Source organism: Neomonachus schauinslandi, chromosome 4, assembly GCF_002201575.2.
Source record: "Neomonachus schauinslandi chromosome 4, ASM220157v2, whole genome shotgun sequence".
NCBI classification, from domain to species: Eukaryota; Metazoa; Chordata; class Mammalia; order Carnivora; family Phocidae; genus Neomonachus; species Neomonachus schauinslandi.
Window position 1 is genome coordinate 54025211 of NC_058406.1, and position 133206 is coordinate 54158416.

At 37.7% G+C, this 133206-nt stretch overlaps 2 protein-coding genes and 1 non-coding gene across 3 annotated transcripts; 2 read left to right on the forward strand and 1 right to left on the reverse strand.

The window, feature by feature from the left end:
* Nucleotides 1-33173: 33173 nt before the first annotated feature.
* On the forward strand, nt 33174-88640 carry IL23R (interleukin 23 receptor). Its single transcript, XM_021679975.1, has 10 exons — nt 33174-33243; nt 36228-36524; nt 41441-41564; nt 54789-54949; nt 59206-59351; nt 65934-66090; nt 78362-78451; nt 81381-81486; nt 84175-84265; nt 87987-88640. The coding sequence occupies exons 1-10, from the start codon at nt 33174-33176 to the stop codon at nt 88638-88640; spliced, it is 1896 nt and encodes a 631-aa protein (XP_021535650.1).
* On the reverse strand, nt 49544-49861 carry LOC110571810 (60S ribosomal protein L36a-like). Its single transcript, XM_021679976.1, has one exon. The coding sequence runs from the start codon at nt 49859-49861 to the stop codon at nt 49544-49546; it is 318 nt and encodes a 105-aa protein (XP_021535651.1).
* LOC123324721 lies at nt 51632-51742 on the forward strand. Its single transcript, XR_006539990.1, has one exon. It is a non-coding gene; the product is annotated as a U6 spliceosomal RNA (small nuclear RNA).
* Nucleotides 88641-133206: the final 44566 nt, after the last annotated feature.

The window sequence follows — 133206 nt, forward strand, 5'->3', positions numbered from 1 at the left end:
GAGTCTGCTTCTCCCTCTGACCCTCCCCCCTCTCATGTGCTCTCTCTCATTCTCTCTCTCTCAAATAAATAAATAAAATCTTTAAAAAATATATGTGTTGGATATAAACTGTCCATTTGCAAAAGAATAACTACAAATGACCATTAATTATATTTTTAATATCAACAAAGTATTCAAAGGCATATATATGCATTAAACCAACAAGATAATGAATTTCTCCCTTATATTGGTAAGTTGGAGAAAGGAGCAGAGAAATATGTATACATATGTTCCCCTGGCGCAAGAGTAAATTGTTAGGATGGTAACTTACAATTTACAGAAAACCTTTAAAAATATATAATCTATGACCCCACAATTCCACTTCCAAAAATTTGTATTTAGAAATTAATCACAGAAATCCACAAAGAATTAGAAATAATGATATAAATGTAACAATAGTCTTTATAACAGTGTGAAAAATCAAAACTAGAATAATGGCATCTATTATTTGTTTACTTATTGTCAAATCTCAATTTCACACACATTGACTTATTCTTTATTTTATAGATTTAAAAATTGGATTCAGAGACGTTAAGCATCTTGGTCAAAATCATAAAGCTATTAAGTGACAGATTCAGAATTGAAGCCCAGTTATATTTGTTTCCAAAACCTAGATCTTTACTACTATTTTTAGATTTTCTTGTCTAAATTCTTGTCTAGCCATACGATGTTATATATAATGCATCTATTAAAAGTGATATAAAGGATATTAATGACATAGGAAAATGTTTATGGTATTTGTGTTAGTTGAAAAAAACATATTGTAAGACTTTACATATAGAATTATTTTCTTCTTAACAAAATAAAGTATGGGTCTCTGTTCACAGAAGATCTGTGATAAAACGTCTTAAAAGATGGTTATCTTAGGTTGGTAAAATTGTATCTTGGAATATCTTCACTGCTTTATACTCTTGTATTTTCTAAATGCACAAAGACTAACACATAGAGAATATATAGGAATATGTACTATTTTTGCAGCCAAAAAGTTATTTAAAAACTTCAATATGGCCAATATGGCCTCTTCCTGTGAGATTTGAAAAGTCAAAAGCCTTTTTAAAATAAAAAAATTAAAATGTCTTTCCATTTAACACCCACAAAAGTTTTTACAAAAGTACATAAAGCTAAATACAATAATAACTTAATGATTTCAAAAGTTAAGGATAAACCAGGGAAAAATAGAAAAGCTGAAAGTAGACAAAAGAAAGATTGTTGATAATTTTCGAGCAAACCCCTTTAAAATCCTTCTGTTCTCTTCTTTCAGGCTGAGGCACTTTTTCCAGAGGGAGGGGCCAAGACACACTTCTGTGAATAAGAGCTGGAGCCTCTCCAATTAGCCTGCTCTCTAAGATGGTTTACAAATACAATACCATCTGTTTTAATCCTAAAGCAGGAAAAATCTGAAATGAGCAAGACATTTTAATTTTGACTTCAAGACTCCTAAGTACAGATTGTATCTCAGAGTGGAAATAATAGATTAGTTGTTCCTATGACTCAAAATCAGATATAAATATTTTTATTGTAATAACTAGTGAGGATTCAACCAACTGAATTAACATAGAATCTCTAATGCTGAATTAAACATAGAATTCCTGCTTAGATTAACTTAGTGTTGGGAACCTTATTATAACTCCAAAATCAGTTTTCAACTTTTGTAGAACAGTAATAGAAAGCGAGTTTAACATGATTTTGAAATATTTCTATATTCTTGGGTCACCTGAGTAGCTCAGTCATCAAGTGTCTGCCTTCGGCTCAGGTCATGATTCCAGGGTCCCGGGATCAAGCCTGGCATTTGGGTCCCTGCTCAGCAGGGAGCATGCTTCTCCTTCTCCCTCTGCTACTCCCCCTGATCATGCTCTTTCTCTCTCTCTCTGTCAAATAAATAAAATCTTAAAAAAAAAATATTTATACATTTTCTTTGAAATTTTGCAAAGGGATTCAGTTACTTTTTTAAAAAGTTCTCAGAAATCTGTCTTAGTATCTTAAACTACTTAAAAAAATAAAACTAAATGAGAAAAATATTATTATTATAGTCCTCACAGACAAGGGACAAACCACAATCAAAGGTGGGCAGAGGAGTGTAGGTAGGAAAGGTAGAAAGAAGAGAAGAAAGAGAGAGAGAAATCAGAATGAATTGAATGGGAGGGGGAGGGGATTAAAGAGCAAATAAATTATTTATAAATAAGAAAAAATAATCATGAAAGGTTTTATTATAAAAATAAGAACATGTTGTAGATATCTCTTTTGTTATTTTCTTTTTGGTACTATGTAGAGAAAGAAGGTAAAACTTTAAGAGAAAGGCAGTAGGGAGAAAGAGCAAAGACACATGTGTGAGGTATGTTGCTAGATGTTTTATCTCCATTATTTCATTAAGGAATAAACCACTTTTAATGGGACTGTGTTAGGGCATAACCTCATTCAATCTTCCCCACAGGCTTAAGAAAGAGGTATTATTATCCCCATTTTATAAATGAAAAAAACTGACACTCAGATAGATTAAGTAATTTGACAAAGTTCCTTAGGTAGTGAGAGGTTAATTTTTCTTTTCCTTTCAAAGCCAGGATCTTTCTACTGCCCCTCAGAGCATAACAAAATCAAAAGCTATACATGTGCTTCATGGGGAGAACCCAAGCAGAGTGAATATCCTGTCTGTGATTCAAGACAAATTTGACAGTCTGCTAAGAGATAAACAATCTTTAGATTGTTTGAAAATGAGTAACATAACTTAGGATACAGTGCTGGGAAGAATTTTTGCTTCAAAAGTAAAATTAAAGGTGAATAGATAATGAAAATATAAAGATCATTATAAAGGGTTCCACTGTCTTATTTGGGTTCTTCCAAAAGCAGAACAAGCAAAGACAAGGGTTTTGGTACAAGGAGTTTATTCAGCAAGTTATCTTATAAAGTGTGATGAGGAAGTAAAGCAAGAAAAGAAGAAAATTTAGTATGTTAATGAGTGGGTCACTGCTCCTGGCAACTGGAGCTCAGTTCCCGTGGGTAGCTCTGAGAGTTGATGGAATTGATGTAGAACACACAACAGAATTTTCTCTTCCATGGGTAAGGAAGCTAGGGTATTTATCTGCAACACCCATCCCTCATCGATTAATGGTTATTCTGTGTCATTATATCCCTGGCACTTCCATTCTGCCCACAAATGGGCTAAGCTCACTCTTGAAACCAGAGAAAGTCTCCAGGCAGAGAGCACAAATGCTTGACGTAAGATGCCATTGACATAGAAAGGAATTCTCCATGAAGCTGCAGGTGACCTAAAGAGTGGACTGAGGGAGTATAGGCAGGACATCAACAGAGTTGGCCATAAGGACCAATAAATAATACCATGTGTGTCTGTGCATGTGTGTGTAACTTTGGTAAATAAAACACAGTTTCAGAAGTAGATTCAATAGAATAAAATGAAGAGAAAAGTGATAGTCTCTTACTTGTATACATCCTCCTACCACTTGGTGGCAGTATACCAAAGTTTAGATGGAAGACAAAGGAAAAGAAAGAAAGAAAGATAGAAAGGCTTAAAAAGAAAGAAAGACTGGCTTGAAATGACACCAAATATCCCATGATAATGGCTGCTAAACAACTTCCTCAAAATGTGCCCTTGGAGATTAAGCTACTACTATATTGTAGGGTTTTCAGAAAGGTTTTCTCCAATGCTTCCCTTCTGCCCCTGGCCCTGACCATTTTTACACCTATTACAGTCATGAAATTACTATTACAGTCCAGTGAAACTATTGAATTAATACTTAAACGACTTTCTTTGTATGTCTCTTTACTCTTTGCTGCTATTTGAGGTCTGATTTGTTTCTTTATATTGGCATTCTTTATTATAGAAACAGAAAGATCTTTCTTAGTAAAAGAGGAGCTGTTTTCCTAACAAAATTCTGGCCAAGAATAATTATAAATGCTGATAAAATAACCATTTTTTAATTCATTTCTTGTGTTATACTCGCATTTCTTCTTAAGCTAATTACAATGATTCATTTAAAAACCTAAGTAAATGTAATTAAAAGCTTGTATAAAATACCATCGTTATTTTTGAACTAAATGCAAAATTAAATATTGGTAAATTGTTATTAGTCCTAAAAGGATTGCATACTCTCACACTCCCCTTCTACTTTCTTTTTGGTTTCCTCCTACTGATTAGATTGTTTCTATAGTGGGCTCTTCTTTCTCTCCTCACTTTTTAAATGTTGATATTATCCAGGGTTCTGTGTTCACAAACTTCTATTTTCCCTCAACCTAGTCACTTCCCCTAAGCAATCTCACTCATGACTAATGTTCATCATCTTCCACTTACTGACAATTCCTAGACTTATATTCCTAGCCCCATCACTCCCCAAAGCTCCAGTTTTATTTTCTGATTGCCTATTAAACATCTCCACTGGAGATCCCACACACTGCAAATTCAACATGTCCAGAAGTTATTTTTTTTAAAGATTTTATTTACTTATTTGAGAGAGAGAGAGAGAGATAGCGAGAGAGAGCACGAGCAAGGTGTGCGAGGAAAGGGAGAAGCAAGCTCCCCACTGAGCAGGGAGCCCGATGCGGGGCTCAATCCCAGGACCCTGGGATCAGGACCTGAGCCGAAGGTAGACGCTTAACTGACTGAGCCACTGAGGTGCCCCCAGAAGGTAACGTATATCCCTTCCCAAACTTGTTCCATCCCACAGCCTTTTCCCTTTCACCTGGTCATTGAGAATGAAATATTGAAATCATTTTAATGTGAATAATCATATTACTAATTGAGTTCCTACCTTGTCCCAGGCACTGAGTCTTTTATGTGCATCACCTTATTTAATGCTCAAAACAAGCCTATGAGGTAAGTACTATTGTTAATATCATTTTACAAACAAGGAAACAGAGACTTGTCCACAGCAACATGGCTAGTAGGTGGAAGAACTGGGATTTAAACTCAGGCAGTATGTTTTCAGAGTCCATACTACTAATCCACACTGGTAATGATAACAGCACCAAATATCCATATGTGTCTAACCCTTTTCCCACCTCCCTCACAGTTAGGTTGGGGCCATCCATCTAGTTCTGGCCAGTGAAATAAGAATGGAAGTGATGCATGTGTCTTCCAGGCCAATGTATTTAAGAAATGGTATTCCTCTCAATGTCTTTTTTCCTCAGCTATGGCAACCTTAGACGCCATGAATTGCAGATGGCATAGCTACAAGATGAAGGAGACTCCATATGAGTAAGGATAAAACCTCTGCCGTAAGCTCTGAAGGTTTCAGGGTTTGTTGTGAGCATAGTGTATCCTAGCCTATCCTAACTAATATAGGTAATATGCCAATAAATTTCTTCCTCTCCTTTACTTTCCACATTCAATCAATCAGCAAATTTCATTCCTCCCTAATTCTTCTTCCTCTCTGTTCTTTGCACAGTGCCTAAGTCTAAGCCCTCATTGTCTCTCTAGTTGGGACAGCTACCACAGTCTCCTAAATAACTGATCTTCTTGCCCCCATCCTCAGCCATCTCCAATCCATACTCCACAGTGCAGCCCAGAGTGCCCCTTCTAAAATAATATTATATTAACGCCCTGTTCTCCCTTGAAATTTTTAAATGGCTTCCCATGCCCCAGTAGATAAGGCCTTAATTCTGCAGTATGGGCTACAGGATCCTTGGCCACTAACCTCAACTTATATTCATCCCATTCAGGTTCCCAAAGGTACCTTATTCTGCTTTTCTAATATGCTTCTCCTCCTGGGAATGCCTCTTCTATGCATCTTTAGAAATTCAACTTAGGTGGCACTTGGGTGGCTCAGTTGGTTAGGTGTCCAGTTCTTGATTTCACCTCAAGTCATGATCTCAAGGTTGTGGGATCAAGCCCCGTGTTGGGCTCCACGCGCAGCACAGAATCTGTTTGTCCCCTTCCCTCCCCCACACTTGTGCTCTTTCTATCTAAAACAAATAAATAAAATCTTAAAAAAAAAAAGAAATTCAACTTAATTGTTGCCTTTTAGGAAGAAATCCTCCCTGACACTTTGTTCCATCTCTTTTTTTGTGTGTTCCCATGGCCCTCTTTTTTCTAGCCTTTATGCACTGCGTGTAGCTTTTTATTCCCATGTCTGTGTTCATCTCACTAACTGTCCGATTCATGCTAATGCCTTCACTACCATGCACAAGGTCTGGCACATATTAGATAATTAAACATCTGTTGAATGAAATAATGAAGATGTGAATAAGTGAATAATATTTTTAGCTATAATGTATTTCTTACATAGCTTGTAGGAAAAGCAAGATCATTAAAAAAGCCATAAAATTGCATTCTCTGGCTGTGGTATAGTTTGCCGAAATAGCCCCTAATGAACTATACCTCCCAGTACTCACACTTTATGTAAACCATTCCCACATTGAATCTGGACTGGCCTTGTGGTTAGTTTTAGTTAATAGAATGTGGAAGAAGTGATGCTGTGCAGGTTTTAAGATTGGGCTTAAAATATCTGCAGTTTCTAACTTCTCTGCTTCAGAGACTCCTCTTTGGAAACCAGGTAACATGCTCTGAGCAGCCCAAGCCATGGAGAACATACAAGGAGGAAAACTGAGGCACTCTGTTTAACAGTCCCAGCTGATTTCCCAAATGCCAGCCAGCACAAGCTACGAGCTCCATGCATGAGCCATTTTGATATTCCAAATAAGATGACTGCATGCCCCATCAATACCATGTAGGACAGAAGAACGTCTCAGCTTAGCCTAATCAACAGCTTCTCTCCTATTCTGGCTTAATGTGGTCATGTCTTCTATGCATGTAATGACCAAAGTAATGATTCTGCTGCCTTGCAAGTCCTTGCCATGCCAGGCTGATTACCAGTGCCTGCCAATGTCTTTGCTAATGCTGGTGGTACTTAATGCTGAGAGTGCGGATGTCTACACTGGGGTGTGTTCTCAGGTCACTACAGAAATTTTGTCATGGATACTGCTGACTTCTTGCACTTCAGTGTCCCACAGGGATCATTGTAAAACAGCTCTTCTGATTGACTCACATTTTTATTATACTCCTTTCACTCTAGGACTCAGGCATGAATCTATGGGGTCGTGGCCAAAAACCAATCTGAGAGATAGACAGAAATAGTGCTACATTCATAATCATTTCTGTCCTTTATCCTGGACATTGTCCTTTAACCATACTTCTGTGCCATGACATTCCCTTCCCTTGGATTGAAATCTTTCCAAACAGGCACCAAGGTCCTTGATGGAAACAAATCCTAGGATAGAAGCTCACCAGACCTTCAGACATATCTAGAGAAGGCCAAAACCAAGAGGTTCAACATGCTCAGATTCTAGTGAATTAAGACTGAAGACTGTTTGTTTGTTTGTTTGTTTGTTTAATCAGTGTGGAGTACCTCTACTCATCTTCATTTACTAACAGCTACCCTTCTGTTTGGGGAAACTGCCCTTCCCTCTTCCCAATTAGCTGTGGTTGGACTGTCAATTATAGTACAGGGATACTAGCCCACAGGGATAGGAACACCACCCTGTTCTGGTCAATCATAGTACTTCATCTCTCTAGGAAAAGGGATTATTCTAAAGAATGAGTAAAGGCCCCATGATAGGGCAATCAGAGTCCTTCTTCGAGATTTTTTTCAGGAAGACCACTCCTTCATTCTTGAGGCATAAAATAAGGTTGTAATCTGGGCTTCTATGTGAAAGATATTTGGAGAGAGCAAAGTCTAAAAGAATTAAGCAGATGAGAGATGAATGATGAAAAAGAATGAGTCCTGGTCATGTCAAGTTAGAAGTCCTCTCCCTGAGATACCTGAAGTGATCTGCTCCCCATAGAAATTTCATTAGTTCTATAACATGCCCCATTCTTTCCCCATTCTCACTTTTTACTTAGGTAGTTTGAGTTGGATTTCTATCAGGTATAGTAAAAAAAATTCTGACTATTGCAAATACAAGCATGCCAAAGTGATAAAAATATCTTTTTTTGTTTTTAAGTGATTTGCCTTTTATTCATAATGGGAAAATGACTTAAAGTAAAAAGAGCTGATGTTGCACATATTTAGAGTTATCTAATAAGAAATCAATGTGCTGTATATAACGTGGTTACTATGATCTACTGTGGTTCACAGACTGTTCAAGAAAAGGGAATTAGATTTTCAGAGTTTTTTGTAATGGAAAAATTTATGGAAAATATATGCTTTGTTGGAATAAAATAACAAAGTTACTGAGCTTTACTATTTTCTCTTGTAATTCCAATTTGAAATTTTGTTTCTTTTTTTTTTTTAAAAAAAGGAAGGTATCTATAATTTTGCCATCCAGAAAATAAGAGATATAATATACAATATGAAGTATTGAAACTCTTTGAGAGTTCTTTACCACTGAAAAATACTATGCTCTGGATTTAATAGTTTTCTATTGGCTTTAGAGTGAAACACGAACAAAGATTTAACTCTAACACATTGAATCATTCTTTTTTTTAACAACTGATCAGTATTAAGTGAAGAAGGATATCTCAGCCAAATATAAAGGTTCTTATAAACAAGGCCGTATAAAATGTGTAAAGTATAAAGATGTCTAAAGAAAACAAATTACTTAAATTCATCAGCCAAGATTTAGTCTCTCAAATGAGAAAGTAAAAATTTGACAACTTAATTTATACTAGACATCGCCTTTTTAAATGTGTTTACAAGCGTGAACACTTTGACTTCCCAATACCAGGAGGAAAAGGAAGCACTATGCTGGTGACTTTCTCTCTCAGACATAAAGATAGATCAAGGCACGATCTACTCCTAAAGAAGCAGCAACTGGAAAAAGAGACATTAACTCAGAATCCTCAAGGATGCTTTCTTTAGAACCTAAGAGAGTTTATAGGCAAAATGACATTGTTTCAGGTTAAATATAGCTTTTCTGTTTCTTCTTTGAGATTCTATCTGTAAAATTCTTAGTATAGTACTTGTTATGTTGTAAGACTAACTAGTTCGCTTCTAATTGCTCTCTACTTTAGCATTTTGGGATTGATAAAATCTACTACTTGGTTTTACTATGTTTGTATCTATGTAATAATACTATATGGGATACCTATTGTATCCAGTCTTTCTCTGAGAGCTGTTTCTCACATTTACCCCCTATGGTGGATGAAATGATTCAGCCTCATCCTTCCCAATCCTCTGCATCCCACTCTGACTATAGCTTCACCGTGGGCAGAAAGTATTTTTCTGCCCCTTGACTTATTGTTTAGCCGTGCGATTTACATTGACCAATGGCATGAGAGTAGGAGTGGCAGCATTAAGATGGTTCTCAGTCTAAACTTCAGAGGCCTCCCACGAGCTCTGACTAGCTTACTGGCCACAGGGAGGATGACCAAGGTGTGGAATACAGATATCCTGGTCACCACAGTCTGAAGTAGAGCTGCACCAGCCAATCAGCACATCATGGAAATAAATGACAGTTGTTTTAAACCACTAGTTTGGGATGTTTGTTATACAGCATTAAAGTGATAATAGCTAGCTGATATACCTGTCACCCCAATCCATTCCCAATCATATGGTTCCCAAAGGACTTACCAACTTCTTATAAGATCTGTAATATCTTCTTACCAGATCCTGTCATCAGTTGGTCCAGAGGCTGACTGGGCTACCTAGAACTCCTCTCAATGTTTTGAACTTGGAGAATGTCAGGCACTCTTTCTATGGCAGAAAGTCTAAGGTGTAAAACTTGGGAGTTATCATCAGCCTGTAGAGAAAGTACGTTTGCAGAGAGAAAGAAGAGTCAGGAGGCAAAGAGCGACACCTAGTGGTTTTTTAGAGTCCCTGGTTGGCAGTTTTTATTAAGGCTTTGCTGCATCCTTACCCTTCCTTACGTTCTCTGAACCAATAAATTCTCCTTTGTTTGACTAAGCTATTTGGGTTGGGTTTAATTACAGTCAAAGGAGTATGGGCACATTCACATTTTTTTTTTATTGTGGTAAAAAACACATAGCATAAAATTTACCATCTTAACCATTTTTAAGAATGGAGTGCAGTAGTGTTAACCAAATGCATGTTATTATACAATAGATCTCTCAAACATTTTTGTCTTGCAAAATTGAAATGCTATATCCATGAAACAACAATTCTTCTTTTCCATCTCCTCTCTACCCCTGGCACTACCATTCTACTTTCAGTTTCTGTGAAACTTTAGATACCTCATAGAAATGGAATCATTCAGGGGCACCTGGGTGGCTCAGTCGTTAAGCGTCTGCCTTCGGCTCAGGTCATGATCCCGGGGTCCTGGGATCGAGCCCCGCATCAAGCCCCGCATTGGGCTCCCTGCTCTGCGGGAAGCCTGCTTCTCCCTCTCCCGCTCCCCCTGCTTGTGTTCCCTCTCTCGCTGTGTCTCTCTCTGTCAAATATATAAATAAAATCTTTAAAAAAAAAAAAAAGAAATGGAATCATTCAGTATCTGTCTTTTTGTGACCAGTTTATTTCATTTAGCATAATGTCCTCAAAGTTCATCCATGTTGTAACATCTGATGGAATTTTCTTCTCTTTAGACTGCAAAATGTCCCATTACATGTATATGCCACAATTTCCTTATTCATTCATCCACTGATGGCCATTTAGATTGCTTCTACCTCTTGGCTATTGTGAATAATGCTGCATTGAACATAAGTGTGCAAATATACACTTATTTTCTTAGTGGATTCAAGCTAATAATTATTTATACAATCTTTTCTTTTGTACTTTGGAAGGAAAAAAATGAAAGAAATATGGATAATAATAACAGTGGTTTGGGGACACGACTACCCACCAGTGAAACATACTCCTGAGCTTTCCCACCTCAGGGCCTTTGCTCATACCATATTTTCTACCTGTCAATATCCCAGTCTACCCATATTTTAGGGGCTATCTTAAATGCCATGTCCTCTATGGAGCTTCTAAGATGCACCCAATGGAGAAGCACCTTCTTAAGCTTGAACCTCCATGAGGTGTGCTTGCCTCTCTATGTCTCTTATCATGTTTTACTTAGCTCATTGTCCATTTTTCTGTTGCAATCTTTCTGAAGAAATAGTGTCTAATTTAAATTATCTGTATTTCCCCAATTACCCTTTCAAGTGATAACACGCACTGAATAAATATTTGTGAAATTGTGTGGTTCCCCATCCAAACCCTTGAGTTAAAACTAGATCTCTTTTATTTTTTTGTTCAGGTAAGCCCATTTATTCTAATTCACCTACTTTAGACAGGAAGTTCATATTTCAATCATTGCCCATCATTTGACTGAAATTAAACCCCTAAGTTAGAATTTGATGAATGACTCAGCTAGTTTTTTTAAAGGTCAACGTATTTGTTGCCAAAAGGTCAACAGGTTGAACGTCATCATCCCTTAGGTTAAGGTCTATGTTAGCATCAAGATTCTTTAGCTTTGTGATATAGGCAGTTAATTATTTTTCCAATCATAAATAAATGCATTCCCTAATAACCTTCTTTGGATAGTTGGTAGAAAATTTGCCCTGGTTTATTTTTCCTGATATCTTTGCAGAGCAATGTTCTGGGCACTGTCCTAGGGCTTCTCCCCATTTCGATCTCTAGTTTATATCTACTTTCTTGGTAATCTCACTCATATTTGTGGCTTTAAATTCCATCTGTGTGCAGGTGACACTCAAAATTTTATATCCCACCTGTTTCTCTCTCCTCTGAATTTCAGCCTGATGTGACCAGCTGCCTACTGAACATCTCTGTCTGGAGGCATATTAGGCACTCTAAACTTAACATGTCCCAAAACAAATTTCTAATTCCCTTCCCCATTCCATTGCAAAATATTTTCCTCTTCAAGTTTTACCCCATCTCAAGTTTCACCCCAACGTTACTAGTTGCTTAGGCCAGAATCACTGGAGTCAAATCATTGTCATTCCTCTATTTAGACCCTCCAATGGAGGTTAGGTCCAAGATGGCAGAGGAGTAGGAGACCTTAGTTTTGTCTGGTCCCAGGAATTCAGCTAGATAGCTATCAAATCATTCTGAACACCTGTGAACTCAACCAGAGATCGAAGAAAAGAATTGCTGCAATTCTACAAATAGAAAAGTGACCACTTTCTGTAAGGTAGGAGGTGTGGAGAAGTGAATCCAAGGTGACATCTTAAAAGATAAACCACAGGGGGAGGGAGCTTCCATCAGCGGGCTACCGGAAAGTGATATAGTGATATGCCACTCAGGTGGCATAGTGGGGCAGAAACCTAGGTGGGAGAGTGTGGTCTCAGGATCCCCAGGGTATCAGGAAGACCGGGGGTGCCTGAGTGCAGCAGAGTTCCCAAGCATCGGAATGGGGAAGCTGGCTGTAATCAGTGAGCCCAGGAGTGGGCTCTCAGCTTGGTGTTGCCATAAACCATGAACCGGGTCGGTTGGGCAACCACTCTCTGAGCAGGGGCCCAGCAGGCAGCAGGACTGTGGCTAGACTCCCCTCCCTCCCCCCAGGAGGAGTGGTGTGGGGGCAGGCCACAGGAGTCTGCAGGGTTTGGAGACTCCAAGCAGGGTCACATGCCTGAGATAGAAATGCTTGGTCACAGGCTGGGTGAACCTGGCGTGCAGACTGCAGACAGACCAGGGAGATAGGAGTGATTGACTGCTTTTCCCTGAGGGCGCACTGAGGAGTGGGGCCTGGAGCTTTCGGCTCCAGGGCTGGAGATTGGGAGGCTGCCATTTTCATTTTCATTTTCATCCTCTAAAGCAGTGTGGAAAACCTTCAGGGAACAAAAGCCACATTGAGCAATCCAGAACCGCTTACTTGGCCCGGCCCCCTGGCAAGGGCGGAGCAGTTCTGCCTGGGGCAAAGACACCTGAGAATTAGCAACAGGCCCCTCTCCCAGAAGATAAGCAAGAACATCTGGCTAAGACCAAGTTTACCGATCATACAGAACTGCAAAACTCTAGCACTAGGGGAAAATAGTATAAAGAATACACGGTTTTTTGTTCATGATTCTTTACTCTTTCAATTTTAATTTTTTTCTCTTTCCTTTTCAACCAATTTTTTATTTTATCAACTTTTTTTTAAGTCTTTTTTAATTTTCATCTTTACGGTTACATTCTATCCTTTCACTGTATTTAATTTTACTTTTGTGTGTATATATACAAGTTTTTCTTTCTTTACAGTTTTGGGATGTAGTTTCTTCTAGCAAGCAGACCAAAACACATCCAAGATATAGGGTGTTGCTCTGTTCTTTTCACCTATTTGTTTATATTCTTTCTCTTTTTGTGTCTTTTAATTTTCATTTTTACAGTTACATTCTATCATTTCATTGTATTTAATTTTATTTTTGTATATATACAAGTTTTTCTTTCTTTACAATTTTGGGATGTAGTTTCTTCTAACAAACAGACCAAAATACAGGTAGGATCCAGTGCATTGCTCTGTTCTGTTCACCTGTCTGATTATATTCTTCCTTTTTTTTTTTTGCCTTTTAATTTTCATTTTTACAGTTACATTCTATCCTGTCAATGTATTTAATTTTATTTTTTTGTATGTGTATATATATATATATACATACATATATATGTTTTTCTTTCTTCACAATTTTGGGATCTAGTTTTCTAACAAAAAGACCAAAATACACACAGGGTCCAGTGTATTACTCTCTGTTCCATTCACCTATCTGATTATATTCTCTTCTTTTCTTCCTTTTTTTACTTTTTTCTTTTTTTTGGTTTCAGGTCTCTTCTGATTTGTTTAGTGTATATTTATCTGGGGGCATTGTTACCCTTTTAGTATTTTGTCCTCTCGTTCATCTATTTTTCTCTGGACAGAATGACAAGATGGAAAAACTCACTCAAAAAAGAAAACAAAAGGCAGTACTGGCTGCCAGGGACCTAATCAGTATGGATACAAGTAAGATGTTGGAACTAGAGTTTAGAACAACTATTATAAAGATACTAACTAGGCTTGAAAAAAGCATGGAAGATGCTAGAGTATCCCTTTCTGGAGAAATAAAAGAACTAAAATCTAATCAAGTCGAAATCAAAAAGCTTATTAATGAGATGCAACCAAAAACGGAGGCTCTAGGGATGCCTGGGTGCTCAGTTGGTTAAATGTCTGCCTTCGGCTCAGGTCATGAGCCCAGGGTCCTGGGATCAAGTTCTGCATCAGGCTCCTTGCTCAGTAGGGAGCCTGCTTCTCCCTCTGCCTGCCACTCTCTCTCTCTAACAAATAAATAAATAAAGTCTTTAAAAAAAAATGGAGGCTCTAACTGCTAGGATAAATGAGGCAGAAGAGAGAATTAGTGATATAGAAGACAAAATGATGGAGAATAAGGAAGCTGAGAAAAAGAGAGATAAACAACTACTGGATCATGAGGGGAGAATTCAAGAGATGAGTGATACCATAAAGCGAAATAATATTAGAATAATTGGAATCTAAAAAGAAGAGGAAAGGGAGAGAGAGGGGTAGAAGGTATATTGGAGTAAATTATAGCAAAGAACTTCCCTAAACTGGGGAAGGAAACAGGCATTCGAGTCCAGGAGGAACAGAGAACCCCCCTCAAAATCAATAAAAATATGTCAACACCTCGACATTTAATAGTGAGGCTTGCAAATCTCAGAGACAAAGAGAAAATCCTGAAAGCAGCTTGGGACAAGAGGTCCATAACCTATAAGGGTAGAAACATTAGACTGGCAACAGACTTATCCACAGAGACCTGGAAGGCCAGAAAGGCCTGGCATGATATATTCAGGGTGCTAAATGAGAAAAATATGCAGCCAAGAATATTTTATCCATCAAGGCTGTCATTCAAAATAGAAAGAGAGATAAAAGCTTCCAGTACAAACAGAAACTAAAAGAATTTGTGATCACTAAACCAGCCCTGCAAGAAATATTAAACAGGATCCTTTAAGGAAAGAGCCCAAAAGTAACATAGACCAGAAAGGAACAGAGACAATATACAGAAACAATCACTGTACAGGTAATATAATGGCACTAAATTCTTATCTTTCAATAGTTACTCTGAATGTAAATGGGCTAAATGCTCCAATCAAAAGATACAAAGTATCAGATTAGATAAAAAAGCAAGACAGATCAATATGCTATCTGCAAGAGACTCATTTTAGACCTAAAGACACCTCCAGATTGAAAGGGAACTATGGAAAACTATTTATGCTAATGGATATCAAAAGAAAGCTGGGGTAGCAATCCTTAGACAAATTAGATTTCAAACCAAACATTGTAATAAAAGATAAGGAAGGACAGTATATCATAATTAAAGGGTCTATCCAACAAGACGATCTAACAGTTGTAAATATTTATGCCCCTAACATGGGAGCAGCCAATTATATAAACCAGTTAATAACAAAATTAAAGAGACACATCAATAATAATACAATAATAGTAGGGGACTTTAACACCCCACTCACTGGAATGGACAGATCATCTAAAGAGAAGATCAACAAGGAAACAAGGGCTTTGAATGACACACTGGACCAGATGGACTTCACAGATATATTCAGAACATTTCATCCTAAAGCAACAGAATACACATTCTTCTCACATGCACATGGAACATTCTCCAGAATAGATCACATACTGGGTCACAAATCAGGTCTCAACTGGTACCAAAAGATTGGGATCATTCCCTGCATATTTTCAGACCACAATGCCTTGAAACTGGAAATCAATCACAAGAGAAAATTTGGAAAGAACTCAAATACATGGAGGCTAAAGAGCATCTTACTGAAGGATGAATGGGTGAATGGTTCAACCAGGAAATTAAAGAAGAATTTAAAAAATTCATGGAAACAAATGAAAATGAAAACACAGCTGTTCAAAATCTTTAGGATGCAGCAAAGGCGGTCCTAAGAGGGAAGTATATAGCAATACAAGTCTTTCTTAAGAAACAAGAAAGGTCTCAAATACACAACCTAATCTTACACCTAAAGGAGCTGGAAAAAGAACAGCAAATAAAACCTAAACCAAGCAGGAGAAGAGAAATAATAAAGATTAGTGCAGAAATCAATGAAATAGAAACCAAAGAACAGTAGAACAGATCAACGAAACTAGGAGCTTGTTCTTTGAAAGAATTAATAAGGTCGATAAACCCCTGGTCAGACTTATCAAAAAGAAAAGAGAAAGGACCCAAATAAATAAAATCATGAATGAAAGAGGAGAGATCACAACTAACACTGAAGAAATACAAATTATAGGAACATATTATGAGCAACTATATGCTGACAAATTAGGCAATCTGCAAGAAATGGATGCATTCCTAGAGACGTATGAACTACCAAAATGGAAACAGGAAGAAATAGAAAACCTGAACAGACCCATAACCAGCAAGGAAATTGAAGCAGTAATCAAAAATCTCCCAACAGACAAGAGCCCAGGGCTGGATGGCTTTCCAGGGGAATTCTACCAAACATTTAAAGAAGAATTAATACCTATTCTTTTGAAGCTGTTTCAAAAAATAAAAATGGAAGGAAAACTTCCAAACTCATTCTATGAGACCAGCATTGCCTTGATCCCAAAACCGGACAAAGACCCCACCAAAAAGGAGAATTACAGACCAATATTCATGATGAACATGGATGCAAAAATTCTTACCAAAATATTAGCCAATAGGATTCACCATGACCAAATGGGATTTATTCCTGGGCTGCAAGGTCAGTTCAACATCCACAAATCAATCAATGTGATACACTACATTAATTAAAGAAAGTACAAGAACCAAATGATCCTCTCACTAGATGCAGAAAAAGCATTTGACAAAGTACAGCCTCCTTTCTTGATTAAAATTCTTCACAGTGTAGGGATAGAGGGAACATACTTCAATATCATAAAAGCCATCTATGAGAAACCCACAGCAAATATCATTCTCAATAGGGAAAAACTGAGAGCTTTTCCCCTAAGGCCAGGAACACGACAGGGATGTCCACTCTCACCACAGTTGTTCAACATAGTACTAGAAGTCCTACCCTCAGAATCAGACAACAAAAAGAAATTAAAGGTATCCAAATTGGTGAAGGAGTCAAACTCTCACTCTTTGCAGATGACAGGATAGTCTATGTGGAAAACCCAAAGACTTCACCCCAAAATTGCTAGAACTCATACAGGAATTCAGCAAAGTGGCAGGATATAAAAATCAATGCACAGAAATCAGTTGCATTTCTATACACTAACAATGAGACAGAAGAAAGAGAAATTAAAGAATCTATCCCATTTACAATTGCACCTAAAACCATAAGATACCTAGGAATAAACCTAAACAAAGAGGCAAAGGATCTGTACTCAGAAAACTATAGAACATTCATGAAAGAAATTGAGGAAGACACAAAGAAATTGAAAAACATTCCATGCTCCTGAATTGGAAGAACAAATATTGTAAAAATGTCTATGCTACCTTGAGCAATCTATACATTCAATGTAATCCCTATCAACATAACATAATAAAAAAAAATACCCTGCTCTGTGGGGAGCCTGCTTCTCCCTCTCTCTCTGTCTGCTGCTCCCTCTGCTTGTGCTCTCTCTCTCTGTCAAATAAATAAATAAAGCCTTAAAAAAGAGAGAGAAAGAAACAAAACAGGATCATAGGGGAAAGGAGGGAAAAATAAAACAAGAGGAAATTGGAGAGGGAGACACACCATAAGAGACTCTTAACCACAGGAAACAAACTGAGGGTTGCTGGAAGGGAAAGAGGTAGGGGGATCGGATAACTGGGTGATGGACATTAAGAAGGGCACATGACGTAATGACACTGGGTATTATATGAGACGATGAATCACTGAACTCTACCTCTAAAACTAGTAATACACTATATGTTAATTAATTGAATTAAAACAAAAACTCCAATGACTTCTCATCTCAATCATCGGAAGAGTTGAAGGCCCTATGGAGCCATACACTATTGCCCATCACCCCTCACTGCAGTTACTTCAACTTCATTTCCTTCTGTTTTCATCTCTCACTGTTCTCCCCCTTGCTTACTTTGCTCCTTCCACACTGACCTCCTTCCTGGTCCTTGAATGCATCCCAGAGCTGCTTTTTCTCCCCACCTCCCCTGTCTCCTACTGTTCTTTCTGTTCTTCTTCAAATTAACTCCATAGCCTCTCCCTCATTTCTACTAGATCTTTGCTTGAGTGATATATTCTAGCAAGATCTTTGAGCACACTGAACTCTGTCTGCCTTTCCTACTTTATTTCTCACCAAATGCTATCATCATCTAAAACTATACTTTATTTATTTTACTTACCATCTGTCTCCTTACACTAGAATGTAAGTAAGCTCCATGAGGACGATTTTTTTTTTCTGTTTTGTTTACCCGTTTATTCTCAGGAGTAGAATAATTACTGGAATATAGGAAACACTCAATAAATATCTCTTCAATAAATGAATGTTCTAGAAATAGATAAGTACAGAAGGTCAGAACAAAATGAAGAATAAGAATTTTCTTTTCCCTTGAATTATACTTCTCAATGCATTTATAAGGCAAGAATGATTCCATAGTATATTTTACATTGTTAATAAAAAACACTCTCATTCAGTTATTTTAAAATACATATGGGTAGAATAGCAGAGAAAGGGGCACCTGGGTGGCTCAGTTGGTTGAACAACTGCCTTTGGCTCAGGTCATGATCCTGGAGTCCCGGGATTGAGTCCTGCACTGGGCTCCCTGCTCAGCAGGGAGTCTGCTTCTCCCTCTGACCCTCCCCCCTCTCATGTGCTCTCTCTCTCTCTCATTCTCGCTCTCTCAAATAAATAAATAAAATCTTAAAAAAAAAAAAAGAATGGCAGAGAAAATATGCCAAAATAAAGCAATTAAAAAAAAAAATCTTTTTGGTGCTCTAAAAAAAAATCAGCTTGTTATAGGGATACTCTAAAAAAGTTTCTTTAGTGCAGTGTGTGTATTTCTGGTGATAAATGAGTAATTTTAAATTGTACACAAACATTTCCATTTAATAGCCATGTGCTTATTTTAATGTGTATTAGGAAAAATAAAACTAGCATAACAGAAATGTGATTTTTCTGGATGTGACTTTTCCAGATAAGGCTAAAGCAAGTAGAGCAGTGCTAATCTGAACACTACATGAACACAGGAGTGGGATTCAGGCTGTCCATGATTGCTGTGAACCTCCATGACTGAATTTTCTCCTAGAGCTGTTCATGGAATGTGTAACTTGGATGATGATGTTCACTAGTATGTTTTCTTACATACTGAATTTTCAAGCCCATTCCTGAACTCTTTTTAGCACTTAACTGACTTGTCACTTTGAGAAGCTCATGAGTGGTGCACTGAAATGGTTGCCCTGAAAGCATAATCTAGTCGCTGTTTAGATGTACCAGCAAAACAAACAAACAACGCTGAGCACACATTTGCAAACTGAAGATGAGTATTTAAATGATTCTTTTCAAGTGTTAATTGTATCATCCAAAGTCCTCTTAAGTCTTAGATTTTTCCTTTCATGGAGATGAGCAGAGGCAATGAAAATCACTAAAGATCATTAGCTTTCATGTAGTGGGGTCCTCACTCTTTCATTTGAGTTGATAGGACTCTAAATCTTACTAGAGGAAACTTCAATTTTCAAAACTGTTTTTATGAATGGATTTGAACATTAAAATATCTTATTGATATCTCTGATAATTTGAACAGCCTAAAGTCACCCTTACAATGTGAGCCTCTATCAGAATTACATGTGAAAACCAGGGGAAGGAGGGGGTCTGATTCTGCAAAACAGAGTGATGAATGTGTGCTTTGATCATGCTGAGTTATATTTTTATCTATCTGAAAAATTCTCTAAAAATATCTTGAACATCATGAAAGAATTCATAAATATTTTTCCCATCAATTGACAGTAGTGAATGGATAAGGAAAACTTTTTTCTTCTAATAACTTCTATGTTTCTAGCAAATGATATAAATTTTCCATCAAAGCCAATATAATTATAATAATAATCAATGATAAGTTTCATTGTTCAAATTATTATTATAGCAATAAGCACCTACATTAGGAAAAAGGACAGATCACAAGTAAATAATCTAACTTTACGTTTGAAGGACCTAGAAAAGGAAACAAACTAAGCGCAAGGTTAGCAGAAGGAAGGAAATAACAAAGATCAAAATAGAAATAAATGAAACAGTCTAGAAAAACAATAGAAAAGATCAAAAGTGAAACTAAGAGCTGATTTTTGAGAGATAAACAAAATAGACAAACCTTTAGCTAGATAAAGAAAAAAGAAACTCAAATATATAAAATCAGAAATGAAGGCGGAAACATTTTAACTGATATTGCAGAAATACAAAGGATCGTGAAAGACTACTATGAACAATTATATGCCAAAAAATTAGATAACCTAGAAAAAATAAATTCCTAGAAACATACAACCTACCAGGACTAAATCATGAAGAAATAGAAAATATGAATGACCTAAAAGTAGTAAGGAGATTGAATCAGTAATCTAAAATCTTCTAACAAAGAAAAGACAAGATGGCTTCACTTGTGAATTCTACCAAACATTTGGAGAATTAATGCTAATCTTTCTCAAATTCTTTCCACAAAAGTGGAAAAGACTCATTTTATGAGGGTAGCATTATCATGATAACAAAGCCAGACAAGGATACAAGAAAAGAAAATTACAGGCCAATATCCCTGATGAACAGAGAAGCACAAGTCCTCAACAAAATACTAGCAAACTGAATTCAACAGCACACTAAAAAGATCATATACCATAATCAAGTGGGGTTTATCCCTGGAATGCAAGGATGGTTCCAAACACACAAATTAATAAATGTAACAGAATGAAGAATAACTGAAGAAACAGTAACAGAATGAAGAATAAAAATCATATGATCATCTCAATAGATATAGAAATAGCATTTGGCAAAATTCAACATTCTTTCATGATAAAAACTCTCAACAAATTAGGTATAAAAGAAATGTATCTCAACATAATAAAAGCCACAGGTAACATCATCCTCAAGAGTGAAAAGCTTTACAAAATAAGATGAAAACAGAGAGGAAGACAAACCATAAGAGACTCTTAACTATAGGAAACAAACTGAGGGTTGCTGGAAGGGAGGTGGGGGGGATGGGGTAATTGGGTGATGGGTATTAAGGAGGGCACTTGATGTAATGAGCACTGGCTGTTATATACAAGTGATGAATCACTAAATTCCTCCCCTGAAACTAATAATGTACTATACATTAACTAAATTGAATTTAAATAAAAAATTTAAAAAAACAAACAAAAAACAGTGAAAAGCTTTTCCTCTAAGATCAGGAATAAGACAAGGATGCCTGTTATTGTCACTTCTAGCCAACAAGCCAGAGCAATTAGGCAAGAAAAAGAAATCACAGGTATCCAAATTGGAAAACAAGAAGTAAAATGGTCTCTGTTTGCAAATTTCATGATATTATATGATCCCAGAGTCCTGGGATTGAGCCCTGCATTAGGCTCCCTGCTCAGTGGGGAGCCTGCTTCTTCCTTTCCCTCTGCCTGCCACTCTGCCTACTTGTGCTCTCTATTTCTCTGTCAAATAAATACATTTAAAAAATGTATCTTAAAAAGAAAACCCTAAAGGCACCACCAAAAAACAATTAGAACTAACAAATTCAGTAGTTTTAGGATACAAAATCAATATACAAAACTGAGTTGCATTTTATATAGTAAACTATCTAAAGGAGAAATTAAGAAAACAATTCCATTTATAATAACATCAAAAACAATAAAATACTTAGGAATAAATTTAACCAAGAAGGCAAAAGATCTGTACACTAAAAACTAGAAGACACTGATGAAACAGATTGAAGATACAAATAAATGGAAAGATGTCTTGTGTTCTTGGATTAGAAGAATTAATATTGTGAAAATGTCCATACTACCTGAAGCAATCTACAGAATCAGTGCAATCCCTATAAAAATTTCAATGGCATTTTTTCACAGAAATAGAAAAAAGAATCCTAAAATTTGTATGGAACCAAAGAGGACTCCAAATAGGCAAAACAATCTTGAGAAAGAACAAAGCTGAGGGCACCACACTTCCTGATTTCAGACTACAGGATAAAGCTATACTAGTCAAAACTATATGATACTGGCTTAAAAACAGACACACAGGGACACCTGTGGCTCAGTCGTTAAGTGTCTGCCTTTGGCTCAGGTCATGATCCCAGAGTCCTGGGATCGAGCCCCGCATCGTGCTCTCCCCTCAGTGGGAGGCTGCTCCTCCCTCTCCCACTCCCCCTGCTTGTGTTCCCTCTCTCGCTGTCTGTCAAATAAATAAAATCTTAAAAAAAAAAAAGACATATGGATCAATGGAGCAGAATAAAGAGCCCAGAATTAAACTTATGTGTATATTAATCTTTGACAAAGGCGCTAATAACACACAATGGGAAAAGGATAGTCTCTTTAATAAATGGTGGTGGGAAAACTAGATATCTACATGCAAAAGAATGAAACTGGACCCCTATCTTGCACAGTCACAAAAACTAACTTGAATTAAAGAGTTAGATGTAAGACTCCAAACCCTAAAACTCCTGGAAGAAAACATGGAGGGCAAACTCAACATTGACCTTGGCACTGATCCTTTGGATATGACAACAAAAGCACAGGCAACAAAAGCAAAAGTAAGCAAGTGGGACTACATCAAACTGAAAAGCTTCTTCACAGCAAGGAAACAGTAAAAAGAATGGAAAGGCAACCTATGGGATGGGAGAAAATATCTGCAAACCATGTATTTGATAACGGGTTAATATCTAAAATGTATAGAGAACTCCTGCAACTCCATAGCAGCAAAACACATAATCTGATCTTAAAAATAGTCAAAGGAACTGAATAAATATTTTTCCAGAAAAGATATACAAATGGCAACAGGTACATGAAAAGGTGTTCAACGTCACTAATTGTCAACAAAATGCAACTCAAAACCACAATGAGCTATCACCTCACACCTGTTAGAATGTCTTTTATAAAAAGACAACAGATAACAAATGTTATGGATGTGGAGAAAAGGGATCCCTTATATACTGTTAGTGGGAATGTAAAATGGGACAGCCATTACGGAAAACATTATGAAGTATCCTCAAAAAATTAAAAATTGAGCTACCATATAACCCAGCAATCCTACTCCTGGGTATAAATCCAAAGGAACTGAAATCACTGTCTTGAAAAGATACCTATAACCATGTTCACTGCAGCATTATATACAATAAGCAAGATATGGAACCTAAGTGTCTGATGAGATGAGTAAAGAAGATATGATACACACGTGCATGCACACACACACCAGAATATTATTCAGCCATGAGAAAGAAGGAAATTCTGTTCTTTGCATCATAGATGAATCCGGAGAACATTATGCTAAATGAGATAAGCCAGAAAGACAAAGACTAATACCGTGTGGTATCACTTATATGGGCAATCCAAAAAAAAGTAACTCATAGAAAAAGAGAATGGTATTTGCCAGGGACTATGGGGTGGAGGAAATGGGGAGATGTTGGTTAAAGGGTGAAAACTTTTAGTTATAAGATGAATAAATTTTGAGGATTGAATGTACAGCATGGAGATTATAGTTAATAATAATGTATTACACACTTGAAATTTAGGGACACCTGGGTGGCTCAGTCAGTTAAGCGTCTGCCTTCAGCTCAGGTCATGATCCCAGGGTCCTGGGATTAAGCCCTGTGTCCAGCTCCCTGCTCAGCGGGGAGCCTGGTTCTCCCTCTCGTCCCCGCTCATGCTCTCTTTCGCTATCTCTGTCCCTATCTTTCTCTGTCTCTCTCAAATAAATAAAATCTTAAAAAAAAAAAAAGAAATTGCTAAGAGGGTAGATCTGAAGTGTTCTCACCAAAAAAAAAAAGTATGTGTTAATTAAGTTGATTTTTATAATCATTTCATATATATGCGTATGTATATACAGCAAATCATCATGTTGTACACTTGAAACATATATAATTTTATTTGTTGATTTTACTTCAATTTAAAAAATAATTATCGTTGCATTTTTCATTGGCCTTCTTTTCTTTGAGTCATAAAGGCTTAAGGTCTATATTAAAAGGTGTGAAAGAATTCATTTTTCTTCTATAGGAAGAAAAACTCTTCTCATTCCTGCCCCTTATAATTAAGTTTGCATAAATGAAATGCATACATCAGTAGACTATCAATAATTCCCTCCAGCTGTCACATATTTTAGAATCAACTAGGAAGGAAACTCCCCTTTACATCCCTTCATTTAAAGTTTTCCTTGTCCCTAATGTATTTAGAATTTTTTCTTTAGTGTGTGTGTGTGAATAAAGTGATAAAAGTTTATTAAGTGAAGACACAGAAAAAGCTCTCAAGAGTGAGGGGTCCTGACAGGGTTGCCCGTATTTAGTATTTTTTCAATGTTTTAAAATTATCATATATAATATATTCATCCTAAAAAATGGAGAGTTATAGAAAAGCAAAAGGAAGAAAAAATAACCATAATTCAATAATCCAAAGAAACCACTATTGATATTTTGATATGTTTTTTTCCACCATGATTTTTGATTGGCTTGTATAGTTGATCTCTAGTGCAGTGGTCTTCCAAATATTTTCCTTAAATACTCTTAGAAGAAGCTTTTAAAAATATGTACCCACTGGCATATTTTTAATTAATATCTAAAATATTAAACATAAGTCTAAAAAAGTTTATTTCCTTTTATATAGACAATAGAAATTATTAAACATTTTAGATGATGAAACAGGTTCAACTAAACTATAATAGGAACAAATATGCCATGAACTACCTTATGGAATGAAGTACATTAAATCTGAAAAAAAATCAAGTAAAATTTTAACACATGAATTTTATACAATGTGTCTAGAAAAACTGCGATAGTCTATCAAAAATTTCATTTATATTTAAGAAAATACCTGGGGTGCCTGGGTGGCTTAGTCGGTTAAGCATCAGACTCTGATTTTGGCTCAGGTCATGATCTCGGGGTCGTGAGACTGAGGCCTGCGCCAGACTCTGAGCTCAGTGCAGAGTCTGCTTGAGTTTCTGCCCTTCCCCCCCTCACTCTCTCTCTCTAAAGTAAATAAATAACATTTAAAAAAAAAAAAGAAAAAGAAAAAAAAGGAACCATAAGTCCCCATATTGCTTCTGATGCCTGGCACTCAAGACTATTCCAAAATGGATCCAAATATCCCCAAATTGGCTAACGTTCAGAGATCTCAACATGGGCCGAAATACAAGTATTTTGGTAAGCTTCACATTTCTAAAAATACATATAAAATGCAGGCAAAGACTAGAGAAGACTTAAGTGTTTACAGCACCTGCAGCTATTTATACCCAGACTCATTCTCAGAGGCATCAAATTTAGGAAAGGGCACGTGATGGAAATCGAGACTCAGGAAATTGACCTCCTTAAAAGTGTACATGTGTCCAAGAGCTAGAAATAAGGTTTTGAAATCATCTCCACTTCTAAGCATTCTTAAGTCTCTAACACACTCATAGGAAATAAGGTAAAGCTGACTTTTAATGCACACCTCACAGGAGATAGCGATGATTCAGCCTGTGCATATGTCAGCCTCCAACATAGCTGAACGTGCCACTGGGCGTTTGATGCTGAGAGGAATCGGGCAGCTGCATGTAGGTACCATCCTCTGGATGAGTCATAAGATTTATGGTATTTATTTCTCTGCAAAGAGTCTACATATCTCTTTATGAATGATGGGGTTATTAATTCAGTGGTTGAGAAAATTAACAAAATGACACCTCGTTTATCCGGCATAGTTGAAGAATGAGTTCTTCCAGGTAAAACTACCCTCAAGATAATTAAAACATAACTTAAAGGCCATGTAGTTAGAAACATAAGTTCAGTACTTTTGATAAAAAGCTTTCTTAAATGAATAACATTTTCTGTTACCTTCTTAAATAAAGGCTGCAAACCTAAAATTGTACTTTTCATAATTACTCAGAGTTGTGAGTGTTGAAAAGCAAGGCAGGCCCAGACGCTGAGTTGCACACCACTGGTGAAGCAAAGTGGGCACGGCATGGTGCATACCCACTGAAGGATGATGGGGGCAGCAGGAGAGGCAGTTGGAAGAGATATGCTGATACCATAAAATCAAGTTCAGAGGCACAAGGGTGATCAAACCGGAGGGAACATGCAAGAAGCAGCCTGAGTCCTTGACCCAGGTCAGGTAAATTTTATCCTACAGGAGTTGGCATTCAGGCCTGAAGCTTGCAAAAGTGTGGACCTGAAGCTGCTGTATATTCCTCTCTGCTCCCTCAACTGTTTTCATATCTTCCCATTAGCATTTTATTCTTTTGCATTTTAATTTTTAAATACAATCTTCTTTCCCACTGAAGGGTCCTTGAAAGCCATTAGCATCCTCTCTGTAGTCACAGCCCCAAGTACCGTGTATGCTGGTACATGGAAGGCACTCAGGAATATGCAGCCCTTTCACTGGGCCTATAACAACAGAAAGGCAGGATGTCACAATAAATTAGCAAAATAAGTCTTCACTTCAATTACACATACAGTCTATAGTATATAGGAGAGCGCAGAAGAGTTCTTTACCCCAGGATCAAGCCCCTTAATGCAGTATATACAGAAATGATCTTAACTAGGCTATGAAGGGTGACTCACTGTACATGTCCATCCACAGTTCACAGTGGGCTTTTCTGCTTTTTTCCTCAATTTCTGGGGACCCACCCATGCAGATGCAGTCACACTTTACCCACTATAGTACTGTAAGCCTTCTCAAACGGGGACCCCTATTTTTCACCCAGGTATAGAGACAGCCTAGGCTGTACCACTGCACCCTCCCTACCAAGAATTGGGCAGATAGGTACAAAGTATCTTACCCGAGCATACCCATATATCAAGGGACTTCTTCTGGCCCCTATGAGTAGCTGTTGCCATCTTCTCTGCTTCAAAAACCAACTCATCCAACCACCCATCACCATCAGTTTCCCTACCCTTCCATGATATTGATTTCTTTATTTCATACAGAATTACTAGATCACTCTACAAAATCTTAAGCCTCCCAAATTAGGTCTATCTAATGGAATCTGCTAATTTACTGGTGCCTCCAATGGAATGTCTGAGGAGCTTTACACACGATAATATTCAGGGGTGAGAGACTGAATTATCGTATGTAAACACTCATACTAAAGCTACCACAAAGAAATGCTGTAATCTAAGTAAAAACAGTGTACCCTCTATGCAAGCACAAACTCAGGACTAGTTTCCTACTCCCCTTCTCTAACCAGATTACCAGCCCTATTAAAAACGTGAGGGCTGCTGTATCACTTCCCCATATAGAGGTGGTAGGTTTTCCATCTCTCTTCAGAGTCAAAAGTCACTAGGTTCCCATTTCAGGGGTCAACAGTCCACTCCCTGTTCTGCTCATTCCCACCAACATATGGCATCTGTGTCCTGAGGCAAGGTAGAGCCCTCTAGGCCTGCTCCTCAATGGGAAGACCAGTGTTGCTGGGCAATCAGTTTAACATTCCAGGTCTTGGTCCAGCTATACTACTTAAACTGGGAGATCCTAACTACTTCAAGGAGTTCCTTCTAGTAGCCAGTTAGTTTGTGACAATGTTTGTTGCCTCTGGATAGGGAAACTGGAGATATTTTCAATCCACAATAGGCAGGTCAATTTATAGAAAAGCACAATTACATAAGTACTACAGTTCTAGCTGTTTTCTTCTGTTCTAGCCTTAAGTGCCCTAAAGAGGATTTTTTAAAATTTGGGAAAAAATCTTAAATGTTCCATTATGAGGTATTTGCCTTGATGATGTGCTAACTCAAAATATGATTACTAATTTAATATGATGTTTTCAGGATCATGCATTTTATACTCAATTGCCCTTTTCATTCCCCTCAGCCAACAACTATTCCAAACTTTTACCAAATACCAGAGAAAACTCAAAATAGTTTTAGGAAACAAAGTCTATTACTTGTAGGCCTATAAAAGAGTGACAATATATCTTCTAAACTAGAATAATTTTGAAAATAAAATGGAGTGTTCTTTATAATAACCTGGGACACATTTAAATTAAACTGTCCTGGTATGCCCAGATGGCAATCTTGTCTATGGTGAAAAAGCCAAGACAGTGGGTCTTTGATTAGCAAATGAAGTCAAACCACTTACATATGAGATTTGATATAGTTGATCCTCATCATTCCCTGATTCCACACTTGTTAATTCTTTGACCAGCTAAAATTTACTTGTAACCCCCAAATCAATACTTGTAGCATTTGTCAGTAATTTGCAGACATGTGTAGAGTGGTGAAAAATTTGAGTCACCCAATGTGCAAGTTCCCAGCTAATAATTGTTTCAGCTCTCGTACTATAAACAAGTGTCTTTTGGGAGGTCTTCTTAGTGCCACATTTCCCCCCATTTTGTACTTTTTTTTGGTGATTTCACTGTTCAAAATGACCCCCAAGCATAGTCCTGAAGTACCATCTAGTGTTCATAAGTACAATAAGGCCACAATGTACATTACAAAGAAACTTCATGTGTTAGATGAGCTTTGTTCAGGCATGAATTATAGTGTTGTTGGCCCTGAGTTCAATGTTAATCAACAATATAGATTAAGTAAGGTGTCTTTAAACAGAAACATACATAAGACAAAATTATGTATTAATCCGTTGATGAAAATGTAAGCAGGACAAAACAAATGAAACAATAGAATAATGAATTAGACTTGATCAAAATTAAAAAATTTCTGATATCAAAAGACATTGGTGGGGCGCCTGGATGGCTCAGATGGTTAAACATCTGCCTTCGGCTCAGGTCATGATCCCAGGGTCCTGGGATAGAGCCCCACATCGGGCCCCTGGCTCAGCGGGGAGCCTGCTTCTCCTTCTCCCTCTGCCTCTCTCCCTGCTCATGCTCTCTCTCTCTCTGTATCTCTGTGTCTCAAATGAATAAATAAAATCTTTAAAAAAAATACATTGGTAAGAAAATGAAAAGATAAGCCATAGACTAGGACAAAATATTTGTAAAATATATATGATAAAGGACTGGTTTCCAAACCGTGTAAAGAACTCTCAAAACTCAATAGTAGGAAAAACAACCAACCAATGAAACGTATTAAAGATGAGAACAGACTGCTCACCAAAGAAGAAGAACCACCACTGGTCCCCACTAAAAAAATAAATGAATCCTCATTTGCATTGAGCTCTCTATCAATCTCATCTTCACTGTTCAAATTCCCAAAAGATTAGCCAATATCCTCTTTATTTTTTATTCTAAATCACTTCAATCCCCTTTCTACCTCCATTTCTTTTCTGAAACTGTTCTAAGGGAAGACTACTGTCAAATCCAATACTTTCTTTTAGTTCTTATCATATTTAATCTCTGGCCATTTGATGTTGGCCACACACTCCTTGTATCTCTCCTTGTCCTTTGGTAAGATTTTCTGGTTCTCGTCACCTATTTCCTTCCCTTATCATTCTGGATGTGCTCTCTCAGTTTTCTTATTCTAATCTTAGTTTTAATACCATTGACATGCTGAAATCTTCCAAATTTAGATCTCCAGCTCAAACTTCTCTCCCAAGTTTATCTGTATCTACAATGGCCCACCAGACAGTTCTCTCTGAACATATTGTAAGCTCCTCCAAATCAACATAACCAGAATCAAACTCATCACTTCCCCACGACTCCTCCATTTGCATGCTCAGTTAACGTTGTTATCTACTGGGTCAACAAAAATCACCACCAGAGTCACTCTTCATGCTCCTGAATTCTTACCCCCCCATACACACATGTGTTTTCACTACATAACTCCAGGGGTTTCCATTCCCTTACTCGTCACAATGGCCTGTCCAATCTTCCTCCACATAGCTCTCAGTTCCATTTTTCCTCTCAGTTCTGGCTGCCTCGGCTTTGCTTTGGACCCGCATTAGCTTTTGCTTTTTTTTTTTTTTTAAGATTTTTTATTTATTTATTTGACAGAGAGAGACACAGCGAGAGAGGGAACACAAGCAGGGGGAGTGGGAGAGGGAGAAGCAGGCTTCCTGCGGAGCGGAGAGCCCGACGCGGGGGGTTCGATCCCAGGACCCCGGGATCATGACCTGAGCCGAAGGCAGACGCTTAATGACTGAGCCACCCAGGCGCCCCCTAGCTTTTGCTTTTCAATAGCCTCCTAACTGGGCTCTTCATCTTCATTCAATTCTCCACACAATAATTAGAATTATCTTCTAAAAATCCAATCTGATTATGTTATTTCTCTGCTTACCAATCTTGGCTATCTCTGACTGACTTCAAGACAAAGGTTAAACTACTTAGCAGGAATACAAGGCCCGGTAATTAATTACATTCTGCCACTGACCTTAGTTTTCCAGCTCATATCCTACTCCCTTCAACCTGAAGAAACAACTAGCCAGTCCCAAAACATCTCTATTACTTGCACATTCTGTTCCTGTATGTGAAATGTTTCCCACACCCTCTCCTTTACAGCTTGGAAAATTGTTACTAATCATTAAAACCCAGGTGACAGTCCTTTCTTCTGTGTGGTCTCCAAAGACACTCTTATTCTTATATTCCAGTAGTTCTCTACCCTGACTCTTCATTATAATCACTTAGGATTAAAAAAATCGATGCCCAGCCTTCACCCACAAAAATTTTAATTTTCATTGTCTAGAATAAATCTGAGCATAGAAATGTTTCAGATGTTTCCCCAGAGTATTCTAATGTGCTGGATACCAAAGATATAAACATTTAAAAGGCAGGATGGAGTTTCTGGTTTTAAGAATTTCATTGATGGAACAGGAGGGGATTATGCTAAGTGAAATAAGTCAAGCAGAGAAAGACAATTATCATATGGTTTCACTCATATGTGAAACACAAGGAATAGCACAGAGGACATTAGGGGAAGGAAGGGAAAATTGAAGGGGGGGAAATCAGAGGGGGAGATGAACCATGAGAGACTGTGGATTCTGGGAAACAATCTGAGGGTTACAGAAGCGAGGGGGGTGAGGGGATGGGGTAACCAGGTGATGGGTATTAAGGAAGGCACATGTTGTAATGAGCACTGTGTGTTATATGCAAATAATGAATCATGGAACACTATATCAAACACTCATGATGTACTGTATGGTGACTAACATAACATAATAAAAAAATTTTTTAAAAAAGAATTTCATTGAAACAAGTAACTTAACTGTCATTTACAGTAAAAAGAAATAGAGTAAAAAGAGATTCACATAGAAGCAATAAAGGATGTGGGAGGAAAGAGTAGGCTGGGAAAAGCCTTTGGTGACGCTGACTATAAACACACCAAATATTTGGTAATTTTTTATTTGCTTGTAGAATCCTGTTAAAGCATGGGTGATAGTTAAACAATACAACAAAAGAGCTGTTCAGTAATTAATCACCATTATATCTTTAATGCCCAGAACAATACCTGACACATATTAGATACTCAAAACGCTTGGTAAATAAATAAATGGTCAACAGTAGCATTTAAACTGCCTTAAGAAACTGGTTCCTAATAAATATCTATGTTAATTGCAAATTAAAACTAAGCATTATATTTTTGTATATTTTGGTGTTATATTTTGACAGATAGAGCCTACGTATGTGCTCTACTTCTTGGATGAGACAGATCATTTTAAATTAAAATGAGAAAAAAAGTACTGACAAAGCAGTTCACTTTCAGTAATCTGGGTTTTCCCAAATACTGACATGTGAGCCAGTCATTTCAAATTGGACAGTTTTTGAGTTCCTCTTCAAGAATCTGAAATGTAGGTCAGGGCTTTGCTGACATTTCCATTTGCCTCGTTGCTGAAAATCTGAAGTGATTATTGACAAGCAGGCAGTGGGGAAGGAGGACATGACGCAGGCCACAAGATAGCAACCTGGCTCTGAAGTGGAATTATGTGCTTCCAGCAAGTTGAAAGGTAAAGAGACAATGATCACCCAAATACTTAAAAACAGCTATATTTTCTTTTGGAAATATATGGGCCAGGTTGTTTTTTCTTATAGGTTCTTGTGATATTTCATATAGTGGTTACTGATGAAAGCTGAATCTAAAATACTGTCTGATAGCACATCACTTTAAATAATAATTATTGCATATATTCTATTGGATGAGTAGTTAACTTCTAACCAGGAACATTTTAGGCTTTTTTAAATTATTATTATTTATAAAAAGAAGGCCTAATATTGCTAACAAATTATGAAAGGGATTCCTATATTCATGGGGATCATGGGGACCCTAGTTTTTAAAAATGTTATCACATATGGGGTGCCTGGGTGGCTCAGTCTGTTGAGCACCTGACTCTTGATTTCGGCTCAGGTTGTGATCTCAGGGTCCTGGGATCGAGCCCCATGTCGGGCTCCGCGCTCTGCACGGAGTCTGCTTCTCCCTCTCCCTCTGCTCCTCCCCCTGTTCTCTCTCTCTCTCAAATAAATAAATAAAATCTTTAAGAAAAAAATGTTATCAGATATTTTATGCTATAAGATGAGTCATGATTTTGTTTTGCTGTTTTATATGAAAAGCTCAGGTTTTATTAGACAGATAAAAATAACTAGATAATGTTGGTCATTGAGTAACTGATTACTCAGTAATGTCGGTAACCAATTAAATAATGCAACTCTAACTGTAAACTTATGGCAATACTGTTTGGAATTTATATAATGTGTTTCTTTTGAACTGTCTACCGATGAAAAGGCTTTTTTATAAATTTAACTGGTGAGAGCACCTATGACTTTGTCTCACTTCATCTTTCGTCATTTTGAATGCTTTCTGGAAGTTCTGCAATTTTTGGCTTTTCCCAAGTTTAACTCATCAAAGACTGATACTTCTGGAGCTTCTTAGGGACAGAAATCTGGCCAGGAGAATTTATCATCAGGAGTTAGAGCAGAGGTTTCTGATGAGAGAGACAAGATTAAAAGAAAGTGTATTTTATCAAGGGCCAAAGTGTCCTACTAAGGTAATTCATAGTGATTTGAAGGGTATAAAAGGCCATTCTTTCACTTTATTTCTCCATCTGTATTATACCTCTTCACACACCACTGACTTTTCTTTGCCCTGTTTCCTCTTCCCTTCTGTTCTCCCCTTCTTTTTTTCCTTCCCTCCTTCCTTAGTTTCTTCATATTGAAATGGTCTCATTAAAGGCAATAATAACTGTTAGGAAAAAATGGAATGCCTTTTATTGTTGTTATTTTATTAAAATATTATAATTTAAACAATTTTCATATTTTTTCTTTCCTAGAGGGCAACAAAGAGCTTTTTCTTGCTTTCAGGAATGAATCAGGTCACAATTCAATGGGATGTGGTAATTGCTTTTTACATATTCTTCAACTGGTGTCATGGAGGTATAGTATTTTTAGTACCTATTGTTATCTTTTATTCAAAAAAATGTTGAGTGTTTATTATTTTCAAGGCATTATTCTAAGATCGATGAAGAATCAAAAATTATTAGATTGGGAAAAACTATATGCACATAAAAATTATATGCATGAATGAAATAAAAGAATCCAACCTCCCTCTTAATGGCAGGATTCCTTTCTCAAGCATCCCTAAGGAACAAACCTCTAACTCATATATGAACATTTCCATGAAGAAGCTAATTATTCTGAGTTGGCATGTTCTATCTTTGAACTGTTATAACTGTTACATGATAATCCATCAAACATTTGAATTTAATTCAACTCCACAAACCATTTGTTGACAGTTACTATGTATCAGGCACTGTGCTAAGCCTTTTATTCTTCACAACTTTGTGCAATGGTATTGTGCTATTATTCTTCCCATCTTATAATTCACACAAACATCTGGCACTATTACAGATAAAGGCATAAGCAGCTTTGAGGAATCCGGGGGGGGGGGGGTCATCAGAAATTCAGGCAGGATAACTTTGGCATTTGAGAGTTTCGACTGGGTTTTGTGTCCTGGGCAGGTGGCAGAAATTCATTTATTGGGAGACAAGCAACACCAAGGTAGGCTTCTAGACCTTGAAGAAAGCTTTGCAAATCATGCAAGTTACTCAGAATAGTAACAAAAGGAAACTGTCTTCTGCAGGTTGAAACACGATTATATTGGAGATGTAGAGGTAGCCCTATCGTCAGAACTAGAATCCCTCCAGCAGGTATCAGACACTCCCAGAGTCAGACCACAGCTATCCAAGAAGATTTAGAAGAAACAGGTCACTAGCTAACTTTTTCCAGCTTCTTGAAATATGCAAATAAGTAGGACTTGTGTTTATACATTCAAGTAACTAATATAGAGTGTAGAGAAATGAGTCAATCCCCTCTGATATGGCATTAGAGACCCTCAAGCTGTTCCTTAGAAATTATTTTATAGGGACACCTGGGTGGCTCAGCTGGTTAAGCATCTGCCTTCAGCTCAGGTCATAATCCCGGAGTCCTGGGATTGAGCCCTGCATCGGGCTCCCCGCTCAGGAGGGAGTCTGCTTCTCCCTCTGCCCCTCATCCTGCTCGTGTGCTCTCTCTCTCTCTCTCTCAAATAAATAAAAAAAAAACTTTAAAAAAGAGAAAAGAAATTATTTTATGTATTGTTCAATCTATGAATAGTTTTAATATCATCCAGACTACATTTTTTTCAAGTTCCCCCTTTTCAATATCTCTGCTGAAATTTAAAAAAAAATTTTTAAAAAGTTTAACATTCCTCTGATCAATCTACTAACCCTATTAAAAAAAAGAAATTAACATATTTGTATAACTTATTCTTACACAATCTGTGTTGATTCCCACTGACTACTGATTTTTTTTAGGTACTGAGAAATCATTGACTTACTAATTTTTTCCTGAATGTAGTAAGGCTCAGTGGTCCAAAGTTTCTGGGGTTCTTCTTTATTCTATTTTTGAAAACCAGGACACCATTTGTCCAAATCTGAAGTCTTCTGACATTTGTCATATTTTCTATTTTTTTCAAACACTACTCATAATAATTCCATGATAGTATTCACATATTTTTTTAAAGTCCTGGGGATTCAGTTTGTCTAAAATTGAATTGTTGACCTTATTTAAAGCAGTCGGATGCTTTCATAAAACTTCCTTTTCATGTCTTTGGCTTCAATATCCTCTTAATAATGATGGAATTATTTTATCAGTACTTCAGTATTTAAATACTTATAATTTATACATAATGTTCATTATGTAAATGGAAATATTCAATTACATTTGTATTATACAACAAGTTAATTCTTTAAGTATTGAAGTCTAAAGATAGGACCTTTTAAAATCAAATACTTACCTTTATCACTATTTTGATAAGATTTTAAGATATTTTAATGCAAGTATTTCCAGAAAAAGATAATAATAAATTTTCCTTAATGTGAATTTAATTTAACTGATACTGCATTGCACTGTCATTTGAGCTTATGAAAATGACTTTAAATTATTATTCTGGGTTATAAAAGTAATTACATTCACTATATAATTTTTAAAACACAGAAAAATGAAATTAAAAATGAAAAAATTAGTCTAACACACAGAGATTATCAATGTTAATATCTTAATGTATTTCTTTTCATTCATTCTTCTATTTCTGATATTGAGCCTATATTAAATATGTTGTTCTGCAATTTGCTTTTTAACAAAATATATTCTGAACATTTTCCCATATTATTCAATTAATGATGAATTTTAAGTGGTTATCAAGCAATAGATTTTTGTCATTAGTAAGAGTATGATTTTATTCATTAAACTCATAATTTTCTTTTTTTTAAGATTCTATTTATTTGAGAGAGGGAGAGAGCACAGGCAGGGGGAGCAGCAGAGGGAGAGGGAGAAGCAGGCTCCCCACTGAGCAGGAGCCTCATTGGGGAATCTATCCCAGGACCCTGAGATCATGACCTGAGCTGAAGGCAGACACTTACCCAATTGAACCACCCAGGCTCCCCTAAACTCCTAATTTTCTGATAAAGTAGCCATTATCTACAGAACAATGAAAGATTGATTGAGTAGCTTGAGAATGGGGTTTGGATTCTGCAGTGCCAAGTGTTATTTCTAATCTTACCTTTGAAAAATGGCATAGCGTCATAATGCCTCAGCTCTCTACTTTAAAATAGGAGAGCTAATTATATTTGCTCTTTAGAGTAGCTTAAAGGCTCACTCTAGTTTTGTATCATGTTGCTGAGCATCAACAGAAGCATGGTAAAAAGCACATTATAATAAACTAATCAGTTAATAGATACAGTTAACCCTAAAACTTTTTTCCAATGAAAATCATTTAGTTAATAGAAAAGAATAAATTTAAATGCAACAGTATATTCTTTTGAATCTCTTGTTTTAATGTTTTACATGGAATTTTAAAAATTTTATCTATTTGTTTCCAGGAATTACAAATATAAACTGCTCTGGCCACATCTGGGTAGAACCAGCCACAATTTTTAAGATGGGTATGAATATCTCTATATACTGTCAAGCAGCAATTAAGAACTGCCAACCAAGGAAACTTTATTTTTATAAAAATGGCATTAAAGAAAGATTTCAAATCACAAGAATTAATAAAACGACAGCTCGGCTTTGGTATAACAACTTTCTGGAGCCACATGCCTCTATGTACTGCACTGCTGAATGTCCTGGATATTTTCAAGAGACACTGATATGTGGAAAAGACATTTCTTCTGGATGTAAGTGTTGGGGTGCATTCAAAATTCAAATGAAAGCTCATCTAGCAAACTAGCCTAAAATCTTGTCGGGGTGCCTGGGTGGCTCAGTTGGTTGGTTGGGTGTCTGCCTTTGGCTCAGGTCATTATCCCAGGGTCCTGGGATTGAGCCCCTCATCAGGCTCCCTGATCAGCTGGGCTCCCTGCTCAGCGGGGAGGTTAGGTTCCCTGCTCAGCGGGGGGCCTGCTTCTTCCTCTTTCTCTGCCTGCCTCTCCGCCTGCTTGTGCACACTCTCTCTGTCAAATAAATAAATAAATAAATAAATAAAATCTTAAAAAATAATAAAAAATAAAATCTTGTCTAAAATTAGAGACAAATTAATATAGTTTACTTCTTTCATTAGTTTAATATAGGAATAGCAAACCCAAATGCTTCCAGGGGCTAGGTTGGTAAAATAGGAGTCAAGGAGGCTAATGGGATCTATGCAGAGAGCAAAGCACATAGATGGTCTACTGGGGACAGCCACTGCCCAACTCCATCATTTATGAGGATCTTGTATTCCTAAATCTTTTGAGTCTTTGAAAGAAGACAGAAATATAAACTTTCAATAACAACTCTACTAACTTTTAAATGTTGCTGATGCATTCAAAAAACAAAATTTTAACACTAGCCTGTCCAAACAGCATACATGATTTTAAGTGTTGTACTTTTCATCGGCTCTACACTTACATTTTTTGTTTATTTGCTTTCCAAACTAACATCATCTGCCTTGAAGCAGATCCCATCAAGAAATTTTGAGGCTAAGATTTAGGGAGAAAAAAATAGTTGCAAAACTAGCTTTGTGTTCCTGCTATACTTCTTACGAGCTGTGTGACCTTGGGACGGTTAATCTGTCTGAGCCTTGATTCCATGTCTGTAAAATGAGGCCAATTATTCCAGCTGTAGTAAGCACCAAATTTTAATAAACTATTTGAAAGCATATTATACACTTTAAAGTACAACACCAGTGTGTTAAACGCACTTAAAATTGCATGCTTTTGATAAAACATGAAGAGATTCTGATATAATTCCCTGCTCCTACACTGCCTCAAATGTGAATCATTTTTTGTAACTGTAATTATTGAAAAAAAAATTAGGGGGCGCCTGGGTGGTTCAGTCAGTTAAGCGGCTGCCTTCGGCTCAGGTCATGATCTCAGGGTCCTGGGATAGAGCACTTGCATCAGACTCCCTGCTCAGCGGGGAATCTGCTTCTCCCTCTCCTTCTGCCCCTCCCCCTGCTCCAGTATGTACATGCACACAGGCTTTCTCTCTCTTTCTCAAATAAATAAATAAAATCTTTAAAAAAAAAAGAAAAAAATCACGTTCATCTTAAAAATAATTGCTAAATTCAATTTGTATTTATAGTATTCTGAAGATGTGTAAGTTATCATAGTAATATGAGCTCACTTGTATAGTTATATACTTAATTCTTGGTTCTAGTATTATGAGAAATAGATCAATAAATTCAGCACTGTTTTAACCCAGAGATTCATTCCCTAGAGCATCTGGACCCAACTTCAGTGAAGAACGATAGAGGGCTTTGGGGTCTTTGTCATGTTCCCTTCATCCATACTTTCGACAATCAAACATGAGTTCTTATTCTTCCTCATCTCCAGACCTTAACTAGCAAGAGCAAGACCACCAGGTGGTCACCACTTGCCCCTAGAGTGAACACCTGAGAAGCAAGAGGCTTCCTTGTTCTAAATAAGGCCATTGTTGTACTTAATTCTGGGAACCTGATCTTGCATGATTTTCAAAAGAAAGAAGAGCTATGGGAGGTGGTAGAGGTGAACTGAGGAAGGACCGCAGTAACTTCTGGGGTCAAAGAATAAAGTTGGCCAACTCATGACTTACACTGATAATAGCATACTAAACTTGCCCTAAATTATGGGAATTGAAGGCATAGGCGGACATCTTATCTGATGTATGAGGACTCCTTAGCTTGTCCACATCCTCAGGAAACATAAACACTTAATGCTTAAATATTTTACTATTTATCCTTTGGTGGGTGGAGGTGGGGTGTTGAGAGAAGGTACAATTTCTTTGGAAGGCAAAGCAATTTTCACAGTTATGGGCAAAGGTTAGCTTTTAATTTGAGCCAGAGGAAGAAAGGAGGCAAAAGAAGTATGGCCTCCTTCCTTAAGTTGCAATTTGAGTGACAAATTACCCCCAACAGCTTCTTCTAGTGTTGCCCCCAAACACAACCACCAGGCCATGTTTAGGGTCAGGGAACAGCCTTTGCTCCCCTTCTGGGACGACATCATAGAAGAATTTAGATTCTCTGCTGCTGGCTGCTTAGAAAGAACATCACTCTTTCCATTTATTTACTTTGTGAGTTGTAACTTCTTACATAGGGCTCTGGTTATGAGTGTGACATTGTAACTGCCAGGTAAGAATTTACTCTAACTCTTGGACCCAAGAGCACCTATGTTCTTGGGCTCTGCATTCTTAGCAAACAAAACTTCCTATTTAAGTAAGTCAAAAAAAGGTTTTTGAGGGTTTTTGTGGTACTCTAGAAATCACATTGCTTTCACTGGGTTACTTTGATCACAGGATATTTGTCCTGTGAGCTTTACTATGCTAACTTATCATCACTGTTTTTTGAATAAAATGATTCTGTGTATTTTTTTTTAGACTGGAAACAAAGCATAAAAGAGAGAGAAAATAAATGAGTCAGTGCTTTACCTGAAAAGAAATCCAAATATATTTAAAAGCTTCTGTACTTTAATATGTAATCTGTGAAATATAAACTATTACTATCACAATTTCCATTTTTAGTCATCATTTTAAACACTTCCGAGAATCTCATCTGTGATTAAATGCACACATATTATGGGAATTTTGTTTTATCAGTTTCACACCAATCATGGGATAAAATATTATAAGATGTCTTTATTCATTTAAAAATACCAAATTAAAGTAAACCATACATGGAACAATCTGTTTCCACTTAATCATTTATTTAAAAGTTTAAATATCTTTGACTTAAATTTTGACCATCTTTGATTTCTACTTATTGTGAGGAAAGCATACTTTTTATCCAATAAAAGTCCCTGAAAATTTGTCTTTAACATTGCTATCTAGTATCATTCCTGGCACAATTAGGCTGGCCTGTGCTCTCCTTGGGAAAAGAATTGCAGTGATCTTTGCCAGAAGCACTGTGCCTCTGTTCATTTTAAATTCTCCTCATTATCATTTTATTAATCAAGCCAATCAAATTATGAGAAAAACTTTACTGAGTGGTTGCCATGCACCAAAAATGTCTTAAATGCTAGAAATTCAAAGAAGAGGGATTCTACCTTCAAGAAACTCTCAGTAGAAAATGATCCTTGGCTAGACTCTGAATTAACAAGAAATCTGGCCTGTGATTAGTAAGTGCTCCAATAATAGGGGAGGGGTGGGATTGGTAGAAAAAACAAACACATAAGCCTCATCCTTGTATATTTCAGAGTATTCTCTGATACCTGGCTGGATAGCGGGTTTTTCTCCTTGACATTGGATAAACTGGCAATGAGATTAACAACAACCTGGTCTTACTCTCATAACTAATCATACTCCCATCTTTATATATTTCACATTAACAAATATTGCACTTATTCGCATGTGAGTATATAATCTATTTGATCTTTTGCAAAGTTAATTAACCACGAGTCATTTATAACCCTGAGCATTCACTTTATATAGAATGCTGTGGAATAACATAGCCCAAAAGATTGACCATTGTCTTTTATGATGGCCAAATCAATTGTACTCTGTCTAAAACCAGAAGGGAAAAATAACTTTAGCACAAATCACTGTAATCAGTGAGGGACCACAACTCAATCAATATTCAAAATGACTTAAATTTATGTTTCCAGACCTACCTCCTTTAAGACTCAAACAAAACTTAAGTATTTCTTTTCAATTATTTGGAGTCCAGTTTCTCCCCATTGTAACACAATGCTACAACTCATCAAAATGTTTTAAAGTACTTTAGTATGTTCTTACTGCTTGAAATTGTTTTTTAATTATAAAATCAAATTGCATACAACATAGAAAGTTTTTAAAAATTTAGACCAGCAGAAAGGAAATACCCATTGTCTCTATAATCCCATAATCTCACTACTAACAACCCCGCTTTAATAATTTGAAATATGTCTTTCAAGTTTTAGTTTCTCTCTCTCTCTTCCCTTTCTCCCTCTCTCTCCTCCTTCCCAACCCCTCTCTCTCTGTCTCTCTCTCGAATGAGATCACTATATTACACTATTTTGCAACCTGCATTTTTCACTTTATCATATGGCCAGAACTTCCTTAATTAAACATATTTCTAGTGCTTTCCAGAGGCTAGATACTTAAATTATCATCTACAACTTTTTTGGGGGATGTATTTTAAGAGTGTATTATAGTTTACTTACATATGCTGCAGAAGTCAAGCTCAATGGTGATTGCACAGATATCTTGGAATTCGTTGATTAGAAAGTCATTAATGACCTTAGCAACAGGGTTTTGATGGAATTGTAGGTCTGAATCTTGATTGTCTGGGGTTCAAGAGCAAATGGGAGATGAAGTAAAAGACCAGTATAATATAGGACCCTTAGTTTAGCTGTTAAGAAAAGGAGATACAGTGGTAGATGAGGATAGAGGATTTGAGGAGTGATTTTTTTTGTGGGGGGGGATGGGAGAAACTTGATCATATTAGTATCCCCAGAGGCATGGAGAATATAGTAAAGTATTACAAAGGAGAGTAGCGATGCCTGATGGCAAAGTAGGTAGTAAGGTGAGGTGAACGGGATGGAATGAAGGAGGTGCTGAGTGCTGATTGGGCTGGTTTCCTAAATAAAATGGAAAGTTTATCAACTAACTACTTGATAAAGAACTTTATGTTTCTAGGGTGGCTTCTAAGTGATACATTTTGTTGCAGATCCACCAGATGTTCCTGACAAGGTAACCTGTGTCATTTATGAATACTCAGGCAACATGACTTGTACCTGGAATTCCGGGAAGCCCACCTACATAGGCACAAAGTATGTGGTGTATGTGAAGAGGTAGGTTCCTACAACAGTTTAACATGAGCAATTCTATTCCAGTCCAGCCAGTGTTCTGCCTCCAGCAGGGATCCAAAAAAAACGAACCATAAACAGTAAATGTACACGCTGATTTCCCCCAATTCCCTACTTATCAGTGAAGCCACCCAAACCCTTTTAGGGCCACTCATATTTTCACTCTCTGGGACAATGCGTTCTATAAACTTTCTGTCCTTTGATTCATTGGTATGTAACTGGGGACAGAAACCTAATGGGAATATAGCACAGAATAGTTTTAAAAGGACCTTTGCTTTCATCTCAGCTCTATCCTCTTTCTAGGGTTTAGGCAACTTAGTCAACCTCTCCAAATTGCCTTTCTTTTATCTTGAAAACGGGCATAAGAATAGAACCTAAGGCACAGATTTATTCTAATTATTTCAGTGGAATTTGGTTTTTAAAGCATGTAGCACAGCGCCACGTCCACCATTAGCACGAAATTCATGGACTCCATTAGTTATTAATAATGATCTCGAAATCTTAAATTTGGTGTCTGTACAGACTGACCATCTCTTCTGGTTTGTCTGAGACTAAAGGAAGTTCCCAGGACACAGGACTTTCAGTTTTAAAAGTGAAAGTAATAACTGAGTGAAAATGATAATTTTCCACTTGGAGTCCAGAAGGGCTTTGAGGAAATACTCTTTTGTCACATTCTTACAATAACCAGACTTCAGGAGCCAAGATGACCACACAGCCAAAATCTCTTAAGTTTTATGCTTACAGAAAAATCGTTGGTCATCAAAGTTGTACTACTTTGTACTAAATTAAATTGGGAAAACATGGATACTTGTTCAGAAACAGCAAAATCGGAAGAGGTTGATATGAAAAAATCCCCTTCCCTCCAATGTACATAGCTGAATTCTTTCTTTGTTACATTTAAACTATTCTCACATATATTAGTCTGTTTTGGAATCCTCTTTTAGTGTTAAAGTTGGAAATAAAACCGTCAATTTAAAAAAAAAAAGGGTTAAGTTAGTCACCCATCCATGTTTCTCATTTTGTTTAGTTTATTTTTTTTTTTAAGAATGCTTTCAATGGTGTATTTGAAGTATACTTTTTTCTGTTTGTAACTCTCAAAAAATTTCCCAAACTACTTATTTTTTAAGAAGCATGTATGGGACCCTTACTATTTGCCAAGTATTCAGCCAAAAGCTTTATATGTGTTACTTCATTTAATCCCTTACACAATCTTGTGAGGTATATATGATTATTTTTCTGATTTTTGTAGACAAAGTGACTGAGGCTCGATGGGGTTAGGCGATACGTCCAGGGCCACATAGCTACAGAGAGGGTGAGGTGGGATTTGAAATTGGGCTGGCCTGACTGCCTTCTTCCCAATTTAGTTATTTTTTGCTGATGTGGCATGGGAACCAGATCACAGAGCATGTTTGAAAGACGATAACCAGGTCTCATCACAGTAGAAGAGAATAATCTTCCAATCGTGCTCTCTCTCTCCACCTGTGGCATACTCAGAATAATTTTGATTGAAATATAAAAGGTAACACTTCTCCATTCAAGAAATTCTGTGTAAAAACGGGGCAGATTTTACGAATACATTGCTAAGCCTGCAGTCACCAGCTATATGCCATGGGCAAGACGCTCACACCTTTCATTCTAAGCAGGGGTTACACAGAGGCAAGGTCGGGTATCAAAGAGATGATGGAAACATGGAGATTAGGCATAGGTTATGTTGTCATGTGCACTACAGCTTCAGTCCTCAACTCCACCTTGTGAAATAACTATCATTACTGTCCCCATTTTACAGTGCTCATATTACCTCTCCCAAGTGACTTAGCTAAGATGGTAAGGAAGCCAGGGTTCTAACACAGGTCAGAGACTTAACCTTTACCCTCTGCTTCTAGGGCAAAGTAGTCCTTTTGAGATGAAAAGAGGACAAGAAAACTTAAGAGTCTCCTTATAAAGTCAACTTTAGTTTTGAAAATGAAAGCAGTATGGAAGCAACTCCCACAATGGAAGCTCACAGAAAAGCTAGATAGTGCCAGATTGACAGAGAAAGCATGGTACCTTGAGGATTTTACTATCTCCTGGAGCTTTTACTACCTCATGGGCCCACTGATCCTCACTGGTTGGTTTTTTTCTTTCTTTTTAATATAACAGCTTTATAGAGTATAATTCACATACCATACGATTCGCCTTATTTGAAGTATAGCATTCAATGATTTTAGTATATTCACAGAGTTGTGCAACCAACACCACAATTTTAGAACATTTTCTTATGCCAAAAGTAAATTGTATCCATTAGGAATAACTCCATTTGCCTCAACTTCCCCATCCTGAGGCATCCTCTGGGCATTTGCCTGCTCTGGACACTTCTTATAAAAGGAGTCATATAGGGTGCCTGGGTGGCTCAGTTGGTTAAGCGACTGCCTTCAGCTCAGGTCATGATCCTGGAGTCCCGGGATCGAGTCCCGCATCGGGCTCCCTGCTCAGCAGGGAGTCTGCCTCTCTCTCTGACCCTCCCCCCTCTCATGCTCTCTATCTCATTCTCTCTCAAATAAATAAATAAAATCTTAAAAAAAAAAGGAGTCATATAATACGTGGTCTCTTGTGACTGTCTCTTTCACTTAGCACAAGGATTTCAAGTTTCATCCTTAGTCTAGCATGTATAAGTACTTCATTCCTTTTTATGGCCAAATAATGTATGAATATATCACATTTACTTTATCCATTCATTAGCTGATGGACATTCGGGTTGTTTCTACTTTTTGGTTATTATGAGTAATGCTTCTGAGATATTCATGTACAAGATTTTCGGTAGACACAGGTTTTCATTTCTCTTGGGCATATACTTAGGAATAGAATTGCTGGGTCATACGTAATTCTGTTTAACCTTTTGAGGAACTACCATACTGTTTTCTAAAACAACTGCACTATTTTACATTCCTACCAGAAGTATATGAAGATTCCAACTTCTCCACGTTCTTGCCAACACTTATTATTATCTTATTGGTTATTGCCAATCTAGTGGGTATGAGTTAATTCTTTCAGGTGCCACTTACTTGCTGTCTCAAGTTCCTGACAATAAAATTGCATTATAAATTTGGAACAGGCATACCACAATTTGAGAAGATATATTTGTTAAACAAAAACTTGCCAACCACCACCTAATTTCCTATTTAGTATCATAAAAAAAAAATGTTCTCCAAGTATTTTGCCTATTTATTATAGATTTTTCTTAAAATCCATTAATGCATTCAGTTACATATGTTTAAATTATTTACACGTGGCTTTTTTGAGAAATACATCTAGCTTATAAAGTGAGAAATACCTGTAGTAGTTATGAGTGTTGAGATTGTTCTCAGTACTCAAAAAGTCACCTTGAAAGTATTAAGAATACATTTATAAAAGAGCATGCTTCCAGAACTATCCATTGGAAAGAATGGGGGGGGGGCTGTGTTGAGTTTTACTTTTGATTTCCAGTTTTGAAATTTATCCGTTAGGTGTTTTTTATCATGCAAATATCAGAAAACCTAAGTGCAGTGACTTAAACAGATGGGGCTTTACTTGTATCAAGCCATAGTGGTAGGAATTACAGAGCTGGCATGATTACTCACTGATATCCCAAAGGTTTTTTCCACCTTTCTCCTCTATAAGCTTTAGTGTGTTGGCCTTAATCCTCAGAAGCTGTACCTCTAGGCTTCTCATCCAAGTCCCAGGCAGGAAAAATGGTGAAGGAAAAAGAACGTCCCCCATCGGACTTCCAATGGCATCTCATTGGCCAGAACTGGGTTACATGTCTACTCTATCTGGATGGGAACCTAGGAGAAGGGCATTGTTGATAGAATCTAGCACTGTCATCTAACAGTATCTGGCATAATTTCTACCTGTGTGATGTTGAAAAAGTTATTTAGCTTTGCCAAGCCGTAGCTTCCTGTGAAATGAGGATAATACCATACTGGGTGTTCCAAAGCTTATACGACACAAGCTATAAAAAATGACTTGCAAATAGGAAATGTTTAAAAACAACAACAAAAAGGCAGAGTATTATGGTGACACTCAAGGCTGACATCCTAGGCTTGTTTGATTTTGATTTGTTCTTACATCAAAACCTGACTGATTTGGGTGAGGAGATTAACATAAGGCCATTAAAAAATGATCATTTACAGGATATTATAAACAATAATTTTACTACATTATTTTCAAGTAACAGTAACTTTAAGCAGATGACTATCTAGAAAGAGATGTTAAATGTGCTCTAAAAGCAAGACTTTCCTGGAGAAAAATAAACTAAAAAAATACAAATAAGACTAATTTTTTAGCAGTTGTGCATATGTCAATAGTAAACTCATTCATTCAGACTAGAAATGTAAACTCAATAGGGGCAAGAATTTTTATTTTGTTCACTGCTGTATCTATCACTTGAGCCTAGAATGAGGCCTGGTGCATTGTAACTGCTCAATTAATATTTATTGAGTGATTACTCTGATAAGTAGAAATAGACATTTCCCACATTCTCCCTTCACAGTCTAGTTAAATAATAATAATACAAAGTCTTACCCATTAGAAAAACTTTTTCACTGTATTTTCTAAAATCCAACATTAAATTATAGTCAAACTCAGACAAACCTAACTCAAATTCTGAATTAAGTCCAGATTAATGGAATTTTATCATATTTTATTTATTTTATTTATTTTTTTTTTGAATTTTATCATATTTTAAAAAGGACCTAAAAGTTGTGAAGGATTAGCATAAAAGCGAATGTTCTCCTGTAGCAAATTCAAAGAATGAGCTCATAGAGGCACAAATTGGAAAAGGGAATAAACATCTGTTCATCTTAAAATTAATTAAAAACACACAATGAGTTGAAAAAAATAGAGAAAAGAAAGTTAATTTTTCTAACTATCAAAAAGGTCTTTCCCCCCCAGGAAAAAGTTTGTGGTTGAGGTAGTTTAAAAAGGTTATTCTGGATCCTTGGCTCTTAGGGTATTTTCCACTTTGGCAGATAGGTATAGAGATCAGCATTTGCAAGGTTTCACTTCCAACCCATGTGGTTCTGTTTTCCAGTAAAATCACATATACAGGAGAGGTATTTTACCTCAGTCCACCCACTTGTTCCACTCGTGACAGAAAGGTGGCATTCCCTCTATTGCAGCCTACAGATCATCAGGGCTTCCCTTCTGGTGTTGGGTTGAAGTTGTAAAACAGAGGAATTTATCTGTGTTGCTTCAAGAGCTTTCTTTCCCCCTAGTATCTTGTGGTGACCCCACCAGCAGAGCTGCATGGCCATTCACATACCTTCCTCTACCCTCTGTATTTTGCTATATATGTATATATATATATATATATATATACTTATACAATAAGTGGTGATAGGAGAAACCAAAGAAGAAGAAACTCTGCTAATAAACATCTACTGACTATTGTGTATTACCTCAACAGCTTCATGTAAATATGTTCTTTCTTAGAAATTCTTGCAATGTCTGTTGTAGTGTCTTCTACTCAATAAATACTTGCTGGATAAAAATGAATGCATGATGGCCCTTCATTCTATTCCATTCAAGCCAATTTAGCAAATATTTATTTAACATTTTGTGCCTTCTTGTTACTATGTTAAACTCTAGAGATTTTTTTGTGGATAGGCACCATCTCTGTGCATGACAAGGTCATAAAGTTATTAGAATAACACCAATGATGGGATTTTCAGGCACTGTGAAAGTCCAGTAGGGCAATTATTTTTAGATGAGATATCATTTTAGACCCCCTAGGGTCAATTGCCTATTCTGTCAATTCATATGACCTGTTTGTTTTTGCCATTTCTTCTTCTCCTCTATATGCATATTCCTAATAATCAGAAAGAGTTCTTTGGCATGATTCCAAATATTTTTAAGGCTGTGATGTTATATTTCAATAATTCTTCTAGGATTTAAGCAGTTCATATTTTTAAATCCATGTCCTCACTGATTCTGCACCTATACTAGGAAAGCTAATTCTGGCTGGGGACAAACATAGACTTACTAACTGATGCGACTTTATATTCATAACCATTAATCTCACTGGGGCCCAGATAGCCACCCAGTATCCTGCCACCTATCACTGGCCAAGTCATTCCTCCACTAAGCCAATAATTATTTCATTACTTGTTCTCTCATTTCTGGTCTCCCGCGGGCTTTTCTCCCTCCTCATTCTCTATTGATGACCTGCTTTCTAATTTCACTGAGAAAACAGAAGCAATAAGACCATAAGCCTCCCCCATCTACTGATGCATTGGTATCTGTACCCATATACTTGGTCTTCCTTTCTACTACTGTGGATGAACTACAGTTGCCCTGAGGCCAACTCTCTACTTTGTGTGCTAGATCTTACCCCTCCTGTCTCCTGGAGAAAATTGCTCCAACAATGCTCCTCTCTTTTCTGCATGATCACCTCTTCTATCTTTACTGGATCATTCCCACCAACTTTCAAACAACCTGCAGCATCTGCCCTCTTGAAAAATGCAAAATCCCTTGGTCCTTCCTTGCTCCACTATCCTATTTCTCTGCTCCTCTTTATGGCAAAACTCAAGAGTTGTCTGTGCTTTTTGTCTCTACTTCCTCTCTCATCTTTTCTTGAATCTAGTTTAGTCAATTTTTTGCTGTACACTGAGACAGGTCTTATCAGTGTCACTGACGACTTGCCATTAGCAAATTCAGTGGTTTCTCTCAGTCCTTATCTTCCTATCTGGAGCATTTAATTAAGCTTTTCACTTCCTTCTTTTGGCTTGGAGGACACCACTCCTCCAACTTTCCTGGATGCTTTTTTCTCAGACTCTTTAGCTGATGCCTCTTCATTTCTAGTAAAGTAATAGGTCCCATAGCTTTATTCCTAGGATCTCCTTTTATTTCTATCTATACTCATTACCTAAAAGACATAATGCAAATTTATAGTGTAAAACTTCCTAATTTATCTACCTTGAGTCTAGACATCTCCCCTGCCCACAGCTACCATATATCTAACATCTTATTCAGCACTCTCTTAGACATCCAAAAGATATCTCAAAGCTAACATGTTCAAAACGAAACACCCTGTTTCTTTTACCCACACTGCATTCCCCTTCTCAGTAAATGGCAACTCCATCTTCGTAGTATTTAGGTCAAAATCACTGGAGTCCTCCTAGATTCCTCCCTACCATGCCCTTAACAAAATTAATCAGCAAAACCTATTGTATTTGACCTCTTCTCACTATCCACTTTGCAGTCCTGAGCCAAACCATATCATTTCTCATCCAGGTTAGTAAAAACTTCCTAACTGGTGCCCTACCCTCCACTTTTGCCTTCCTACAGTTATTATTATATGCAAGTAGCCAGAGTAATTCTTTTCACATGTAGCTCAGATCATGTCACTCCTCTGCTCAAAACCTCCCATTTCTTTCGCAGATCAAAGCCAGAGTCCTTCAATGGTGTGACCTTATAATAACTTTGAAATCTCTCCCTCCTCCAGACTCTCTGATCTCATCTTTAATCCCTTTCTATCTGCCTCACCTACACCAAAAAACATCACTGATGTCCTTGCTGTTCTTTGAACAGGACAAGCAAGATTCTGCCTCAGGGTCTTTGCATATCTCTAGAAAGCTCTTCCTCCAGAGAGAAGGAAAGTCACCTTCTTAGACAGGCCTTCCTCATCTTCATCTTCCTTAAAAAAAAAAAAATCCCCACTCCTACTTCTAGCACTTCCTAACCCCTTTTTGCTTTATTTTTCTTCTAAACATTTATCACCACATGGTATATCATATATTTATTTGTTTCCACCAGAATGTGTGCTCCATGAAGGTTGGGACTTTATCTGTTTTGTTTTTGTTTTTGTTTTTTCAAGCATAAACTGCCCCACAAGGGGAATTTTATTGATGGCACTAGTTTATTTCCCTCTTAAAAGACCAACTGCAACCAAATGAAGTAAAAATAACCTCAAGATTTTATTGTCTTCATGATATAACAAAATACGAAGCTTAGAACTGGATCACTTGGCCCTTTCTTTTCTCATATCCTCCCAATTCAAAATGCTTGCATCTCTTAATAGCCAGCATTCTCTTAGATCTGCAGTTGGGCTCAACACATTCAAACCTCAGCACAATCTCCTTTGTAGTTTTAGGCTTTTTCCAGAAAATCAGCTTAGTCTGCCCACCATAGCCACTCTGCTTCCTGTCATAACACTGCTTTCCCTGGGCATAAAGAGAATCTTTGCCTTTCTTGTACTGTGTCACTTTGTGGGGTTGGTCCTTGCCACACTTGCAGAAAGTCCGGCGGGTTTTAGGAACATTCACCATGTTTTGAATGGTGAAATGTTCTCGCCATTCACCATGTTTGTGAGAGCGCTATGGGCTCAGAAAGAAAGAGTGGGACTTTTATCTGTTTTGTCCATTGTTGTATTCCCAGTGTCTAAAGTAGCGCTTGGACCATAGTGGATGTTAAATAAATATCTGTTGAATGAGTGGCTAAATAAATGGAAAACACTATTCACCATTATCATCATAAATTGTCAGTGTTTATTGAAAATCTATTAAAAACAACTAGGGTGAGATGCATGGGAAACTTCAGAGACATATAAATCATGCTGACTCCCTTCAAAAAATAATCTGGTATGTATTAGTAAGCACACCGAAACCAGAAATAGAAATAAGAAATTTGAAAACTTTGTAATATATGGTTTTATATTAAAATAGCCCCAAAGTTATAGTCATTCATTCATTATTACTGATTCTTCATCTAAAACAGTGTTTGTGATCTAGGTGCTAACATGAAGTTAGACTTTAAAGCAGAATTAAATTACCTAATAACTATGGTTAATGTTGGTTTAAGAATATATTTCCATTTTGACTGTGGTCTCAATATAAAAGATAAAAGAATTAGCCACAAACCAAGGACACGCATGTGGTTTTCTCTAACTGGAAAATACTCAGAGATGCCCTACTTGCTACTTAACCCATATTTGCCATTTTCTTATTTTCACTTTTGAAATCTTATTGAGCATGAGTTTAGCATACCTTAAAACCAACTCTCTGTAATTTATTTACATTCCATCTTATTTCAAAAAAAAATATAAGGGAACTATGCAAACACCTGAATTTAATGGAAGGATTTGATTTCAGATACAAGTAATATAAAAGAAATTTTGCTTGTTGAAATATAACAACTTTTAAGGTTTCATTTGTATTCTTTAGAATGTGTAAAAGTCTTATCATAAATACCTTTTAATCCACAGTAATAATTGTGTGTTTAATAAGCCCTTTATTGTTGTTAAGCCATCGGCTCCATGCTTCCTTATCTCACTCACTTATCCTATTTACTCATGATTACATCGATGTTATTCTTTCTGTTGTATGGATGAGTCAACTGAAGTACATAGAGGTTAAGTAACTGGCTCCAAGTCCCATATTTTATTGAGGGGCAGAGCTGGGATTTGAACCTAGGTTTTTTTTTCTAAAACCCAAGCCCTCTGCTTTTCATCACTATGATATGTCCTTGTCCTCTCCTGGTGTTCATAGTGATCTCCCTGCTGTTGAGAGGAAAGAGGCAGCACTGGAAAATAGGCACTGAGGGTTAAAAACCTAAGCTGAACTAGAGTAGCAGCTGCCACCTTCATTCCAGGTAGACCCCTCACCCCTATCCACGTATCCCTGTCAGCCTTAGAGAGATTCCTTGGTTGCCTGCTGAGATTATCCTGCTCTGGTGGTGGCAATAAGTTTAAAATACAGATGTGTAAATTCTGTAGTATTTTGATTCATAAATGCATATATTGCTTGGTAGAGTGAGGCTGGTTCTTCTTTCCCCCCCTGGAGTTCTGTGTCTCAGCAAGCATGCCACTTTGGATTCTAACAGATCATAGTGGCCAGCAAGTTATAATCCGGGCTGGGGTATTGTGGGGCTGGAGAAATTCGGGCCATTGCTAAATAGATGCATAGTAGTAACAGGACCTGAAGTGCAGCTGTAGAGATGAAATGATTGTGATTTTTCAACTCTTCCTTTCCCATAAATCCTATCAAGTCAGTTCCCGAGGACAGAAAAAAGTTGATGGTATTAGATAAAGAAACCGAGCAGTGCTTGCCTCAGCAGCACAAATACTATATATAATTGTAACAGTGCAGAGAAAATGAACATGACCCCTAATCAAAGATGACATACAAATTCGTGAAGCGTTTCTGTTTGTTAAATGTAAGAATTTAGGGTACTTGTCTTTTCACATTTGTTCAAATTCCAAGGTTATTTCCCTCCAAGTTAGTAGGTGTATACTAAGTTAGGTTTCATGATGTAATACAATTAACGTAGGAATCTACAAGTAATATACCGAACAGATAATATAGAGCTAGGGCTTAGACCATGGACACAGCTATCAAAACAGGAACAAAAGATAAGAAAATAATAGCTAAGGAAATACTTCACCTTCTTTGGTTCGCTCTTAAGTGATGGAGGAAAAGTTGTTAAAAATGGCAAACTGAGGACATCAGAAAGGCAGCATGCTGTTGACAACAAGAGAGAAATGGGCAAGAAGAAGAATTTACAAGTTGTAAATATGCTACAGTTCTGGTCTCAGGCAGATCTCCAAATGCAGCTCCCAGTGAGAGTGCAGATACTCAGTAGCTGTATGTGTGGAATGTTTTGTCCATTGTTGTGATTGAAACCAGGAAGATGAGTGAGCTGAGGGAAAAGGCAAGCACTAAGAGCTGACCCTCACTGTGGTGGGGTTAGAGGAGTAGGGAGGGCAACCCAAGTGGAGGGTTGGAGGAGGAAAGATATCACTAAGCAGGTGTGAGAAAAAGATGTAGGCTCTCTCACCCAGAAGACAGGGTCTGGGTAGCCAAGGGAAGGAAGACTTGTAAGTTATCAAGAGGGATGGATGCTACAAAGAGGATTCAGAGGACTTCACCTTGGAAAGGATGCCATTTTAGAAGAGTAGTTTCATGGGAAAAGTGAAGGCAGAAATCACAACAAAAAGCTTAAAGAACAAGTGGAAATGGTAATTTGGATGTAGTTACCAGGGATGTAGAAAATCTGACTGAGAAGCTTAAGAAAAGGAAATAAAAAGAGTTGGTAGTTCAAAGTGTTCAAGAAATGCAAACTTAGTGAAGTCTAGTGAAAACCACTTTCATGTTATGAATGGATCTGACTATAGGTAATGGTGTATAAGAGTCTGAGGTGGCTCAATATTTATCTCTGCAGATTTTCCTCATGAGTTCTAAACCAACTGAGAGAAATCAAAAAGCCAATAGGTGAAAATAGAAATATAAAAATAGTTATGTTTAAATATTTTAAAATATATATTTAAATAACTAAACATTTAAAATATTTTATAATATTTATTACTGAAGAAGCTTGTTAATGGAGGGCATGGTTTTGGTATGTGGCAACAGTGAACTTTCTAATACTGATCTTCCCAGACTAAACAGATTTACTGCCCTTGCCCTCAATCACAGCCAGTATTAGACAGCTGCACATCCCCACTTGAGGGCCAACTCCTCTAAATCTTACAGCTTATTGGAGAAGACCAGAAAAGGTCATTTCTGTGGTCTTCTGACTCCCAAGGGAAAACGGCAGAGAGGAAGGGACTGTGAGGTATGCAGTCCAGTTCTTCATAAGTAGAATCATGCCCACCTTCAAGAGGGATGAGAGAGGAAGGGACAAGACAGAACAGAGGAGTTTTGAGGACAGTTTCTCCTCACAGAAACCAGAAACCAGAAAAGGATGGAAGAAACATTTCCCAATACTCCCCTCACCACTACCTCCAGCCCCTACCCCCTAAAAATATTGTGGAGTAGAAATTTTTAAGACTGATTAAGTAATCTCTCCACCCAACATGGGGCTCCAACTCAGGACCCCCAGATCAAGAGTTGCATGCTCTACTGACTGAGCCAGCCAGGTGCCCCAGAAATTTTTAACAGACTTACAAAGAGGCTCAAACTTGCTAACCAAAGTCAATGGAAATTAATAAAATTTAAAATTTTAGCCTTAACAATGACATTTGAAATTTCACTAAGCTAAATTGGCTGATTAGAGATCCTCACTCATTCAATGATAAAAACTTAAATGAACATAATTTGAAGTGATGATTTAGTAGCTCTAGCTCTCACTCCAAACTGTGCCTCTCCCCTCTATCTTCTCCATCCTCTTTGGCAGCAAATGACTTCCTTTCCCCTTACCTAATCAGCCCCCAGATCTGGTCAGCTCTGGTTTCAAAGTCCACAGGAAGTCTTTTTGATCTTGTCTGCTCTACTTCAAGTTACTTCTTGCACATTCATGCTCCAGAGGATGAACTTTCTGAACTTCCTTGAAAATGGCATGCCACTTCATTTATTCATTTTAGAACATGCCGGGGCGGGGGGCGGTGTTGTTGATGTTGTTGTTGTTTTCCCCCGGAAGATCAGTCTTTCTCTACCCCATCCAGATCTCTCACCCTATCCTGATCCTTCCTGCCATTCTTAACCCTCACTCTACACCTGGTAGAAATGTCTGACTCAAAGCCCTTGTACTGAGTTCCTATGCATTGCTCCTTCCCAGAGGGTACTCATTTATTTCAAGCTCTGTCTAGAGTCGACTTATCTAGTAGGCATAGTGGGCACAGTGCCCAGGGCCCATGATACTTTCAGGAGTCCATGAAAATACTTAATTTAATTTAAAATCAGAAGAAAAGGGGCACCTGGGTGGCTCAGTTGGCTAAGTGGCTGCCTTCAGCTTGGGTCGTGATCCCAGAGTCCTGGGATCAAGCCCCACATCGGGCTCTTGCTCAGCGGTGAGCCTGCTTCTCCCTCTGCTTGCCGCTCCCGCTCCCCCTGTTTGTGCTTGCTCTCTCCCCTCCCCTGTGTCAAGTAAATAAATAAAATCTTAAAAAATAAATAAAATAAACCATTAGGTCAAAGAAAATGTTTAAGATGTAATATTAATATATTTGCTTTTATATCAACTGTTGTAAAACATAATCTATATGAACATATATACGTATCTATATAAACATACACACACCCACACACATATATACTATTTTTTTCTTGATGGAAGAATGAGTCCGTAAAGGCAAAATAACTTAGGGCCCATGAAAGTCATAGTGTGACTCTGAACAGTCTTGAATTTATTTTTTAAAATTTTCAAAATGAAATCATTTTTGTATTCTGAAAGCAGGCTAAAAAAGTAGCATAAAAAATTGAGGAATAACTCATTCAAACCAAATGTAACTGGTCATCATAATCTTTTTTTTTTTTTAAGTTTAGAGACAGAAGAAGAGCAACAATATCTTTCTTCAAGTTATATTAACATCTCCACTGATTCATTGCAAGGTGGCAAGAAATATTTGGTTTGGGTCCAAGCTGCAAATGCACTGGGCACGGAGAAGTCAAAACAACTGCAAATTAATCTGGATGATATAGGTAAAGGATGAGAAATAGTATGTCTTTACAACTAAACAATTTATTTGTGCTGACCTAGACGAATGAAGTCTAGATCTGAAAGGAGTTCCCCTGAAGTTCCTGCAGGTCATGATATAGAAAATAAGAATTACCCATAATTGACCAGCCCAAAACAACTCAAAGATAAGTACTGCTACCATTTTGTTGTATAACCTTCCAGTCTTATTTCTACAGGGGTGCCTGTGGTTTTACACATATTTATCGAGAAGTTCTTATGTTCAAGCATTGTTCTAAGGGCTAGGGAGAGTAAGATAAGCAAGGTATCTGCTGCCCTAAATATCTTGCAAATCTACCAGGGAAGATGGAAAGAAACAAGGATTATAATAAACTGTGATGAGTCTTACATTGTGAGAAGTACAGCATAATAAATGATTCTACTGAACCTACTATTTTGGAAGTTATGGGCTTTTTAAAAAAAATTTTACAAAAATCATAAAAAATGGTGAATTATGCGGACATCTCTGTTTTTACCAGCCAGATTTTACAAATGTTAACATTTTTGCTTCAGATATTTTAGACCTTGCCTTCTAAAACTTATAGAATTAATACTTCTATTGATTTAATCTACAGTATAATTTTTAATGAATGTCTTTAATTAGTCCCTTATTGTTGGAGATTTAGGCTGTTTTCAAATTTTCACCATTATAAACTATACTGCCATAAACAACCTTTTGGATAAATTTTTTCATAGTAGTTGTTTTCTTTTTCCTTTTTTTTTTAAAAAAGATTTTATTTATTTATTTATTTGAGAGAGAGAGAGGGAGAGTGCCTGTGAGCATGGGGGGGAGGGGTAGAGGGAGAGGGAGGAGCAGACTCCCCACTGAGCAGGGAGCCCAATGCAGCTCCATCCCAGGACCCTGAAATCATGACCTGAGCCAAAGGCAACTGCTCAACCAACTGAGCCACCCAGGCACCCCTGTTTTCTTTTTCCTTAAGATAAATTCCAAAATGTAATTACCCCTGAGCCTTTTACAGCTACATCCCAGTCCTAAAGCCAAAGTTCAGCCAAAGAGCACCAAGTGAATCACCCTCTGTTTGGACATCCTAGTACCAATTATTTCTGTTTTTATTATTAAGGATGATTTCAGTTAAGCTCACGTTTATGGAGCATTTTTTCAGTGCTACCTGCTTTTACATAAATTACCTCATTTAACCTCCCACAACAACCCTAGTAGAAGAGATTGTAATTTCTACTTGAGGGAACCAAGGCTAGGTGACATTAAAAATTTTGAGACTGTGGAGCTAGGAAGCTCTAATTCCAAATCCTCATCTTCTATCCTCAATCTTTATTTAAAAGCATGCGATGTGTCTGACAATTTCCCTGCTGATTAGTGATCTAGGGGATGTGACACCTTCTTGGGTATCCTTTGGGGACCACTGGGGTCTTTCATTGGAACTAATATCTCAACTTCTCAACTTCTGCCTCAACCAAACTCAACTATTCCAGCTAACAGGATTGGCCTAAAAGTCTGTCCTTATGCTCTGAATATTGGATTTGAAAACAAACACTGCTCACTATGATGATATATTCCTCCATGTACAGTTCTCTTGACCATGGTGCACATGTTTTTGTAAATTTACCGTTAGAGGTAGGATGCCATAAAATGTCCTTTTCTTAAAACAGATTCCCCTCAGTGGATTAATGATGTTTAAAGGCTACCATGTTCTGTATCATTTTGGCAATATCATTTTTTAGAACTAATGTATTAGTAGTAGTATTACTGCTATTATTACCATTGTGATCTTATGATCTTACTATTATCAATCAATTTATTAAACACCTACAGTGTTCCAGACAATTAGCATGCAAATCACACTTAATTCTGGAGACAATCATACATGGTACTACTGTGCCCATTTTACAGATAAAGAAAGAGATAAAATAATTTGCTCAAGGTGCCACAGCTAGTAAGGAGGACAGCCAGATTTCCCTGCAGACTTGCTGACTTGCGAATAAGGTTAATCACCACCCCGCCTCCCACAAAGGGAAAATCTCATCTGGCCACCACCTCCAAATCTGACTTCTCACACTGCGAACCAGGGAGCTTCTTGTTTGGAGTTGTTCTTCCACCTGCTTTTTTTTTCTTTTCTAAACCTCAAAACAGACTCTTCAAAACTCAGGTGGAAAAACAGGTTGATTGTGTAGGATGTTCCACCCAACAAAGCCACCAGATAAATAAACATGCTATATAATAAATGAGCTATACTCATTTGTGACACTTTTAAGAATGAGACATTGCACGTTAGATAAATGAACTGTTCTATGAAGCTGGGGACAGAGGACTCTCCTGAGAACAATTTTCACATAACAGCTACAGGATTGGGTTTTAATTAAGTTAGGGAGGCTGTGCTGAAAGGCAGTCCCGAGCTCATAGCGCAGTAACACTGTGCCTAAGTGACTGTGAGAGGGATGCTTCAGCTTCTCCTGTGGAGAAATAAATGGCCCGCAGTGTCTTCCAGCTGCCATTTGTGAACGTTAATTCTCATGTAGGTAAATATGTGCTGTTGGGAAGATACCAAACAACTATAAATCTGGTTCTTCATTTCAATACAAGTGAAAACTAAACACATGGCATCTATGATGGATCTGACAATTTTTTAAAAACCTAAGATATGATGGGAACATTTGAAACCTAAGCAATGAGAGCAAACATTCAACATTTGAGTCATTTAACAAAGTACATAGTCAAGTATTTATTATATAGCATGTTTATTTGAAAACATATGAGGTCATGCAAACCTAAAAGCTTAGTTCTCTACTGCATTGACCTGCCCTGTGCTAAGACTCTATCCTAAACAGGACTTACTATTCCATCTGCATTTCTCATAAGACTAAACAGACTTTTGCTTCGTCCCCAGAGTATTTCTTTCTGCAGAAGGGTCTCAGGAATGCTTGTGCTACTCTACCAAGAGCAGGCCAGACTCAGAGATGAGAGAGAAGATTGGGTGGGTAATTTAGCCTCAGGGTGCTTAAATGGTCCCAAGTGGTCTCAGAGCCCTGGGAAACACTTCCCTGACTATAGAAATCTGCAAATACTGATCCTTATTACAAGAAGCCTACACTACCAAAAGGAAATCAACTGTGGCATTCAGATAATAGAAGTTAAGTACAGTAAGCTCTTTAATTAGACTGATTTTGCTACTTCCTTCCTATGTTAGCTTTAGCCCAAGGATTTTATTATAGCACTGTGCTACTGAACAGAAAATCTTTAATTTTTATATTTCTCTATAAATCATATACCAGGGCATATAATTTTAGATAATAAATCATTAATAATAAAACAATCATATTCCCAAAGAATACTTTATACATCTAGACTAAATGAAAAGGAAACTAATCCATAGAGAATATTAAGCTATAATAATGGTCCTTAAAAACACATACGTAGGCTCTTCAGTTCTTTGTTAAATAATATGTCTAACAAAACCATAGGTTTTCATCATTCTGTGGTGCCATAGGAGAAATGGGAAATGCCAGTGATTTCATTCTGTTCAGACAGAACAAATGTATAAGAATTAATACAGTTTAGAAATACAGAGATTCCAGTTACACCATTACTCCTAGTACAACAAAACGATAGTAATATAACCCAACAGAATTTTAGTTTCCTTTTGAAAATTATTATCACAGAGCATGGCAATAATTTGTAAAGTCTTAGAGTCTTAGGAGACTTGCTTTGTTCAAATCATACTTTCAAGTACAGATTTATTTTAATAGAGAACAAAATAAGTTAGCAATAGATTTAATTATTCATATAAGTTTCCCTATGACACAAGAGAATAAAAATATTGTGAAAGGTCTCAATTTAATATCTTATCAAATCAGATTCTCTGAACTAAATTTAGAAGGCAAAACATCATTTTTCCCTAAACAGATGCAGGAAGAAAGAGATATCTCCTTTATCTCTTTTTCACTCTCTTTTGTTAATAAGTCCAGGCTTTGGAATTTCATTAGTTAGGATTAGAAGGGAATAGGGGGTGGGGGAAAGGTGGACTATAAGAGTGCCACTTAAAAGAAATGGAAAATAGGTTGAATAGAATTTCACTTAACAAGCTTTCTCCTACATAATAGCTTAGAAAACAAGAAAAAATTCATTAATTGTTAATTAGATCATGAAATTGTTTAGTTTTAACATGTCTATATATTGATGAAAAGATACTGATCTCTCCCAAGGCAAGTTTTAAACTGCTGAGTATTTATTTATTTATTTTTCTAGTGATACCTTCTGCATCCATCATTTCCAGGGCTGAGGATATAAATACTACAGTGCCTAAGACTGTAATTCACTGGCATAGTCAAACAAAAATTGAAAAGGTTTCCTGTGAAATGAGATACAGGACTACAACAAACCAAACTTGGAAGGTAAGCTAACTTCCACTATTCTTTAGCACGTAAGTGAATGAAAGAAAAGCCAACCCACATGATCTATTTTACATGTTTTTATCTGTTTGTCTGATACTCAAACCACTCTAGCTTGTTGGTTTGTTTTTTTTTTTCAGTAATCTCTACGTCCAACATGGGGCTTGAACTCATGGCCCCGAGAACAAGAGCTGCATGCTCTACCGATAGCCAGCCAGGCGCTCCTTAAACCACTCTAGTTTTATTTTTTTTTTAATTTTATTTAATTTATTTGAGAGAAAGAGGAAGAGGGGGAGGGGCAGAGGGAGAGAGAGACTCTGCAGCTGACTCTGCGCTGAGTGCGAGCCCGACTCGGGGCTAGATCCCACGACTCCAAGATCATGACCTGAGCCAAAACCAAGAGCCAAGGCTCAACCGAATGAACCACCCAGGGGCCCTAAACCACTCTAGTTTTAATAATCATTTCCGTATGCTTCCAAATGGAGAGATGTTTCCTAAAAATGTCCTCTTACCTTTTTAAAGTTGCTAAATAGACAAGTGTCCAACTAAGAGGGATCTATTTGGCTCCTTGTAATTCCATGCCTCCTAGAGTGAAATTTCCATCAGTGATGATATATAAGATGTAAGCATTCCATGCTGAAATTTAAAGGCATCTCCAGTAATAACTTCAAAAAAAAGGACTTCAGATTTATGAGAGTCTCTTTTTAAATTAAAAATGCAACTCAAAATGTAAGATTTGTTACTAATATAGGCCTCAGTCTTATATGAGGCTAAGGTAAAAAGTGAATGTCTAGACAAACTAACTATCCTTAAATACCAATGGTAAGTTACCAATTGACTTAGGAGAGGCATAGGTACAAGGTTCATGAATGAAATCACGTCACGTGACAGCACCTGTGAACGTTATAATAAAAACTAATTTGAACTATGGAAGAACACTAGTCTGAGGAAAAAGCTCCAATTTTGGTGTATTTTAAAAGAAATGCCCTTTTATTATTTTTAAGTACAATAAACTGCCATTTAGTCAAACTAATTAAGGAGTGGAGTTTCTAGCTTTGTTTAATTAAGAGTTATGTAACATGTTTGACTTTATCTGCTTTCAGGGAGTTAAAAAAAATGGTATATATTTAATACTAATCTTTGGAGTCATGCTAACCATCAGTTTTGCTGCAGAGCAATGTGTTTAGAGTGTCAAGAAGGTGAAGGTAAAACTATACTGATTTCATGACATACTTTAAAGACTATTCTCTAAAAATAAATCCCTGACATCAACTTGTTTATTTACCACCCTTCATTTAAATCAGAAAAGTGATATGAACTTTACAGTTTAGATTACATTTAGATGTGAGCCCATGTTCTGCATCATTTGGTCAATTACCAAGTGAAGATCCTGCTGGACTCACTGACTAAACAGTTGTGGCATCTGTGTGCCCAGCAAGCCCGTGCTTAAAGCCTGGGACAAGCGGGATAAAAACAAAACACAACTCCACAGTCAATCTTCTTGCAAATGTGGAATTTAGGTAAATTTGAAAACAACCCAACTGAAATCCTCTGAGTCTTAGATATTGAGTCAATAGGATTTTATTCTAATAGGACACCTGGGGCCTTTTGTTTAGTGTCATGATCATAGGATGATATTGATAATACAAAACTCCCTTATTTGGCATAATTAGGAGGAGATTATAGGCTATGAGAATGTTTAGAAAATAGAAAGTAATTACACTATCAGTAACTCAATAGGTTTTCAGAAACCGTTTTCTGGTTCAAACTCTTGTTCTCTGCTCCCCCTGTTGGTGCTTCTAGGCCATTGTGAGACTTGGTAACTCAGAAGCAGGCAAATCAAGGAGTTGAAAGAGTATTTGTTTTGTTTTGTTTTTAAAGATTTTATTTATTTATTTGAGAGAGAGAATGAGATAGAGAGAGAGCATGAGAGGGGGGAGGGTCAGAGGGAGAAGCAGACTCCCCGCTGAGCAGGGAGCCCGATGCAGGACTCGATCCCGGGACTCCAGGATCATGACCTGAGCTGAAGGCAGTTGCTTAACCAACTGAGCCACCCAGGCGCCCGAAAGAGTATTTGTTATCTCATCTAATGTTCATAACAATCCTTTGGGACAGGTAAGTATCAGCTCCGTTACACAAATGAGGATGTAGAGCTCGAAAGACCTCAAGCCAGGTGTTTTCAAACTTACACTGTTAGTAACTAAATGCCTCTCACAGACCCTATGTCACTTTAGGCACCCCAAAAATATTTGGGAAATGAAAGAACAGGCTTCAATCCAAAATCTGTATCCTATCCCTTCTACCATGCTTCCTCTAAATATAATCATTGAACAGAAAAATGTGAATTACCATTTCTATCCAGATGACCCAAGTCAGTAAGAGCCAGAATGAAACTTTGATTTTTAACATTTACTACCTTATCAATTTCATCTGGGTCATGCATAAAGTGTTGTCTTTGCCTCCTTGTAGGGAGACAGGAAGTCAGAGGCAAGGAGAGGAGGAGATATAAAGGACTACAAGTTTGATCTTCTACTTCATCTGTGCCTCCGTCAGATATTACTTGAGGGAGGTTCTTTACTTCAAAGAGACAGGCAGCCATGCAGGAAAGCCATGTGGCTAAGAACACAGGTTCTAGAATTTAAGGCCTGGTTCTGCCACTTTCTAGTTATGCAACCTTGGACAAGTTCCTTATCTTCTCTGTGCTTCATTATTCCCATGCCTAAAGTAGGGATAAGACAATAACTTACCTCATATGGTTGTGGGGACAATCATATAATCTAAGAAGTTAGCTCAGAGTCTGGAATAGACTTCAAGTTTAGTAAATACTAGCTGTTGTTACTGTTTAACTTAACCTCCAGGAAAGCCATGCAACAAGTTTGGTAGAGCAAAGGAAGCCCTCCTGAAAAATTAAAATTACTGAATTGAGGTTGCTTTTCATCCCCCTTTAACTAAGCTACATAGACTTTGAGGTATTAACGGGAACCAGCCAGTCCTTCAGGTGATCCTGCAAGGGTGATACCATGGGGAAAATATTCATCTACTTGTTGCTTATCTTCATGGACCTTCTCTTTGGCACCTCAAACTTGTGTTAAAAATAAAGCTCACAATCTTCACCAGTAATCCTTGCCCACTTCTGTGTATCCCATCTCAGGAGCATTACCACGTTGTGTATATATTTACCGGCTCACTCTTCTATTTCCTCATCCTTTAACTATAAGCCCCTGAAAGGCAGGCTGGTCCATAATCGTTTTTTTTGTATCTCCATTGATTTTTATAATGTGTAGTTCATGTAGATAACATTTGAAACCTTAGCTATTGATATTATTGTTTGCCTTTAATAAGTGCCCAACAGTAGTGACGGTAAGGCAGAAAAGTCTTTGCTGCACATTCAAGTAAGTGGATTAATGGTGGCTCATTTCTCTAATTAAGCTCGACTAGGGCATTGGCAACCTGTTTTTTTTTTTTTAACATAACCTCAAGATTTTGTTGTCTTCATAATAAAACAAAATGTGAAACTTAGAACTAGAACTTGGCCCTTCCTCCCAGTTCAAAATGCTTGCGTCCCTTGATAGCCAGCATTCTCTTAGAACTGCAGTTGGGCTCAACACGTTCAAGTCTCAGCACAATCTTCTTTGTACTTTTTAGTGTTTTCCCAAAAAATCAGCTTCATCTGCCCATCATTGCCACTCTATTTCCTGTCATAAAGCCACTTTCCCTGGGCCTAGAGAGAATCATTGCCCTTCTTGTACTGTATCACTTTGTGGGGTAGATGCTTGCTATACTTCTTACCAAAAACTCAGTGGGTTTTGAAACCTTCACCATGTTTGCAAGAGAACTATCAGCACAGAAAGTGGCAAACTTTTTATTCAAGGGCCAGAGAGTAAACATTTTAGGCTTTGTAGGCCATAAGGTCTCTGATCCAACTCCTCAACTTTGCTTTTGTAGTGTGAAAGCAGCCATAGGCAATATACAAATGAATGGACATGGTAAAATTTTAACTTTGGAAACGGAAATTTGAATTTCATATAATTTCCATGCATCACAAAATATTCTTTTGATTTTCATACAACCATTTAAAAATGTAAAAATGATTCTTAGTTTATGGAGTGCATAAAACCAAGCATTCATTCTTTTCCAGGTAAGGCTAATAGAACAGTACACAGATAGCAAAGGGTCAAACCTTTGACCTTCACATTTCAAAAGTGTAAATGCTGGTGTAAGACGAAGACTTGGAAGAACTGTGGTTAGTCATGACTAAGTTTCTTAATCATCACCCCACTCCCTCCTCCACCAAACACTAGGTAAAGATTAACTGGGCAGAGAGCAGGGAAGTTGGAAGGGTGGAGGGAGTTAGGAAAAGGAACCAGAAGAGTTTAGACAGTGGTAGGTCTCTGAGAAGGACCCCTTCACCCTGGGCCTTGCCCCAGGTAGGGGGCTGGAGGAAGTGGGGATTAGAGAACTGCCTGACTCGGTAGGAGATTCTCCTTCCCTCCACCCAATGATGCTCCCAGAAACTTAATGTAACCCTAAGAGAAGAGGGTATCTCAGATTGATGGAGAATAAGTTTCTATGCCTCACCTCCATTCAGAATTGAGGCTTTAAGTAGAAATTAACTGCTATAAAAAATAAAGTCATTCTTGCACTCAAGATCATATCCTCTACATAGGCACTCAATTACCTCTCTCAATGTTTCTTTTTAGCCTCCGAAAGTATCCTGAGGTATCATCTTGTGCCTACAAGACCCTAATCACCTGGTTTGCCTCATGGTAGAAACAAGTCTGTTAACAGTTCTATAAAATTCTTCCATTTTATTTTATTTTATTTTTTTTTAAAGATTTTATTTATTTATTTGAGAGAGAGAGACTGAGAGAGAGAGCACATGAGAGGGGGGAGGGTTGGGAGGGTCAGAGGGAGAAGCAGACTCCCTGCCGAGCAGGGAGCCCGATGTGGGACTCGATCCAGGGACTCCAGGATCATGACCTGAGCCGAAGGCAGTCGCTTAACCAACTGAGCCACCCAGGCGCCCAAATTCTTCCATTTTAGAATTCTGGCTGTGCTTTAGTGTATTTCTCTTCTTCAAGGGGACTTATCTATAAATGTAATGGCAAGAGACATATTAGAGAATAACAACTCCCTTCCAAGAGAAGCAAATAGAAGCAGAGTGCATTTGAAAGTCAAACTTCAGCTAAAGTAAGTAAAATCTTTCCTGGATCCCAGGAGACCCTAGATGCCTGCCCGTCATACTTACATGGCAGAAAATTCCAAGGACCAAGGCTGGAGACATAGCTTATGGAAACTCTGAATGGTACTTTAGATGGAGCATGACATCCCCCAAACAGATATTTTCATGAATTTTACATTTTCAATACATTAAAGGTTTTAAAGATTTATGTTAAGATTGGGTTTTCACAGGTGGCGCCTGGGTGGCTCAGTCGTTAAGCGTCTGCCTTCGGCTCAGGTCATGATCCCAGGGTCCTGGGATTGAGCCCCGCATCGGGCTCCCGCTCAGCGGGAAGCCTGCTTCTCCCTCTCCCACTCCCCCTGCTTGTGTTCCCTCTCTCGTTTCTCTGTCAAATAAAGAAATAAAATCTTAAAAAAAAAAAAAAGAATTGTCTTTAAAAAAAAAAGTGGGTTTTCACAGAAGAATCCCTCAGTAGGGTTGATAGTTTGCTTTTTTTTTTTTTTTTTAAATCTTGAAAGTTTCAACTTTCGTTTTCATGAGTGTCTGGTAACTGTTGCCTCCTGGTTGTTGCCTAAGTGCATTTCTAGACATATTTTATGGTTATTTTCAATCGTGCTTTACTTTTTTTCAATCAATCCACTTATCACAACATACGGAAGGTATGTAAATACCCTGGTTTCTCTCTCCTATTTGAACCAGCTTGTTAAGGGGTTGTCTTTCATTACGTTTTATAGCAAACCATAGTGCCCCAGAAAATGATTTGTAAGTTTAGACCTCAGCTATGTTCATGACTATCTTCCCCTGGGTTTTCATAGCTCAACATTCTTACATGTTTTATTTTCTCTCTCACACAAACATATATATATATAATAATAGGCTCTATAGAATCAACAAGAGTCTACAATAAGGACCAATTTAACAGCTTAGTTTATGAATAATTTTTTCCAAAAGTCATCACTAGAAAGTGAAATTATTTCATCATTCATGAAGAATTATTGATGTAAATATCCAACTGCAGAGGGAATGAGAGAGAGAGATTGAGGGGCAGGGTGAAAGAGAGTCTAGATTCAAACGATTGCTCTTAGGTCCCCCACTTCTTCCATCCCATTAAAATCAGCTACTCCAAAACTAAGAATATATTACATTTTGGACTTGACTTGAGCTTTAAAAGCTTGAGAGCACCGTCAAACACAAAGCAATGTGTATTTCACTTTTAATGTTAAATAACATGTATTTGATTATTTATGGTCATGTTTTATATAAGTGCCCTCTTCTTTGTTTTCCCAGGGTGCAAAGGAGTGCTTGGAACATAATAGGTGCTCCATACATTTCTGTCTGAATGCAATAATTGCTTGTTTTCAAAGCACACTGTATTTTTCATCGTTGTTATTCATTCATTTTAGGTTAAAGAATTTGACACCAATTTTACATATGAGCAACAGTCAGAGTTCTCCTTGGAGTCAAATATTAATTATATATTTCAAGTGAGATGCCAAGAAACAGGTAAAAAGTATTGGCAGCCCTGGAGTTCACCCTTTTCTCATAAAACAGCTGAAACAGGTGAGTGTATTTATATATTTAATCTCTTAGGCTTTTCTTTTGTCCTGTCTTTTCTATATATATATATATATATATATATATATACTTTCTTCTTGACGTAACAAAATTGACAAAACTATTGTCAGGCAGGTGGTTACATTTAAATTGTCATTTTGTTTTGATTTTGTTAAGGCTGACTACAATTTATGTAATGGTTCTCAAACATTCTTGGGCATAAAACCCAATTAAAACCACCTGGTATGAATGTTCATTGTCCCTGCTCCCAGAGGGTCTGTGTCCACCAGTCTAAGGGAGTGGGTGGGTGGGGGTGCTCAAGAGTAAGCATTTCTTACAAACATCCAGACTGACTATGAAGCATGTAATTATCTAAGACTTTGTTTTGAAACACATTATTAAGAGTTACGTTAAACTCTTTAGACCACTCTGATGAAATATATTCTCCTAAGAGAGACACAAATCAAATCATATCAATAAATATTGATTACCTACTGTGTGCAAAGTAATCAGAAAGTTAATGGGATTATTTAATTCTCTTCTCAGCAAAATCTAGCTGACCTATTGTTTAGATATTTCCCTGCTCTTAATATGATTAGTTTAATTTTCTATCCATTTACACATGTCATTCAATAAAATCTTGGCTAAATAGACTTCAATAGTAAGCAAACAAAGTGAATCTATTGTTAAGTGTCATAATACTCCATAATGGCTCCCATTAACCTCATGATGTTTATTGTAGGGAGCTTATATCTTAGATTGAAATTTTTCTTTTCAGAGCTGAAGCACTTAATTATAATCACAGGATTGTTAATACCATCTTTATTATAATAATATAGCATCTTAGAACTGAGGTTTTTTGTTTGTTTTTTTTTTAAGCACTTTGGCATACATTATAAACGTTGATGGCTGCCATATCAGCAGAGGGAATGAAATGGCAGACTAAACAATTCTTTTGGCGCCCCCTAATGCCCAAATCTTAGAAATGCATTATCAAGGGAATAATTTGCAATGCCATCAGTTCCTTTTTATTTTTATTTTTTATTAAAGATTTTATTTACTTATTTGAGAGAGAGAGTAAGAGAAAGAGAGTACAAGCAAGGGGGAGCGGCAGAGGCGGAGGGAGAAGGAGGCTCCCTGATGAGCAGGGAGCCTGATGTGGGACTCGATCCCAGGACGCTCGGATCATGAGCTGAGCTGAAGGCAAATGCTTAACCGACTGAGCCACCCAGGCGCCCTGTCAGTTCCTTTTTAAAAGTTAGTTTTTAAATTAAATATTCTTTTTAAAATTTATATTGCTAAAAGTTCTTAGGACTTTAGGTGCCATTTTATAACAGTGAGAATTTAGTTGATAACTCAGTTATTTTTAAATGAAATTTAGAATTGTCCATCAAGATGATTCAAATTCATAACTAATATTTACTTACCACTTGCAAAGTACTACTGTGTATAAGCTTGTCTGATCTTTACACCAGCCATATTTGGTAGTCAACTTGGCACCATTTTACAAATGAGAAAACTGAGGCATGACTTGCTAAATAGCACATTGCTAGTGACTAATAGTGCCTAAACAAGAACGCACGTTTTCTTAGTCATCACCAGCTCTCAGCAATTTCATCAATTTCTTTCTTTAACTGATTACATCAAAGTAAAGGAACAGCTTATTAAAATATTCCTCAAGTTAAATATAGGACCACAAATGTTCTCCTTTAAAGGCAAAGGTCCTAAATCTCAGGTGGAAGAAAATAGAAACCACAGCCACCCTACAATGAGTCTAAATGTAAAGTCTTTGTTTCCTAATGGGAAAAAAAAAAATCACTTAAGAGGCAAAAATGCTAGTTAAAATTAAATATCCCTGAAAACCTGCATCTATCCAATTTAATACGTAGCTAAGAGGAACCATAAACTTCTTCTGGTACAAATTTCTTCCAAGACACATTAAATGAAAAACGGTGACTATGTGTAGGGCAAGTGCTAATATTAAATCTTTTCGAAATTTCTTTTTTTTGTTGTTAGCAAAAGCAATGCAAATTTATTGTAATCTACAACCTAGAAATAACTGCTGTTTACATTTTTTTAGCTAATGTTTTTCCTGTGCACATATTTTTATTATTGAAGTATAATTAACATACAATGATAATTTTAGGTGTATGGCATTGATTCAACAATTCTACACATTAATCACCATAAGTGTAGTCACCATCTGTCATCATACAACATCCTTATAATATTATTTACTATATCCCCTATGCTGTAATTTTCATCTTCATGACTTATTTATTGTATAACTGGAAGTTTGTACCTCTTAATTCCTTTATCTATTTTACCCATCCGCCCCCCCCACCTCCCCTCTGGCAACCACCAGTTCTTTGTATTTAAGAGAGAGGTTGTTTGTTCATTTGTTGTGTTTTTTATATTCCACATATAAGTAAAATCATAGGTATGTGTCTTTCTCTTGTCATTTTTAAAATGATTGGTGTTGTGGTGTATATATTGTTTTATATCCCGATTTTCTTACTTAGTCTCCCTTGTTAAGTTAAAAAAATCTATTTAATGGCCACACAGTGTATGGATGTACTATAATACATTGAATCCTTTCCCTATTTCAACAATATCTAGGTTATTCCAATTTTTCCATTATCAATAAACTTCTTGGAATAGCTCTTTATATAAACTCTCCTTATGTGTTTAGATTTTATTGTATCAAGACTTAAGCACATTTTAAGATGCTTGACGCAAGTTGCCAAATTGCTTTTTAATAAATCTTTAATATTAATTGCTTTTTAAAAAGATATCTAGGAAAAGACAGTCGTTCATTTAGTCATTCATGAAATATTCAAATAGCCTCTACCATGCACCAGCCACTTGCTATGTACTTGCAGAATCTCCGTGAACAAAGGAGACAAAGATCTCTGACTTTTAGAGAAGACAGTAAAAACGATCATAAAAAAATAAATTACATAGCACTATAAATACCTTATAAATAAAAGCAGTAAGAATCAAACCTCACAACTGAAGTTTGAATTGCTTCACAATTGAAAAAATTAAAAGATACAATTTCTGGAATACTTTAAGTAACCAACCTGTTTGATAATGGGGCTTTTTGACCAGCCAGTTTTCCCACTAATTAAAGGTTCATTTATTTATGAAGAAAGCTCAGACAATAATGATCCTTCTGTAGGAATTTGTTATTTTACTTTCTAAAATCCTTATGTATGTATCACTGAGGTGATTTATCTCAAAGCAATGTGTTTTCAAAGTTATGCTGAGATGGTACTGCAGGGCAAATCATGCAGTAGATATGGCTTGTCCTGCAAACCCCCCAGCATTCTTCTGTATCGCTTTCCTTGGTCTTTAAAAACCTAGTCTCCAAACAAACAAACAAACAAACTCATTTATAGTAAGAGTTAAATGGTTTATTAGCCTTATTTTCTTTTTCTTCCTTAGAGTATTTGGACTTTATTTTTTTTTAAGATTTTATTTATTTATTTGACAGAGAGAGAGAGCACAAGCAGGGGGAGCAGCAGACAGAGGGAGAGGGAGAAGCAGGCTCCCTGCTGAGCAAGGAGCTGGATGTGGGGACTCCATGTGGGGCTCCTTGTGGGGCTCCATCCCAGGACCCCAGGATCATGACCTAAGCTGAAGGCAGACACTTAACCAATTGAGCCACCCAGGGACCCCGTATATTTGGACTTTGATGGAAAGCAAAGTCTTATACTAAAAAAGAAATAAATAAATCTCAGAATATAATATCAGGCTTTAGCAAACACACAGGAGAAGTTTCTCTAGATTGGAGATGCATATTTTTTATCCTGGTGATAAATAGTGTATGCAAATAATAGAAAATAAAATAGTATAATATAACTTATATATTATATAATTTATATATAGTATATGTGAATTATAAGATATAAATATAAATTATATATAATACATAAATTGTATTATATTATCTACAAAATATATAAATATAAATAATATAACATAAATAGATAATAGTTAACATCTATTGGATGCTTACCATGTGTTTGGTACTGTGGGAAGCATTTTACATATGAATTGTCCTTTACTTATCACTAAAGCCCTATAAAAGTTTTATTTCAATCGTACAGATGAAGATGAGGCCCGGGGAGGTTAAGCAATTTTGCCAAACATTATAAAGCTGGTAACAGTAAAGCCAGGGCAATTCCAGCACCCGCACTATAGCTTTGCTGGTCTTCCTCAGAGACCTAAGAGTGTCCTGTGTCAACCTCCTCCCCTCAGCCACTGAACGAAATCCTCCTCTATACATTAGCTAAAAATAAGACAATGCCAGGAGAAGTTCACTTTTAATGTAATGTTTGTTATGAAAATGCAAATACATGAGAGAAGAGGGAACCACAGGATGCTATCGACTAATTCTATATTGGCCTGAATACAAGATGTGGACGCAGGTTTGTGTTATGGCAATGAAAATGAAACCACAGGACTCTAACCTGGAAGATAGGGAATAGGATGGAGCAGTCTGAGATAAAGACATAGTACAGGTGGAAAAAGTGGTTCTCTTAAAGACAGGACCTCCATGGGCAATTCATAATGTGTTTTTCCAGCTGGTCCTGGTCCAATAAAATGTCTAGAAAGCAGTGCTTCTTAGAGTGGAGTCTGCGGACGATCTGCACTGGAAGTGCTTGGGTACGAGTTTAAAATGCAGATTGCTGAGCCTCTAGCCAAGTGATACTTCTGCAGTGAAGTATAAGGACCACTGCTCTAGGGGTTAGACACACCCTTTAAGAGAGAGAAGCATCATGAAAAATGATGTAGGGTGTGGGCAGGAAATGTGGACAGAAACGGGGAGACCTGATTGCCCAAGCTACTGCCTTAGTAATAGTGGTTTTGGGGGTCAGAGCAGGGTGGGTACATGAGAATTTCAGGCCATTATCTCTAGTACTATCTGGTCACCTCTCTGCTTCCTCTTCCTCCGGCCCACTGCTTCCTGAGTTACTGAGCACGCCAGCCCACCTGGGCAGCCCAGGATCCCCAGAAGCACAGGATGCAGGACCGTTGTGCCACTGAACCATCATGTCCCATGCTACCCACTCTGCCCAGACCCTGCCCTGCCTCTGGATGTGAAGCTTTGGTTGAAGCTCTGAGAACCACTGAGGGCTGCTGAAGTTGGAGCTTCTAGACTACCAACCTGGAAAGTCACTATAAAAAATTCCTGGGGTCTTTAAGCAGTACAGAAAGAGCCCCAAAGGGGAAAAGATCATCTGTGAGTGTAGAAAGCCAACACTGAAAATGTGGAAGTCAATTCCCTAAATTCAATAATACTGATTAAAAAAAAAAAGGTGAACAGATGACTTTTGAGCAGGAGTGTTGTCCAACTCTGCTGTATAAAGTCTCTTTGCAATGAAGGAAAGGCACAGGATCCATAATCCCTTTAATGACAAGTCAGAGGCCTGAGGGAAGGGCAGTCATATTTCATAATGATTAATTAACTTGCTTGAACTGCTACTTGAAGTAGGAAAGTTTCCCAGAGAAATCATATTATTCTTTTTTTGACAATTCTCCAGAGGAAGGCAAGTATGAGCAAGATATTAAACCACACTGTGTTTTCTTCTCACCCAACACCATTGGTTGTTGCATTACTAATGACTCCTTAAAGAATCTCATTAATTTTTCAGAACTTTTAGGGACTACAAGAGGAAAAAGAAACAAAAGTTATGTCAATGGAACTAAATATAAGTGATATTAAATAGAACACAGATTAGAGGCTGGTACACAGAATTGTACTTTTTCAAAAATTCTGTTACTTCTAATTAGAGGTTTCGGATTCATTCACATTGAGATGGATTATAAATGTATAGATTGATGATTACTAAACCAGGTTAAACAGACACACAGTGTTCCCTGAAATACTATCAGTTTTATCATCTGGATTTATTTAATCTTCTTCATGTCCTATTCCTAATAAAGAATCAGAGTTCTGTAGAATAGAAAAAATAATGCATAAGAGTTTTACAATCTCTCTGAGGTTCACGATATCCACTAATAAAGAATAAAGATTATGCTTTTCTATGAGGAAGTAATAATCTCCTGTATCAGTTTCCTATTGCTGTTTAGCAAGTTATTACAAACATAAGCCACATGCTATGTGGCTTAAAACAATACAAATTTACCATTTTATAATTCTGGAGGTGAGAAATCTAAAATCAGTATCACTGGGCTAAAGTCAAGTTATCAGCAAGGCTATGTTCTTTCTGGAGGCTCTAGGAGAGAAGCAGTTTCACCGTCTTTTCCAGATTCTAAAGGCTGCCCTCATTTCTTGGCTTGTGGCCCCATCTTCCATCTTCAAAGCCAGAAGCATAGTGTCTTCCAATCTCTTTCTCTCTGAACCTCCTGCCTTCTTCTTGTAAGGACTCTTGTGATTTCATTTGGACCCACCCCTACAATCTAAGATAATTTCCCAATCTCAAGTCCCTTTTGCTATTTAAATTATATAAATTATAAATTATATAAATGTATATTTGCTATATAAATTATATAATATATATTTATTTATAAATATTTAATATAACCACAGAAAATAATTATAAATATAGCTAAATATAAATATAACAAATAAATATTTGCTACATAAATTATATAAATATATATATAAACTCAAAAGTTCCAAGGATTGGGACATGGACATTTTGGGGGATGTAGGATGATCACTATTTGTCCTACCACATCTCCTCACCTATCTAACCCCAGCACCTATTACTGCAATTTTTACTGTCATTGTGATTTGATGCCAGCAAAATAATAATAATGAATAAATTGATTCTCTCAACAGAAAAGGAATTATTGGAAAGATAGCTAGAAATCAGTAGAAGGGCGGGCAAAATGGTACTAAGTAGGATACAAGGGAGAGCAGGAGCCAGAACCACAGCCAAAACTGCAGCCCATGAAGAATCTGGTGAGGACCCTGCAGCTGGCACACGGCCACTGCCTGCCCTGTGCCCTGCTTGGACTCCCCATGGTGTTACTGTTACCAGACCTTGAACATAGATGCTGCTATAAGAAATTTCTTGGAGCTGAGTGTTCTGTGCCAGTGGAGGGAGGAAAGCATCTGATCGGGTAGGTTTAGGTCATCTGCTTGTAGCTACTTGCTGGCAATGGGGAGAGGGAGTCTTTGTTCCATTGAGGCTTCCACAGTGGGAAGCCTTACCTGCTTCTTACCTATTTTAGGATGCCCACAAAGAAGTACGTCCAGGTGCTGGGCAACTAAAAAAATGATAAATGTCCACTAGACTATTCAGACTCAGGAATAGGCACATGCTAGGTTGCACTTTTGAAGAGTCTTAAACTACTGAGTAAGACTTGGAAGCTGCCCATTCCTGCACATAGAGTTTTGTTACACGTTGACATCAGACCCATGCCTCTGTGTATTCCATGTCACTTATGAAAATTTCCTGGGTTTGCCACTGCTTTTTACTTTTTCCTCTTCTTAATCTTTTTCTTTAAACATGTGATCACAATACATATATTTCTCTTTCTTACCTTCTTCTCCCTATACATACCAAGTACTTAGAGCCTAGGAACATAAGCATGAAGATAATCCCTTGAATACATCTAAGCACACCCTCCTATCCTTAATACACAAGGATGACACTGTAACTCATTAAATGATTCATCATTTGACTTATTTTTCTAGGTGTGGTAATGAGTTTGTTCTGACATATGATTTTCCCTGCCTTGTGCTTCCGGTGCCTATTCGATAGGTCTGCCCATTGTCTTCTGCTTTGCCAACTGACTCAGACTAGTGTCAAATCCTTATCCTTACCCTTAGCCCAATAATGTTGAATTCCAACCCTAGAACTAAACTGGCCTGGGGAAATAGCACGTAAACACTGTGAAACAGCTGAGATTATTAGAAGAAGGAGATTGGAAAGAGAGAACACAAAAAGAGATGTTTGTTTTTAAGAAAAATAATTTGAAAAACACCCGTTGTCTCTATTAATATGACACCTCTTATATCTAGAACCTACTGAAAGAAGGATCTAGAAAGGTTCTTGTGTCAGCTCTGGTCAAAGCCTTTAAGATATAGGCCTCAGGTAGCATGGCTTTGACACCAAGATTGGCAAAGGCAAAAGTAAATAAAGAAGACTTATAAATGTCCATACCCTTTGGACCAGTAATTCCGCTAACAGAAATCTAGCCTTAGGAAATAAAGAGAGAGACACCTGGGTGGCTCAGTCAGTTAAGCATCTGCCTTCCACTCAGGTCACGATCTCAGGGTCCTGAGGTTGAGTCCCACATCGGGCTCCTTGTTCAGTGGGGAGCCTGCTTTTCCCTCTGCCTGCAGCTTGTCCTGCTTGTGCTCTCTCTCTCTCTCTCTGACAAATAAATAAATAAAATCTTTAAAAAAAAAAAGGAAATAAGGAGAGATATAGAAAAAAGATTTATGTACAATGATATTTATCCAAAAACTAATTATATAATAAAAATTTGGAAACAATCTAAAAGTCCAATAATAGCAATAGCTAATGCTTATTAAGCTTCCAATCTGTGTAAGGCATGGTACTAAGTGCTTGATATGAACTATCCCATAGATCTCAGGAGTGAAGTGCTGTTATTATCCCGTTTTACAAATGAAGACACTGGTCACAGAGGGGTTAAGCAACTTACCCAGAGCCATGCAACTCCAGGTGGTGGAGCCAGGATTTGAAGTGAGTTTTGTCTGAATCCAAAGATGGCATTTGAAACCACCAAGCCAGACAGTTTCTCAACAGGGCAATGACTGAATAAATACAGTACAAACATGATGAAATATTAAATCGTTATTAGCATGACAGTTTTGAAGAGTTTTTAATAAAATGAGGAAATGTTCATGACATAATATTGAAAGAAAGAAAAAAACAAGACACAACACTTAGTAAAGAGAATGATCTTCACTAGGATACACAGATACTCAAGACTGTTAACAAATATTTTTTTTTAAAAATGATTGCTTCTAGTCTGTGAACAAATATAAAATTGTACTTTCTTCTCCATACTCTTCCATACTCTTCAAGCATCCTACAATTAGTGTGCCTTGCTTGTATAATCAAAGAAAATAGTTGGCTTTCAGAAGGGAAGTAACTGTAGGCTGGAAGATTCTAGGAATCCATGCTGCATGGGTCAGCCCAACCAGAGCCCATTGTGGTGTGGGCTGGAGTCTTAAAAGGCCAAGCAGCTCTAACAAACCGTGGCCAGCCCCCAGAGGAGCAATGGGTAAGTCTCAGCATGGGGGCAGCTGTAGCAGGACTGACCGAGCTGCCCCATCCAGAGCCATCCTGCTGTGGAAGAGAGGTTATTAATTAATGGAGCCAGTGACCGGCACAAACTACGTGTCAGGACTGGATGGGAATTTTCACTCTGACCGCTACCTAGGTGACTTCAGTTAAGCCATCTATCCTGTTTACACCTCTGTTTCTTCATCCGTGAAATGAGGACAATAATATTTTCTGCCTGATTAGGTTGTTGTAAGGATTAAATGAGAGAAAGCATGTAAAGTCTAGTACATTACCTGGAGAATATTCAGTACTCAATGAATGGTCACTTAAAAAGAATAATAAAATACACTTTGCCCCACGGTATAGACATAGAGTGAAAAGACTCAGGAGACGGATTTGGTGTCATCCCTCAGATACAGATGAAATACATTATGACTAAAACCAAGCACTTTTGAGCAGATCTGATTAAAACAGGCTGGCATTTGATAGGGTACAGAATGTAGCTATGTTATATGTTTCTAGTCTTGTTCAAGAATAGGAGACTACATTTTTTTTTAAAAAAACTACTCTAACTTCTCTCTAAATTTCGTTGAAACGCACTGTCTTTGGCAAGACTAATTCTAAAGTCTGATACCAGTTTGTATAAGATGCATAAAAATTCTTACCAAATTAGAGATAATTTGAGTTTCTGAGTATACTCAGGCATGTGCTGGGAGGGAAACAAGCAGGGACAGAATTGTCTCATTACGAATATAGCACCATAGATATTAAATTAATAATGAAAATATCATGAGATTTTTCTAGCACATTAGGCAACACACTGATGATTAGAGCTGATAGACATAAATGTTTTTTAGTTACAAAGTTTCTGTGTGTGTGTGTACATCATTCTGCGTCTGCGAATGCTTTTCTGCGTCAAAATACTTGGAAACACTATAAAATACTCACGGCAAGTGGATTAAGAGGATAGGATCAGGGATGGTTCTTTTTCTCTCCCTTTTATTTTTCCTCTTAAAATTCTTCTCTCTATTAAGGTTACTGCTTTTATAATGTTAAGTATTAGGTATGATTTAAAAGAAATGACCCTAGCCACTTGGTGGCAGTATACCATGAAAAATATACAATATACAGCTTCATTTCAGTCCTATGCTTAAAAATTTTGTCATTGGCTTGATTTCTTCTCTGACAATCTTGTTTGTAAATTGTCTTACTTCAGATATCTGATTCTTTGTGAAATTACCCTCTGATAATTAATCATCTCTTTTAAATGACTTTAATCTAATTTAAATTAATGCACCTGGTTGATTTGAAACTATGATAACAAAAAGACCCTAAAGGATGATTGTGTTTATTCTCCCTATCAGGACTAATAAAGCCCTAGTTAGATATGAACCTTATGTTTATGTGAAACAAGTTAATAACTGAAGTCTCACTGCTAAATAATCACCTGTACTTTATACAACAGAATTAAGTTAACCTGCATTAAAAGCCACAGCACCACATATTACTTTTAAATAAAAATGCTAATTATAAAATAATGAAAGTGAAAACAAAAATAATCTAGCAACATATGCTATAAACCCATGATCTTGCCAAGTTGAAACTGCGTTACATTTTAATGTAATATGTCTAGTCTTAAAATTTCAAAATAATGTAGATGCAGACTCCTGCTTGGGCTCCCGAAGACTGAACATCAGGCTACAAAATACTAATTTAGATGAATAAACCTGGCTGGGGACCATTGGGGCATAACCTTGCTCCCAGAGTTTGATGGAACCGCATACTTGGAAACAAAAGAGACTTAGTGAAGCATTGAGAAGCCAAAAAGAATTTCTGATTTGTCACAATTCACAGTGCAACATTTTCCTCTCACTGTAGAGAAGACAGAATAAAAACACAGAAAAGAACTTTTGGCTCTTCTGATGTTTTCATCTTCTAAAATTCCCTACCCATTGTTCTTAGAAAACTACTGAGCCCGTGCCTGCACCCAGGTCAACCTTTTTCAAAAATTTCCAAAGACCATAGGAATCTTTTTATTGAAACTCCATGATATTTTTCTCAAAGAGAGCTGTCTGGGCCACTTAGCTTGTTATACAAGCCTGTGATATCATGGTGGCAGTTAAAGCTGCCTCAAGTTGTGATTTCTCCCTGGCCCCATGAGTAATTCTTCAAAAAGAAAAATCTGAACACTAAAATCACAATAACTGAATAAATAGGGCTTGAGGCACTCTTGGGAATCCAGAGCTTAGAACCATTTTCAGGAATGTCTCTTGTCAGCTGGAAGAATAGTGTCCTTGAAGTCACCTCTGGAAGCTTTTAATTCTCAGGAGGGAGGAGATGAGTAAGAAAGCTCCAGGACTCTTTTGGGTTCAGACTGAAAGTGAGTTAGCTGCCAAGGCTGCTCACCACACCCCAGTCAGAAGCTTTCATTAGCCGTGTCCTGACAGTCTTTATGACTAGACAGGGCTGGCCAGGATCTTAGCCAGTGGGAAAGGAGCAGAGGGAAGTCATTAATAGCATTCCACCCCTGTGTTATAACCTCAAAGTGTCTGCTAATCAAAATTGGGCTTCTTCTATGGAGCCAAGATACTGTTCACCAACAGTATGTCAAAGATTGTGCAAAGACAAAAGTGACACATCTTGGAGTCTCTTTAGTAAACCTAAACTTTATTGCATCATCTGTTGGAAGGAATCAAGTAGAGACCAGTTATTGTGCATTTTTTGGTCAGTGAACTAAATAAAGCTCCTCGGTATTTGTTGCCTAGAAGCCTCATGAAATTAGAGGACACACCTTGAAGTTTTATAAACCCTAGGTAGTTTTTATTGTCCTTTCAGTGTTTCCTTCTTTAGGATTTGCCCAGTTAAATAAAAAGGAGAAGAAAAGACACAACACATACTTGAAGGCCTTTGCTTTTATTCAACTTTCAAGCCTATTAAAGTGTACTTTAATCATCTCCAAACAAGTGAAGAAACTCTTATAAGAATGTGGGTAACGTGAATGCAAAATGTAAGAAGCTCACCCTATTTTCGTTTTATTGAAGTTCCCCAGGTCACACAGAAATCATTCCAACATGATACTCAGAATTCTGGGCATCTAATTACGTCCATCTTTAAAGGACACCTTACTTCTGGTAAGAAAATACTACTTGGGTTTTTTGGGTAGTCTTTATTAATCATCCATTTGAATCCTCCAACTGAAAAATCATGTGTCAGGCATAAATTTCTTGATAATAAGATATGCTATATGATTTCTATAGGAAAATAATCAATAAAGATCCACTTAAAACTGAATTTAAAGAATGATTTAGGTGGACTTTGCCAGCTTTTGCTATGGGTTGAATACATTTTCATTTCAATGGGTGCTAGGGCTCAAGACCCCTAAACTCCTTCTTAAAAAAAACATTTTTTGAGTGTCTACCATGTGCTAGGAGGTTGTATAAATCATTTATTCAATCTTCAAAACAATCAGATGAGACAAGTGTCATATATCTATTTTATAGATGGGAAAACTGGAGCTCAGAGAGGCTAAGGAACTTGTCCAAGGTCACACTAAGTGACACTAAAATTCAAATCCTATTTTTCAAATCCTGAAATCTGTGCTCTTTCTCTTGCATAAACCAGCTCCCGTTTTGTTAGTATGACTCAGTATTTTCCTTTGATTAGCTTACCTAAATGTTTTAGGCATAAAAATTTATGAGATCAGGTTGTGCAATGGACAAATATAACTCTAAATAGAAATTTCAAATTGAAAAACTTTAGGCATAACTATTTCACCTCTGACCACTGGTAGACCACTTATCTCCCTGCATAGAAATCTGGCAGGAATAGTATGAGAATTTTTGCAGGTTACATTGACATTCTTGGGACTTTCATTCACTTAGTCAACAAATATTCATTAAGCAACTACTATGTGCCAGGCACTGTCCTGGGTAGGGAATCAGCAGTAAAAAAAATGAACACAGGCCCTGTCTTCATGGAGCTTCCATTTTGGACAGATGGGGAGAAAAACAATAAACAGAACAACAACAAGAGAAGAGTCAGGTGGCAGTTGAGTATTATAAAGAAACATGAAGCAAGGTGAGGCCACTCTGAATGTGTACATGTAAATCAATGAGCAAAGTGCTTAGGCCCCATACAGACACATACCAGGTCTGCACCTTGATATTTCTGTGGGAACTGGGGAGGCCAGGAGCTCACAGCAGCCCTATTAGATAGGTGTTATGATCCCTATTTTACAGAAGAGATAGGTGTTATGATCCCTATTTTACAGAAGTTATGTTACAGAGCACTTGAGTTTCAGTGAGTTTATAATTATGCCTTGAGGTTACAGGGCTGGTAAGAGGCAGAGCCCAATATGAACCCACATACCTCCGGTTGTCTCTTGATGACTCTGCTATATCCTTAGACCCCTATGCCTGGCAGCCTGGCCCCAGTTATTGTGGGACTTCTCTATTCTCTCCCAGGCACTAATGCCCAAAGGTATGTGGCACCATTAGTTGTATGAAATCTTCAGCAATAGAGTTTTAGTCCAAGAAAAACACTAATTCCATATCTCCCTTGGGATTTGGCGGGGGGGGGGGGGTGTGTGTTTGTTGTTGGTTTTTTTTAAGACTTATTTATTTGAGAGAGAGAGAGACAGCACGTGCACATGCAAGCTGGGGGAGGGGCAGAGGGAGAGAGAGAATCCTCAAGCCGACTCCCCACTGAGCAGGGAGCCCACCATACAGGGCCCAACACAGGACGGTCCCAGTGCTCAGTCCCAGGACCCTGGGATCATGACCTGAGCCAAAGTCGGATGCTTAACCGACTGAGCCACCCAGAATCCCCCACCCCCACCCCCAGGACTTTGGAGTAAGCTAAGCTACACTGGCCTGGCCCCTGCTCACCAGTTGGCTTTAGGAGAGGGACCAGGCAGCCTGGAGACCCCCAGGTGCATGTCAGGTGCAGCTGGGAAATAATGAGGGCAGGGCCAGTGAAGTGTCTGCCACATAGTAAGTATCTGATAAATATTTGCTAAAGGGAATGAGGGAGGAAGGAAGGAATGAGAGATGGAAAGGAGGCCAATATCCATCATCACTCAGAACTCCAGTGTGATAGTCATGTCTCAATGATAGTTTATATTTGAAAATAGAAAACAAGGGACACCTGGGTGGCTCAGTTGGTTAAGCGTCTGCCTTCAGCTCAGGTCATGATCCCAGGGTCCTGGGATCGAGTCCCACATCAGGCTCCTTGCTCAGCGGGGAGTCTGCTTCTCCCTCTGCCTTCTACTCCCCCTGCTTGTGCTCTCCCTCTCTATCTCTGACAAATAAATAAAATCTTTAAAAAAAAAATAGAAAACAGGATTTTTTTTATAAACTAGGGAGAAAATGTGATGAGCCTAGTAGGTAACATATGTTGAATATATCATATTAATTACTTAAAGATTTGGGGTGATTAAGCAATGCTTCAAAACGCAAGAAAAGCATTGTTTTTAAGATAAAATGTGAGCGCAAGATATATAGCAACTTGAATTTCTTTCTCATATATTGTTTTAAGTAGAGCAAATGTCCTTTCTCGGCAGAAAAAATTCATGAACAATACATTTTGAAGAATGGTGACAAGTTCTACATAACTTCTGTCTTGCTCGAAAGGTTAAAAAGAAAACCCAATAAACCTCAGTTGTGATTGTGGCCAGCTTTAGACTCTGTTACCAGCAATTGGGAATTTTCACTTGTGTCAGACAAAACAAATGAGGTTCATCACTAAACCCTTTTATAAAATATGCATGCACAAGCTCAGAAAAAATGTCTAATGCTGACCACATCTGCCAGAGATGCACTTCTAGAAACCCACTGATACCAGATACGTGCGGCCCAATTTTCTCAGAAAAAAAGGTATTGTCGTGCATTTTGGAAGGACAGTCACTATACACACAGCCCGAGGTAAAAGTTAATTTTGTTCTCCCCTTCCCTTTTTCCTTTGAGATCAATGAATTTTGCTTTGCACAGAGTAGAGAGAACAATGATTCTGACATCGCATGGACACTAATGCTTAGCTAAAGTTGTTTTTTCTTTCTTTCAGACAACAGGCAACAAGACATTGGACTTTTATCAGGAATGGTCTTCTTTGCTGTTATGTTGTCAATTCTTTCTTTGATTGGGATATTTAACAAATCACTCCGAACTGGGTAGGTTTCTGTAGAATTTCTATTTTCTGATTTAGACCATATATAGCAAACCGAGTCAATTCAGTTATTTACTAGGAAAACCCATCAACATTTTTTTTTAAGATTTTATTTATTTATTTGAGAGAGAGAATGAGATAGAGCATGGAGGGGGGGAGGGTCAGAGGGAGAAGCAGACTCCCAGCTGAGCAGGGAGCCTGATGTGGGACTCTATCCCAGGACTCCAGGATCATGACCTGAGCCGAAGGCAGTCACTTAACCAACTGAGCCACCCAGGCGCCCCAACCCATTAACATTTTTAGTCAGAGAAAGAAAAAAATAAAATGAGCAGTGTTTAATGATTACCAACCCATGCCAAACTCTTGACACATGTCATTCATTTAATCCTCATGATGGCCCTGCTGGGAAAACCCAAAGGCTTATTTTACAGATCACTAACTTTAGGCTTCAAGAGGTTAAGTGGTTGGCCCAAGGTCACTAAGCATTAAGTCAAGAGCCCAGACCCGGCTGACATCACAACCCACGTTCTCTCCTTTGCTACACAGCCTGCTCACTGTGCCTGGATTCTTTAAAGTGGTTAGGTCATAACCTGCCTCAAATCCTACCCAAACAAATCCTCTGAATCAGTGTGAAGAGAAGTGTGGCAACATCTGAATTCATCACTTTGATACCAGTTGTGTTGGTGTGTTAGCAACCAGCTCCCATGACCATTCTCCTTGGCCTTCGATCACTGTTTTCCAATATGGAATTAGTAAAGATCAATGCCTAGTTATGGATAAATGAGGCTTTGAGGAAAGCAAAGCCTTCCATTTTCTAAATTTTACTAGATGTGTTGAGTATTTCTAATCTGTGAATAGACAGTTGTTTGATGTGGCAGTCTCCCTGTACAGCTAACAACTCACAAATTTTAACCATACGAATGTTCTTTAACTGATGGCACTGAGTTTATCTTTCTTGCCATCACTTGCTTCATGAGATTATTTTTCTTTCTTTTAAATTTATAATCAAAAGGCAGTAGGAAGATTTAGAATGAGCTATTCTAAGTAAGGTGCACTTGTGATTTTTTAAATTTACGTAGGCTTTTCTTCAGAAGTTAGTGATATTTCAAAATTTAAATTACCCATTAATAAATATATCCCTGATATCATTATGAGGTGGGCAAACTAATATAAAACTTTGTTTCAGGTAGTTTTAAAAACATACTTGATTATAAAGCCCCTCTTAATGTTTGAACTTGTATGACATAAAAATATTAGTATTTATGTTATTGTCCAAAGATACTGTGAAATTTTAAATAGCATTAAGCTTGTTATAATAACCTAAAAATTAATTTCCAGTTGGCAATTACAAATAAGAAAATAGGACAATTCTTTGCTGATTTAATTATTTAAATAAGTATTCCTTTTAAAAAGATAAATGAAACGAGACCATTTCAATACAACTATTTTATATATAAACAGACACTGTTATTTACTATAACTATACATTACTTATAAAAGCCTTACTTCAGAAACAAAACTGGAAAACATTTTAAACTGAAACCAAAAATGGGTAAATATATATATATGTATATGTATGTATGTGTGTGTGTGTGTGTGTATATATATACACACATATATATAGATGTTCTCACTGTTATCAGCAGGCTGTATAAAAACTTTTCTGTAATTGCATGAACTTACTAATCTGTTCTAATTTTAAGTATAGAAAGAGAGTGTGAACTAGTAAAAAAGCTGAATCATAAAACATTATATAAATATGTGTAAAGAAATTATTTTTACCCTACAGTTCAAGGTCAAATCGAGTGAGCAAAGTTCATTCAGCATTTTGGTTGTTACTCAGTAGAAGTCCTTAGAAAACCTGCTGAAACAGATAAACAAGTCTGACCTGTTGCTAACAGGTACTTTGTTTACAGGTAAAAATGTGCTAGAGATCAGTTTAGTCTAAGTTCCTGTTGCAACCTCTGCTCAAGTCAATTTGTACTATAAATACAGAAAGTGCTTCTAACACAGTGGCAGGGCCAAGGGTAGCTTGGGGAAGAGGTGGTGTGTTCACAGCTTCTCCCTTTTCTTTCCATCACCCCACCCCAGTGGTCCTTAATAAGCACACAGCCCAAGGAAAAACCAGTGTTCTCACTGTGCCACACAACTGCAAGACAACTTCTTCAGCCTCCTACTCTATCCACATAAACAACGTTTGGACCCACCCCTATCACCTCAACCCTATATGGAATCAGTACAAATTCAGAATTAGAGGAGCTAGAATTATACCTTTTTATTATATAGCATTCTCTTCTTCAATATTTTTCTGTGGCTATGGTCAACTTGGAAAGCTCTGCAAAATATCCCTTACATTTTCCAAACCTTTCCACACTGATATCTACTTATAATGGTTAACCATATTTAACATGCATACAGTTTTACTTCCAGGGTGGTTCTCCCACTTATTGAATCAGTGTGAGTGTTTTGAAATGTTCTGGCTCATTAGAGAAAAGCAGAGCAATAGAGGGAGGAGGAAATCTGAAAAGATACTGAATCAACTTCCCACTTAACTTTCTAAAGTAGGAGATGGAAATCTGCATCAGGAAGTTTTATGCATTCCATTCCAGTTGATTTCCTGGCCTCCTATGTGATGGCCTTCACCAATCTTTAAGTAAAATGCTTTTTCTAATGTGTCATTTTTATTTCCTAGAATTAAAAGAAGAATCTTATTGCTAATACCAAAGTGGCTTCATGAAGATATTCCTAATATGGAAAACAGTAATGTTGTAAAAATGCTACAGGTAACCAAATACCATCAAATAAAAACTAAGTGGTGGCTAAGAGTAAAAGTGCAGTCCAATAATTAGAATAGAATTTCTGTTCAAATATATAAATGTGTGTACATTTTAGCATAATCGTATAAACATACTTCAAGGCAGAATTATACATATTTCAAATTATACTTAAGAGAGATGAGGGCATGAAGTTAGGGGAAGGAAAGAGAGAAGGAAGAAAGAAACAATGCTATTCAAAAGAGAAAAGAGAAGAGGAAGCTTGTGGGCCAGGTGTCAGTCACCTGGTGGCCAATAGTTGATAGATGACTTTGGGGACAAAAGGAGAAGGGTAGAAAAGCTCAATAAAATGAGGCTCAAAGACACAAAGAGGCTTCTGTTTTACATGAAATTGGAGAAGCAGGTGAGATCTGCTTCATTCCTGAGGTCCAATGGATTTGAGAAAATAGATGTGAGAGGACTGTGGGAGATGGTGTCACCAGGGCTGGGCCAGGTTTCCATCTCAAAAAGAAGAGAAAGGTGTGCTGGGAAGACCCGGAGACTATAGGGGACTTTGCCAATTATGGAGGAACTGCTGCTGATTATGGAGAAGGGAAAAGATTCTGCTATGTGTGCTCCTTCTACTTTTTGGCAGTCTGGTTCCACCAGTAAGGGGCTCAAAACCCAGCTGATGGGACAGACATATCATCCAAGTATTGCAGTGCATTGACGTAAGTGCAGTGACAGAAATGAGACCAAACATGATGGGGGTATACAGGAAGCACATGGAAAGATGAGAAGGAGTTGCTTAGGAGAAACAGAAAATATTCAAAATAGAGAGGACAGCATGAACAAAAGCACAGAGTGAGAAGAGCTTGTTAGGTGTTGCTTTATTGAAAAGCTTGATGTGAGGAGTGGTTGGTATATTGCTGGAATGGTGACTGGGATCAGATCATAGAAGGTCCTGTTATAGAACTCAGACTTCATTCTGTTGACAACAACGTTCAAACTTTAAAAAAAATTAATTTTGCCCTAGAAACCCTTTGTTCTTTTCTTTCTTTTTTTACGAGTGGAGGGGGAGGGGCAGAGAGAGAGAGATTGAGAGAGGGAGAGAATCTTAAGCAGGCTCCATGCTCAGCACAGATCCCAACACGGGGCTTGATCTCACAACCCTGAGATCATGACCTGAGCCAAAACCAAGTGTTGGACACTTAACTGACTGAGCCACCCAAACACCCCTAGAAACAGTTTGTTCTAAAGATGTGAGGACGACAAGTATTTATAAAACAAATAAAAGTGGCTTTGTTTGGCACTCTTATGAGCCCATTAATCAACTCCTTACCCAACCCCAGAGAAGTCCCCAAGGTAGTAGTTCTCAGCCTTGGTTACATATTGGAATCCTGATGCCTGGGCTACATCCCAGGATCTCTGAGAGAGGGAGGGCATGGAGAGACCCAGGCATCAGTATTATCCAAAGCTTCCCAAGTGATTCCACTATGCAGCTGAGGTTGAGAACACTGTTAAGGGGTTGAAAACTACTGCTAAAGACAATTAGGAGTAACTAAGGCCTTTTCCATTGGAATAGACAAGGTCCTAGGAGAGAAGCAGAAGAGGAAGGTCAGAGAATGAGCATCCTGAGGTTAAGAGCAAAGAGTCAAGAAGCAAGGAACCATGGTGCTAACCACTTTGTAGAAGGTCTATAACATTCCATGGAACGTGGCAAGGGGGAGGTCACTGGTGAGTTGAGAAGTGATTAGGAAGTGAAGAAGCAGAGGTTGAGAATGAAGACAATCTTCTAAAAGGGAGTAGAGAAAGGAGCTATGCTGACACGTGGTCAGCTCTCATATCCTCGTGCAGTGAATGAACAACAGTAGCTTCAGAGGGATGTGAGTCAGAAGCATGTTTATACTAAATTGGACAGGCTTAAGAGGGACTATTACAGAGAAAGAGGGAATATTGACCAAACAAGACTGTGAAGAGGAGGGGAGGGGATGGTCTAAAGGGGTGAGATGGAAAGGTTCGCCTTAGGCAGAAGGGAGGATTCCTGTCTCTGGATACTTGAAGGTGAGAAAGGGTGTGCACATGGCTGATTTTGAAGGAGGTAATGTTGCCTAATAGTGGAGGGGTGATTTAGAACAATTGAACCCACATATGTGACGAAGTACATAGTTAACAAGTAACTGAAGGACAAGCATACGTTCATCAAACTACAGATAATAAATACTGTAATCTTATATTCCTTCCACTTGGTAGTTCTATCTTGTTCCTCCACTAATTATTATCCAAGGGGACTGCGGATTTTCTGTGGCTCAGAGAATTGTCCCTGACCTTGTTGTGGTCAGGTCCTCTTATTCCTTTATTGCCTTCATTCTGGAATGGTCCCTGTTGCTCTTCTGTGTCCTTCACTACAGTCTGACTCCCACCCACATCACTCAGTTGCCAGCCTGAAGTAAGGAAAATACCTCCTTCTACAGAACACAGCCACCTTGCATTCTTCGTTTCTTATTGCATGTCTAGATTCTTTGACTTTCATCAGACCTTTGACTACATGTGTGCCCTTCCCAACCCAAACCTGGCATGTTCCCTAAGGAGGCTGAGCCTGAAGAAAATTTGAATGACACTTCATGCTGCTTTATTCAAGGTCTTTCTTTTTGCCAGAGTTCCTTCCCATTCTGGGCTCCTGGAATTAGAAAGAAACCTTCAGATGAAGTTTTGTTTTCTGCCAAAAGACTAAGGGTTAGTGTTCTACTCAGCTTGCAATGCTATCACAGAATACCATAGACTGGATGGCTTAAACAACAAACATTATTTCTCACAGACCTGGAGGCTGGTAAGTCCAAGATTAAGACACCAGGAGGCTGAGTTCCTGGTAAGAGCTCTCCTGAAGATAGCCACCATCTTGCAGTATCCTCACAGGGCAGAAGGAGAGATCACAATCTCATGTCTCTTCTTATAAGGGCACTGATTCTATTCATGAGAGCTCCATACTCATGACCTAATTACCCACCAAAGGCCCCACCCCTTAATATCATCACACTAGGGATTAGGGCTTCAACATATGAATTCTGTAGGAACATGAACATTCAGTCGATAGCAAGTGGCTATAATTTTATAACAGCATTGGGTGGGAGTTATTTGCCTTCAGAAGCCAGCCATCAGGTGTGAGGTCTCGAGTCATTTTCTTACCCAGAAGAGTCATCAGGCTTTTACACAAATGAAAACCTTCTTCACTGACCCTCCTGTTCCTGTCTGAATTGTAAGTAGCTGCACATCTTTAGAACCTCAGCACAAAGCATTTATTACTACCTTATTTGAAAATAGAAGCAAAACAGGATTCTCCCACCTTCCTTTCTTTTATTTAAGCAACGAGATATTTTCTTGTAGTAATGCTCCATGATATTAAGAAATATTCCAACATATTAAACTTCCAAATATTAAAAGGCCCTGAAATCATATGCAAGTTAATATGCAAGATACATCTTTCTCTTTAAAATTTTTAAACCAAGACATGTGCGCAAAACAGGGATTATTTTTATTATTCCTTTCTTCAGTCTCTTCGTGGGAGAATTTAATAAAGACTTGGAATAGAGGAGGATAACAAAAGGAGGAAACTGTATGGGAAGAGAAACAATATCAGAAGAGGGAGGGGAAAGGAAAGCTGAGGGAAAGCAGGAGTCCAGTCCTTATTTAATTATCCAGTTAGCTCCTTTAAATGCCTTTTGTAAAATAAAAATAAAATCTTTCTTCCTAGGAAAAAAGTGAATTTATGAATAATAATTCCAGCGAGCAGGTCCTATATGTTGATCCAGTGATTACAGAGATAGAAATCTTTCTCCCAGAAGAAAACAAGCCCACAGACTACAAGACAGAAAAGAATACGGGATCCCTGGAGACAAGAGACTGCCTGCAGAAGTCACTACTCACCAACACTACAGTTGTGTATATTCCTGGTCTCAGCACTGGGTATAAACCCCAGATTGCAAATTTTCTCACTGGAGGAAACCATCTCAGCAAAAATGATGACACATGTTCCTCAACTCTCAAACCACCGGCTGATACCTCAGACCTGGGGGAAAATGCCAGGTTTAAAAGATACCCTAATTTTGCTTTTTCTGTCTCAAGTAGGAATTCGCTAAGCAACACACTATTTCTTGAAGAATTAAGCCTCATTTTAAATCAAGGAGAATGCAGTCCTCTGGACATACAAAACTCAGTTGAGGGAGAAACTGCCATGCTTTTGGAAAATGCTTCACCCAATGAAACTATTCCAGAACAGACCCTGTTGCCCGATGAATTTGTTTCCTGTTTGGGGGTCCTGAATGAGGAGTTCCCATCTATTAATTCTTATTTTCCACAAAATATTTTGGAAAACCACTTCAATACGATTTCACTCTTGGAAAAATAGAGCTGCATAGTCAAAGTTAATATAGGAAAACTGCCTTGCAATCTGAAGTTGGGTCTCCTCTTTAGTTTAATTCTGCCCTCCTTTTTAAAGTTAGAGAGATAAGATCCAAAGATGGAACATACTTCATAGTCACAAAGGAAGCACCAATATTAGGTACACCTTCTGTATTTTTAAAAAAGTATCAACAATTATATCCTTTTTATTTCCCCTCATTGCAAGGCACAGAACAGATCTCTCTGTTGTACGAAGTATAAATAATACAAGATATGTGGTGGTGAAATAAACATTGAAAATTGTTCTTAAAAATTGAGATATTATGGGGTGCCTGGGTGGCTCAGTCGTTAAGTGTCTGCCTTCGACTTAGGTCGTGATCCCAGGGTCCTGGGATCGAGCCCCACATCGGGCTCCCTGCTCTGTGGGAAGCCTGCTTCTCCCTCTACCACTCCCCCTGCTTGTGTTCCCTCTCTTGCTATGTCTCTCTCTGTCAAATAAGTAAATAAAATCTTTTAAAAAAAATTGAGACATTAGTGTTTGTTTGCAAGGGGAAAAGCAAGTTTAATTTTCATTTTATGGCTTAAAATTCTCTTGGGTAGGTAAAAATATAGTCCCCAACAACAAAATAAGAATAGAATCTGAGAGCATTAATTAGCATGTTTGTTGTATTATTTTTTTCTACTACTTTCTTTTCAGGTATTAGGGATTTGATTTTTCTTTATTTTGATTTTGGACTAAGAGTTATAAAACAATGATGTGATGACATGATGAAACTGTTGTCTTCATTCAAGTTAAGCGTGATGGCACTGTCGTCCTGTGGTGTAGTTGGTGTATTAACTGAAGTAGCAGATGCAGTATCAGCAAGGTGTAATTATTCCTTTTGTAATCAACTATATATATATATATATATATATATATATATACACACATATATATATATATGTCAACTTATATGACATATAAGATATATGTCAGAAAATTATTGTTAAAACAAGTATTTGTCCAAATCTGGGATGGCAATTCTTGCCACACCTACCATTGCCCCATAGCCCATGTCTCCTGCAGACATCACTAACTGATTACCACAAGCCTTTCTGCTAAGCCTTAAGGTAACCTCAGAATCCTCTCAACATGGTGCTCCTGACAGCTACACTCAATAAGGTCTAGGACTGGAAGTGAACTGTATCTGCCACCCAGGTCAATACTGAGAGATAGGTGATCTTAAAATATGAAATGCATATTTTCAGTGGAAAATGGTACTCAGCAGACTTCTCTATTTTTTTTTTAAGAGAGAGTGCGTGAGCAAGGTGCGGAGGGACAGAGAGAGAGAGACAATCACAAGCAGGCTCCACACTTAGTGAGGAGTCTAATATGGGGCTCAATCTCAAGACGCTGAGATCATGACCTGAGCCAAAGTCAAGAGTCGGTCACTTAACGGATTGAGCCACCCAGGCCTCCCGCAGACTTCTCTATTCTGATTAATTTTTATGGTCCAAGGAAAAAATGTTCTAATGATCAGAATAATTTGAAAATAGGGTAGATTATGCACTGAGTTTCTCTTTTTCTTCTAAACAGTTGTCAACAATAAAAATTTATATTCAGATTAAATAGTTTAATTTTATTATAACAAATTGAGCAGTTAATCAAAAAAAAGGACCAGTTGCCTACTGTGTGTTTAGCACATGAACAAGCTATTTTGTTTTGTTTTGGCTTTTTTTTTTTAATTAAAAAAAAAAACCCTAAAAGCAGTTGTGCTGTCATTAAGTGTCCCCATGAGGAAGATGACCATACTCCCTGGTTTATGCTGGTTTATGGTCTGTTGCCCCAGTGTTAATTATGACCAGTGCACCCTTTCACTCTTAGAAGCATCCCATCTGGAGGATAAATCATATGGTTGCTCTATCTATGAATACTTTAATGTCCAGCATATAAGCAATTTGTTATAATTCACTTTTTTTTGTATTGACAATCTTTCTTTTACTTTATATCATGTACTAAAGCCATTTGCTCCAAAATGGAACATTACTATTAACAATGTAAAAAACGTATCCCTTGCTATGAATTTCTATTCTATTTATCCTAAAATATGTGTATATTTGTTGTACTTTACATATTCTAAAAGGAATATATTTTAAATCACTAATGAAATGCTAATATTAAGAATGACTTGTAAATGATCATATGCCTTTCCTTTATTCTTCTTCGAAGGGAGAATATAATGAAGCAAAAAGGCAGGTCGTACTTGGGATAGAAATAGCAAAAGACTGAGACAAATCTTTGATGTTTACCAACCTGATGAAGACATCAGTTAACATAGGAAGAATATTTTCATAGTATATTTCAGTATAATTGTAATCTGCCACACATCAGAAAAGCTTTTGTCAAGCTTAAGGGACTGCAGCATTATTTGATCTACGTATGCTTCCACTGTAGTGAGCGCTTCCTTTAGAACTTCTTCTTATCCCCTGGAGTGAGAAGGAGGTTCCTTTCTCTTCCTATGGTGTCTCTTCCATACCCACATCACTGTTTAGCACAGAGAAGATATTTCTAGTTCCATCTCTGCCATTAGCCCTTGTTGGTCCCAATGAATTAAACACGGAGGCTATACCTATAATGGAGGCAACGTACCTGCCATTGCTCCAACTCAGGGAAAGTTTCAATTGTTTCATCACAATGCAACCTTGTCAGTAAGAAACGGTTTTCTTTCTGTGATTCTTTTATTCAACAACTATCCCCTGAAGTATTGAATGTGCAAGGCACGTTGAGCAATACAGATGTCAACAAAACCAGCCAAGTCCCTGCAGCCTTGCAGCTTATATTCTAGGGGCAAGAAACAGACAATACATGTCCTTCAAGGAGCTTACATTTTAGTCGGGAAGGGGATAAGGATAGGGCTGGAGAGAGGCAGAAAAAAATTGAAGAAAAATTCCAGATAATAATAAATGTTGTGTAGAGAGGTAAAATGAGGTAAAATAGTGGAGAGTGATTTGATGGCCACTTTTTGCTGGGCAGTCAGGGAAGCTCTCTCCCAGGGAAGGACACTGACGTTGCCGTCTGAATCACAGGTAGGAGCCAGTGTGTGAGAATCAGCTTGCCACTTTAAATTCCTTCTATTGAAAAATTCTCCAGTGGCTAAAATCTCTACTTCTTTGTCTCCTGTACAAGTTGGCCCTAATCCCACCCCCTTGCCACCTCTCCATTCTCAGTCAGAATCTTCTGTAGATTTTGGGGACAAATGTTTATCTTTTTATCTTTCCATCTGGCTTATTATTAACTTTCTTTCTCTGAGTCTCACAATGTTTGTAAGTTGCCGCTTCCTAAATGGAGATGTCACGCTTATTGGTATGGGTTAAGGAGCAGGAGGAAGAAAGAAAGAGGCAGAAAAAGTCTCTCAACATACCACTGAAAGGGAAGAAGGGGAGAGAAATACAAAAACAGAAAAGCAGATTAATTTTCAGTAATGCTGAAGGAAAATGGAACCCCAGTTCCAGACAATACTAAAGCTGATTAAGGGACATCCAATTTCCTCCTGTTCTAGAATCTTCCTCACACTTTACCTCCCTTTTCTTATATAGAAGCAATAGGGGGAGGCACAAGTGAAGTATAGTTTGGGGTTGTTTTCTTGGTGTATGTGTGTGTGTGTTTTATCATTTTTTAAATTAGGAATGTGTTTTTACCAGAGTTAGATATACAATTGATGATATAAAAAGGCTTATGAGTTTTAGCATGTGGTTCTCATGTAATGTGGGTTACTGTTTGCCCTCCTGGTTCAATCAAAGCATTTTCCCAGCTTTTTTTCTTTTCTTATATTTCCAGTCATTCTCCCTTTGACATAGAGGCAGCAAGTGACCGTGGCATAGAGCAGAGGTTTTCAAAAATAAATTTTAGCAACTGATACCCTTTCTCCAAATGAAATCTGTTGCAGAAGCCCAAAATTTAAAATAGATGAAAGCAATTGCTGAAACAGATGTTGAAGGTCATGCCTGTCTCCAACAACCCTCTTCTGCATCAGCCTATGCCTGCAGGATGAAAATCCCAGGCTGGGGATTCTCTCTTCCAAACCTGCGTGACCGGGGTCCTGGCCCTCCTTGAAAAACCTGTATTTGGGGATTGTACCAAACCCTCCATCTCCAGCCAGAAGACTGTCAGCCCAGGTGAAGGGGACCAGAACACCCTCAAACCTCCTTACTTCCTGAACAGCTGCATAAAAAGGATCTCTCTCTCAAAGACTGCTCATAGAGGCAGTTCTATATGCAATAATTAACTTGTTTCTTTCCAATTACTTTATCATAAATGTTTGGGTTTTGTTCAAGATTTTGCTCTTTTTGTGATCACTGAGAATAAAATACTGTGTAGTGAACGTAATTAGATTTTATAAACCCAAAGATTGTCAAATTGTGTTGCGGTTTATCTTTTTACAAAGTAATTATACCAATTATAGGAGGTGACGTTTTAATGGGAAATGTTATCCACTAGGCAGACACTACTGATTTAAAATAAAAGAAGTGATTAAAAACAATTTATGAATTTCTCTTGGGTAAAAGCATGAAAAACCAATATAAAATAATTGGATTCTGATTCATAGAGTGGATTGTGTAACACATTCTTGGAAGCTACAGTTAAGGCAATATTTTTTTTTTTTTAAGATTTTATTTATTTATTTGACAGAGAGAGACACAGCGAGAGAGGGAACACAAGCAGGGGGAGTGGGAGAGGGAGAAGCAGGCTCCCAGCTCTGCGGGAGCCCCGATGCTGGACTCGATCCCAGGACCCTGGGATCATGACCTGAGCCGAAGGCAGTCGCTTAACCGACTGAGCCACCCAGGCGCCCCAGTTAAGGCAATATTACAAGGAACTCCAACAAAGGATTGATAGAATGTTATTATGTCTCTTTCCCACTGCTAAAATTATACCATTAAATCCCAATTAATGTTTCATGTTAAAACTCCTTTAGCCATTTGCTAATTTCATTTTTCAACTTAATTTAGGATAAACACTCTGCATCTTTTATATCTAGTATTTCCATCAATTTTCTGAAGATGCATTTCCTTTATGCTTATATTCAGGAAAACAACTTATTGTCTAATTCTCATAATTAGCATTTAACGACAAATTAGGAACTTATTCTTAAATGGTCTCTTTTTATTTGGGATGGTAAGAGGATTCTGGCCTAGCTTTATGAAAAGGAAAAAAAAAAACAACACTATACTACACAAGTATTACAGAAACATAGTTCTTTCCTGAGATTATTGGTTCAAAAATTCAAGCAAAACAAAATGCAGTTTCTAACCATAAAGGCATACCTAAAATTAGTGACTGTCAGAGAACAGGAAGGAAATCATAGTCAAACACGGAGCCCAAGTGTGAGATACGGAAGTCAATAAACCTGACTGTTTTCTTTCTGTTCATATCCTCCTTGAGAATATTATTAGAAGTGAGAAAGAATACAACAGTGACGTTTTTAAAGTTAATTTTTAAGCTACACACTAATTCATGAAAAAACACTCTAAAAAATCTAAGTAATACCAATGTAAATGGAGTGAAAAGTGACAGTACCTCTTCACACCCCTGCTTCCTGTGCCTCATCTAAAGTAGTGACTCTCAACAAGTTAATGTCTTTCTTTCCCATTTTTTTTAACCCAAATGGTTAACATATGGTATTGCTCTGTGACTTGCTATTTTCACCTAGCAATATGTGTTGGAAATCTTCATTTGTTGTTATATATAGCTTTATCTTATTCCTCTCAGCAGTTAAATAGTATTTCATAGAATAAATGTGTTTTAATATATTTTCCTATTCTGTTTACGGACATTTAGATTGTTTACAATTTTTCATTATTAAACCCATTCCTGTAATAATTCCTTTTGTATAGATGATCCTTACATACACATAAGAATGGTGGGGGGAGGGATAGATGCCTAAATGGACGCAGCAAGTATGGGAATATGAGGTACACGAGAGGAGAAAGAAGCAGGGAATGTTGGTAGGCGGTAGATGTATGGAGTAAAGAGGAGGTGAGGAAAGAGCACTAGAGAACCTGCAAAGATGCACTGTTAGGTAGTGCAGGACCAGTCTTGTCCACCTAGTAAATAGCACTGACCCTCAATTCCCACCCTACTCTTGCTTGTGTTCAGGACTTCCTAGTAAACATGCAGAATTTGATATTCACTGGATACTAGATGATGTGATACTTATCCCAAACCTCTTCTTATCTGGATTTAAATGGAGTTCGGCCCTCATTTTACTTTGGTAGTCAATGTAGAAGATTTATTTTGTCTTAGTTGTTGAAATTGAAAATCACTTGTATTTCATTAAATGAGGAGATTAGGATTTTAAGAAGCTGCCAGCTTGCCACGTATTTGCAGGTTCATGTTTCCTTTTTTAGTATTCATTGCACATTCCCTTCAATGTGCTACTTTGGAGACTGCATTTGATTGAACACAGGCAGCCTATGCAGAACCCGGTGGGGGATGGGAGGGAGCATGCAAAAGCCCAGAGAAATGCAGAAAAGCAATTGTAAGGGGGGGGGGTGGGGGGGGTAGGGGGGTGGAGACAAACCCAGAAGCGCTTTGGAAACACAATACATGATAGATTCAACCTATCTTCAGCACTTCAATGAAATGTTCATTTTTAAAAACCTCTTTAAAAGTCTTGTGTTTTTTTTTAATTTCCACTTTGTTTCTTTTGTTTTACTAAGCAATGGAAATCCTCATTTAGCAAAAAATTTGCAAAAATGCATGTAGAACTACAAATATACCTGCAGTTGGACTAAACCTTCTCCTTTTATTTTCCCTTTATTTTCTCCTTTTATTTTCCCTTGGATTAAGGTCAAACAATCAGGGTTTTTGAATTTCAGATCTACCCCATGCCAACTCTGTGACTTTGGGCAATCACTGGAGTTTCAGGTGTTCTCTCCTTGTCTAATTTTCTGGGACAGGGATACTGACCTTGGTGTACCTTGCTAAAAAAGATGCGATTAGCTGACCCTCTCTGCTTCCTGCAATACTTTCTTCACTTCACTCCAAGGACACCACAAGCCCATGACCTCTTTCTCTGACTACTCATTCTCAGCCTCCTTTCTTGCTTTCCCCTAGTATCTCTGTCACATAAACATTGGAGACCCCACAGCTCAGGCCTTACTTTCTCCTTGGGTGACCTCATCAATTCCTGTGGCTTTAAGCACTATCTATCTACACATCATGACAACAGATTAGTCCGGCCTCTATTCTGAATTCCAGACTCTTCAACTGTCTGTCTGACATATCCATTTGCACATCCTCGTGGCCTCACACCCATATGAGATGACCTTCCAAGCCTTCTGTTCTCACAGATATCCCCATCTCAGTAAATAGTATTGCCATTTTTCCAGTGCTCACAAATCTAGGTATTATCCTTGACTTTGTTCTCACTCTTCATGTCTATTCTGTCAGGAAATCCTATCCACCCTACCTTCAAAACATATCCAGAAATTAAATCACTTCTTACCACCTCAACTTGATCACCCTAGTTCAATCACTATTATCCCTTGCCTGGGTTATTGCAAAAGTCTTCTAAGATCCATCTTCAATAGCACAACTGTAGGTACCTAGATGATCCTGCTGAAACAACACTTGTCTTTTTAAAACCTGCCAACAGCTTCCTATCCCATAGACAACAGCAGTCTAAGTCACTATAGTAACCTACGAGGCCCTACCTAGTTTACCTCTGTCTGTCCCACTGGCCACCTAGCAAGTACCTCAGGGCCTTTGCTCTTGCTATTCCTTCTTCCTGGAATGCTCTTCCCCAAGATTGTTGCATTGCTCATGAACACACTACCTTTAGGCCTTCCCTGGTCACTTTTATCTAAAATTGCAACCCCCCCCCCCCCCCGCCCATATTTCCTATTTTCCTTTGCTTTTCCTTCATCAAAGCACTCGCCACCACTTAAAATCAAGTACGCTGCACTTTTTAGACATTAATCTGTTCACTGTCACCTACAATATAAGATCCAAGAGGGCAGGAATTTTGTCTTCTTTTTCTCCCCATAAATCTTTAATGCTTAGAACAGTGCCTGCCAAGCAGTGGGATGCTCAACAAATGTTTGTTAAAAGAATAAATAAATTAAGAATGGTCTAATCTATTAATTCCATCTGCTTCACATGAGAAGGAAATCAATATTACACAAAGGTGTCCAAGAACTTTCAGACCTCAATGTATTTTCTGAAGCTCTTCCATAACACTCTATTATTTTATCACCATCATTGTTGCTTCTCTCTAAACTGCCACTGTGTTAATTGATGAGAAAGCAATAATATGATGTAAACATAAGCATTTTTCCTTTCGACTGTGCAGTTTTCTTTTATTCCTTAGATCATTTCAACATGACAGTTTTTTCAACCACCTTTTTTACTTTTGACTGAAACTGTTATTTCAAAGAGATGTATATGGCAGAGTTAACAACACCTCAGTAAGCAAACAGTATCTTTCATTTCTTCAGGAGGAAAGGTTTCAGGCCACCACACTAATTAGACAGCTCTCTGGCTGATAATCAGGGCCAGATGAATTGCGTGATGTATTAAAGAAAATGAGCAAACAGGGGTTTCACCTTACAGAACATTAATTAAATAGCTTGCTCGTAAAAAACAACAGCTGAATTCCAAAAGACTGGGCATTCTCATAGTTGATAGGGACTTTGGCTTAAGGAAATGTCAGTAAATTCTACCTAAAATAGCCAAGTAGAGATAATGCATAGAATGTACCTATTCATTTATTTGTTGTTTCAAATGCCATGTAATTGTGTTTCAATCTAGAAAATCTTCATTTTCTAAATGAAGCTGGGGTTGGCTTGGTGTGTGCAGGGGACAATTCTCACTTTCCTGACTCCTAGTCCAGATCTCTTTTACAACCTACAGGAAATTAGCTGTTTAGAAATGGACCAGTGGTCGGGCGCCTGGGTGGCTCAGTTGGTTGAGCGACTGCCTTCGGCTCAGGTCATGATCCTGGAGTCCCAGGATCGAGTCCCGCATCGGGCTCCCTGCTCAGCGGGGAGTCCGCTTCTCCCTCTGACCCTCCCCCCTCTTGTGCTCTCTTTCATTCTCTCTCTCAAATAAATAAATAAAATCTTTAAAAAAAAAAAAGAAATGGACCAGTGGTTCTCATTTACCTAAATATCAGAATCACCTGGAGAACTTAAAAAACAAAAACAACAACAACAACAAACTACCAAAGCCTGCTCACCATTCCATCCTCATTGATACTTTTTCATCAGGGGTATTTTATGTGCTGCCAGGGTTGAGAACCACCCACTTAATTGTTCCTTCTTATAAAAAGAACTTTTTGCATTTGTTCATTATTATTTAGCAGCGATTCTTCCATCACCTCTTCTTCTCAGACACAACAGATTGTGGATCAATCAGACACCTCACTATACACCAGCTACAAACTTGCTTTCACCCATCTTCTCTCCTTTGGTTCCATAAAACAAAAGAGGTACATAGTTCCCTGGTCAGGCTGATGTCTCCACCTAGCACTGGACTCTTCCCCTCATCTTGTGCCTCCTTAGGGACTGGCTATGGGTATAGATTTACATATCATACTCATCTTGTTCCCATTCAGCAGTATCTGTCTCATAGTAAATGTGGTAGAGACTTTGAAGTGTCTATTCAACATCCATTCTCACATTCTTACTAACAGAACTCCTCCAGTAATGAAGCAACAATGCACCCCCCCTAAAAGATACATTTTCCAGCCTCCTTTGCCACTAGGTGTGGCCATGTGACTGAGTTCTGTTCAATGAAATATACATAGAAGCTGTTAGAAGGATTTCCAAGAAGGTTTTTTAAAGGGGGAGGGAGACAAATGGATAAATCTTTACCCCCCTTCTCCCTCCCCCTTTCTCCTTCCTGACTGGAAATTGGGCATAATAGCTAGAACTCCTGCAGCCATCTGGGACCATAAGGTGACCTGGAGATAGAAGCCATGCACTGGGGATGGTGGAGCAGAAAGATGGAAGAAGGCCATGTCCCAGATGATTTTGAGGAGCTGTCCTGGAGCACTTATCTCTTACTTTTAGATGAGACTAATATTTTTATTTGTTTGTTTGTTTGTTTACAGATTTATTTATTTAAGTAATCTCTACACTGACTATGGGGCTCAAACTCATGACCCCGAGGTCAAAAGTTACATGCTCCTCAGACTGAGCCAGCCAGGCACCCTGAGAATAATGTTTTTAAATGACTATTATTGTTGGTCTTGCTATCCATATCTGAATTAATCATAATGGATGCAATAGGCCATCAGAAACTATTTTTTCAAAGAATGGATGGAGTATACTCCTATGGTGATCATATATTGTCTCCCCAGTTCCCCTTTTCTGGAAACTACCCCTTTCTTTCTCCACGTGTTCCTTTGGTGTCACCTTGGTCAGCTGGCTGCAGTTGATTGGTATGAGGTATCCTCATTCAATGTGGATGAGTCCTGCCCCAGGACTTGCCTCTGGTCATAACAATTGGGCTAGAGGTGCACACTTGACCTAAGCTGGACCAATCAAAGGCTCTCCTCAGGAATTTTGGAAAAAAACAGAGAGTCTTTTAGATGCAAAGTTCAGAAGCTGTTGTCGGTCATGTTCTTCTCTGTGTGGCCAGAATAAAAGGAGGATGGTCTGCAGACAGAGCAAAAAGAATAAACCGATGAACAGAAAAGGGCAAAGAGAGATGGAATGGGAACCCTAAATGCACCTGAATCCCTGGTTTTAATTTTAATAAGGTTCAATCATCTTCATGACTTACAATATATGAGAAACATTTATCATACAGTCTTTTTGCTTAAGCTTCTTAGAGTTATATTTCTGTTATTTATGATTGAGAGTCCTTTTATAATCCCCTAGAATTCAAAAGAAAAGAGCATTGTATTTTGCTCCTAGAATCTATATCACTTTTTTTAGTGATGATTAGCAATGATGGCATTTGTTTTATCTTGAATCCTAATTTACCTGGTATTGAATAGGGACTATCACACAAAGATGTGTTTGATGTTGTTTTCAGTAAATTGTTACTGGGGTTAAATCTCAAGCTATCCTGACAACTTCTCCCTACATTAATTTTTTTGCAATTACAGACAGAGGAATTGGCAATAAATGCAATTCAGCTGAAAGAAAACACCATAAATTTTAAAAGCCTATGAAGGACCACTAGATTGCATTATCAATTCATTTTGCATCCTATTTGGAAGACTAAAATAGAAACCAAGTTCTAATGTTTTTGTTTTTATAAATGTATATAATTGTTATCTTTCCATCTCAATAATTATGTCTCAATAAAGATATTGCACGTTATCTGAGAAGAGGAAAATCCCTTTAAATTACATGACTAAGGGACACCTGGGTAGCTCAGTTGGCTCAGGTCATGGTCCCCGGGTCCTGGGATTGAGCCCCATGTCGGGCTCCCTGCTCAGCTGAGAGCCTGCTTCTCGCTCTCCCTCTGCCTGCCTCTCCGCCTACTTGTGCTCTCTCTACCTCTTTTAAAGATTTTAAAATCTTTAAAATAAATAAATTACATGACTGAATTTCAGAATGTAAGTAAAGCATGGCTAACCAAAATGTTCAAGTGAAGTGATGCAAATTTCCTTTTCTATGCCGACATAAACAAAAATCTTTTGCACGGAACCAAGTTTTATGTGGTATAACATGTAAAAGAGAAAGCACTTTATCTGTGTTTGCACAGGAACCAGGTAACTTTGTCATAAACTGGGGAAGAAATGACCTGTCACCTCTCACGTCTCCTAGTGTGAATAGACTTAAGGGCTACTAGTTGCCATAACACTAAATCTCAGTGCACAAACTGAAAAAAAGTATCTGCCATAAGTGAGTTCTACAAATTCATATCAGGTGCTTCCCATGCCTTACATAACTTCCCAACAAATTGTGAGGCATTATCATCACCATTTTACAGCTGAGGAGACTGAGTCAGAGAGATCCTGCATCTTGTATCTAGCTTCTGAACATAGGTCACCTCACTCCCACCATGTCCCTCATTTAGCACTGTGTCCTAGTATGAATTCCTCAACATATGGGAGGTGCTGTTTAAATTGTTTCTTTAAATTAACATTTGCCATGCAAGGCTAGAATCTTCTTGGTAATAATAATGTGTACAGCACAAAGAATATAGCAGTTACACCAAGAATATATTAAAGTCAGCAGATATGTGTGGTAGAGGAATTACAAAAGGCACACCCATGAAATATTTTCAGATTCAGCAATAATAATCATTTAAAATCTAGGCTTGACCATTAAATGCATCAGATGATCCTGAATTGAATCCTATATCAAAGGCAAGTAAGAGGGGAGATTTGCTGTCAAGATTATTATTAGAACATTCAACAAAATCTTAATACAAACTGTAGATTATTTTTAAGATGCTGTATCAATGTTAAATTTCCTGCATTTGATACCTGTAATATGAATACTTAAAAATGTATCTTTATCTATATGAAAACACGCTGGAGTATAGCTAAAGGGACATAATATATGCAAACAACCTCTCTTAGATGGCTTAGGAAAGAAATTATAACAAACAGGCTTCCAGTTATGGAATGAATAAGTCATGGGAATAAAAGGCACAGCACAGGGAATATAGTCAGTGATGTTGTAATAGCGTTGTATGGTGACACATAGTAGCTACACTTGTGGTGAGCAAAGCATAGTGTACAGAGAAGGGGAATTACTATATTGTATACCTGAAACTAATGTAACATTCTGTGTCAACTATACTCGGATAACATTTTTTTTTAAAAAGGGAGAAATTGCATCAAGAGAAAGAGGAGGGGACGGGGGGGGAACAAAGTGACAAAATGTTAAAAATAATCCGGTAAAAGGTATATAGGAATTCTTTGTATGTATTGTTTTCATGATTTTTCTTTAAGTCCGAAATTATTTCAAAATATAAGATTAATTAAAAAAAAAAAGAGCACTAGGTTTCAACCCAGAGTCCTGGGTACAGGCTCAGGTTTCCCGTACGTGTCATTTCACATAACCTCTCTGGACCATGTAAAACACAGAAGTTCTGTTTTAAATGTGGACTGGCATTCCATTATAGGAAATAGCTCATCCATTTCCCTACACTGAGTAGTTTTGACTTTTTCACAATTACTAACTGCCACAGTGAGCAGCTGTATACATGGTTCCTTGTGCTCATATACAAGCTTGTTCTAGAGTTAATCCACATGTATCAACAGGGATAAACTCAAGAATATAAGAATGAGTGGGGAAAGAAAGCACACTGCAAAAGGATCCATTAATATGATTCCATTTATAAAAATTTTCAGACATTAAAATACATCATAAAGGTATAAAAACAGACTGGGTTGATAGACACCAACTTTACCATACAGCTTACCTAGAGGGAAGGGCAGAGGGAGGGAATACTAGTGTGGGCTTTAGTTGTATATATAACGTTTTATTTCTCAGAGACAGACAGACCGAGAGAGGGAGGGAGGAAGGGAGAGGGAAAAATAGAGGGAGAGGGAGGGAGGGAAAGAGGGAGAAAGGGAGAGACAGAGGGAGACGGAGGGAGAGACAGAGAGTGTAATAAAAGGGTTCAGCTAAAGAATCTCTCAGTCCCTTCCAGCTCTAATGATCTATATTCAAGTTAGATTTGTTACCTTAACAAACCTTATAAACTTTAGCCTGCTTATGAGGGTGTGTAGATTTAATTTAACAGAATTCAATAAGCACATATTGAGAAAATACTTTATGCAAGGCATTGAGCTACCTACCAGGTAGTCAGAGAGAAATAAAATTTAGTTTGGAATGCTTTGAAGGAAAAAAAGCTCTGATATTGTATTAAAGAAAAAATGCTGGTTAATCATTTCCTTGAGATAATAGAACTCAAGCTACAATTAAAGGTGAAAAAGAATAGGGGTGGAGGGAAGGGCAGGCATTGGAGAAAAGCTTTTAGCCATGTATTCCTGATGTAAAAACAGGAGCTTTTCATTCTCAGCATTGTTGGCTTAGCTAACTGCCCAAGGAAGTTACAGCCCAAAAGAAAACATGTTATTACACACTAAAATTGACTGGTCATTTATTAATAGCTACAATTGAAAGGCATGTTTTGAAACAGTAGGAAAATACAAGAAAAAGTATTTCTGATCCAGGACTGGTATCACTTAAAGCAAAATGAAGGGGAAATTTGGTAATTATCCACTGAATTTCTGCAACTTGATAACCAAAACTGGATAGTTCAAGCAAAAAATGCACCTATTGGTGTACACACATGATTACAGCAAAACATATTTCTCTACCTCTGAGAGTCCCCTTAGATAGAAATGAACAGGAGTTTATCCATCCTGTCTCTTTTGGTACTAAAGAGTAGAAAATCTGACTCAACTGAACTTAAAATGGAAATTTAATGGATCAAGTAACTCAAAAGTTCAGGGTAGATTTGACTTCAACTACACTTTGACCCAGGTGTTAAGGCAACAGCATCAAGACTCAGTTTCTCGGGGCGCCTGGGTGGCTCAGTTGGTTAAGCGACTGCCTTCGGCTCAGGTCATGATCCTGGAGTCCCGGGATCGAGTCCCGCATCGGGCTCCTTGCTCAGCGAGGAGTCTGCTTCTCCCTCTGACCCTCCCCCCCTCATGCTCTCTCTCTCAAATAAATAAATAAAATCTTAAAAAAAAAAAAGACTCAGTTTCTCCCCATCTCTTAGCTTGTCTTTCTATAATGTTGGTTTTATTTTCAGGCTTCGTGTGGTGGCCACAACAACTCCAGACTCAGGTCACTCTTACTGTTAGCAATCCCAGGGGAAAAGAGATGGTCTCAGCTGAGTAGTTCCTACATAAATTCCAATAGTGTGTTTGGCATAACATGTGTCACATGCATATGTCTAGACGAATCAATCACTGTTGTCAGGAATGCAATGCTCTTGTTGGTCAGGCCAAGTCTCATGCCCGCCAGAGGAGCTGGGGGGTTAGCTTCACTCTCAGCACATATGGGGGATGAGGTGTTCTCAATGAATACTTCTCATACTTTAATGTGCATTAAATTGCCAGGGTAACTTTTAAAATACAGATTCTAATTCAGCAGGTCTGTACTAGGCCCAGAGAATCTGCATCTACAACAATCCTGGCCATATGAAACTCCCAAGGAGTGTGCTGAACAGCTGTTTAAGGATTGCAAGTGTAGTTAGTTGCAGGCTGGACCAGTTACATAAATTAAGGGGCCTGTACAAAATGAAAATGTGGGGCCCCTTATTCAAAAATTATTAAAAATTTCGAGAGCAGAAAATTAAACTAAGCACAGGTTTTCTCAGTGTGTGCCCTGTGCAACAGCCCAGGTCACACACCCACGAAGCTAGCCTTATTTGCAGACTTCTGTTTTGATGAGTTTGAGGCTAGAGTGAGATGGCTGTGAATAATAGGGGAGGGGTTGAAGCAGACCTTGTGATCTTCTCTGCTCTTCTTCCAAACAGATATAGCCTCATCTCTGTACAAATGTTGAGCAGTTATTTGAAAACCATCTCCCTGAAGGAACATCAGTTGTTAGCCTGCTTGTGGAACCCACATATCTCAGTTCATCTCTCATTAGAAGAGCCCTGAAATGCTTATCCATGTCCTTAATCGCCACTGAACTTACTCCCACATTAGGCTAGGTATTCTTACTGTGTATCCCCAAAGCATCTTACACCTTCAAGATCACAGCACTTAGTACATATTATTTCTGTTAACTAGTTTAGTTATCTATCTTCCCTCTTGGACTATAAGTTCAAAGAACATAAGGATAGTATCTGTCTTGTTTATCTTTGTGGCTCCTTTCTCTAACACAGTACCTGGGATAATGTTTTATAAATATCTATTAACTGGGTCAATAAATGTAGTAACACTTAACATTTGGCACTATCAGACATTTAAATTTTTAGCTATTCTGATGGGTGAGTGGTGGTATCCCACCATGGTTTTAATTTGCTTTTCTCTGGTGACTAATGAGGTAGAACACCTTTTTGTGTATTTCTTGGCCTTATGAATACCTTCTGTATTAGTTGGCTGGGGCTGTTATAAACAAAGTACTACAGACTGGGTGGCTTAAACAACAGAAACTTATTTTCTCATAATTCTAGAGGCTAGAAGTGCAAGATCAAGGTGTCAATAGAGTTGGTTTCTTCTGAGGCCTCTCTATGATTTGTAGATGTCTGGTTCTCCCTGTTTTTACATGGTCTTCCTTCTGTGTGTGTCTGTGTTCTGATCTCCTCTTCTTATAAGAACACCAGCATAATGGACCAGGGCCCATCCTAATGACCCCGTTTGAACTTAATTACTTCTTTAAAGATCCTGTCTCCAAATACAGTCATATTCTGTGGCAATAGAGATTAAGTTTTCAACATATCAATGGGAGGGCACAATTCAGCCCATAACACCCTTTTGTAGAAGTATCTTTCAAGTCTCTTCCCCATTTTTCTTTTGAGTTGTTTGCTGCTAGGAGCTCTTTATATATCCTGGATTCTGTCCTATTAGCCCTCTTTTCTCTCTAGACTCTAGCTAGATGTATGTTAAAACTCTTTATTGTGTCTCATATGTCCTTTACATCTTTTATCTATCCCCGCTTTGGTCTGGATATTTTATTCTGACCTACATTCCAATTTGCTTATTTTCTCTTTAGCTGCATCTAATCTACTATTAAATCATTCATTTAGTTCTTACTTTGTATTTTTTAGTTCTAGAACTTCCATTTAATTTTTACTGTTTATAGCTCTCAGGCAAAATTCTCCATCTTGTCATTTAATTTCTTAAACATTCTCCTAGTTATTTTAAAATCATGTCTAAAAATGCCAATATTTAAAAAAATAAAATTAAAATTAAAACTCCAATATTTGTGTCTCCTATGGCTCTATTTTCTTTCTGGTTTGGGTCAATTATTATTTCCATAGGCTTCATTATTCTTTATTGAGTTATAGACATTGTACATTAAGAATTACAAAGGCAGTTTGAAGCTCTGGTTGACCTTTACTTCTGGCAGGAAGTTTGGCCAGAGGGGACTCATCTTAATGTAATCTGGGATTAAGATAGTGCAAAGCTAGGCTGCAGTTTTTTGAAGCCCATCTCCCATTTACATTTACTCTTAGGATGAAGCCCTTCAGAATCTCAACTGAATGTCTGGAGTGTTTGCCAGGTAAATTTTTCTGAGCTTCATGTTTTTGTCCCTCCATTTTTTTGTCCCACTTCTCATGGAGCTTCTCTGTCACCATTTTTGTCCCAAATCTCTAAAAAAGAAAGAGAGTCAAAATGCTGAACTCACATATCTAGGTTTTCTTTTTCTTCCTAGTCTTGGTCCTGCAAGTTCTCATTGTCTTCCTTGGCCTCTTGCCAGCTAGGTTTGGATGGGAAAAGAAGTAACCAGAATCACCTTTTTGGAAGCTGACTTTCTCAAAGGGTTCCACTGTCAGGACATACTGGTTGGTTGGCTGAGCTGGCTGTGCTCAGATTCTCACGGAACCACTGCTATTGCCTCAAGAACAAGGAGCCCCATCACCAATCTTGGCTTTCTCTAACAGACTGGAGTACACACACTTGGAGTCAATTAACCTTAAAAATATTTTGGGAGCAACCTGGGTGGCTCAGTTAGTTAAGTGTCTGACTTCAGGTCATGATCTCAGGGTCCTGGGATAGGCCAGCTTTGGGCTCCCTGCTCAGCAGGGAGCCTGCTTTTCCCTTTCCCTTTGCCCCTACCCCTGGTCGTGCTGGCACTTTCTCGGAAATAAATAAATAAAAACTTTAAAACAAAAAATACATTCTCTAGAGAATTACTGCTCTAAAGACATTCATTTCCCACAACACCTCAGCCGAATCTGTATATATTTTAAATTAGATAATAAACTTCATCTTGAAGTTGGGCTTTGGATGTAGGCATAGCCAGCAGCATGAGCACTCTTTGTGAGCAGCCTGATGTGACAACTAGTCCTAACGGCAGTTTGGAGAGTGACTGTACCATGTTGAATAATGTCCCCCAAATATTCATGTCTCCCCAGAACCTCAGAATGTGACCTTATTGGGGAAAAGGGTCTTTACAGATATAACTAGTTAAAATAGAGTCATACTGGGTTAGGGTGGGCCCTAAATCTAACAACTGGTGTCCTCATAAGGAGGTCATGTGAAGACACAGGCAGAGATCAGATGCTGGCAGAGCTGAGGACTGCTGGGAGCCATCAAAAGCTGGGAAAGGGCAAAGAAGGATTCTTCCCAACAGGCTTCAGCCTTCAGAGGCCCACCTTGATTTCAGACTTCTAGCCTCCAGAACTGTGAGAGGATAAATTTCTGTTGTTTAAATCACTGAGTTTGTGGCAATTTTTTATAGCAGCCCTGAGGAACTAACAAAATGACTAAGAAAATTAATCATAACTTCTCTTATTAGTATTAAGTCTGTGGCATTGTTTTGATTGTGTACTCAGGATTTCATTTATAGAAGCAATAGAGTGATGACATGGAGAGGTTAATGCCATTGAAAAAAAGCTTTATTACTCACAATTCCCAAGAGAAAGGGGCATATCACACTGGGCAGGACCACATAGGGAAGTTTCAGGATTGGTCAGGAGGCAGAAGGAACAAGGGGATAGCATGATCTAGAGAATTTTTTGTGGTGTGTGTGTGTGAAGAAATGGGCAAGGCACGGTAGGCAAGTTTGAGCAAGTTTAGAATTGAGATAGTTGGAATAATTTCAGTGGGCTCTGGGCTATAGGGGTAGTCTTTAGTTGTCTGGTACTGGGACATGGGATGGTTTAAGGCAGGGGAAATACTGACTTAATGTGTGGGAATTAGATAAAATTATATGTTTGGAGATATGGGCTTTGGATTAATTGGTGTTATGGACTGAATATTTTTTCCTCCCCCACTCCAAATGTGTATGTTGAAGCCCTAATCCCCAATGTGATGGTGTTTGGAGGTAGGGGCTTTGGAAAGTAATTAGATTAAGTCAGAAAGGTGGGATCTTCATGATGGAATGAGTGCCCTCATAAGAAGAGGAAGAGAGAGAGATTTCTCTCCACACACACGCTCTGAGGAAAGCCATGTGAGCACACAGTGAGAATGTAGCCATAAACAAGCCAGGAAGAGCATTCCCACCCAGGACTGGAATCTGTTGGCACCTTGATCTTAAACTTCCAATCCTCCAGAACTCTGAGAAAGAGATGTCTGTTTTTTAAGCCATCCAGCCTGTGGTATTTTGTTTAGCAGCCTGAGCTGACAAAGATAGTTGGTTTGTACATGAAAGGAGTGTTTTAAGGCAAGTTGTTTACTATCTCAGAAATCAGTAAGTTCTGGGAGGGCCAGTCTCTCCCCTGGATCCTCAGGCCCCCAAAATCAAAGCATTGTAAAATACAGAAAATGAAAAACATGATTAATACATACTGACAGAAGTTCCCAGAAGCTGAAGCAGTAGAGAGAAGTTGGGAGAGAAGGAGACAGAATCTCAAATTTCTTCTTTCTTTTCAGAACCAGATTTATTGAAAGAATAACTTACATTTCTTGATTATTCCTCATTTACTCCTCACCAACTACAATTTGACTTTTTCCCTTACCTAAAATTTAAAAAATTCCTCTTATGCAGATAACTGACTTCCTTGATGCCAAATCCAATTGAAACTTTCGTTTATGTCACCTTCTGCATGAATCCTTTCCTTTCCCCCTGCCTTCCACAGGTAGAACTGGTTTTGCTTGCATTGGTGCTCTTTTTGTACCTTATGGAAATTTTGATCAAGCACCTTAAATACTTCATCACACATGTTTCCTTATGTATATACTCTCTCTTTTAGAATGTAAGCTGTCAAACTTTGAGTTTCTATTCTTAATGTTTACAACTACTTCTATTCTTAATGTTTAGAACCTAACACAGACTAAGTTCCCAATTAATCTTTTACAAATGAATTTAATGACTAAAGGTATTCCTTTGAAATAGAACTTAGCAGTTTGGACTGTTTCTTCCCTTCTTAAGCTCACTCCTTCCTCAGTTTCCATGGCCTCATTCTCTGCCCCTACCTCTTACTGCTTCTTGTCCATATATTTTCACGTCTTTCACTTTAAAAAAATACATTTATTTATTTTAGAGAGAGAGAGAGAGAGCAGGGGGAGGGGCAGAGGAGAGGGAAAGAATCCTCAAGAAGACTCTGGGCTGAGCACAGAGCCCAATGCTGGGCTGGATCCCAGAACCCTGAGATCATGACCTGAGCTAAAATCGAGAGTCAGACAATTAACCAACTCAGCCACCCAGGTATCCCACATCTCCACATCCTTTAAAGGCTGGTGTTCCTAAGGGTCCCAAGAACTTTATAAAATCTTCCTGGATGATCTCATATACTTTCATGTTTTCAATTACCACCTTCATCATGATGACTTTAATATCTTAAATCTTAGCTAGATCTCTCTTTAAAGTTTCAGGCTTGTATAGCCAGCTGCCTACTAAACATCCCCCATCATACGCCCAAACTGTCTCAAACTCATCATGTCCAAAGCTGAACTCATTATCCTCTTAGCCAGACCTGATGATCCTCAGGTTTCTTAATCTCCCAAGCCATCTTAGACTCATTCTTTTCTGACATTCCATGATCTCCTGGTCAAGTCTTAGAGTATATTCCTAAATGTCTCTTGTCCACTGGCAGAGTACTCATTCTCTCCTTCCTCCAAGTCATTCTCCTCTCTATTTATCTTTAGCTATCTCTATACTTCAGGATAATTATCCTTCCCTAAACATAACATACCCTTCCTTCATACTCTCCCTGAAAGACCCTTCCCATCTTATCAGCCTGCCAGTCTCTTGTCCATGTAATCATTCAATTATCTTTGATGAGTGCTTTTCATGTGCAAAACACTGGGATCTGTCTCCCCCATTTCACAAGATGGCCACTTTCATAGAATTTATCAGAAGTTATTATGATTACTTATTTATTGGTCTTTTTTTTCCCTCAGTTTTACTGAGGTATAACTGAGAAATAAAATTATAAGATATTTAAAGTATACAACATGATGATTTGATATAAATATGCATTGTAAAAGGATCCCCCCCACCATCAAGTTAATTAATACATATATCATCTTACATATTTATCTTTGTGTGTATGTGTGGAAACATTTAAGTTTACTATCCAAGTAAATTTCAACATGTGTCTCTTATCTCTTTCCTGTGGGTTTATCATCTTCAACCTATACTAGGCATTTAACAAATTGTTACTAATGGAATGGATGGCTGAATCTTTCATGGGTCCTCACAAAGGACAAATGAGTATCTTCCCAACCTGACTCACCTTATATTTCAGCTCATTTACCAGCACTCTACCCCATGAATCTTATTTCACAGAAATTACTCAAAACTTCCCAAGCTCAACCTGCACTTTAACTCCTTATTCTAACTGTACTAGTCCATCTCTGTGGATTGTTGCTCCACACTCCATGGGCCTGCAAAATTCCTATTCATCCTTCCAGACCCACCTCAAGTATTACAACCTGTGCAACTCCATTTTTGATCCCTTCAGAATGAGTTAGATACTCTTCTGATTATTCCCATAGCAATGCATACATTCTAAAACTTACTCTTGCACATATGTTGTGGGGTCTTTTTAAAATATATCTTTATATCTGTTTTCTTCACCAAAATATGAAAAGACTGAGGACATGAACTGTCTACATATCTTGGTGTTCTCAGCCATTGGCACTGTAAACCAAAAGAATGGTTGCATGGCTAAACAAAGGTTCAAATATAGGCTTTGGAAAGACTAAATTGGCAAAAGCGTAATTAGGAGTAAAATACAAAGACAATGGGGGCACTTGGGTGGCACAGTCATTTAAGCATCAGACTCTTGGTTTCAGCTCAGGCTGTGATCTCCGGGTTGTGAGATCAAGCCCTACATTGGGCTCTGCGCTGAGCTCAGAGCCTTCTTAAGATTCTCTCTCCTTCTCCCTCTGCCCCTCCCACTCATTCTCTCTCTCAAGTAAATAAATAAATCTTTAAAAAAATACAAAGACAATGAAGACCTGAATTAGGATGCTGCTAGTATTGATAGAAATACTAAGAATATCAAGGTGGCAAGGTTAAAAGGATTTGACAATCAAGCAAAAGTTAAGAAGGAGAAAGAACAAACAAAATTAATTGTAGGTCAATTTTATTCAGTTAGGCACCTCTGAAAATCTGAAGAAAGCTAAGGGCATTCATACCTTTAAAAAAATGCACATATGCTCATTCACAAACCTTTTTGCACATTAAATCAGGAGATTCCTTTCCTAAACATCCCCCACTCAAGTTCACACCCCACTACTTTAAAGTTGTGAGATTAGATGTTTTAGAGGATGGTGACACAATTAACCAACCTACAAAGAACTTGAAAAATAGCTGGTTTAGAGGAGTGGAGGGAAGTTGGGTTTTGAGAAAACAGAAGACCTTAGAGTGTGCATGGTTTTGACACCCTTGGGGAGCATATGTAATTTCTAAGAATGCTGAAGCATATTGGAATCCTGAGGCACTGCTATATAACAGCAAGTCACTTAGAAGTTAGCCCAACAGAGCACCTTGCAAATAAAACTTGTTTATACACCTTCCCTAATGAAGTGACAAAGATCAGCTTGTGGAATGGGTATATGCAAAAGAAAATCATTACTTTAAAGGCTAATTTAAATTATGAATCCAAACAAGCATTTCTTTATGAGAGAATTAGCAGATGTTCCTTCATCTTGAATATCAAGGTTTACTGTGTTGAGTTTAAAATGCTAATGGGCTGCAGAGGCAGGGATGCTCATTAGATAGTTGAAATAATTATTAGAAAAGAAACTGAAATTGAGATACAGATTTGAGAGTCATTCCTGCTGAGGAATGAATTTCACATACCTAGTTATGAGATTACCAAGTGTGATAGGCAGAATTCTACAATGGCCCCAAGGTTCTTGCTCCCTTGTATTCACACTTTTGTGTAATCCTCTCTCCTTGGCTGGAGCCTGTGACCTATTTCTAATCAATAAAACATGGTAGAGGTGATAGGTTATCATTCCTATAGTTATGTTACCTTATATGGCAAGTGTGAAAATATTTTGCAGATGTAATTAAGGTCCAAAATCAGTTAACTTTGAGTTAACCAAAAGGGAGATTATTTTGGATAAGCCTAACCTAATTAGATAAGCCCTTTCAATGAGGGTCTGAAGCCCTTCCTGAGTTCAAAAAAATTCTCTCCTGCTGGCCTTGAAGAAGCATGAGTTCTACAGCTGCATGGAAATGAATTCCACCAACAACTCTGTAAACTTGGAAGACTCAGATTATACCACAGCCCTGGTCAACCCTTTGGCTGCAGCCTGTGAACCCTTGAGCAGAGAACCCAGCTGAGCTGTACCTAGACTACTCATTCACCACAACTGTAAGGCAATAAATATCTATTGTTTTAAACTGTTACATCGGTGGCAATTTGTGATGCAACAGTAGAATACTAACACACCAAGGGAAGAAGAATATGGAGAGAACCAAAGAGGGTAAAAAAAAAAAATTCTGTCAAATATACCTACATTTGAGTGACTGGGAAAAGAAACAGGTTAAAGTAATGGCTATTAAAATGGGGTGGTTGTCTTAATTTGGGCTGCTATAACAAGAATATCAAAGACTGGGTGGCTTAAACAACATTTATTTCTCACAATTTTAAGGCTAGAAGTTTGATATCAAGGTACCAGCATAGTCAGATGTTAGTAAGAGTCTTTTTCTTGGTTTCATCACAGTGTGAGAGAGCTTGGTCTCTTCAACCCTTTAAAAGGTACCAATCCCATCCTGGAAGCTCCACCACAACAGCCTCATCCAAACCTAATTACTTTTCAAAGGCCCCACCTCCAAATACGATCACATTGGGAATTAAAGCTTCCACATATGAATCTGGGGTGGGGAAACACAAACATTCCATCCACAGCAGGTGGAGACTTCCAGATAAGAATATAGCAGCTGACACAAGAAGCTGTCTCTAACTCTAAACACACAGAAATTCTAAATATATTTTTTAATTGTTTAAAATACAGAACTAGGGGCACCTGGGTGGCTCAGTCGTTAAGCATCTGCCTTCAGCTCAGGTCATGATCCCAGGGTCCTCAGATCGAGCCCCGCATCGGGCTCCCTGCTTGGCGGAGAGCCTGCTTCTCCCTCTCCCACTCCCCCTGCTTGTGTTCCCTCCCTCGCTGTGTCTCTATCTGTCAAATAAATAAATAAAAATATTTTTAAAATAAATAAATAAATAAATAAAATACAGAACCAAGGGGCACCTGGGTGGCTCAGTTGGTTAAATGCCTGGCTCTTGATTTCAGCTCAGGTCATGATCTCAGGGTTATGGGACTGAGTCCTGTGACAGGCTCCATGCTCAGCAGGGAGCCTGCTTAGGATGCTCTCTCTCCCTCTCTGTGCCACGCCCACTCCTGCCCCGACACCCCCACTCACCCACAAATGCCCTCTCTCTTTCTCTCTGAAGGAAAATAAAATAAAACAAAGTAAAATAAAATAAAATAAAATACAGAGCCAAGCCAAAAGCAGGAAAGCACAACCCCACTGGTGAGAAATGAAGTGAGGCCAAAAGTAAAAGCATCAAGTAAGGTCTAAAACTGAACAGCTCACAGGGTAAAGATACTTATAAGACCTTTGGGACTAGAGTTTTACTACCTCTGAGGAGAATAAGCAGACAGCCTCAGACCTGTGCTTGATGGAAAGCCTGAATAATCCTGTGAAAGACAGGCTGTCCTGTTAGTGAAAATGGAACAAGGAAAACTCTACCAAACCAACAAATTAAGACAATGAAAACAAATAAGTAGAAGAATTAGAAGTGAAGAGACAAAAGGTTTCATTATTTTTAGGTGATAAACTATAAAAAAAAAAAAACCAAGACAAATTATGATAGCTAATAAGATAAACTATGATAAAAGGTTATTATAATACTTTGTCAAAACAAGATCAGCACAAATAAATCACTAGTGTCCCTTGATCCCAGCAATATCCAATTGGAAAACATAGCCAAAAGATTTCATTTATAATAGCAAGAAACAATAAAGTAATTTGGAATCAGTATAATAAGTAACACCAGGCCTTTATGTAGAAAATTTTAAGTAAAAATTATCTATAAAATAACCACAGGATACATATAGTTTGAAATTTTAAAATACAGAAAGAATGAAATATTATTTAAAAATTCCCTTCCACCTTTTCCCTAGCCACTCAATTCCCTTCTCCAGGGGCAACCACTCTTAGTTTCTTATGCATTCTTTCAGAGATATCCTAGGCATACACAGGCAAATATATATTTTTCCTATTTTTTTTTTTGCAAAATGACAGCACAGTAGAATGCTTGGCACCCCACTTTTCTTCACTTATCAATATATTTGGAGATAATTTCATATCCAGACCTATGAAATTGCCTCATTCTTTTGAAGTGTACCATTGTATTCCATTTACACTTTCATTTCATATAAATGAAAATTGGTCCAAACAATGTTGTTGTGAAAATCTCTGTACCTAAATTATTTTCCACAATTTCATGTGTAAGAATATTTCAAGTTCAAATTGCTAGAAGAGGAATTGTTAAATCAAAGGGTATGTGCATTTAAAATTTTGATAAATAAGCTAAATAGTCCTCCACAGAAGTTGCACTAATTCACATTCCCACCAGCAATGTAGACCAGTGCTTGTTTTCTCTCCATATATTCTCTACCTCAGTGTTTTTTAAAAAATTTTATCTTTGTCAATATGACAGGTGAAAATGGTCTCATGCAAATGGCAACCATAAAGAGATACCACTTCATATACACTAGGATCTAGGCTATAATCAAACAGGCAGATAGTAAGTTCCGGCCAAGAACCATCATACACTGCTGATGGTAAAAATTTTAAATGATGCAGCCACCTTAGAAAACACTTTGGCAGTTTCTCAAAAATTTAAACATAGAGTTACTATTGATCCAGCAATTTTATCCCTAGGAATATGCCCAAGAAAAGTGAAAACATATATCCACACAAAAATTTGTATATGAATGCTCATAGCAGCATCATTCCACCAAAAACCATAAACAACCAGAATGTCCATCAGCTGATGAATGGATAAACAAAATGTAGTATATCAATACAAGAGAATAATATTATTCAACCATAAAAAGGAGTAAAGAAATACTACATGCTACAACACAGATGAACTTTAAAAACATTATGCTAAGTAAAAGAGGCCAGCCACAAAAGACCACATTTGATTCCATTTACACGAAATGTCCAAAATAGGTAAATCCAGAGATATAGACAGTAGATAAGTGGTTACTAAGGGTCAGGAGGGATGGAGGGGTTGGAGGGGATAGCTAAAGGTTACAGTGTTTCTTTTGGGGGTGAACAGTTTAACATTGATTGTGGTGATGGTTGCACAACTCTGTAAATATACTAAAACCACTGAATTGTACACTTAAAATGACTAAGTTATATGGTACATGAACTATATCTGAATGTATCTCAAATTGTTACAAAAAATGGTCTCACATAGTTTTAATTTGCATTGCTATTATTAAGTGTGAAGTTGAGCATCTCTCCATATATTTATTTGCCTTTCATTCTGTAAATTGTTTACTTATATCCATTACTAGTTTTCTATTCATTTTTTTCCTTACCAATTTATAGTTCTTTGTACATTTTAGCTACATTGAGATGCTTTACAGTTTGGCGAAAATTAGAAAGGTGCTGTGGTAGGCGGGAAAATGCCCTCCCTACACACACAAAATCTACATTCTAATCCTCAGAACCTGTGACTAGATTAGGTTAATGGCAAAAGAGAATTAAGGCTGCAGGTGGAATTAAAGTTGTTAATGAGTTGACCTTGAGAGGGGGAGATTATCCAGGCAGGCCCGATGTAATCACAGTGTCCTTAAATGTGAAAGAGGAAGGCGTAAGAGGGAGGGTCAGAGTGGTACAATGTGAAAAACACTTGACCAGCCATTGCTTTCTTTAAAGATGGAACAGAGCCATGAGCCAAGGAAAGCAAGTAGACTGTAGAAGCTGGGAAAGGCAAGAAAATGGATTCCCCCTTAGAGTCTCCAGAAAAGAATGCAGCCCTGCTAACACATCGGTTTTATTTATTTTTTATTTATTCATTTATTTGAGAGAGCGAGAGAGAGAGAGCGCACATGAGAGGGGGGAAGGTCAGAGGGAGAAGCAGACTCCCTGCCGAGCAGGGAGCCCGATGCGGGACTTGATCCTGGGACTCCAGGATCATGACCCGAGCCAAAGGCAGTCGCTTAACCAACTGAGCGACCCAGGCGCCCCAACACATCGGTTTTAGCTCAGTAAGACCCATTTTGGACTTTTGACCTCCAGAGCTATAAAAATTTTTGTTGTTTTAAGCCACCAAGCTTGTAGTAATTTGTTGCAAAGCAATAGGAAAGTAATCCAATTGAATAATATAAATCCTGAAAAGGATGAGAAGAAACAGATATCCTCATGTATCACTCATGTGAATGGCAACTGCCACAGCCAATTTTGGAGAGCAATATTGTAGGACTTAGTGCAATTGAAATGTGTACATCACTTATGACCCAGCACTTCTACGTCTGGGTATACACCTCAGAGAAACATCCACATGCATGTACAAGAGGCATACACAAGGATGTTTATTCATCAGGGTATTAATTGGAGTAGCAAAGAGTTGGAGGCAAACTAGAAGCCCATTAGTATGAGTATGGATGGGGAAATGTGGGTTAAGCTTTTGATGGAATACCATGCAGCAAGCTGAAACAATGAACCAAAGCTACTTGTAACAACATGGATTGATCATAATTATATTTCTCTTTAAAACATGTTTAAAGAGGAATAAAATTCTCTTTAAAGATGTTTAAGGATAAAATTAAAAACAGTATAAATTTATAAAATAATACCATTCATTTAAATTTTAAAATATAAAAATGTTACATATTTATCACAGATTCATATGTATATAAATAAGCAGTAGGAATATGGATTGCAAAGACATTATGTAAATAAGAACATCAATGGGTGGGAGAGAGAATAGGACTAGAGATGGAGGAGAAGAGAGGAAAAAGGACAACAAAATGGGGGCACCTGGGTGGCTCAGTCAGTTAAGCGTCTGCCTTCAACCCAGGTCATGATCCCAGAGTCCTGGGATTGAGCCCCACATCAGGCTCCATGCTCAGCGGGGAATCTGCTTCTCTCTCTCCCTTGGCCCTTCCACCCACTCATGCTCTCTCTCTCTCAAATGAATAAATAAAATCTTTTAAAAAAAGACAAAACAAAAAATTAAAAGGGGATATGAACCAGTCTCATCAAAAAAAGAGGACGCAAACAAAATCAGAATGAAAGAGTAGATGTTACAGCTGATACCAAGGAAATACAAAGGATCATGAGACTACTATGACCAATTATATGCCAAAAATTAGACAACTTTAAAAAAATGGATGAATTCCTAGAAATATTCAACCTCCCAATACTGAATCATGAACAAATAGAAAATCTGAACAGACTGATTACTTGTAAGGAGAGCACATCAGTAATCAAAAACCTGCCAACAAAGTCCGGGACCAGCTGGCTTTGCTGGTGAATTTTAACAATATTTAAAGAACTAATGGCAGTCTTCAAAGTCTTCCAGAAAATAGAAGGGGAAGCGACACTGCCAAACTCATTCTATGAGGCTAGCATTACCCTGATACCAAAATCAGACAAGGCCACTATAAGAAAAGAAAATAACAAGCCCATATCCCTGATAAACATAAATGCAAAAATCCTCAAAATACTAGCAAACCAAATTCAACAATACATTAAAAGGATCATAGACATAATCAAGTTGGATTTATTCCAGGGATACAAGGATGGTTCAACATTTACAAATGTAATATACCACATTAACAAATGAAGGATAAAAATCATATGATCATATCTCAATAGATTCAGGGAAAACATTTGACAAAATTCAAGATCCATTCATGATAAAAAAAAAAAAAACCTCTCAACAAAATGAGTATAGAGGGAACATACCTCAACATAATAAAGGCAATATATGACAAGCCCACAACTAAAATCATACTCAGTGGTGAAAAGCTAGAAGCTATCCTCTAAGATCAGGAACCCAACAGGAATGCCCACCATCACCACTTTTATTCAGCATAGTATTGGGAGTCCGAGTCAGAGCAATTATGCAAGAAAAAGAAACAAAAAACATCCAGATTGGAAAGAAGTAAAACTGTCTCTACTTGCAGATATATTATATACATAAAACCCTAAAGACTCCACCACAAAACTGTTGGAAATAATTAATGAATTCAGTAAATTTGCAAGATACAAAATCAATATACAAAATTCAGTTAGGTTTCTATACACTAAGAGACTCTAAGAAAATGGTCCCATTTACAGGTGCATCAAAAAGAATAAAATACCTAGGAGTAAATTTAACCAAAGAAGTAAAAGACCTGTACATTGAAAATTATGACATTGATGAAAAAAATTAAAGAGGACATAAATAAGTGTAAAGATATTCTATGCACATAGATTAGAAGAATTAATATTGTTAAAATGTCCATACTAACCAAAGCAATCTACAGATTCAATGCAATCCCTAACAAAATTCCAGTGGCATTTTTCACAGTAATAGAACAAATAATCCTAAAATTCTTAAATTTGTATGGAACCACAAAAGACACCAAATAGGAAAGCAATCTTGAGAAAGAAGAACAAAGCTGAAGATATCACACTTCCTAATTTCAAACTATATTACAAAGTTATAGTAATCAAACATAAATGGACAGCCACATGCAAAAAAAAAAATGAAACAAGACTATTATCTTACTACATGCACAAAAATTAACTCAAAATGGATTAAAAACTTGGACATGAGACCTGAAATCATAAAATTCCTAGAAGAAAACATAAGTAGCAATTTCCTTGATATCAGTCTTGGCAATGATTTTTTGGATTTGACACCAAAAGCAAAGGCAACAAACGCAAAAATAAGTAAATGGGACCACATCAAACTAAAAGGCTTCTACAAAGGAAATCCTCAAAATAATGAAAAGGCAACATACTGAATGGGAGAAAATATTTGAAAGTCATATAGCTTATAATGGGTTAACATCCATAATATATGAAGAACTTATATAACTCAATAGCAAAAAAAACCCATAATCTGATTAAAAATTGGGAGAGGATCTGAATAGACAATTTTCCAAAGAAGATAGAGATAGCCAATAGGCACATGAAAAGGTGCTGAACATCACTAATCATCAGGTAAATGCAAGTCAAACCCATAATGAGATATCACCTTACACACCTATTAGAATGGCTATTACCAAAAAGACAAGAAATAACAAGTGTTGGTGAGAATTGGAGAAAAGGGAAACCTTGTGCACTGTTGGTAGGGATGTAAATTTCTATACTGTGGAAAATAGTATAGAGTTTCCTCAAAAAATTAAAAGTAGAACTAACACATGATCCAGCAATTTTACTTCTGGGTACTTACCTGAAGGAAACAAAGACACTAACTCAAAAAGATACCTGCACCCCCATGTTCACTGCAGCATTATTTATAATAGCCAAGATACAGAATAGCTAAGATACGGAAGCAAACTAAATGTCCATTGATGGATAAATGGATAAAGAAGTTGTGGTACACACATATATCCCAGAATATTATTAAGCCACTTGCAACAGCATGGATGGACCTTGAGGGCATTATGCTAAGTGAAATAAGTCAGACAGAAAGACAAATACTGTATGATCTCACTTATATGTGAAATCTAAAAAACAAACAAATACTGAACTCATAGCTACAGAGAACAGATTGATGGTTGCCAGAGGCAGGGAGTGGGTGGTGGGTGAAATGGGTGAAGGGGGTCAAAGGTACAAACTTCCAGTTATAAAATAAATATGTCCTGGGTATATAATGTACAGCATGTTGACTATAGCTAATAATACTGTATTGTATATTTGAATGTTGCTAAGATAGTGAATCTTAAAAGTTCTCATCACAATAAAAACAAATTTGTAACTATATGTGGTGATGGATATTAACTAGACTTACTGTGGTGATCATTTTGCAATACATGCATATATTTAAGCATTATCTTATACATCTAAAATGAATATAATGTTATATGTCAATTATATCTGAATAAAAAATTATAAACATGCACTTTCCTTGATGCTGAAATTCTATTTCCAAAATCCTATGAAATAGCCACACATGTTCATAAACATATATGTAAGCTATATAGTGTTTCTTGCAATATCATGTGTAATAATAGAAAACTACAAATAAAATGTCCATGAGAATGGAAATAGTTCATGAATTGTGGCTTATTTGTACTATAGATGTAATGAAATTGCTTAAGAAAAGTGTGAGGTAGACTTATATACCTTGACATGGTAAGAACTCCAAGATGAATAATGTTAATAAAGGAACAATACATAGTCTATGGTCCCAAATACACTCATACAAATAAAGGTGTATCTTTGATAATACAATGAATAGAAGGTGGTGGAGAGATTAGAAACTGTTAACAGTAGACCCAGGTCAAAGTTGTGTTTGTTTAAAACTTCGCATAAATTGAAAAAACAGAAAGTGTCACTCTCAAAAATATGGTGTAGAAGGACTGATGGAGATGATGAGAGAACTCAAATCTCCCTAAACCAAAGGTTGACAGTTGTTGAGTTTGTGATTGGGGTGGGGAACAAAGGGATTGTTCATATTGTCTTTCACTCTTTTGTATTCTTGAATCTTGACCAAAAAAAAGGGGGGTGCTGATGTATTAATTATAATAAAAGGGGAGAGTAGGACTTTAAAAGACAATTGCATGCTGTGTACTTCATATACTAACAATTATACTCAATACAATTCTATACATCTAGGGCAGGGTCACCAAATGTTTTCTATAAAGGGCCAGAGAGCAAATATTTTAGCCTTTGTAGATCACATAACTTTTACAATCTCTAGGTTTCGGTAAACTAAAATATTAAATGGGCAAAGAAGCACAATTAATGTGACTCATAAGTAGGAGAAAAATCAGACAATAGAAATAAACCGAGAAATAGCAGAAGTGATAGAAACAGAAGACAAGAACTTTACACAACTATTATAAATGTAATCAAGGATTTAAATAATAAGAGATTTGGAAGCTATAAAAAAACAATCAAATAGAACTTGTAGAGCTGATAAATATTTTAATATCTTATGTGAAACTAATTGGATGCATTTAACAGATTTGACACTGAAGATAAAAGAGTAATAAACTTGAAGACAGCAATAGAAACTATCCAAACTAAAGAGAAGAGAGGGGGAAAAAGCTGGAAAAAAAAAAAAGAACAAATTTCAGTGTACACTATAAAGCACTCAAAAATTATGTAATTGGAATCTAGGAGCAGGGCAGAAGAAATATTTGAAGAAACAATGTCAGAAAAAATTTCTAAATCAATAAAAACTAAAAAAACAAATGAAACAACCCCCCCCCCCCCCCCCCCCCCCCCCCCCAGATCTAACAAGCTCAACAAACACTAAGCAGAATAAACACCAAGGAAACCACACAGGGGCACATCAAAATATAATACTGAAAATCAGTGCTAAGAAGATCTCGAAGGGGTTGAGAGAAAGAAAGACATTACATACAACAGAACGAGATGAGAGTTCCACTTACTTCTCATCAGAAACAATGCAAGCCAGAAGACTGTGGAATAATATCGTTAATGTGCTAGGGAGAAGAAACCTGTCATTTCATATACACTAAAAAATTTCTGGGGCACCTGGGTGGCTCAGGCACTAAGTGTCTGCCTCCGCCTCAGGTCATGATCCCAGAGTCCTGGGATCTGGGATCGAGCACCGCATCGGGCTCCCTGCTCAGCGGGAAGCCTGTTTCTCCCTCTCCCACTCCCCCTGCTTATGTTCCCTCGCTTGCTATATCTCTCTCTGCCAAATAAATAAATTTTAAAAATCTTTAAAAAAAATTTCTTCAGAAATGAAGGTGAAATAAAAACATTTTTAGACAAACAAAAACTGAGAAAATTTGTCACTAACATATCTGCACTATAGGAAATGTTAAAGGAATTTCTTTACAAGTGAAACAGTACCTCATGGAAACTTTGATCTATACAAAGGAATGAAGGGTGCTGGTAATCTTAGATATGTGGGAAAAAAACTTTTGTTTTCTATTCTTAAATTTCTTTTTAAAAGATAAATAGTTAAAACAAAAGTAGTAACAATGTATTGTGGGTTTGTATTATATATGAAAGTAAAATGTACAGTGAAATAGCACAGAAAGTATGAAGATAGAAGTATATTGTAAAGTTATTAAATTATATGCTATTTGAAGATACACTGAGATAAATTGATAATACATATTTGTAAAAACTATCAGACATATAAAAAGATGTTTGTAGTTTAAAATGAGATACCATTTCTCATCTGTTAAATTGATAAAAATTACAGAAGATAGATATCATTCACTGTTAATGATAATGTATGCTAGTAGGAGTGTGAATTACTACAATTTGGATAAAAATCTGGCATAATCCATTAAAGTGAAAAAGCTCATACTCTTTGATTCAACAAACCATATGTGAGATTCTATTACAAACAGAATTCTATTACAAACAGAATCTAGTCTATCACAAACATGTAAAAGTTCCATATACCTGTATATGTATAAAATATTTTTATTTTGGTGAATATATTATATTTTTGTTTGGGGGAAAAGTAAAACACAAACAAATCCTGAAGACCTATAAATAAGAGAATAGCTAAATTTTAGTACATACACAGCATGGAAAATTGTAGCTATTGAAAACAGAATTAGATCAATTATGTATGTTTTGGAATGAAGTTTATGCCATGTGGTAAAGAAAAACGAACAAAGATAGATGGATAGATAGATACATGAATAATAGCATGGCTCAATTTTTGTTTGAATGTAGGGGGAAAAAGCACATCATGCTTTTATACACCTATAAAGGCATGAAGAAAAATGTGGAAAGAGTCTCACAAAACTATTACTTTTGGAGAAGAGATTGGAGGGGAGAGGACAAATTATTAAAATTTGGTATTACTCTATTGTGTTTGACTTGCAGAAAAGGACGCTTGAGATTCTTCCTGTCTCAGTTTTAAGAGAGATCCTATAGGCCAAAATCAAAAACCCTAACAGATCGCCCAGCAGATCAGACCAGTGACTTCTGGCATCTCGCATGTTTCTTCTTTCCAAAGGGGAGCATTCTCTGTTCCTGTTCCAGCACTTTAAGTTGTGGGAGGCATGTGCGGTATAGGTAAAATGTGTTTTTGGATTACAATCAGAGGAGTCATATCCCACTAGGCAGGCACGGCTGCTCACTTCCCACAGAGCTTGGCTCTGAGCTGGATGCAGTGACAGGACAGGATTTTGGTTGTCTCACTTAGGAAATCAGGGACTATTTTCTATGTATGGGAAGCATGCGCAAAGGCGTATTTGGAGCCTCAAGTAATGAAATACAGAATAGAATGTTAATGCTCACCAAGCATCCATGTTCCAGAGTGTTCTTTGTTAGGCTTTCATTGAGGAGTTATATAACTAACTAGCTAAAGGAAAATATGTGTGGTTTTGTGTAGAAATATTTGTGAGAAATTTGTCCTTTATGTGAAACACTCTCATCTTTATAAGAATCTAGAAAACACTTTCTCTTGGACCACCGAAGTTCTGCCTCTGAGGACAGGGTTACAAGCCATTATATTATGGAATCTGTGAATCCTATAATTCCTGGTTCTTAGATTTAGCGATTGAGAATAGCAGAGCCAGACTGTGAATCAAGTTTATATTGTGTGGGACCCTGTGGTTGTCAGTGTTTTAAATTTGCCTCATGTTTCACTTTACTCCTTAACCTTTATATTCATTTAATAAGGCCTATGGCAACCTTGAAACCTCTTGAATATACATTACTCTTATCCAAGACATGGCATTTTCCATGTGGTTTTTTCATCTGTAAACAACATCTGTGCTTGCTAAATGTCAGTTGTAGAAAAGTTACAGCTCTGCATTTTAAGACTCTTTGGAGATTACTAATAATCTAAGAATCTTGCACTACAGTATTTTATTTAAGCCTTTCAACATATGATACTACAAATATGTTTAGGAGCTATATTGGTGTCCTATAAGTGTAACATTTTAGACAGATGAATAAGTGAAAACTTTTAGAAATGAAACTTTTGCAAAGTGAAGCAGCAAGGGTGAATAATTAATCGTAGATTCTGATCTCCTTATTAAAGTAAAACGTTAAAATATATGTCAAAACTTTCTTATCAAGTTTAACTGGTGCCAGCATTTGTCTGATGCCCTAAATCACTCTGCTCCAGCCATCTCTTAGTACTTATTCTGACAAATGACACACAATTGTCATAGCACTGTGTGAGTTAAGTAATTTTAGAACTTTTGGTATCAACAATGAAACAAAATAGACATGTAAAGGAATGGAAAAGTACCAGAAATGGAAACTGAACTAGTATTTCCTAGAAAAGTCTTTGTCATTGTCACTGTGGTTATTCACTTAATTGAGCTTCTGATTTGCAAGTACAATCATCTAGCTATAGCTTTACAGAAGGCCATTTCACACCCGTAGACTTACTAATCATATTAGGTGGATATTTTGGTTTGTATGTTAGGCTCTTGCTTCATTAGGTTTTCTCCACTACTTAGGCTTATTCTCAGAAACACAGAAGCAAGATTTTTTTTTTCTAACTATACAAGTAGCCCCTCATAACAAACATGCATCTACTAGGGAAACTCCCAAATATTAAAAGAAAGGAGGAGGAAAAGGAAGAGAAAGGAAGAAAGAAAATATAAAGGTCTCTATAGTCTATCAAATAAAGAACAGTTAAAAAAAAAAAGGATGGTTAGATTCTATATGGAAGGGTCACTGGCTTGCTAAGAAAAACTACCTATAATTTTCCAATTACTTTTCTTTTAACTTGAAAGTTTTGAAGATTCAACACCACCTATAAATTTGGTTGACCAAAGAGAGTGAGATCTCTCTGGAACAAGTCAATTCAGCTCAATAAACATTTGTTGAGTACCTGTCATGTGCCACTCATTATGCGAGGTACTGAAGATAAAAGAACAAGCAAGACAGATGTGGTCCTTGCACTAATGGAGCTTACAACACAGGGAGGGAGCATGAAGGATGAGAGAACTGCTGTTATCAGAAACTATTAGCACATGTCTTCCCTCAGCATTTAATCCTAATTGGATGATATACTGATAGACTTAGATGATAACTTCTCTAATAATATTTATGTAAGACTGGTCATCTTGTTTATTTGCATCTAGGGAAAAGAAGAGAATAACGAAGGCCATCATTGTTGCCTGCATCTTATTGTATTCTTATAATTTGTTTTATTTGCTTAACAATCAGATTCAAGTCCTTTTTCCAATACCTTTATCTATTCTCTTAAAGAAAATGGCTCAGGTGCATTTGGAACACCATCCTGTATCTGACTTAGCAATTTTATAACATGCTGCAATTAGAATGTTTTAGATTGTGCACTCCTTTAAAAAAAAATTTATTTATTTATTTGACAGAGAGAGAGAGAAGACAAACGGGGAGCGGCAGGCAGAGGGAGAGGAAGAAGGCTTCCCACTGAGCAAGGAGCCCAACACGGGGCTCAATCCCAGGACCCCGGAATCACGACCTGAGCCAAAGGCAGAGGCTTAACAGACTGAACCACCCAGGCACCCCTAGATTGTGCACTCCTTAAGCAAAAAAGGGATTGAGAATATATTGCTAATATGTTTAGCTGTTTTTTTGCTTCCTTATAAATTTTATATATACATAAATATGTATTGCAAATATATGTTTACTATATGTAGTAAAATGTACACAAAATATAAACTTTAAAATGAGATAAAGAGTAAAATACATTTTGGAATAATTTATTAACTAAATAAAAGCCTTTCTTTTTACCAAAAAAAAATTTGAAAAAATAAGCCAATCCATGAATTGTACAAGCTTATTATTAACATTTGGTTACCATAATTTTATTATCTCTGCTATTGATTAGTTGTCCTTCAGAAGCTGCTGCATTTTCCTATTTTTTTAACAAATGGGTTTAAAATTTGCTGAACTACTCAACTGAAACATTGAAATAGGATAGCGAATTGTTTCCAGGGTTTTTTAAGCACTTATTTTTGTAGGTGACAAACATATAATTTTACCAACCCACCCCCTGGCACACCCAATAATGGTAACATTTTGAAGTATTTGTTTTCAAATGTTCTCTTCATAGTACCTTCTCACTCAGTGTTAAAATGTTATCTTTACCTTGAAGGAACTGATTTTTTTCAGAAATATCTATTCGGTAACATACTGCTGAGAGATGCATAACATTACAGAAAAGTTCAGCAAATTTAGAATATTTGCCTTTTTCTGGTGAAAAAGACAAATAGCATAAAAACTAACTCAGTTTTAACTAAGATAACTCTGCCTTTCGTGCAAATGATTTTCACAATCTTTCACCATCTCACTACACAGTAATGTTAAGATTCTACAACTTAAAGTTTTAATTTTTATCAAATTATTTACGGAGACAAATTGCCGAAGTGTGTAACCTACAATACGTCACCATCTCATAAAAGCAATCTAGTGTACATTGTTGATTCTAAACTGCACATGTTTTTGTATCAAAATTGGGAGTCTTATGCCTCCTGCCCAAACAGGATGGAGATGTGGTTGGCTCTGCAGATGCTTAGCAAACTTGGGTTGGTTTTAGTGGATTGGAAGAATACCCCAGACACAATAGTGGGACACTCTTAAGAAATGCTGCCTTATTAAAACTCTATGTCACTGAGGATGATGCCGGGGGAAACAAAAAAAGGGATCAGGAGTGTGGGACTCAATGTGAATGTATCTGAAGAATATTTTAACCGGGGCGCCTGGGTGGCTCAGTTGGTTAAGCGACTGCCTTCGGCTCAGGTCATGATCCTGGAGCCGCGGGACGGAGTCCCGCATCAGGCTCCCTGCTCAGCGGGGAGTCTGCCTCTCCCTCTGCCTCTCCCCCTCTCATGCTCTCTCTCTATCACTATCTCAATAAATAAATAAAAATCTTAAAAAAAAAAACATTTTAACCAATTTATTCTATTTCCTTTTATGAATGAACAAGAGTGTTAGATAATAAACATATATTTCTAAATAAGTCTAAAAGGGACCTTTCAATAACATTTTAATCGAAAGTATATTAAGTGATAAGAACCCATGTGTCATAGTTTATGTGACAGTTCTTATTTCTTACCGGTACATAAAAAAATGGTATGTCGTATAGTTGATGAATTCCTGGATTCAATAAATATTGTCATAATTGAAGGGCACTGTTGTCATCTCCTCTGCCTTCTGTGCAGCGTTCCCTTTTCCCTCAGAACCCCACTTACAACACATCGAACGTGGGACCATTTAGGGTTGGTGTCATGCCATCTATTAAATGTTCAATTCTTCATTTTTTAGACAGCGGACCCAAATAAAAGCTCTAGTACTTTCGCACGGCCCACGGGGGAGAGCCTGGCACCAGTGTGTGGTGAGCGGGCAGCCCAGAGCGCGCAGAGGAGGAACCTCTCCGAGGAAAGTTCTCACTCTAGTAAGCGTCTACAAAGTGACTCCTCTGTGGGTGCAAGCCGAGGACATGGTTTTGTCGTGCTTGTCATACCCTGCACATAATTCACCTCACCAATTCAGTCAGTCCTCGCTCAATCGTATGCGAAGGCTTTACTGTCCGCATTTTGTGTAGGGGGAAGGAAGGTGCGGAGCGATAATTACCTTGCTCAAGGCGACACTGGGAGCCCACCGTGGCAGCCCCGGCCCCGGCCGCCTGGGAGCGCGGCGTGGAAACCGCAGGCGCCGGCGGGGCAGGGCGTCCGGCAGCTGAAGCTTGCGGCCGCGTTCCCCGCGCGCCACCACATCCGCGAGCCCTGACGCCGCCGCGCCCACCCTCGGGGGCTACTAGCCGCGCGCCGCGGACACCGCGTCAGGAGGGCGCGCGCTGGCGGCGGGAAGCTCGCAGCACCAGGGGCTAGCGCGACACGTGCGCCGGCAGCGCCGGCAGCGCCGGGTGGGCGCCGGCCTGAGCAGCCCCTCGCAGACCCACGACGCGCGGTGAGTGACCAGTGGCTCGAGTGGGGTGGGGGCACCGGGGACCTCGGGACACGGACCTAGCGGGGTGTCTAAATGCTTGGGGCTTCTGTGCCTCGCTTTCCCCTGGAGGCTTGGCCTGGAGGGCGGCGGGAGGCTCTCCTCGTCGAGGTGCTCACTCTCTGGGTGCTGATGTGCACATGAAGGTGCCAGGTTGGAGTTCGGTCGATTGGAGGGGAGAGGGCGCTCATACTGAGCCTCCCAGGTGCTCCCTGGGGCAGGACGCAGAATGGTGGGTGCGTGGGGCAGGGAGGGCTGGCGTCTGGGAAAGGGCTGAGGGCACTAGTCAGAGTCGTCTTGGTCCAGGCCCTCAGGCGTGACTCAGGCTAGAAAATAGGCCTCTGACTAGGTTATCGAGGAGTCTTAGCCTCTTACGGGGAGTGTACTGTCCCATTATGGGCAGCACTTTCCTGTGGCCTCTGTAGACAGACCGAGAGTCCCTACCTGGCCAGTTAGTTACTAGAGGAATGTTCTGGGGCAAGCCGACTGGCTAGCCACTGGCCAGACTCAATTTTCTCATCTGTGAAATGTCTTTCGGAAGTCCCTTCTCGCTTGGTTAAGGGGCACTAAATATAAGCATTCTAAGAGATTAGTATCTGCATTAGATTAGATGGACATCTTAAGCATCTTAGTAACCCAGAAGCCTACAAAAAGATTTTCCCAGGTATGTCTAGAGAACAGGACAAAATTAGTCTTTATCCCTTAACTCTGGATAATTGTTATAATCCCTTACATGTATATCCTGTGTGAATAAAAGTCTTTGTTGAGCCCCTACTATGTACCTGGCCTTTGGGTATATATTGTTTACCCTATATAATTCTTTAAAAAGCCAGTGAAGTTGTTATTAGTATTCTCATTTTACAGATATGGAAACTTGCACACTTTCACAGAGATGGTAAGTTACAGGTTTCTGGCTCCAAACTCTGTGCTTTTTGCCTTTGCACCTCTGGCTCATAACATTATATCCACTTCCACTTGGACAAACAAACATTATATTCTCATTTCCCATTAACTAGAAATGGTACTATTTCTCTGTCCAACGAAAGGACTTTAGTGGCTAAGAGCTAACACTCTCTTCCCCCCGGTAATGTAAAATCCTCAATCATTACCAGCACTTTGTTAGGCATGAAAGGCACTGTAAGAGTCTGCAGTATTCCTTTTTGATGTGTCTTGTTTCTTGAATGTCATGATGATTACATGGGATGGTCAGTTCCCAAAATTTGGCAAGCTCTGAATCCTGTGTTAGAATGAGTTCTAGGGTGAAAAAATTCTAAAGCATATGTAAGATTTTTACAGGAGAAGAATCCTCTCAGTAGATGTTGCACATCATTTCTCAAGCATGGACTTATTTTTGTATTACTATGGTATAGTAATGCTTTGTTTTCTGGTTATCTGTCATCTTTGTAATAACACTCAAGTTGAGTGTAGTTGAGGGCACTGCTCTCAACTTCTACATGTAAATTTGTGCAGACCAACATAAAAAAGCAAGCCAAATCCCAAAGAAGGCTTGTCCAGTGCCCTTTGCTCTTGGAATCATGGTGCTCTTTGCTAATGGTAACAATGATTTTTTTTTTTAAATACAAATATGTATTGCATAGCTATTATGTTCAAGACATTGTACTGGTCACTGTAGTGAATATAAAGAAATGTAAGATGCAGTTCCTGTCCTCAAGATGTTAAAACTATTTGGGAAGACAATAATTATGAGAACACTTACTATGTCAAGGATTATAGGTGGCATAAATTCACCTATTATAAAGGAGGTATGGGATCTAGTTTTAATCAAATTAATCTTCAGTGATGAGCCAGAAAAAATAGGCAGAGAGAGGTCAAAAAGCAAGGCTGTCCTTGAAAAGTAAGTGATATTATCCATTTTCTTATAATAATAATAGCAGATAATAATATTTATTGAGCTCTTGCTATGTACCAGGCACTGTAATAAGAGCTTCTTATTTAACCCTCACAATAATCCTGTGAGGGAGGTGCTATTTTTATTCTCATTTTACATGAGAGGAAATTCAAGTATGGAAGGTGGTTCTAATTTATCTAATTCTGAATTTGCTTCTGGTTTTTCTGTATTATCTTGGTCAATGTGCAGATTTCCCCACTTATAGAATTGAGATACCAGTAGTTACTTTGTGTAGCAGATGACCAAATATTAACAACTCAATTATATGCTCTGCATTGTGATAAATTGCTAAGTAAATGCCTGTAAAAGATGATTAAGATTAGATTCTTAATTTACATCTCTTTACAGTGGTATGCAGAGGAAGAGGTAAACAGTGAGTACAACATCAGAGATGTTGAGACATGGGGTTGTTTGTATAGAGACTTCAGCTGAATTCATTTATATAAGAAAACTTGAGGAAAATTGTGGGATGATGATCAATAGTCTCAGCTCACACCACACCCTGTTAGTATGCCTCCAATTATCTTCAGTTGTGAAATTCCTAGAAAATTCCCAAAAACAAAGTAATTGTAATGTGCTTTAATATTTTTGATGCCTCGTAGCACTTTATGAAACCACTAAATTGATTGATGTTACAAGGTGAAGCAAAACTTGCCAGGATTTCGTAATACCCAAGATCCCAAAATAAACCTCACACCTCATGCCACTGTCCTCAAATAGAGACTTCAAGATGGAGGGAGACTCTTCCAGTAAACCAAGGAAGAAAATTTAAGTGAAAGAGATTTAATTTTCTCAATAAAGGTAAATTGCCATTTTTCAAACAAGGAAAAGTGGCTTTAAAGTGTGAAGTTACTTGTGATGGTGACACAGATAAAAGTGGAGGAACCAGGATGGCACCCAGTTCCTCAGGCCCTAGACACTGTGCTCTTTCCAGTACATCATCCTTCCCAAAAGTAAGTGGCTTATTTTATTTATGGCTCTAGAAGAATGCAGAGAGTGAAAATAGAGAAGGTTGGATTGTTAGAACTTAATTGAACAAGTGCTATGAAAATTGTTGGCTTTTGGAGCTAATTCAAGAAAGAAAAAAGGAAACAAAACAACACCAGTTGATTTGAAAGTAACTAGTTTCTTCAACACTCCATCCATGTCTTGTTTCTCCTTTCTTTATTTCTTTTTTTGTAGTTCTCTTGTGGGAATGTTGTTCAGTTTACAAGATAGTTCACACTACAAATGATTTGAGGGTTGGGATGGGATACGATTCCCTAATGCATTTTAAATGTAATTTGTTTACATACAACATTTCAAGAGCCTGTCTGTTATGTTCAGGGTGATATATCTGAAATGGAGATAAAGGCAAATAGAATTGACAGAAGAACATTTCAGAAAAATATAAAAGAAGGGGTAAAAGTGTAAGGGAACTTTTCTTATGAAAAATGATAAAGTAGGGCACCTGGATGGCTCAGTTGGTTGATCGTCTGACTTTTGATCTTGGTTCCAGGTCTTGATTTCAGGGTCAAGAGTTCAAGCCCCATATTGGGCTCTGCACTGGGCATGGAGCCTACTTTAAAAAGAGAAAGAAAGAAAAAGAAAAATAGGGCACCTGGGTGGCTCAGTCGTTAAGCGTCTGCCTTCAGCTCAGGTCATGATCCCAGGGTCCTGGGATCGAGCCCCGCATTGGGCTTTGCGGAAAGCCTGCTTCTCCCTCTCCCACGCCCCCTGCTTGTGTTCCTGCTCTCACTCTCTCTCTCTGTCAAATAAATAAATAAAATCTTTAAGAAAAAGAAAGATAATGAAGAGGTTATTAAGAGGGAAAGAGAAAACCCTCCAACAGAAATTTTAAAAAGGACGAAAATTTCAGAAGTCTCATGATTTCAAGCAAGAAGAGAATGTTCCTATGTATAGGTAAATTTAAGACTACAAATGCTTACCAGTGAGATGAAAGAAAATTCAAGAGAGCCTCAGCAGGTGTGTATGAAAGAAAAACAGGTGTCTGTCCTGTCCAGCTTCGCTCATGTAAAGGGTATTGGGATTATTGTGGAGAAAGAAGAAAAAGCAGAAAGGGTTGAGGTGATGTTACTTTCCTTGCCTGTCATGCCACCTAACATGACATCATGAAGAGGCTGATTTGATGATCAGGGCCTGACAGGCCAGCATTTGTCCATGTTATGGCTTGTGAGATTTTTCACCAAATGGTAGACTCAGAAGAAAAAAGGAAATAATGCTTCAGTCAGGAGACCGTTCTTTTTCATGACTTAGCTCATGAAAAGTCATGGAGAAGAAGGTTGGCTCCAACGGCTAAGTTGCAAGTTACCTACTTGGTGGATAGGATTATCCTTTTCCATCCTCATAGTGGAATAGATCATTAGAGGTGGTTACATACATCATATATACAGGTTTTGTGTTTGTTTCATCCTCTTTTGAGAGAGGGAGGAGGGTATCAGAAATAGTGATTCACACTGAACTCTACCTCTGAAACTAATAATACACTATAATGTTAATTAATTGAATTTAAATTTAAAAAAGAATGAGTAGTTAAACTGATTATGAGTGGTATTTGTTGACTAATGGCTTCATCTTAGGGTAAATTTATAAGGAGCCACAAGTTTTAACATTAGAATTTTTTGGCAGAATAGGTTTTGAACAATTTACCAGGTTGCCCTTAATCATCAAAATGCCACTTTTTGGTAGAACTGTTCTTTTCCATAACCATATTCTGTTATATATCCATGAAGCAAAGCTACGGTATATTCAGTAAGAATACAGTCTTTCTTTGACTCCAGTTTGATATTTTCTAAGTCTCTTACCTCTTATTTGAAGGTGGTTCTGTGCTCTATAATAAATCATATAATCTCAGCAAAAAGAAAAGAAAAGAAATAATGATTCAAGCTTCTGAAGATTAAAGTATCAGGCATCATAATTGCTTTACTAGTGGGTATCATAAAGATTGTACGTAAACTGCATTGTACCTGGAATATCGTAAGAGATCAACAAACTATAGCATTAGTATTAATGGTAGAGTTAGCATTAGCACTATTTTTAATGTTATGCTGCTATTGTTGCTACTGATCAGGAGCAGTCTCACATGCTAGAGGTAATGTTGGGTTAGAAATCAGGAAACCTATGTTCTGATCTGGATTCTGCTATTAATGACCTTTGGCAAGTCCCCTCTTTTCTCTAAGCCTCAGTTTATCTATCTGTAAAATGGGGAAGGTAAAAGAGATGGCCTCCAAAGTGTTGTCTTTATACTGAGCTGCCACCAGTAAGACATGTCTGTAACTAGCTTTGCCAGCAGAAGGGAAGGATTTTGTACTCTGCCTCATTGAGTGAACTGGGTAATTAAGGGCATTCATTTGTTTTTTTAAAAAAGATTTTATTTATTTATTTGACAGAGAGAGAGAGAGCGAGAGCAGGAATACAAGCAGGGGGAGTTGGAGAGGGAGAAGCAGGCTTTCCTCGGAGCAGGGAGCCCGATGGGGGCTCGATCCCAGGACCCTGGGATCATGACCTGAGCCGAAGGCAGACACTCAATGACTGAGCCCCC

Coding starts and splice junctions, on each gene's coding strand:
- IL23R (XM_021679975.1), top strand. CDS start 33,174: ATGAATCAGGTCACAATTCAATGGGATGTGGTAATTGCTTTTTACATA. Junction 66,091..78,361: donor TCATAAAACAGCTGAAACAG/GTGAGTGTATTT, acceptor GTTTTATTGAAG/TTCCCCAGGTCACACAGAAA. Junction 84,266..87,986: donor ATGTTGTAAAAATGCTACAG/GTAACCAAATAC, acceptor CTTTCTTCCTAG/GAAAAAAGTGAATTTATGAA.
- LOC110571810 (XM_021679976.1), bottom strand. CDS start 49,861: ATGGTGAATGTTCCTAAAACCCGCCGGACTTTCTGCAAGTGTGGCAAG.